The following is a 121,896-nucleotide window of genomic DNA, read 5'->3' as shown; positions in this document are numbered from 1 at the left end:
CTGCACAACCCCTCACCCAGATTGCAGGAGCTGTGTGATTTCCTTCCTAAAACTCACTTGGGTGCTAGCTGCAGCCCTTATATGATAACTAGCAAATTAGCATTATATGAGAGGCCTGAAATAGAGGTGAACAGTTTTCTTTCATTGATTTGGTGTAGGATGGCACAGTGTCAGCTGATGTTCTCTTGGGATTGGGGTCTGGGTTTAGTCCTATCAAGCTTAGGGAATGTCTCCACCTGCATCTTGAGAGGTGATGCAGTGGAGCACAAATCCCCTTTTTACCTCTCTACATTCTGTAAATATGCTGGCTATTTGCTGTATTGGAACAAGATTACACAAGGGTTTTCTCCCATGTGCCTTGAGATCCTTTGCCATCTCTTGGTGTGCTTAGTGCAGCAGCTGGCAGGTTAGGTGGGTTAAGCAGCAAAGAACAGAAAGGGAGAGAAACCAGCACAAGCTAAATACAAATATAATCTGTCTATTCAAAGAGGGATTTTCTGACTCTTACACCATCCTCCTGAATGTGTAGTACTGGCAAGTCAAACACATACACGTCCCAAACATGTCTCTCTGCTCCCCCAGCTCTTCAGCACTGCTTTTCTGCCCAGGCAGGTCTTGAAGGGCAGTGCCCATCTGGTTCTGTCCCCCTCACTGCCACCCTGTGCCCCATGTACATGGGCAAAGGCACCCATGGGCATTGCCAGAGCCCACACAGGGGAGAAAACTTTCCTTCACTCTGCTGAGTGTTGTTGACTGGGAAAGGTTGGCTGAAGTGCTGGGTTGAACCTGTTTTTCTATATAAGAAATTGAATGAATATGTGCCCTTGACAAGCTGAGTCCCGAGGTGCAGAAGTTCTCCCATTCCTTCAGTGAATCCTGCTGCTGTTACAGACCAGCAAAAAAAATGAGTTTTGCTGCTCACATTTTATTTGACTGAGGCACAAGTGTCCCAGGCAAGGTTTCTGTCATCAAAACCACCGGTTTGCCTTCAATCACTCCTCAAGTCACCTCAATAACATGACATGCCAGTATGTCAGAAGGGCAGGAATCTCACACAGATGTACAAGCTCTGAAAAATAACCAGCCAGCGAGGGAAGAGCTGCAGCATATCCATTCTCCTGACACCAGGGCACTCACAGGTGTGTGGGCAGGTAGTGGGTGCTCCCACTGCAGGAGATGTCCCCACTGTAGTTTTGCACCTTGCTGGGCACAAGGGACATTAATAACCTAGTGTGGTGGTCCTGTGCTCCATGACCCTTCCCATCTCTTGCAGCCACAATAAGAAATCAAAAGAGAATTGGTCTGAAAGCTCCCTGTGAATTCATACACAGTGAGTCAGAAGATACTGACATTAATAGGCACTAAGAAAAAAGCCAAGACTTTTTTTCTCTGTGTTTTCTCTCATATAAGTTAAAACACCTTCACCTCTGAATTTCCACTAGGTTGTAGAAGTTTCCTTAATGTAACTGGGAGAAGCTGCACTGGCCAGTGGTGGTTGTTTCCATGTGTTGTGTCTAAATTTGTCTTATGCTTGGTAATCTACCAGGAGCTTCTGTTTGCAGCTTTGAAGCTTAGTGTTGTTTGGGAGATTTAGCAACAATACAGAACTTTTGGGAAGATAGTTTGAAATAGGAGCTCATACAGCAAATGTAAATATGAATTTCATTTGGGCTTGTATAAGATTTAAGTGTAGTAATATTTTATGTAAGTCTTTGGGAAGGTGTCTGCAGTCAACTTGCCATGCCAGATCATAAATTATATATTTTGTTTTTATTCCAAATGGACTCCTAGTGGGACCTATTTGTTATGTGCAGCACACACTTATTTCCAGCATACTTCTAAGGAAACTTTTGTGTTGAGAAGAGACAAATCCTTTCCTCCTTGGAGACAGACCATTTTTTAAATTCTCTTGTTGATGACTTTTCATTGTGAGCAAATTGGCAAAACATAAAAAGGTTGTTTAGGTGTTTTTTTTTAAATTTTCCCTTTATTGTGAGAGCAATTTAAAAACATGTCTTTGCTATTAAATATTTTAGGAACTCTCATGCACTATAACGCTTTTAGCAAACTTTTGCCAAGTTTCTCACTGTGATGATGTAAATTCAGAGCAACCCAGTGTGTAACAATCCTGAAACAACTCTTGCCCTGGTTTCAGGATGATGGGGCTGCATGTGTTGGAGGCAGCAGAATCTTGATGCCTGAGGGTGCTTTGTTCTACAAAGACTGTCAGACTGCTCTTCACCCCTTGCATGGGAAAGACAGCGTGGAGGGTTTGGGGTCTGTCATCATCAGTAGGAAAATGAAGTATTGGATACACTTAGGTCACATCATGTGGTATCTATCCCAAAGAGTGGAAGTTTTGGGATTGCACCTTCTGCTCCTTGGCATTGTTTTCTGTGTTTTGGGGCATTTTAGGGAGAGGCTTTGAGAATCAGGGTGGTTCAGGCAAGACAATGAAAATGAAGTGTGAGGGTGAGCAGGGAAAACCTTCTTGGGGCTGTGGTGTTCAGGCCCAGGACTTGGGCTCCATGGACATTGTGGGCCTCTCTAACCCAGGATATTTATTCTTTAGGGTTTTAACCCCTCCAGAAAGTGGTAGGACTGGCTGTGTGTGTGGGAAACAGTAATGAAATGGGGAAAAAAATGTGTGAAAAGGGCTTGCAAGGCTGAGAAGTGCTGGGAACGGGGCTGGTGGGATGCATGGATTCTGGGAACGGGTTTGTGGATCCACGGATCCTGGGAAAGGGCGGTGGGATACATAGAGGGATGCTCGGATCCCGAGAACGGGCCGGTGATGTTCGGATCGATGCTCGGATCCCGAGAACAGGCTGGTGGGATGCTCGGAGGGATGCTCGGATCCCGAGAATGGGCCGGTGATGCTCGGAGGGATGCTCGGATCCCGGGAACAGGCCGGTGATGCTCGGAGGGATGCTCGGATCCCGGGAAGGGGCCTGTGATGCTCGGATCGATGCTCGGATCCCGGGAAGGGGCCGGTGATGCTCGGATCGATGCTCGGATCCCGGGAAGGGGCCGGTGATGCTCGGATCGATGCTCAGATCCCGGGATCAGGCCGGTGATGCTCGGATCAATGCTCGGATCCCGGGAGCAGGCCGGTGGGATGCTCGAATGGATGCTCGGATCGATGCTCGGATCCCGGGAAGCGCCGCCCGGCCCGGCCTCTGCTGCCCCCTGCCGGCCCCGCCGCACCGGGAGCGGGGCCCGAGCCGGGCACGGTTCCTCGGGATGGGGATCGGGATAAGGATCGCGATAAGGATGGGCATCGCTCCAGCGGCTCCCTCGAGCTGCCGTGGTTTGTGTCCTCCGAATCTGCAGCCTCTCACGAAAGCCACACAGACATAAACGTAACAAATATGGAAAAAACTGTTCCCAAGTTCCTTCCTCGTGGGTTCCTCGGTTAAACCAGATCCTGCCACTCGGCCAGCAATGCCTGCCCAACACAACCAGCGCTGCTCTGGCCAGGACAGGTCCAGGACAGCTCTTTCCATGAAACAAGCCCTCCATCGTTTCATCTGGCACAGAAGTGTAGGGCCCCTCATCCTTCCCTTCAGGTCTCTGCTATTCTACATCACACTGCATCACTGGCTTTAGATTTACTCATGGGTATCTGCGAAGCTCCTTGGTACAAGGATGCTGAGTTTCCTTTCCCGGGATGTCCTGGTGTTATTCCCCGAGTGCCTTCAGAACAGCCTCACACAGCCCTGCCATGGATACTGGATGCTGCTGGATACTTTCTGCTGCCAGCAGGCAGGGGAATCACACGAGGCCAGGGTGGACACAATCCAAAGCCAAACCTGCCTTTGCCTCCTGGCTGCTGTGGCACTGCCCAGCACACAGGAACAGCCTTTCTGCTCTACCCTTGCACAGTGCCCAGCAACACACAGCCCTGGGCTATGCGTGGAGGGAATTCTGCAACAGTGCTAACAACCTTTATTAAAATAGACTTGGGAAATGAAGGCTGAGGTAACCCAAGAACACGTTTGACAATCGGGGTGAGGCACAAAAGGTGGAGCACTTCTCTGTTGCTAACTTGCTTTCCCCAGGATCTGTTGCATATAGATCTATAAGGTGGTTCATACATTGGATGTGTCCCTAATGCAGCTAGTCTAGAAAGAAAAAGCCACATAAGTTCCCAGAGCACATCTAACAGTACTTGGCCTGCATTTCTAAATTTTTTTCTTTAGTTTTTAAAACTCATATGAAAAGAAACCCACCGGAGCCTTGAGCAAAGAAGGGAAAGCATGGTATAAGCCAGCTGTGACATCTGAAAAACTTATAAGTATCTCAAATAACTCATAATTTCTAGCTCATAAATCTTTGGGATATAGATTTGTTTTTTATTTTTTTTATTTTTTTGGTTTTTTTGCAATTTTCTTTACTGGCAGCAGCTTTCTTCAAATTATCATGGGTTCAGAGATATGCCATCATTTGACAGTATGTCATGGTGACTTTTTTCTCCTCCTTCTTCCATCCCTTCATGAAGCCTGCTAAATCTGTCTTAACAAATCCTGCCCAAGTTACCAGTTCTGTCCAATGTTCCGCTCTCCCTCTGCTGCTCTCATTTGGACAGAACAGAAAAACAAGTCCTGCCATTGAAAATGTCAGTTTATCACTTCAGCAACTCTCTTTCTGCTTGTATTTTTGCATCCATATGACAAGGGCACTGAGATGGACCATTTAGACATATAATAATCTTTCATCTTAGATAGGGTCAAGGCAAATCATAAATCCAGGAAACAGCTTTTTAAAATAGCGTGGTTGTTGAAGTTCTGAATTTATGACCTAGGTTTTTATACATGTATATTTAGAGACAATGCAGGTAAGCAGCATGACAGGAGAGCTTTCTAGGCAGGGATGTAACAGGGACCATCATGTGTGCCTTGCTAACATGACACACACAAAAACTTCTGGAACAGAGGATTAAAGGACATGCAGATACACATTTCCAGCATATGCAGGGCAGATTCAAAGCTGGAATCTGAGTCTTGGTAATAAAGCAGGTTAAATACTGGCTGATATTTGAATTCCATTTGGTTTTGCTTCTTTTATGGTACAATTCTGAAGTTCAAGAGATTAGAGGTATAAATACTGAAAAAAATAGAAGCAATATATATATTGGTGTCCCATATATATATGGTGACATCATATTCTTGCTGCCACATTGCACTGGGGCAACTTGATTTTCTAGGGTAGTAATTTCTTTTCAAGATTGCATCACTGTGATTTGAATATATTCCTTTGCAATGCATTTGTATTGTTTCTCTTGTGTACAACTCTAATTTCTGTGTAAATATTCCTTACCAGAGGGATGGACTTAGGTGTTGGCATGTTTCTGGTCAGGTTCTATACAGAGCAGTGCAATTCTAAGATAAGATACTTGACAGATCCAAATAATTTCCAAATAATTGTGTAAAACAATGAATGGAAAAACTCTAGATTTTCACTGTTAGAGAGACTGTTTTTAACTGGTGAATATCATCATCCTCTGCACCAAAATACAGTCCAGATAGCTCATGGAGGCCATTTTGACCATGGAAAAAAAAATAGGCTTTTAAATTGTCCTTGAGTCCTTGTCACTTAGGATCTTCATAATTCATGCATTCATGACAATGACTCCTCCCTGATTTGGCAATAATTTAGTGTTGCTGCTTTACAAAATATTTTAGCATTCCCTGTTGTTAGGAGGGGAAAAACGCCGCACACTTAATACTTTTTGATGGTGTACTTCTATTAAATGCCTGTTGTTTGCTTAGCCATCCCTCAACCTGCCAAGTGCATGAGAAGCACTGCATGTCTGTACAGGCAAAGCTGAGCTTCCCCTGTGTTCTGAGCTGACCAGCTGTGAACTAGAAGACTTTTGACAGCTTACTAATTCAGAGCTGCACTGCCCTACTGAAGTTGTGTGACTTCTTATCCAGCTGGCTTGCCTTTAGAAACTCGGAAAGTGAGCAAAACAAGCTCAGATATGTTCATTCCTATGCACATAGATCTACAGCCACTGAGAGTGGGCATTATATAGCATCTAGGTTTTAAATGTCTGAAGTCTCAATAGTGGAAATCCCCCTCAGTTCTCACCCAGTGAGACAGCAGCTCTATTCTGTGTATTATTTCACTTGAACCATGACATGTGTTTATGGCACAGTCTGAGTGAGATCCAAAATGTTTTCCTTTACCCAAACCACTGGAAGGTTCTATTTAGTGAGTGTTTTTAGAACATTTCCTACTCTTGCCCTTTGTTCCTTCCTTCCTGCCTTACAAAAGCATAGAGAATATTCTATTCTCTGCTCTTTTTGGGAAGGTTGAAACTTTTCCTACTTCCCAACAGATTTCTCAGCCATCAGGATGACCCAAGGGGATGGCTAGATTCCACTTTGCCTACTAATAACAAAAGTATCTCTGATCCTTTAATACGACAATTATTGCTTTACTGCTTCAGTTTTTCATCATAAGAATGGTTCCACCATCTGTTTCAGAAATTGTGATGTATTTTGATAATAGTCAATTGACAGACAAAATCCAGAAGCAGATTATAAATGGTATCAGGATTAGATTCCTGGTTCTTCAAGAATAAAGCTTTTAAATTGAAGTTCTAAATGTGCCATTTAAAAATGTGACTATTGTGGTACAACAAATACAGCAGAGCAAGGCTTGGATCGTTGCAGTTCTTTGCATCACTTTGAGGAAAAAATTAAACCTAGTATTAAACAGTATCACTTTTGATTTTTTTATAACCCTTAACAAGCATTAATTCTACAAGAAGTAATTTATTTTATAGGAAACTATCAAATTCTAGTCCAATCACAGTAAGTTCAAAAATGGCACCTACTTTGAAAAACTAAGAGCCTACTTCATTCAGATTTAGGTCCCATCTGGAGCAGGGTATGGAAGCTGGGACTCATGAAAAGATGCACTGCCCTCAGTCTGCTGTCATGTGAGAAAAAGAACCCTTATTATAAGGCTCAATCCCAACTAAAAATAGGAGAATCTGTGAAAACACCTTTTATTGGCAAAGTTTTGCAAACACCTTAGTTCACAAGTACAGTGTAAAAGCTTCATCCTAGGTGAAACAAAGTACATTTGTCACAAATTACAAAGTTTGTGGATTAACACCGAGTGCCTGTCTGCAAACATCTGCAACTGTTTTCCCCTGAAGCATACGCAAAACATTTATTTTTGTATAAAAATTCACAGCAGCAGTAGAAAACTATTTCCAGCTCCATCTCTCTTATTGTTGATTTCAACAGGAAGTGAAGATACTTGGACTTTCTTAAGTAGTATTGTCAGTCTTCATATGACATCTACTGCTTGGCCTCTGCTTCCATCTGAGTTTCTTGGGATTCCTCAGCTTCTGAAAGTTTTTCATCATCTGAAATTCAATATTACTGTTAAATGTGCTTTGTCATATATACAGACTATATTGCAGAACTTTGTTCCACTTAACATTTTATTTTGACTGCCCTAAATGTGTAGTTGAGTATCTCATTCTATAAAATGCTATGTTTAAACAAACAAAAAAAAACGTTTAGAGTTTTTGAGGATGTTTTTATGGATTTTTAAGAGCTATTACTGGAAATATGGGGTAAATTCTGTAGTATCAATTGAGGCAAATGGTACCAGATTGCTTCTAACCCCTTCCTTCTCTTTGCCTACTAATGGTTTATTTATTTTATACTGAAGCTGTGCTTTGCACTAAACTGCTACTTCCTTCACAAAATCCTGAAAGGTAATCTATATATCTGTATATAATCTATTTTCTAATGAAAATGCATTTTCAAGACTAATACTTAAGCAAGTGTTACTAACACATAGTAACAATAACCTTCTGCTAAAGTGGACCTAGGATTAACAGTTCATTCTGCTTAAGAAGATCTAGATGGCCTTACAGCCATCTCTGCACTTAATCAGGTCATACTCAGAGGCTGTACCAATTGTTCTGTCTTGAAAGACACAGCAAATATACAGTAAATAATATTTAAAACAATATTACTGTTATTAGAGTACAAGAAGTGCTGATTTGAAAATATTAAGTATTAGTATGAGAAGAGTAAGACTAACTCCTGAATTTAGCTCTAGTGTCTGACAGTTTTAGTCCCTGCTCTATCACAGATTCAGTCTGAGTAGGTTGTCATTTACCTTCCTTGTATTTCAATTTGTTTTTAGTAAAGCCTCAAATGATACCATGATAGCAGTGACATGTTCAAAACCACTGAAATAGGAATTATAAAATTAAATTTGGAAATACGTACAAGAATAATTTTCTGTAAGAAATACTCTCTGTTAAAAAAAACCTCCAAACCTCAAATTGCTATTCTCCATCCTCACATTTCAAAGAATTCTGCTGCATAAAAATTAACCTGAAGTTAGTCAGGAAATGGCACAGTGGGTAGCTTGTAGTAGGGGGGAAAAAAAATCAGAGCAGTCTTAGGCTCTGGACTACTACTGGGGAAAAAATTCTGCCAATGCAAGAGGTCACCAGCCTCAATTGCACAGAGCTTATCCCCCTGTTGGAAGTAGTGATTCCTTTTGATCTGCTAAAACCTATTCTATTCTATTCTATTACCAATGAATAGCACTTACTCTCCAGGGTTTGCTGAAGTTCATGGATGGTGCTCAGGAGAACATGGAACTGCTTCCTTCTCAGCTCCAACTGGAATGATAAAATACATGTTGTAGGAAAGAGAGCACATACAGCCAAAGAACCCATAGCAGATTCTAAAATAATTCTATTCCTAATAAATTATTATATAACCATCTCTATGGTTATGATTTCTCTAGAAAAACCTACCTTATCTTCAACATTTTCTTTAATGTGAGAAAGATTTTGCAGTTCTTTTCCCAAAGCTTCTAGCTGCCTGAAAAGAGATTGTCAGAGTATTCTTACAAAATTCTGTAAAATTCTTGCAATACAGATTTGGTCTAAGTAGAGGAGAAAGAACTATAAAATAAACTGTTTATGTAAACAAAACAAGTGAAACAATTTAGAGGTAAGGTCACTTCATGTAATTGTTAAACTTGTAATTGTTCCAAACTTGTAATTTCAGGACTTTTACAAAAAATTAGTCCTCCAATCTGGAGTACCCTGGGCATTGGTAACTATTTAGTCCTGACACAACACGTGATTTATTTGACCCTACAACACAAGTTAAAGAAGCAGATTCATAGAGTCTTAGAATATCCTGATCCAGAGCAGACCCACAAAGAAAAATCAATTCCTGGCCCTGCACAGGATACCCCAAGAGTCAAGCCCTGTGCCTGAGAGTATTGTCCAAATGCTCCTTGAACTCTCAGGACTGGAGCTGTGACCACTTCCTTGGGGAGTCTGTTCAGTGCCTGACTACCCTGTGGGGGAAGAACCTTCTGCTCTCACTTGAACTGTTCCTTTAAAGGTGAATTGGATTGAGACTGATCATCCCTGATGCTTGGTACCTCAAAGGGAATACCTGAGAGAGTTGTGTGTGACATTACTCCTTATTTTGATGGAAGCAGGCTAACAGCTAACAGGCTCATACACTGATTTTGGAAGCATTTGGTTTCTAGTCTCTGAAAAACTTCAATTTGGCCAAATCCTGCTGTTTACACTGTGCTGTCAGGTGTAAGCAGACTGTGAGAGGACAGATGTTGTTTCTAGTAGCATCCAGGCTATATGGAATTTTACTCACTTTACAATCCAGAGAATCTTTGCTTAGCCTTCTTTCTTTCATATCTCCTTTTCTAAGACTCAGTGTCATTTCTTGGTCCTCTGAACAGTTCTTCTGATACTGCATCTAACTACACTGTGGGCAATGCTGTTTAGTACTTCAGCTCCTATCATATCCTGAATTGGCTCCTGTGCACTACTTGTGACTAGGATGTAAACAGCTTCTTTTGTGCTGTATGACTCACTGTTCCAAGAAACACTCTTAAAAGCATAAAGAAAGTATTTTTCTAAACTTTGTCCTATTGTGCCACATAACCTGCAAAATCTATAAATGTAACTCTTGCAATAAACCCTTCTGTTTCTTCTCACAAGTTTTCAGAAGTGTTTTTAGTGATTAAGAGGTCCATGAAAAGTGTGACATTGGTAGTGAGGCTTCTTCTATTCTGAATTAAAGGTTTATTGTATCATTTTCTGTATACTTTTCTATAGACTGCAGTCTTACTAGCTGTAACTTACCACTCTTTCTAGCTTTGCTTAAGAAATTTATGCTTGGATGTGTTAAGCAAAAAAAATCCCTTCTAACCTAAACAACCCAGCATCCTCTAAGATAAAGAAGTATCATTTATCACAGAATTATAGAACAGTTTGGGTTGGAAGGGACTCTAAAGATCATCTAGTTCCAAGCCCCTGCCATGGGGAGGGACATCTTTCACTAGACCAAATTGCTCAGAGCCCCATCCAAACTGGCCTTGAACATTTCCAGGGACAGGGCAGTCACAACTTCTTTCATTTAGTTGTTTCTATTCTAAATTGACTTATCTGAAAAACTGCATTTTTGGTAGGTCTTTATTAAAGCCTCACTTGATCAATATCACATGCTGGCTAATGAAATGAGAAGTACTCAAGCCTCATGAGAATTGCCTGTAACAATCAAAATTGGAATAATGAAATCAAGGCACAGAAAAACAACTAACAAGAAAGAAATGTGTGAAATACTGTCAGTGGTTTATAGCTATTAAAAATGCTATTATTAGGGTAATAGTATAACCAAAACACTTCTATTTCCTATGAAAGGCTATGGAATATGAAAAGACAGCCTCCCTTGGCAATTTCACTGGAAGTGGGAACAGGATAAGTGCACAGCTGCACTTAAATGGGAACAGTAATCCCACACTGGATTTTCAAATCCATCTTTAATCCATTTAAGAGCAACAAACTCATAGATGCAAGTCCTGGAGTGTTTCTATGGCTCAACAATCTCCCCACAACTGGCCCAAAAGCACAGATAGTGATGCAAACCCAGAATGTGACAAGCAGCACTGAGAGTTACATGCAAGGTGAGTTGGACAACAGGTAGGTCTGACCTGCATGCCAGGGCAGGTTATGAGTGGTGCACAACACAGTCATTTATAACCAGGCATGCAGGAACAGCAACCAGAAGGAAAACATAAAAAAGAACCCTGGGAGCTTTCTCCTGCTTTCTCTCATTTCACCTTACCTGTTAGTGTGTTATGCATTTTGAGTGAATACTGAATCTGGCTGGTGCAAGTTAAAGGACTTCCCACCATCCCCCTTTTCTGAGCAACTCATAGATAAACTGACATCAGATGTGCATTTACAGTTCACTTATTCACCTTAACAGTGGAAAAATTTCAACTACAGAACAATTAGCAATGCTTCTGCTCCATACAAATGGGAGATTAAGGCAAGCTCAAAAGGGCACAGAAACTCTAGCTTTTATTGTGTCAAAGAAATTGTATATATGTGAAGAAAAGTCAGACTGAAATCAAGAAAATGTCAGGTCTGGTGACTTCTAGTTTACTGCTCTATTATAATTTACTGTAGTTTTATACTTACTTCAGTGTTTCATGTCTGTCTGGGTGATGCTGTATGACTTTGGCCAGTGCATCATACTCTGAAAGACATTTAAATAGTTAATCTAAATACTTCTGAAAATATGGATTCAAGAATCCAAACTCAGGTACCACTGAATGGCACATTCTTTTTCCTTGCAAAACTGTTATAACAGTTTTTCAAAACATCTTAAGATAGCTCTGCACTGCTGTACACTTAATCTTTTGTGTCTGATTCATAAACATTGGATTTAGATAAAATCAAATGTATATGTACAGAAAACGGTGCTGATGTTACACATGAACACTAAAGACTTTTAGAAACAAGTATAAAATGATGCATGGAATTTTGTCAATTTTTAGGATTTAAAAAAAACAAACTATTACATGTCAAGAATAATATTATGGTTATAAAGGCAACTAACACAGCCATTTCCTGATAGTAAGACCACACATATGCCAACTACCTAATTCACTGGAAGAATTTGTGCTGCAGACTGTACAGCAAACAGATTCAGACCTATGTTTGTGAAGATGTAAGAACTCCACATTCCTACTGGTTAAGGTTATTTTAATTTCCAGTAGAGTTCAAAATTATCCACAGCATTGATCAAACAGTTGTATATATAACCATTCATGCTATATTTCTAAAATTTATTTTTGTCATTTCATGTATCATGAAAGAACAATTGTTTGCCTCTTCTCAACTGCTCACCTTTTAGAGTGTTTTGGGTTTCAATGAACTATGAGTATATAATTTTAAAAGTAGGGAAAAATTGTGCCTCTTAAAACAAGTGTTCAGAAAGGACACTGGTTTAGGGTTTCCTGATGCTGCATGTCATTGAGATCTGGTTCAGTCTTGCCTGTGTCATCCCAAAACTTTGAGTAGTAAGTGGAACCCACCAGGCTGAATATAGTAACCACGATGCCTTACACTTTCAAAAACTTAGAATCTATTTTCCAATACAATGTATTCTAAAAAACAACAAAACAGTGAAGCCCACCACCGTACATACAGATATGGTGCCTTACCCTGGCGATTTTTTCGAATCCTTTTTGCTTGCAGGATTTGCTTTTTGCATTCAGAGATCTTCTCATGGGCTGCAGCTATACTATTTTCTTTTTTTGTAAAAAAAGAAAAAAAAAGGAAATATATAGAGTTATATTGAACTCAAACAATACATGAAAACAAGCTATTCTGCTAAACTACAAAAGCTGTTTGTGACATGGTGGCTTGTTAGCTCCATCAGCTTAAAAACTATATACACTTCAATAGGTTAAAACAACTCTTATTTGTATGCATTCTATATAATCATAAGACTTTTACAGTACATACATGAGTGCTATCTAGTAGGGAAAAAGCCAAACTCAAAAAACCTCCAAACCACTCATCAGATGTATACATTATGTTCACCAGAACTGGCTTCAGCTTGTTCATAAGAGAAACTGTCAAACAGAAATCATTTCTCAGTAACATTTTCTCATGTTTACCTATATCCTTATAGATTTTTTCATAGTTTTCCATCTCTCTCAGGTTCATGTCATACACCAGAAGAGTTTTTCCCATTGAAAATTCACACTGTGATAAAGTACTCAGCATTCGTTGGTACTGGCTGTATCTGAAAACAGACAAGACGTTTACTCCCAAGCAGCACAAAAATAGCTCCTAACTTTACAGAGCAAGAAAACCAAATTTCATGTAGCATAAGGCAAAGCTAAATAGCTATTATTCAACAAAGAAAACAATTCAAAGCTTCTTGTATAATTTTTTGGAAGTGCAGTTAGAAACACTGTACAGCATCATGTCCTCAGCAGTGTAAAGTGGGTATTAAAGCAGTGAGCACTTGGACCCAAAGCTTTCAAATTTTCCAGCTACGGTTGGGTCTGTGGAACAGTGTTTTAATACTGCAGTGCTTCTCTGTATACACACTCGTAATATTGTGTCCTCTGGGAATTTATTTCCATTATTAATACAGACCCCACAGCAGGCTGTCACTCGTACCTTACTAATTTAGATTTTAATAAATAAATAAATAAATAAAAGAACGACAGCAGCAGAACCACCAGCAGTATTTCCCTTCCCTAACAGGACAAACGCAGAACTGCCAACTAAAATATCCGAGTCATGATCCTGTTATAAGAGCGGAGTGCCGGCCGGATCACGCAGCAGGCACAGCACTCCTGAGGCATCCGAGCACAGCCCGCAGCCTTCAGCGATTCCTGACCCGTCCGTGGCCTCCTCTCCCTGCACAGTCTCGTCCTGGAAACACCACAGAGCCAAAGAAAAGCAGCTGTGCACATTTTAACACGGATCTTTTCCAAATGGATCGAGCCCTGCTTTCCACTGAAACGCGAGCTAAGCGGTTCCAAGACTTTAAAAAAACAAAGCAAAACAACAGATACCCTTCCTCCTGAGATCCGGAATTACACCACTTAATGAAACTCTTCACCAACAAATTGATCCGCCTGTCGTCACCAGCTCCATCGCCATCGATCAGCAGCCGCTTGCGGATAACTTCATCTGAGGAAAAACTCCGGCTGAGCCCTCACGCCATGGCAGCCGCCCGCCAGCGCCGCGCGCGGGTCCCGGCCGGGCCCTCAGGGCAGGATCGCCGGGGCCGCAGCGGGCGGATCTGCTGAGCCGGGGGCGCACGGAGAGCGGCGGGGCCGGGCCGCGATGGAGGCCGGTGTGCGCGGTGAGCGGCCCCGGCAGGGCGCGGGGCCCGCGGGCAGCCGCTCCCCGGAGGGCGGGCGGGGGGCGCGGCGCCGCGGGGAGCCCCGGCGGGGGTCGCGGCGCGGGGCGGGAGCGAGGAGGGGAGGATGGAGAGAGGGAGGGAGGGAGGTCTCACCGTCGGTCACGGCCCCCATGGCGGCGAGTGCCGGAGCCGGCGGGGCGGCGGCAGCAGCGAGTGAGGTCAGCTTCCCACAATGCAGCCGGCGAGAGCGGCGGCCATGGAGGGGGAGGCGGCGGCTGCTGGGGCCTGAGCCGGCGGGCGGCGGACGCGCGGCCCGGGGAGGGCGGGCGGGCGAGCCCCGCGCCCCACGTGGAACCGGCCCCCTGGCGAGGGGCGGCCCCGCCAGGTGAGCGCCCGACGGGGGAGGGAAGCGGCGGTCCCGCAGCCAGGCTCCACCTCCCCGCCCCCGCCACCCGCACCGGCCCCGCCGCCCCCCGCCCGGCGGCCCCGCCATGCCCCCGGCACATGGTCCCGCGCCATCGAGGCCGCCGGGGTCGGGGGCGCCTCGAGTGCCCTCCCGCCACGGCCCTGGCTCGGGGTGTCCTCCCCGGGGTGCCCGCACCATCGCCCTCGGTGGTCCCGACCTCCCTGCACAGGGCTCCCGCACGGCCGTGGCCGTGACATCCCGCCTGCGGTGATGGTGGTGATGGCACAAGGGAACAGGTGGTCGGTGCTGCCATGGTGGTGATGGCTCAAGGGAGCAGGTTGTTGGTCCTGCCTGCAGTGATGGTGACGATGGCACAAGGGAGCAGGTGGTCAGTTCTACCATGGTGGTGGAGGCACATGGGAGCTGGTGGTCAGTCCTGCCATGGTGGTGATGGCACAAGGGAACAGGTGGTTGGTCCTGCCATGGTGGTGATGGCACAAGGGAGCAGGTGGACAGTCCCATCACGGTCCATCACGGTGCCCCATGCCATGGACATGGTGCTGTGAGAGTGGTGGGATGCCCTGTGGTGGCTGTCCAGCCTCTGTGGCTGGAGGGAGTTGGAGCACTGGCTCCTCGGTGCCTTCTCTTGGTGAGGGTGTGGAGGATGTGCCCATGGCACAGGTTTTGGGGAGCTGGGCTGGCCTCCCCCAGCCGCCTTGGCATCATCCCCTCGCGATGCTGGGAGGACCAGCAGGAGGGCCTGGGGCGTGCAAAAAAATCATTATTCTGATATTTCCTAGCAAGTTTGACTATGATCAGCACATAGGACCAGTAGCTGTTTCTTCCTGTCCTGGCAGAGTAAGCTGGTGCTGGAAAAAGTGGCTTAGAGTGGTCTGCAGAAAAGAGATGTTAAGGTATTGCCATGTGGTGAGTTTTAGGCTTTTGGTCCGTAGGTTTGGATGCTGGTAACGTTACTGTAGTGTATAATTGCAGCTCACAGTACCTGAGGAGCTGCCTGAGCCTGACACCTTCCTATTCCCTCTTCCTTTTGTTTCGGACAGTTAAGTGGCTTAAGGTCTTGTTCTGCTTAGCGCTATTCATTGACAGTTTTAGGTTGGTGGGGAAAATCAGGGTGAGAAAAGAACGAGGTAAATATGTGCTGTAGTCTGTTAGTTCCTGGGTTTAGAGCTGTGAGTGATTAGGAGGCGCTTTTTTGTTCTGGATAGAGGAATTTAACAGCTCTTTAGAGATTTGTAAATTGTTTCAAGTCAGTACTTTGTCTTCAATAGGCAACTCATCAGGCCCTTTGGAAGGTGCTATTACTGGGAGTGGTCTTTAAAACTCCGCCTGAACTTTTAGGAATAAAGCCTTTCCAAAACGGGAAACTTGGATAAGTGGCTTCTGTTCTTGAAGTGTTTATGTTATGTGATTGGTGAGTGATGTAATTTTGTATGGAAACCTAACGATCTATCCAGTTACCCAGGTTTGGGCCAAAGAATGGGCCATGCATTCAAGAGCTGTGTAAGTGCTGCTGAAAATACTCGCTTTAATGGACTCTTACTATGTTGCCATTTAGTCGGTTTCGCTAAAAACTTTGTTTTTCTTGAGACTTTGGTCACTGTGGTACAACCTAGTATTTTGCCAAATGTTAGAAGACCTAGCTGAACCTCTCTATGCAAATTTTGTACAGTTATTGCCTTTCTCTCTTTATCCACTTATTTCCTTTTGGAAGTCTTGCATCTTGAAACATCCAGTCAAATCAAGACTTCATATTTTTCTTACACCTCTCTGAGCTCTTTCCATTTTCTGCGTCCTTTTGGTTTTTATCAAGGAGAGAGGTTGGTCCAAACTGAAGACTATTGTAGGTGAAAATCCACAATTATTTATTTAATCATCTCAGAACTTCTGTGTGGTTTTCTGTCATTCAATCCAATACAATCTTATTGCACTTTTTGTTCATAATCCCACTCTTGGTCAGATAGTCTTATTAAGCTATGCACAATGACAAATAGATAGTCCTTGAGTAATTAATTTAGAATACAGCAATACATATGACTAGTTAATAATATTTAATGACTTTTGTACCATCCATCATGTGTTACTAATTATGAGCTTTTATGAAATTTTTTGTTCTGGGTCTTAGACTCAGAAGAACAATTTTGAGAACAAAGCCATTATTTTTCTTTTTAAGACAGGGCTTTCAGGCATCATCGATGTTCATTAACTTTTCTCCTTTAGAGTGGAAGTAGAACTTGGTAAATATATCATCAAGAATCTCACTAAGGCTAGGTATTGATGCACCAGCCTATTCTCTCTCCTGCTCTATTTTGACATATTAAATATCCATGAGATGTTTTTGCTTGGGAAGCCAGTTCCAGCTTGCTGGGTTTCTATACACGTTTGAGAATTCAATGTGTCTTAGGAGTTTTTGTTTTGCTTTGCTCCATTTCCAAGTAGAATTCCTCATCTCTAAGTGTGAAACAACCCTTGTTTCTCATGTGTGGAGGCTGTTGCTCTGGGCTGTATACAGCTATGTCTTTGCCATTAATTCAGTGTCATGTGTAGGTCTCTGGAACAGGATTGACTTACTCTTATTTATTTGTCCTTCACCACTTTGGGTATTCTGTGCAGATTCCATCAGCTGCAGTCTTTTATAAATTCCTTTTAGTGACCAGCAGAAGCACTGAGTAGCACTGGACCTTCCCTAAAGTAGTGGAGTTCCATGGAACAGAAAAAAACCATTTTGCACAGAGGATAGCACCTGACTCAGTGCCAGCTCTTTTGGAATAAGTACCTGTGTGTGCCTTTAACCAAGCTAAGATATCATGCAGTTTGCCCTCTTTCCTTGATTTCTTTTATGTGTGCCATATGGTAAGACCCTGGAGCAGCTTATACATAATAGTTTGTTGCACATCTGTCCTTGTCAAAAGTGTTAAATAATCCTCTGTAATGTTTCCAGGTGACTCTGGATGCAAGAAGCATAACCTAGGTCAGTTTAGTACTGCAAGATGTTACACGTGTGTGGAGCTGGCTTTGATTTTTCATAAGTGTACTTTTTTTTTTTGTTCCTGAAAATATGGCTTTAAGTGCACTGATTTTTTTTTATTGAGGAAATCTGTTAATGCAGAAATTTTCTTTCCTGAAAAACAATCTATTAGAGTAAAAGTTTAAAGTGACTTTATACCTCCTCCCTTTTTCTTTAACTGTGTGTATATATGATTTTTTTCCCCAACCACACAAAGTTAGAGGGGAAGAAGCTTTTTATAGTATTCCAGGCTATAATGAGCTATGATTTTTAAGAGCTGAGAAAACAGCTTTAAGTATTGACCAGGTGGATTTAAAATATTTTTCTTTAGCCTCCCTAATAATTTATGAAGTGGTTTTAGATTCCAGGTTTTCTTCATGTTGACTAACTTCTAAATCAGACTTCTGTGTAGCACTAAATCTTACAGAGATCTAAGTATAGTAGGTCAGAAACTGCAGGGTATTTTTATCCAGTCCAACCTATATTCTTGTCAGAAAGCCATACCAAATTTATTTAGCGAGACCTATTTTCTGTAAGCCTATGTTTAGCATTACTTTTTACCACCATCCTTTATACTTCTGTTGATTATATACCAGGATTTTGTGCAAGACTGATACCAAACTAACCTATTGGGCTGTTTTTCTCATTTTAAATTATGTTAATGTTTTATTTTCTTTGCAATCTTCTGTAGCCTCAGCATTTACTGAAAATTAGCATCAGTGTTCCAAGAGCTTGTCATCTCGTTCTGTAAAAATTCTAAGACACTGGCTCTCTAATTCTGCAGATATTAAAATAGGCACTCTTGGCAGATAAATCTGAAATTTTTCAAGCCAGTGATTGAGGTATAAAAAGTAGTGAGTGGTTCTTAGCTTTGTAAAAAGCTTTCCTGACATGGACCCTCGTGCTTCTGCAGAGCCAGCCCATTTTCATAGAATTACAGCAGAATGAGAGAAGGGAAGGTGGAAATACATGTTGTGTCTGTAGTGATAATACCAATAATTTAAAGATGCAACATTTTGTTTCCTGAACAGTAATCAATTTTGCTGTCTACTGCCTGTGTTACTGAGATTGATTAAATGTACTGTTAATCCCATACTTTAAAAACCAGGCTCCTATCAGATAATAGTGTCACCACAGGTTGTGGTCTACAGTATTGGTTTTATTTGTTATTTTTTATTTTGTAACTGAAAGAAACCTGAAATATTTTTTTTCCTGAGTAAGGGCTCTGTGTCTTAGTTAATCTCAATTACACAGGTGGCATTCTGATATTGTCCCCTTTCAACTATCTTCACAGGAATTATGTAACAGCTTTCCGAATTTCATATCCAGATCCTACTGAATATTTATGAAGCCTGAGGATCAATTATTGTACATTTTAGGATGATCTGTGACTAATTTATTAAAGCTTGTCAAACTCAGCTTGAAATTTCAAGTGTAGGTATTGAGTGTAGAAGCCAGAGCTTTCAGGTGCAGGGATGCCAAGGGAAGTGTGTGTGGGGGGCTCTGTTTGAGGAGTGGAATTAGCAGCAGTGGCACCATGGGTCATGGTACTCCCAGGGGCTTGGTAGATTCCCATTTAGTGAGAAAGTCAAGGTGTTCTAACAGGAGTCTTGAGAAACTCTGTCATGAAGCTACTGCAGGACAGATTAAGTGGTTAGAATTTTCTTTTAATCTAAAAATCATTAACACTAGACTTCAGCTGCCTGTGCCATGGCTCAGAGATCCCACTTGATGTCTGCATTCTGTGATTTAAAGTGACTCAGGTAATTTTAGGGTGGCATTTCATGCTGTTCTGTGGTTCTGTTTCATGTGTTTTGTAAGAAAGCAGACATTTATTATTTTTGAGGGGTTTTTGACAGGATTAGTCAGTTATCTAGCATTCTCTTAATTTGTTGGCAGGATGTTTTCAGGGTGACTTTTTTTTATTTTACAAAGGAAAAAGAGGATATCTTTGTTTTTTCCTTCCTCAGTCCTTCAGTTCATGGCTGTGGTAGTGATCAGTGTTGTGCCAGAGTTTTCAGAGGAAGAGGTGGATGTTTAATGAGGTTTTACCACTGACTTAGACGAATTTGTCTTTGCTGGCATTGGGCCAAATGGTAAATATTTTTATTTAACTGTGGTTTGAAACATTGGATGAACAATAAGAGAGCTGTGAATATCATATTTACTTGTATCAAGTTTAAATAAATATTGTTAGTGCTACCAAGGAAATTTTGCACAATAATTCAAGAGAAAACAGGCATTTCCTCCTTTGGAAAGCAGCTCTTGCCCGACTTCAGAGCAGTGTTTTCTGAATCACGTGGCCAGATGCTTTGACTCAGCTAAGAAAGCTGAATCAGAGCTATTGCACAGCTTCTGAGTCAGCTTTTTGAAGTTTGAAAAAATTGGTTGGTTAAGTTTGTTTTCTTTATTTTTTTAAAGCAGTGCCAAACTGTAAAAGAAGATATAGAAATTTTACAAGGCTTTGAGCTTGGCCACATCATGGAGAGACATTGAAAGAAAGGAAAGAATATCAGGTCTATTGATAAACATCTCTTTCTTGTTTTAAATTTGGTTTATATTTTGCTTTGGATTATTTTATGGTTTATTTTTTTGTAATAGAGAAACCCTGCCAGTGGGTAATGTTCAAGCACAACTACAATTTACAGTTCCCATTAAACATGATACACTGACACGTGTTCTCACCCCCAATCTCTGAGGTACAAGCCTGAGCAGAAAAATAGAAATAATTGGAGGCATGATTGCATGCTTGGGTGATGCCTGCTCAGGTTTTGGTTTGTAAAATGTTGGGCACTGGAACAGGCTCCCCAGGGAATGGTCATGGTCCCAAACCTGCCAGAGCTCAAGGAGTGTTTGGACAACACTCAGGCACAGGGGGGATTGTTGGGGTGTCCTGAACAGGGCCAGGAGTTGGGGTTCAATGATCCTTGTGGGTTTCTTCCAGCTCATAATATTCGGTGGTTCTATGATCCTGTTAAAGCACAGAACTTTATTTCTGACCTACCGATAAGGACTGGAAACAGTATAAAATCCCAGAGTGAAGTTGTGGCCTTAGGAAGGTGGCATATTGTCTTCACTTTCTGGTGTGCCAAATGTAGCTTCTAAACTATTGCTTCGGTTGTTGTCTAAACAGATGGTTTAAACAAATATTTCAGGAGGAATGTGATGAGAGGATAACTGGGCATTTCCAGCAGAGACTGTCAGATCCAGAAGGGGCAGATCCAGGTTGTGGCTCAAGCTGGCTGTACCAAAAGGGAAGGCTGGTCTGGCTGAGACAAGTTGGGTCATGTTTCCATGAAGGTGGGGGAGCCAAGCTCTTTAGTATTTGTTGATGTTTTGTTAAAACTATACCAGCCAGAAAGGCTTGAAGGAGACAATGAATCTGCACATTTTCTGTGCAGTAGCTGAAGTAGAAGTGTGCTTAAATCCTGGCTCTTTCCAGGGCTAAGCACCTTTCTCCAGGGAGCATTTTGGATTCACGCTCTCTTGAAATCAGGATCATAAGGCCTTTCTTTCAAAAAGGGAGCAAAGGTCAATCTTTGCTTTCAAAACCCAGGAGGAGGTGGTGGTTCTGGTACCTTTTCATCATTAGAAGAGCTGTTATCTGCTGGACTGCTCACCACATGTGTGGGAGACTTCAACCCAGCTATCCTCCTTCCTGAGGGGATTAATGCCCATAATTCTTTCCATCAGAGTGAATTTTGTAATCTCCAGACTGTTGACTAGTACGAGGTGGTGTTGCTGTCAGAATGATAGACTGAACACAGCAGTGAAACCCAACACAAAAGATATTCAGTGGCTGAGGACTTAGGTGTTTGAGGGAGTAATTCGTAAAAGCAAACCAGTAATTTCACAAGTGCAAGAAAAGAACAATCAAGATGATTTTTGCATTGCAGGTCAGATTCTGTTCAAAGACATACAAGTGCCTCCCTGGGGATAGCTGTACTTTATTTTAAAGCAGGGATAGAATTTGAGCTTGAAAAGTACAAGGATCAGAAAAAAAAGACCCAACATATTATGGAATAAAATAATCTGCTTCATAAAATGTTTTGGTGAGTTACAAAAGGTAAATAGACAAGCTAATGTCAAGCATCAGGAAGAAGAGTAATTGAACACAAAACACATTATCTGTGGAGTATGTGTATATCCACATATATTATACATACAGGTACATTTTCAGTTGAGATATGCAAGTGGGTATATGTGTGCCCAAAACATTAAACCCAAAGTAGTATTTCTCTTAGCAGTAGTTATAAAACTGGGTAACAATATATTTATTTTCACAATGGTTTGTTTCAAGTAGGTTACAAGGTAACTTTTTCTTATAATAATGTTTTAGTAGACACTTTATAAACAAGCAGTCAATTCTCTTGTTGGGTTTTATTTTTGGTTTTTTTTTCTTTTTTTTTTTTGCAAAACGTTAGTGCAGAATACTTGAAAGGTTCTTTTTGGTTCTCTACCTTTTGCTTTTATTTTAATAAAATTTAAATTTTGATTATACATGGAGAGAATCAAACTAATAAAAGAGGCAAGGCAGATAAATTGGATTTTATAGCTTAGATTAATAAAGATTGGCTTGTAGGAGATCAGAGTAAAACAAAGCTATGCTATTAATAAGTACGCACCTGTGATTTTGTGGTTCATGGTAAATATTTTCACTTCAGTTTCATTCCAGTGTCACTTTGGCAGTTGAGAGTTGGTAGGTTTTTTTCATTTTTAGGAACTGCTTGTGGTTTTTGGTGTGTTTGTGTGTGTGTGTATAGTTAGGCTGGTGTTGAACAATAACATAACGCGAAATAAAATTGTGCATGTCTGTATTAAAATGAAACATATGAGATTTTGGTTTTAAATTTTAGTTTGAAATTTAATTTTACAAGTACCCAAATGGCACTTGAGCTGCAGCCACTTTCTCTGTATTGGAATAGGAGGATATTTATTGTCAGATCTTCTGGTGGAGCTTTTCTATCTTGTTGTTATATGAAAGGCTTGCACAAGCAGGAGTGACTGACTCGAACTGTAGTTCATGTCATCAAACAAATGGAAGGAAATAGCTCAAGAGCTGTTGTTTTCAAATGTTTACAGAAATCTGTCCTGGTCTTATAAGCCCTTGAAGGGATTTTGAACCTTACTCCTCAAATGTTGGCGTGGAATTATGATGATAGTGCAGGTAACAAATTTCCCAATGACTGGTTCATTCTTATCAAATCTTGATTTGTCATCACCTCCCAGTCTTTCTAGGACTGGCCTACTGAATTTGGCACAGAGAGTTTCAACTCTAAGACAGCCATTTTGCAATCTACACTTTCTTCTCTTTCTGCTCGTAGCAGTTAGGGAAATTGCTGTTCTGCATCTTCTTTTGAGATGGATGCTATGAGAATGTGTTGCTTCTTTGCAAAGGCCTCTAAAAGTGAAGTTATCTTTGAATAAACAGTTGTTCTCTGCTGGCATCTGTGCAGGTGGTGTCTTTTAAGCAGCTGCAATAACTGTCATGGTTTGAGGAAAAATAAGTAACAGGCAGCCCTAGCACAGGGCACCTTCTGAGAGGTGTGGGTAGGGGGGCACAGCACCGTGTGTTGTGGTTGAGAAATGTCCCGCAATTCACAACAAAATGTAATTTTTTTTTACAAAGCTATAGGAATAGGAAAATATTACCTTAACTATGTGTCAGTGCAGTTAAAGGAATGGTTTGTACTAATCCAGTTGCCAGCAGGGCCCAGACTTGGCTATGCTCCATTATCCTTTTGGTTGAGAAAGGAGGAAAGAGAAATTGGAAATTCTATGATCTCTGGTGTCAAGTCAAAGATCTTCCCAGGCAGATGTCTCATCAGGAGCAATGTTGATATGAGATACAGTTGTCTGTTGTCAGAGAATTTAAACCTTATGAGTAGTATTTGCCTTAGAAAAAGAAATACTTCAAAAAGAGAAAACATAAGTATTGAGACTTTATGCATCTAAATGTAGTACTGGAGGATATGTAAAAGAAAAACCTCACTTTCATGAGGTCGTATTTTGTGAACATTTGCTTTGAAGCTTTCCAATCAATTGATGACTTTTAATTTTCTTGCCATTTGATGAGTATTTTTCTGTGTTTTCTGATTTTTCACAGCTCTTTGAGCACCATCTCTGATGTCAATGGGGAACTGCATTGTTTTGTTGCAGGGCAATGGGGCCAACCTCCTTTTTATATTTGTGCTCACACCATAATAGTGACATTTTATTAGCTCATGAACAGGACTTGAATTTTTAAAGTGATAGGAATATCATCTATGCTTTTATTTGTTTTACTTGTATGTAAAATCACTGAATAGAGTAGGGGGTGCATGCTGTGTTCTATCTGAGCTTCCTATACTTCCTTAAACAAAAAAACCCAAAGTAAATCTGTACAATATTAAGGATCCTGGGTTTGTGCAAATAAGTCTGCTTGATCTGCTTTAGTTCTGAAATAAAATACTCATTAACTGCACACATCGAGGACATCAGTCTGTGTTGGATGAAATTAGGAAAGAGGAGGTGTGGAGATGCCAGTGCAGTTGCTTGAAGATCTGAAAAAACCATGATGCATAAACAATGTGTGCCTGCCACAGGAATGCAATTCCTTACAGTAAAAAAGACAGGACTCAGAGGGTGAGAACACAGATCTGTTGAAGGGCATTGCAAAGCAGGGGGCTTGTGGAAGGTGGAGAAATAAATAGGTCATGTTCAGACAATGAAGATTGATCATGGACAAACACAATTCTCTGGTGGAAGTATTGAAAGGCTGGAATAATCACCCCTGGGACAATGGCTTGTCCATTGCCCCAGGTCTTTAAGAACAGGTTTGATTACTTGTGTTGTTCCCACCAGGTAGCTTAGTTATCATGTCTTGGGGCTGAGGGATGGACTGGCTGACCTTTGAGGTTCCTTCTATCTCTCCTTTGGTTAACAGATCTCTAACTACACTTGGGACACATTTTAACAGGATCATGCTGAAACCAATTCTCCAACTGTAATTTTGTCTCTTAAGCGGTTCATCAGTTTTATTTCAAGTGGAGTTTGTTGTATCTCTAAGAAGAGCTGTGGTAGTTGTCAAGGAAAGGTTGTGTTTTTCAATGTGGGTTTTTTGGCAGTGCTTCTTTCATGTCATCCTTCAGGACAATTCTACAGTGAGTCCCTGTCATCCTGTTTAAATATTCTCTGTTGTAGTGTTGCATCTAGGCCAGTTGCAGAATTGTTATTCTGCTTGGAAAAATGATGGGGATTCGTGGAGTGCCTTGTGGGGGAAAGCATGTCCTGAGTATAGATCAGAATGAGCAATTTTTCCAGCTGGCTGCATTTCAAACTGTTGATTTCAGTAACTACAGCTTGACATTTAGTTCATATGTAGGTAGCCGTGTTCGACAGTGAGGTTTGTAGTTCCATTTAATTTCATTTTATCTGTGAACATGTATCCCCTTAGGAAAAATTAATTTCTTAGTGGGACTAGCAGTAAAAGGAAGGATACTGTGGAACCTGGAGGTTGTGTAACTAATGGAATGATAAATGTGAGAAGAAATCCTCTGTTTTCCTAATGCTCGTTACCAGTCTGTCTGTCCGTGAGCAGCAGAGTGAGGAAACTGGAGAACTGATTTCTTCACAAGGCATTATTAGTCATAGCTAATAAATTATTTTAATAGCTGAAGAATATGCTAACACTCACACAGCTCTGGCTTTGCATCTGTGTATAGTTCACAGAGAAGGGAACTGCTACTGGGAATATTTTAAAATGCAAATTATTATATTCTCCAGGTAAATGATAACAAAAAATCCTTCCTTTTATTCTGTTAAAGAGTATCTAGTGGTTGTTTGACTAATGCTTGAGAATCAGGCATCTTATTAATACTTACATAAGTAGTAGTTTGAAAAAGATATTATTTTATACAGTATAATAAGCAGCTATGAATTAATACAGTTTATAAATATGTGTTAAGCTTACTGTGTGTCAGAAGTGCTGTTTGCTTGGGTGGGCTTTTGTAGACATTTTAGCCACTGGTATATTTGGTCAGTATGAGTGTATTGCTTAAATGAAAATATTCGGGTTTAAAATTTAAGTTTCATACCACTAAAAAGACATTTCTTGTCTTATTAATATCACTTATATCATGAATGTTAAAGCCTTGTCAGCATTTTAACACAGGTAATCTTTGAAATTTCACTGTTGCATGTTCAGCTAATGATGAAATTCTGTAGTCTGCTTCTTAGCGTGGCCCAGCATATTTCTTAGCAAACAAACTGAAACACAGGATTTACTTGAAAAGCAGTGTAGTGCTATTTTATATATTTTCCCACATATGCAACTTAAACATGTATAACAAAATAGCAGTTTTCAGAGAAAAACAGGGAGACCTGGGCCAAATGCTTATTATTCAGAAGGCATGTTAAAAAGAGAAACCTAACTAATTTAATCTTTTAAGTTGGTTATAACTTTCTAAAGCATGAGTTGTTGATTTGTTTTTCTCTTTGGGCTGGGGTTGACATTTCTGTTGCTGCTGTAACATTTCTGTGCTGCCCGTGTGAGGCAGTGCACTCTGGCTCTAGGTGGCAGTCACTGGTAGGCAAAGGGAAGAGTCGTTCTGGGATGGATGCTGGGCTTGGTCCCTGCACTGATTGGCTTCTCCAGCTGAGATTTTTATGGTGATGGACAGCAGTAGAAGTGTCACTTCTGCTTCTTTCCCTTCGGAACTGTGACAGAGACACTATGAAGAAAGAAAAAAAAAAGTAAGAAAGGACAAAAAATGTTGCAGTGAAATATTCACAGAAGAGAGCTTTAGTAATGCTGACAATATAGAAGAGATTTCTTCTATATCAGCACAACTCCTGTCCTAGATTAACAGGCAGAAATCTGTTTATAAGGGAAGAAATACCAGGTTTTCACTACATTCAGTTTCAAAGAGTAGAATAGATTGACCAAAGTGCAATCAGGGATTATAGGAGTGGAAAAATGTGTGATTGTAATTTCATTTAATTGAGTGAGGATTTCCCCACGGTCTTGTGGACAAGTGCTGAAGGAGAAGTAGTTCTCTTTTTCCCTTAAAATCTTGTGTCTTCCTCCCTACCCCCTGCATCCCCACCCTCCCTTTGTAGTGTCCATCCTTTCTCAATTTCCAAGCTCTTCCTGTCATTATACAGCTAATTCCCTTCCTTCATATTTGTTAGCTGCCTGTCCCTTAATTCTCCACAATGTCTCTTCTCTATAAATCAGGATGGGCTTTAAGGTTTTTCTTTCCCACTCTTGGTACAGGTGCTGTTTGCCTCCCTGTCTCCTCACTGCTGGACAGTTTGTTGGAAAGGCAGTTTTTGAAAAAGGCAGCAGCACTCAAGCAAACGAGCAGCAGTTCCTCAGCCCTTGCTGTGCAGGGCTGTTGCACTTCATGAGATGAGTGCTGCTTGATAAGAAAGCTGCTGTTATCATAAAATCACAGTTCAAACCCAGGATTAGTCTATACATTTTATTGATCTCTAGTTTCAAATATCATGCCAAATTGCAGTCTTGTTTACCCATGTGCAAATCCCAAGAAACTCTTTGGAAAGAGCTGAAGTAATTCTAGATACAGAGATATACTTAAGATCGTGTTTTGGCTTTCAGTTTTAAAGATAAATAAATTACTTGCTGTTATTTTGCATATTGTATTAACTACCAGCCCTAGTAAAGGGACTCTGATCTTCTAAGTGCTTTGCAGATATTCTGCAGGATATTTTTCCACTAAAGAAGCGTAGTCAAAAACAAAAAAAAAAAAATCTTGATTTTTGCTTAATATAAGCCTAGCAACAAGCTTTTAACTTATTAACATACTAGTTTTAACTATGGAATACTACAGATTTTTGAAAATAAGGAATCTTTAGCTGCAAAAGAATAAAAAATCCAAACCACCCAAAAAACCCACCCAAAGATTTAATTAGTTCTATATTTTCATGTTTATAATGAAAAAGACCATTAACATTTCCAGAGCTGAGTTTTACAGCTCAGTCAAGTGCATTTCCAGAGCCAGTTTGAGAAATGTGGAGCATCATTTGTGAGAGAAAGCTTTCTGAGAGTTAAGAGTAATTTAGTAAAAATTTCTGTGTGAAGTTCATGTGCAAGAAATACAAAATAGAGATAATTCTGGTATTATGTCAAGATTATATATTAGGGTGGCAGGTCTCACAGTCCCTAACAGATTGCAGAGGACAGAGATAATGAAGAGTGATGCTTTGTGTTCCCAAACCTTCCTTGGGCCTGGTACATTACTGGAGTTAAATCACTCCTCCTTCCTTAATTCCTCTGTCTGTAAAAGTGATGATAATGATGTGGATTATTTTGTGTTTTGTTTTGAGATCTTAAGGGAATACATGGAAATGAAGTGGTAGGAACATGAGAGGAAATACAAGGTAGTAAAATAAGCATCTGTATTGCAGGCAGCTTTGTTCTGGCAACTGATTATAAAAATATTGATTCTACTGTTCTTTCCTATTGAGGGTGACACTATGTAGTTGTTCACAGAATTATAGGAAAAAATAGCTATTTCTTACACTTGCCTATCCTTCAGTTTCTCATTCAGAATTTCTGATAAGGTTATTCTGCTTTTATTCTTGCCCATTACTACCCCAATGAGGGACAGTTAAAGGTGTAGTTGGTGGAAGATAAGGACAGCAAAGGTCTGCCTGTCTTTATTTTCTCTATCTCCTCCCTTCCTATCTCTCTGTCTCTCTTTGGCCGTTGAAAATGTAGGTCATATTGCATCACCATAAAATGGAACAGTCAGAAAGGTGTTTGAAAAATGCTGACATCCTTAGCCTGGGGTGCATGCCGGTGTCCTTTGTTTACATTGGGAATAGTGTTGTACCTGTGTAGGAACCAGCATCTCTGTTAAGGTTAGTGGTATGGTACCTGAATTATGAGTCAGATTTTAGGATGACTTTCATCTGCCTGCAGTGATTTGAAATTAGACAGATAAAATGCAGCTACTCAAAATAATGATATACACAAGGAGCTAATTTGAAATCCTTAATCTGCAATAACTGTGACGGTGTCGTTTGAATAATGTTACCTTTAACAGAGAAGCTCAGTAATAAATTTTGCAAATCCTATTAATCATGTACTCTCAAGTGCCTTGATTAGCTGTGCCTTTCTGTCTTGAAAAGTATGTTTATATTATGTGTTTATATATTTTCCTTAGTGTTTTTACTTTGTTACTCTGTTACATGCACCCTTTTAAATTATCTAGTCAGGATTTTTTTTTATTTTAATAATGGAAAATCCTGATGTCCAGTGTCTTACTGCTAGCTACCAGGCTTTCATTGTTTGTGTTTCTGATGTAATACAAGTTGTAATTGGCATGAAATATTCCTGTGGCTTAAAATGTCAAGCATATCTTTTTCTTCCCTACAGACATATATAAAATCCATTTTTAAAGAAATGTATAAATATAGTTTCAACTGTCTATATATATCTTAGTTTGCTGCAGTAAGATAATGTGTTTTAGGGATTGAACTTTCAAATAAATAGCAGCACAAATCATAGTGCAAGATGTGGCTGTTTTGAAATATAAGACAAAATACTCACTTATAGAAAATACTGCATTATTTCTGAAATGAGGTATGTTTTTTACCTTTCTGTTCTGCTTTGTGTGGTTTCACTTAAATTGTTGAAGTGGAATATGCAAATAAGGACTTTGTTAATCTTACTGCTGAAGAAGACTTCTGAGTTAAAAGAGAAATTGTTGGAAGATGAAATTAGTGATGACATGATTTGTTGAGGAAGATAATGAAAGCTGGTCTTTGCCTGTTGTCATTAGACAAAGGAAAATTATAGTAGTCAAAGTTAAGACCCATCAAGTGCACTTTGCTGTGCATAATTAATTTGCAATTTTTATCAGTTATCCAAAAGGTGTTATTGCTTCTCCACTGATAAAGGTATTAGTTAGGTAGTAACTAAAATATTAGTTATTAAAGTTGATCCTTCTCGTTATTAGTTAAGATATCTATGCATGTTTGAAATAGTTTCAGAATATTTTGCATCATTATTATATTTTACACCAAATATTCTGTTGCATTTGTGTTTGCACAAATAATAGTAAATACCTAGGTAATTCTGAGAAACACTTGCTATTGGTAAACATAGGAAATACACAAAATCTTGAGAAGCTGTAATTTTGTAATTGGTGTTTACAGAAGTTTGGTATTTAATCTCTGGATGGAGCTGGTAGTTATTTTTCAGTGTGTGAAGATGTGAAGAATTGTGTCTCCTGGAGAGACTAGCAGGGCCAATTATGCAATGGGTGGTTCTGGTATCATCTTTGACCCCCTGAGGTTCTGTAGTTGGTGTGTTCAGAGTCAGTCTCCAGCACAGGTGGGATTAGCCCAGAGCTGCTGGGGTTTGCCCTTGAGTTGCCAGCTGGCCCTAGCAGCAGTCCCTGGCCTGATGCTGCTCCCTCCACACCCCCTCCTGCTCCTGCCTCCCCAAGGGGCAGAATGAGACCTCCTGAGCTCATCCCCAGGCTTACAAAATGCCTAAATGAAGCCCAGAACTGGGTGTGATTATACCCTGCACGTCCATATCTTTGTTTATATCAATATAGCCTTTGTATATTATCTTAAATTTGAATAATAGTAGGTAACATAGGGGAAAGAGTGTTTCAAAATTTAGGTGCATTCTTTGGTGCATATTTCTGGCACCTGAGAAGAAACAGAATTAAAGGACCTTGGATAGCTGAGGCATTACTTTTGATGCTTTCAAAAGTTAGGGATGCTCTATCACATACATTTCCATTTTCTTTATTTTAATGAGTTGATTTGCAATTACAATTTTCATGTAAATGTGTTTCCCCTTAAATGGATAATGTGCATTTGTATTTGTAACTCTGCCTGTATTATATGTAATCTGTGTAGATACAGTTTTGACTGGGGTATAGATTTTGCTCTTCCAGGCTGTGCTTTCCTCTCTTCCATATCAGTAACTCCTCAAAGTATTAACCAACTATTTTGTCCAAGTTTCTTTGATAGTCAGGCAATGAGAGTGACATAATGCTTCACTGGTTTGGAAATACAGGCCTTTTTCCATTTTCTTGGATTGCTCCTTTGGCTTTTTTTGTCATTTTTCCACCATTCAAGTAGCTCTCCCTTTTCCAGGGTACTAAGGAGAGAGCTCCACCTGGCTTGTTCTCAATCATCCCACGACTTCCTTGCATTACTCTCTGCTGACAGTTGTGGTTGTAATTGACCTGCTGTAAATTCTCAACAAGAATCATTCCTGTTCTCTGTCACCCATTATCCAGAGAAAGAGTTCTCTTTAAAGGGTCATTAAGTTGTCAGTTTATTCTTTTGAGACTTACTCTTTTAGCTTCTTTCAAACTCAACTGCAGGTGTAATCCCTACAGCAAAATTCACAGGTGGTGACATAGCATGCTCTGATCTTTCATATACAGGAATAAAACTTTTGCTGATCCTTCCTTCACCCTTTCTTGTCCATTTCTTTGCTACCCTATTTCTGGATTTGTGAGTCTTTGGAGATGTCTTCTGCTTTATAGTTTTTGTTTTCATTTTTGCATGAAGCAACAAAACTCACCTTTTATGAAAAAGTAACATTTATATCAGGATAAAAGAAAGAGTATTTTTCATGCAAGCTGTCATATCCCCTAAAGAAATTGGGGTAGAGATGGAGGAGTGAATTCCTTCCACAGCAGGTAGGTCATATGCTCAAAGGGCTTGGGACTTGGAGGCTAAACATTGAATGATCTTCTGGGAAGGACATGATCCATGTCAACTCAGAGTCTCCTGTCCTAAACTAATGAAGGACAAAAAGGATTTTTGGTGCACACTGCATTGCATTTTCCTAGTTAGCAGCAGCAGGAGTTGACGAGAAAGTTTTATACTGTAGTATTCAGTGAGATTTGTATGTGTAACAAGGAAATCCACTGTTTTCTGAGACTTCTACTAGTGTAGAAATTTGCTAATGATCATTTCTGTTAAGCATAAAGCAAAACAGTGCCTGCAGAGGGGAGAAATAATAATACTGGATTTGCTCTCAAATCTTGTCCATTGAAAACAAGAAACATTTGTATTTTGTGCAGTAACTATAATTAAATGAGGATGTTCTTCTTAGGTTCAGCTATGTTGCTGAGCAGAGTCAATCTTAGAAATAGTAAATATATCTCTAGAGGATCTCAGTAAAGGTAATGCTAGCTGCTAAGCTGCACTTTAAAGGAAAATATGAAAAAAGGGTTTATCCTCAGTGCATAAAAAGACTTTAAAGATATAAACTTAGTTGGCAAACATCTTCCCAGAGGAGCAGCCAGAAGCCAGGAAAAGCTTCATTCAGCATCTTCCACTGGAGCAGAGCCCTACAGACGGGGAGCAGCTTGGATGCCCTCTTGGACTGCATTCCTCTTGTCTGGACTTTAGTCCTTTGAGGGGAAAAAATAGTTTTCTCTGAAGTGTCATCCAGTCCCAGTGCTAACTGGCTTATTTATATGTATCATCATGGCTTTTTAGTGATGAAAAAAAAATCACCAGTTTAATTTCAAAGCTTTTGTGAAAATCAAATAATTGATCTTAAATATAACCTGTGCACAGAAATAGTTGAATTTATTTCTTGGTTTTAACAGGGCTTTGGTTTAGCTTTAACCAGTTCAGCATTGATTTGTGCTAAACCAAAGCAAACTGGGATTAAGTTTAGTTTGTATAAACAAGTTTATAAGCATTGAATTGAAAGGATCTTAAAAACCTGAGCTTGAGATGATAAAGGTCCCGTTTGTGGGAAGGCTTCAATCTGTACATTTCTCTAAATTCTTCATCAGTGGTACAGTGATAGTCCCTGATGTTGATTACGTGAAGGATCATTTTACCTCTTCATGTTGTGTGCCATGGTGGTAAAGCTGTCAATGGCTGCATCCTGAGAGCCCCAGTTCTTGGAGCTGTGCTGGATTTTAGGGAAACCCTGTGCAGAAAATGCAGCACTGTTGTGCTTTGGTGTGTGATACGGACACAGCCATGTGCTTGGGAACCTGGTCAGTAAGAGTCGATGCAAGCGTGGTAACTGGGCTGAAGATTGAGGTTTCATCCAATGCATGCCTTTGTGGTAATGTCAGGCTGCCATTTAGAGAGCTGCTCTGTACAGAACACACCATAACAGCTCCCCGCTTACCTTTCGATTTGAAATCCATTGCACGAACTGTGCTTGTAAAATTGATAAAATGTTTCGTATGAGTTTTTAAATAGACACATGCATCGTTAGGAAACTGAGTTAAGGTTTCAAATGTCTTAGTGCTGTACTCTTTTTTTCTTTCAGAATTAATCAGGTACAAGTTAGGAAAAGCTTCCAAAATCTGAACAGATGAAGATCAATTGATAAATCAACCCAGCGATTCACCATACTCTCAAGGTACTGTGACATGCTTAACCAAATATTTTCCTTAAGTACAAAATTCTCATTCTTTAGATGTGAGAAGCGTAGAGAACAGGATATTAGCAGGGTTGCAAAGCAAGTCTCAAGTGTTACCAGATGCAGTAGGGAGAGTTTTTTTTAAATGCAGATGTTTAATGTATATTTCAGTGGGAAATAAAGTGATGTTACAATCAATCTAAAAGGAGTTCAACTTGGCATGCAACTGCCAAACTTAAAAAGATAAAACCAAACTGGATTATATCTTTCAATCAATTAGGTGAAGTGATTTGGAAAAGTAAATTGTGGCAGACAGGGAATATAGTAGAATCAATATTTTAAGGTGTTTTATATTTATTTTAGAAGAAGTAATTAATTTTCTGAATAATCTTTTTTTTCTATTTCCATGTTTCCATAATATGTTAAAGCATTTGAAGGCTGTGAGGCTCTGGCATATGCTATTGCCTACAAGCTGCATCAGTCCTATTATTTTACAAGTTCAGAAAGTGGAATTGTAATCTGATATAAGACTGTACAGTTGCCTAACACGGTGGGTTTATTCTGCATGATAGTGCTCATTGCAGAATGTTAGAAAAAAGAGAAAATTATGATAATAAATTGACATTTTGTCTGAAATTTTGGGCTGCTAGTACCGATTATTTTATCAAGTACTGCTAATTCATTGAAAGATTATCTGTTTCTTTCTCTGTTTCCCTTACATTTATCTTTACTCTTTATCATCACGTGCATTTCACCATTTTGTATATTTTTGCTTAACTCCATAGAAAAACATACTTCACTCTTATGCACAGATATGAAGAATCCAGACTATTACAGCCTGGCCAATATTTGCTGGGCAAATCATCTTTTCATATATTTTAAAATAGATTGCAGCAGCAAGGCCCATTATAGTTAGCATGGATCTGGCCTGCAGAGCTTATTTAAGTGGCAGAGTTAACCTGGGCTCAAGAATTGTGAGGAATGTTTGTTGCTGTCTGGATCTTGCAATATGTAACATTTGAAGCTGTAATACCTGAAGTTTTGATGGCAAAATGCTTCCCTGGATTTTCCTGAGAGGTGGCTGTCTTAGTGAACCCAGGGTGTCTGGGTTGCAAAAACTGGCTTTGTTCTTTCTACTTCCTTGTTCCTCATCACTGAATAGGGCCACAACATCTATCAGGCTTTCATATAATCCTAGGAGAGTCTAGATTGGAACAATCCTCTGTCCAACTTTCTGTTTAAGGCAGGTTATCTTAGGCCTGGTCAAGCTAAGGGTTAAATATTTTTGGCAAGAGAAAGTTCACAATTTCTCTGGGCAGCCTGTTCCAATATATAATTGTCCTCACAGTAAATATTTTATTGTTGCATCTGGACAGAACTTCTGAGACAACTTTTGCCTCTTGCCCTGTCATCTTGTTCCTTGTGAAGAGAGTTACCTTTGTCTTCTCTATAATCGTCTTTTATTTCTTGGAAGACTGTGATTACATCTCACCTGAATCTTCTCTTCTTTAGGCTGAACAAATCCAATTCCTTTTAATTTTTTCACTAACTTTTCTAACTTTCTAATCACTTGGTTGGGTCTCTGCTGGACCCTGTCCAGCTTTTTAATGTGTCTCTTGAAGTGGCTCAGTCTTCCAGCCTGTCACAATCTCTGTACATAGGGACACTTTGGGTGGATCTATTTGTTTTTCAGGTTGTTGTGTCACCTGCAAACTTGATGTTGTGTTTATTCTAATCATCCAGATAATTCTAAAAGATATCAGGTAGAATTGAGCCCAATATTGATCCCCAGGGAGCTCTGTGACTGATTTCCATTTGATTTTGAGCCGTTCCCACCCTTTGAGCACAGCAGTTTAGCCAGTTTGCTGGCAGTCTCATGGTCCCTCTCTGTGACCTTTCGATTGAACTCTCTTAGCATCCTCATGTGCATCCTGTCAGGTCCCACAGACCTGCCCATGTCCAGTTTATGTAATATTTTGTTGTTAACTTGCTAAGGAAGTGGTCAGAGCAGGTAGCATCAGAAAGCAACAGCAGGCAGCAGTCAAACATGAGAAGAAAATTTAAATTGAAATTTCCTTGCGTCAGGGTTCTTAGGACCCTTGGTTTGATGTTCAAAGCACAGCAGAGGTTATGGGGCCTCTGCAGCTTCTCTTCATAGATAGTGTGGCTGTGGCCTCGAGGAACTGTGAGCTCTGCTTGGACCCAGAGTCTCAAACTGGCAAGAAACCAGGCAGGGTTATGAAACCTTGCATGGTAGTCAGGTTCCAGCAGAGGATCAGTCGTACCAAATTGTCCCCATCAAGTGCTTCGGTTTCAATAAATGGAAATCCAGCACTAATTGGCCTGAACCAATGTGTACTTGAATAATTCCAAGCTGTAGTATCATATTCTCTGTGTATAAATGAGAATGTAAAAGGTCATACCTGTTTGATTCTTCTGATTAAAATGATTCATCTGCACAGTTAGGTTGCTGAAATTGTTTTAACATTTCCAAATTCAAAAGGTAATTTCAATACCTTATGTAAAATTAGTGAACGTTAGTTTTATTTCCAGATCATTAGCTGGGTGTGTTTTGTGTAGTTTTGCCTATTTACCTTTAACACCTGGGAAGTTTGTATCACTAGAGTGTTTTCTTTGTAAGTTTTCCTTCAGGAATTGACAGTATGTGGTGTCATTAAGCAGGGGAAAGATCTGTGCTCCTCTATTCATTATTCTGCTTTAGATCCCTGTGATATGAATTCTTGCAGACATATTTGAAAGTTAACTAAAGAAGGAAGTGGTTGTAGTCTTTAGCTAGGTTCTAATGCATGGTAATAGCATTGTCTTATAATTTGGGTGTAAAAGTGTTACTGTGATGTTTGTATAAACACATAAGGGCATCTGTTGCATTCTCACCCTAATGCAGAATTCTTTGGAGATTTACTTATAAACCTGCACTCCTCAGTTCTTCCTTCTCAGAAAAGGATACCTTAAGTTAGTCTTCTAATCTTAACAATATAGTTCTTCCCCTGGTACAGGTGGTTTGTAGTAGGTATGCACAATAATTTATATTCCAGCATTTAAAGTAGCTGTATTCCAGCTCTTCTGAGCATCTCGAGTTTCACCTTTGAAGTGTTACTCATAAATAAAATTATACACATCAACCTGTTCCCAGGATCCGTGGGAAAAAGGATAATAGACTAGCATGATTTCTTATATAATTTTTATTGTGTGCTGCTTATGATTAGTATTATTTTGCAGGATCACAATCCTGTGTATAGTGATAAAGGGAGAAGTTGCAGATTTCCTGGATGTCAGAGTGAACTGCAGATTACCATAATGTGTTTTTCTTAGTGTATTAATATTTTTCCATAATGAGCCTTAAATGAAATGGCCTGCTTGTTATGGCTGGGTAGTTCTGTCTTCATCTGGATGTTTTGATTTATGTGAACTTTTTATCTCTTGCTTCCATACTTGCCCAATTATAGTCTTACATTTCTCATACTGGAGATACATTTTAAAATGCATAGAATGTGCTCCAGCATTTTCAGCAGGAGTTGATGGGAGGGTCAGGACTTCAGCATATCAGCTGCTTGAGTTGTCACTTCATCCTGAATCCCACCTACCAACAAATAATGACATTTGTTCTTAGTTTTTATGCCCTTCTTGGTCATTTCATACCTCTGGCTAGATAGAATTAACTTACTTGATTTTGTTTAGTGCCATAATGCCCCTCAGAGCTTCTCCTTGACAGACTTTTTGTGAATTCACTGTTTTCCTTTCTTCTGAGTACTGATAAAGTGACACCCCCGTGGATTCTCCCTGTCTCTCCCTTTGCACTTCAACTCTCACATCCTTTCACTTCCATTGTGGAAAATCATCGGTGAATCGTATCATTGTACTTCTGCTCTTAAAAGAGTTTGGCTGCAGATTCATCCTTCCCTTTTCATTCCAGTTAAGAGTTGTCATATCTCAGGTCCTATACAGAGGCTGTCATACAGATTCTAACTGAACAGCTGAAGTAGGTGTTCCCTGTTTGAACGGCTTTCCTGGACCACCTGGCAAAAGAATGAAACCTGCTGGTACAGGTGAAAAAATGCCTGCAGTGTCATGCCATGAAATAACCATCCATGCTGCAGTTTTCAGCAGTTGCATGCTGTTTGTAGGCATACATTTCATCACAGTGTTGCCAACCATGTTTAATATATTGCTAAATCTACTTAGTGAGCTTTAAAACTGTAAGTTTTCCTTTTCTGTATGTTTTGTTTCCTATTTTTGTCTCCTTTCTTTGCTTTTGCAGGCTGTGTTATATGTTTTGTTTGTTTATGCTTTCTTCACATCATTATTTGACTGTTTTCTCTACATCATCCACTGTTTTCTGCTGTTTTCCTTTCTCATATTTTTCCTTCTCTACTTTCTCTTTGAGCTTAACTCCTCATGTTTTCTCTCTGTTCTCCAAATACTTGTTCTCATTCACAGGTATGAACAGTTCATGGTTTTTCCCACAGTGTCTCAGTCCCAATGCTACTGCTTAGGCTATTTTGCTTCCTCAGATAAGTCCTTAGAACCAGTGGCATTTCTGAGCTCCTTTTTGTTCTGTTAAAGAGAAGTATTGGCTTCTAGGCAGTTTTACACGCTTGAATGTTCTCCCCACTCCTGGTCAGGCTCACCCCACTTAATTCTGGATGTCTAATGCAGGTGCCTAATTTATGTGTGTGGCCATCCATGGCAACTTCTGTGGTCAGTGGGAAGAGAAGGGCTTCTTCAAGTAGTGGTTTATACCAGGAGGGACCAAACTGATCCCAGAAGTATCCCTTCCCCTGTTCTGACCACCAAGGGAGCTTTGGATGGCTGCTCTTTTAACCGGATGTCTCAGATTTGTAACAGTCACCTCTGTGAAAGTCTGCTGTTTGTACATGTGTTTTCAATTCTGATCTCCTTCTAACACCATGGATTTTCAGGGCTTTCCCTACTTTTTGCCTGAAATAATCAATGCCTCCTTGTACAGCATTATGGAAACAATGTAAGAAAATGGAACTACTGTGTTTTAAAGAGCCCAAACAATGTATTCAGCCTAATGACTTTGTGGGGAAAGAAAGTTCTCGCCACTTCCAGTCCTTGTGAAATTAGTTTTTCATCTGCCTCTATTCCTGCTGTCTGACTAATCAGTCTTGTGCACTGAACTGATGAACTGATCCTTCTGCTGCCACTTCCCTCCCTCTGCTGGAATACTGATGTACTCACGGCACAGTGAGAAAATATTTCAGTAGCGGAAGGTTTACTAAAGGACAGCCTGAGGCCCAGACTGCAGAATTAGATCTTGAGTGGGAATATATAGGGAAGGAAGAAAAGCTGTGAAAGAGGGAGGCTAAAAATGCAGCAGCCAGATTGAAAGAGCAGAGAAGAGCCATAAAGGGGGTAATCAAAGCTGTATGAAATAACAGTGGCGTGTGCTTTTACCTGTGTGGCTGGCACTCCTGGAGCAAGAGGCACTGCTGAGTAACTTGATGAGTGTCAACTTCAGAAACTAAGAAGTTCACAATCTATTGGCTTGTTAATGTAGTTCATTAACTGATGTGATTTTGCCAATTTTTGCATAATTTGACATAAATGCACTGGTAATGTTTAAAGAAAAGAATCGTGATGTGTGAACATGACATCGATCTGCCATGGTCAGCTCTGTCACTGTTAAAGGGTAGGTGATGGTGTTCTATGACTGTTTGGCCATTTGTCACTATATTTGCTTTATGATTTATGTAAAGTAAATTATAGAAAAACCCTTTATGAATTTGATGGACATTTGAACATATCAAGGGGGTTTTTTTCAAACTCTGATGCAGCTTTCTGACAAGTTACTTCAGGACAAAGGAAAGCTGCATGAATGAAGTTTGTAATAGAAATGAGAATATTTGACACAGAGAACACAGATCTGTCTGTAACTTGCTTTATCCTATGGCTGGGGTCTGCATTCAGCTATGGATACTATCTTAGACTCCATTTGTGAAGCACTGTTGAAGAACTAAGCTTGAAAGAAATCAGGCATAGGTTTTTTCTCCTGTCTGGCTTCTACACTACAAAAAAAGCTGAAGTTCTGTTCAGAAACTGCTCAGTACCTGACAGACATTTTTCTTCCAGTCATGTTCTTAGCTTTAATTATAAGTAGTTTTCTATATTATAAAGTATGCTATTTGATAATTATTCAAACAATAATGCACTCCATTTCTCTTTAGACTCTGGTTCCATGAACACCTTTATTCATGCTCAGACTCAGGTGAAGAGTTTTGGGAAGCCACAGACAGGGCAGCAAAGAGCCAGTGTAACTGTCTGAAACATCAGGGCCCAATTCAAGAGGCTGATGGCCTTTGATAATTAATCCTGCTGCAAATGTCTGCAGTAGAAGTCAGTGTTGCTCTCTTTACCTAAATTTTATGGTGTTGGCCTTTTGTGAAGGAGCTAAGTTAGATTTCAAGTTGATCAGGGAGAGAGAAAAAATCATGCTGCTCTGTATTAGATCTGCAGTTTTATGAGATGTTCTGAGTGTGACATAAATTATCAGTTGGGTGGAACACTGAAACTATTATTATAATTACAGCCTGTGCTATCCCATATGACTATGGTTTGATGAGCTTGAATTTATAGATCTTTTATATGCATAAATTTGGAAAGAAACATCTCTAGCTTGTATAGAACTTCAAGTGAAAAGAGAAAATGAAAATTAGCTAAGCCTGCATGTATATGCACCTCTGAAGGTTAAACAAATTTATTTACAGTTCCAATTTCTGCTGTGTGGTTTTGCAAATACACGTAGGGGACCTGTGAGCAGTTCCACTGCCAGTGCCAGTCCTGTGCTCTCGAGTACCTGTAGAGGAGGCAGCACATCAGATTTGCAAATTTTTAGCCGTTCTTCAAGGATCTTGTTACTGACAGTTGCATCAAGGATGGCCAGAAGTTCCAGATCATGGCCTGATAGATTGACATTGGTACTTGAACACTCTAGTGGAGAAAACTCTGTAATAATGATGAATTCTAAATGAATTCTAAACTCAAGGGTTTTTTTCCAAAGAACTCGATTTTGCAAAGCTTAGACTTTGTCACTTGGAGTTAGCAGGCACGACAGCATCCTTTAAGCCTCGCTTTTGACACGGCACGACGTCATCGCAAAGTTTAGGCAAGGGAAAAAAAAAAAAGCTGTTTAAAAAAAGAACTGTGCAATAACAATGAGAAGGCCCTCTCGCTGAGAGACAAGTTACGGGTATAACAAGGGCAGCAGCGCACAGGAAACTCTCGGTGCCCGGGGCCGGGCGAGCAGCGGAGGGAGGGATGGGAGGGAAGGAGGGGACGGGAGGAGGGAGCCGGGGGGGACGGGGACGCGCCCGCCCGGAGCGAGTTTCCTGCTCGCCGCTGCCTTTAAGGAGGCGCCGGGTTTAAGGTGGAGCGGCAGGAGGGCGGGGCGTGCCCGCCCGGCTCCGCCCGCCGCGTCGCTCTCCGGTCCGCCCCCCTGGCCGGGGCAGCGGGTGCCAGGCGGGGTTGTGATGCGGCCGTTGTTTTTGTAGGGTCGCGGGGCCGCGCTGCGGAGGGAGCGAGGCGGCCCATGGAGCTGGGGTACGCCTGGCAGGCGGCGTAGCCCTGCCCGCCCCCGCTCCCTTCCGCCGCTTTGTTAGCGCGAACACAAGCGCGCCTCACCTACACGGTGAAGAGGAAGGCAGCGCTCCCCCGCACAATAATGGGCACCCGGGCGCTGCCCCCCGGGCCGCCGCAGAGGTGAGTCGGCGCCGCCGCAGGGCCGCAGGTTCCCCGCGGGGAGGAAGCCGAGCGAGCGGGCGGGCTGACAGCGCCGCGGCGCTGCCTTAAGAGCGGGGCGCCACCTTAAGCGGCCGCTGACTTTTCTCGTTACATTGTAGCAGCGGAAAGAATGTCGGCGCGGGCCGCGGGTGACGTCAGGAGGGAGCAGCGCGGCGCGGCCGCCAGGCAGCGGCAGCGGCGGCCCCGCCACGGCGAGGGAGGAGGCGGAGGAGGCGGGAGCGGCGCCGGCCCCGCCGCCACCGCAGCGGCAATGGCGGCCGTCGGGGAGCGCAGGTCCCTGCCCAGCCCCGAGGCGATGTTGGGGCAGCCCTGGAGCCACTGGGTCGATGCTGCTAAACTTCACGGGAACGACGGTGAGTGGCCGCCGAGCACCGCCGCCACCCCCCCACCCCCTCCCCCCGCTCCTCCCCGGCGCTCCCCGCGGGTGCCCCGGGACGCGCGGCGGGGGCGCCGGGCCCGGCGGGGCGCTCGGGTCCGTTCCCAGCCCCGGCATTGGCGGCCGCGTTCGTTGTGCGGTGCGCGCCCCCCGGGCCGGCTCGGGAGCGGCGCGGAGCGGGCAGCGCCTGCCCCAGTTCCTGTAATCCGGGACACGGTGCGAGGAGGTCGGAGCCGGTCCCCGGAGCCCGGCACCTCCTGCCCTGGATTCAGGCTGGGCGTGGGGCGGGCAGCTGCCGCCGCAGGTGAGGCATCCCCGGCGCTGACAGCGGGGCCCGGGAGCCCTCGGTCCCTCTGCTCCCGTGTTTGCTGCCGTGTGCCCACGGGCGAGCGGGGGTCAGTCCTGCCCTCTGGCTTTCCCGAGCATTGAGATCTTGTGGCTTTTTCTTGTGGTTTTAGGAACAGCATTAGAAGAAAGTTTCAAGGAATACGGAAGAAACCGAGAAGCAATGCGACTTTGCCGAGAAGGTGAGTGCGATTCATTCTTGAAGAAAAGTGCACGGAGAAGTTTTCCTCCTCGTAACTACTTAACAGAGGGTCAGGCATGGGAAGGAGAAAGGATCAGAGTCTCCCATTGGTTTGGGTTTAGGAGTGGTGGCCTGTCAGTGACTGATGTTATTAGCATTATTATTAAATTGCTATGTATTTTGAAAACTACGAGTTCGAGCATAGGCTGTCTTTACTGTGTTTCTATATGGTTTGTTTTTTTTTTTCTTTAGACTATAAATAGTCCTAAGGAAGCTCTGTGACCAACACTGATAAAATCTTCTCTTGACTTACAATTTTTTTTGTTCTTGGTTTAGTCCATGTCAGTATTTCAATACCAACCCCTTCCTCTGTCATGTCAGTGCGTTATGTTTATTGCTTGGTACTCTGCTACATGAGTGACCTTTCACCTGTGATTAGCAAAAGCCCATTACGGCCTAGTTTCTTGCAGGAGTAACAATGCTACTTGGAGCTGTAAGCAGATGATGAATGAAAGTTATAGATTATTATTTACTTTCAAACAAACAGTGGAAAAAAGGAAGCGATGCGTCTGATTTATTAAGTTAATTTTTATTTGCTTGTTTTCTAGTTTAATGATCGTTTTAGAACAGAGAAAGTTTTAGAACCTTTCTTAATATTGTTGGTTCTCGTTTCCCTCTGACTGCCTGAGATGTGTGCCAGAGAATGGGCCCAGCTGTTTTAAATACTACAGCAGTTAGACCCAAGTCATTTATTTGATGTTGTTAGAAATGGAAGGCTGAGTTTGTAGACATGGTTTACAATCATGGGAAACAGAACTTGCCAGTGACCTTAGGAGATGATCTGATTCAGCACTTACTGACTTGTGAGCTGCAACAGCAAATGAAACCTAAAGCAAGGTGGCTCAGGCTAGCGGGATTGAGGGGCGGTGATCCATAGTGAGTCTGAATTAAAATGGCTATTTTTTGTAGAATTCCTAATGTTGCTAAAATTTGGAAAATACATTTTCTAGAATCAGAGTTGGTGGTCAGTGGCATGGTAGAAAGATGCAATAGGCAGCTGTGCTGCAGTGTTCAGATTCACTTCTGTTGTTTTGCCATCCTAAGTGTATCTGTGAGTTCTTAAGCACTTGAAAAATCACTTTATTACTTCATTGCTAAGTTCCAATCTAATCATTGTGCTGGATATGTAATTCATTCTTCTGAATAGGCAAATCATCCGAATGCTAAAAAGCATTTACAATAAACATATACATCATCCTAGTAAAGATTTTACCAATAAGGATTTTCAAACATTTGCTCTTATTTTTAAATCTTAAAATGCAAGCATCTAAAGTTTCCAGATTCTGAAGATTAGCTGATGGGGTAAGGAATAATCTATCCTACTTTTTTCCCACTGGAGAGAGATCATGGAACTGTTTTTGCACAGGCTGATTACTGAGACACAGCTTTTCTGCACTGACTCCAACCATGTGAGTGATTTGTAGGGTTATGAGTGGAAGGAAGTTCATTAAATACTTTGAGAATTAAAAGTGAAACTTAGTAGCCCTGTCAGGCTTCCAGAAGTCTATTTATTTTGGTTGCTTTATGACATATGAATGAGACACTGACTTGGCATATACCTGTAGCTGGTTTGTAGGGAGCTTGGCCTGCTGCAAAATAGAGCTAAAGTAGTATTAATTACGTTTAGATTAACTTGACTTAGGGAACTAGGGGAGCAGCAAACATACCAGCATATGTATGTATTACCAAATAAAATTTTGAAAATACTGTAAATTATTCCTTTTCCCAGGAAGGATTTTGCGTTCAAGATTGAGGAACAAACACTTATTAAGTAATTGAACTTTCTAAACCTTGGTTCTTAGTAGAGAAAGGTGAACCAAAAATAAAAATTTTGTTAAATCGACATCAAGATTTTTGTCGTGGTACCCCACGGTATTTTAAATACAAGTAACAGCAGAACTCCTTGTGTAAGAAAGTTATTTCTCTACAGATTGGGAGTTGACTCTGAGGCCCAACTTCACAAAAGGATTTCAAGGTTATTTAGGCTAATTTAACCTTGCATTGCAACTCTTCCAGTTTGCATAAAAGAATTAAATATTCATGGCCTGGAGAGGGAGCAAAAGAAGGAACATGACTTTACAGCCTATGTATTAGAATTAGGTTCAAAACCAAGAACCATTTTCTTTATTTAACGATTGTCAGGCTCCCACTGGCCTGTGTCCCCACTGGGGTATGTGTGGTAGTTGTTTCTTTTCTGGTGGGAATGGCCTCATCCTCAGCATGCCTGATGGCAAGAAGAGGATTTCAGCCTCGCAGGCAGTTGAGTCTGAGTCTCCTGAATGAAAAGTGAGTGTTCCTCTTTTTGTAACACTGTGTTAGAAAAGGGGCTTAACATTGCCAGCTTCTCCTTTTGTTAAGCTTTAAAGGCAAAGAATGATGCATGCTATTTCTTTTAAAGGAATAGAGGAGGATGTAACTGTGTAATTCTGGGGCAATATTTGCAAGCAGAGGAGAGATGAAGGATTTCACACTCACCTTTGTCAGTGGTGCTTTTTATTTGCTCATCAGGCAGCTCCTGTCTCAGCATTTTAGTGGTTGTGAAGCCTGATGAGTCCTTAATACCTGTCAATGATGCTAGTTCCATGCAGGGATCAGGAAACATGTCTCAAACGTGTTTTTTTCTTTATCTAACCCTCCTTGTTATAACCAAGCTCACATTGAAGTAAGAATTTGAATTTGAGCTTCCCAAACTCCCAGGTGTTTGTGTCCCATACTTCCTTGTTTCTTTTTCACTGCTCTTGTATGCTTTCTGTTCTGCTAATACATAATATTAAATCATTCCTGCTGGGATCCTCACTGACCTTCATCAAAGTGAGAAACTCACTGGATGCTTTCCTACATGTTGCTTTTTGAGACAGTAACAGTCCACACTGAGCTTTGATGTAGAAATCGGAGCTGCAGGAATAAGGTATTGGCCCAATGGACTGGACTTGTTCTTGGTATGGAAAATCCCCAGGAGATGGAAGTGAGAGAGGGATATCCAATGGGATGGGGAGATTTTACTTTAAAATAAGCCTTAAACTTTACTTTGACTTTGTACACTGAAACCTCCTTTTGCTGAGCAATCCTATCAAGGTAAGAACATGTTAGAAGCAATTGTGCTTATTAGTTATTTTCATGTGTAATTGATGTGACAGAATCTTTTGGCTCATGCAGTCACTTAATTACTTACTGCTTTGTGAACCAGCTAAAGGTGTGAATCCCCTGCCACTCACTTGTGCTGTGATGAAGCAAGGATGGCATGTTGCATTACAATATGTAGATGAATTCCTAAACAGTGAGGCAGAAAATCTCATCCTCTTCATGCATTTTTCCTATATTTTAAAATGAAACTTTACTGAAGTGCATCTTCCAGACTTGTGTGATAGCGGGAACAAGTGCCATTGGATACAGCCAAAATGTTTTCAGTTCATCTTTGGAGATGCAGTAATTCTTAAAAGGAGGTTGATGTGTCTGTAGTACCTGACACTGTTTGATTTGAAAAAAGATTATTCTTCTTATCAAACCTCATAATCAGTGCTTGAAACAGTTTTTCAGGAGATCCTTGCTAACTTGTGCTGGATTTAGTTTTCTTTTAAGAAATTTTCTAGCCCATTGTTGCAAGGAGGATCTCTAAATAGAACTGTGTGTGTGAGTGTAGAGTTCATGTGTGGTGACTTTGATAGGCTTCAACAGAGGCAACTGTTGCTTCTTGCAAAATTTAACAACAGGTTGGCTCATTTTGCTCTGTGAAAGAGTAGAGAAGCTGTGGATGACAGCTGGAAACAGTGAGGACCAAAGTTGTTTATTGGGGCTTTGTGCCCAACCCTCTCCCACCACTCAAGGAACTCTTGACTCTCCCCACAGTAAAATTTCAATTGCTGAAGGTTATGTTCCTTCCAATAAAACAAAAACGTGGGGAAAAAATCCAAAATAAGAAACCCAAAACCAAGCCATCACCACCCCCAAATCTATGTTGGAGAGTCAGAGAGAGACAACCCATGTACATCATCATTACGTATACCATTAGTTATTAGTTTGTGGTTGAGATAAAAGTCTGTTACATTCTTATACTGACTCATACTTCTGAAATACTTAAAATGATAAAAATTACAAGAAAGGAAACTCTAGCATCTCAGGAAAATAAAAGCATGGGGAGCAGAAAAGAGATTTGGTTAGACAATTTAAAATAGTTTCTTTTTAATAGTGTATTCAGTGCATGCTGAAACTATGGTGTTTTTACTGGAGCTTAAGCACCCATTCTTTCAGTTACACATCCAACCCCTGTTTTAGTTTGTTTGGGTATTTTTTGTGTGTTTCACCCTTTGAGAGGTGAATCCCTTGGTACTATTTCAAGCACTTCATTCCTACTGTTACCACAGTTTAGAGTTAATGGGCAACAAAGTAGAGGAGGACAACAGAACATCTGTAACTTGGGTCACAGGTCAGAATTGCTGTTGGCTGTGGGGTAGCACAGCACCAGTCTTACAGCTTTTAGACTATGCTGTCTTAATAAAGCAAGCCTTGAATTTTCTGTGGGATTACAGATTGTCAGTTTTTTGGTAGGCACCTTCAGAAGACACTCTGGAAGGCTTAGTGACAGTAGGAGTCAGCCAGGAGAGCAGGTGGGAGCAAACTCTGTTCAGCATCGTGTCACCTGGTAACGGCTGAACTTCTGGTCTTTGACAGCTAATATGTCTTGGGGATAAAAAAAAGGCTCTGTGAACCTCTAGGGCATTCAGCAGAAGCTTTGAGGTTTGATTATATTAATTGCTGTTAATGGAAGTTACCAGAGCTGTGACAGTTCTAAGAGCCATGTGATGAACCCTGGTTCTTCTTGAGCTCTTTCTAGGCAGGGTTGAGCAGTGAAATCCAGGCCTGGGAGGCTCAGTAGAAGCATCTTTATCACATAGACCCAAGGTCTAGAATTTTCCCAGCAGCAGGTTCCATAAATAATTAAAGCACTGGTGAAACTTCTGTTCCAATATTAAGTTGTAAATACAAGTAAGAGACAGCATCTTATTTCAAATATAAATTTGTTTTTATTCAGCCTTGGGAGATGCTTAGTTGAGTTGATTTTTTGTTATGTCAGATCATATCAGAGAGATGCTTAGAGGGCTCTATAGTCCTTGACTACCTGCAAATACACTTGTGAGAATTTTTTATACATTGAAATAAATATTTTAAGGTAGCAGTACAAAGTCCCATGCTTCTTTTTTGACATTCTGCATAAATCTTCACAGTTTGTAATTAGATAAATCTCTTCTTCATTTCATTGCATTTTAATTGACTATTTACACAAATTGTTTTAAGGTTTTGTGGACTGGTTATTGTAAAACAATTACAGGGAGACTTTAAAATTGCATTGAACTGTTTGAGAAAATTGTGGAGGTTTTATGAGATTGCTTGAAAAACGTGCAATTTGAAAGGATGTTCTGAAATTCTATGCAGTGATTAGCCCTATTTTTTTTCTAGTTATTTTTTCCTTTAAATCTAAGTTCTGTTTACAATATTTAATTATTTCTGGCAAGATGAGTCAGGTGTTATAAATAGAATATTGTGATGTTAGACTGCAAGTTAGAACTGTGTCATCTCATATGCTTTAAAGATACTTTGCAGGTTTTAGATATTACCATAGTATTAGTGTGGTATTGCAGGACCATGGGGACTTTGGCTGGAACCACAGCCACAAGATTTGAGCTGTCCATAATATGTGAGGAGGCAGGATATTTTCATTTTTATAAGAACCTTTGGAAATAGTTGTCTGTACACATACGTAACAGTCAGGAATTCACTGTTATCTAATGCTTCTTAAGTGGTATGTATGATTAGCTAGGTTATCCCTGTGCAGAAGAGGTGATGTCTTGATAATACTTGGTTAAAGATTGGGTTTTGTATCCTTTCTGTGCTATATTTAACAACAAAAACTCAGTGAGAGAAGAACAATAAATATGTAGAAATGTGACTTTCATACAAGGTGGTAACTTTGTCATCTAAGTAGAGCAGGAAAGACAAAAAGGCTTAGTGAAGGATACTTTTAAATAAATTGGGTTAAGAGGATGCAGATTACTCTCTCCAAGGTAACTATTTTAAAAGGTATTTCTTCCATTGTAGCAGATCTATAAAAATGAATGTGTCCAGTTCTTACAGCTCTCCTGGCTTTGCCCAGCCTGTGGCTGCAACTGCTGAAGGTTGCCTGGGGATAGGTGTGATCTCTTGTCTCCTACAAAACAGAAAAGATTTCATCTTTTTCACAAACCATTGTCATATTTGACTTGTAGTTAACTATTCTAAATAATCTCTAGGATATGCTTGAAAATTGTTTCTCTTCCTGTGTAATGAATGAAATAATCCACTGCTGTGGAAGTTCACCATATTTATGATATTCAACTTTATTTCCTAGGCATTCTTAGAGTGTAGGTGACAGCACAGAGATGAATAGAGCTTTGTACTTACACTTCAAGCTTTTTAGCAGCAAGTGCTAAAATCTGACAAAGGGAATTCAAAGTCTAATGTAGCAGAGTAGCATGATTATAAAAGCAGTTGTCGCAGAAGGCAATAAATTTATTGTAATCTGTTCCCACTGCTAGAAGGCTTTGCACAGTCAGAAGCTGTCCCTGCCTGTGCAGCCTGTGTGCAGCTGTGAGCCAGGACTGGTGCTGGTGGCTCTCACAGTGATTCTTGTGGCAAGTCAGACACTCGTGGTAACCCCAGATACTACAGGGTATGACAGGATGTGACTTCATCAAAGTAAACTGCGCACGCAGCTGCTCCCACATTGCTTGGAGTCATGATTGCTAGGTTTGGAAATGGCAAATATCCAGGGTTATTGGCTCAGGTAGATTGGAAATACTCAAATGCTCAGTTGCTTGTGTGTGCATATACCCATCAGCCCTGTGGAATAAGCTGGTTTGTGGTAACATGTCCCAAATGAGAAAGATTGTTTATTTACAAGCTCACCCCCACCCTGATCTTCACTTCTGATAGCTTTGGCATTGCCCATGGATAAACTTCATTATTAATGTAAGGGAAAAGGGATAATTGGTGATGCCTTGTTTTTCTGCTGAGGGGATTATATTAGGCAGAAAACATGTAGTGTTCTTGATCTGCTCTTCCTTCTGTTGCTAAGCAGGACTTGAATCTTCATCGACTGTAGTGCAACAGAAAATGCAGCTTTCTCAGCTGGCACTGAGAAAATGCGTACAGAACAGCTGAAGAACTAAAATCCTGTAGGGAGCAATTTTGAGGTTGAGTCCATATTGCTTTGGCTCTGAAATCTAGAGCTCTCATTGTTTTCTTTGCAAGCAAGTTGGTTGGATGCTTTCTCACTGATACAGTTGCCTGGAAGTCCTACAACAGCTTGCCTTAAAATGAAGTGTGTAAGCTTTAATGAGTTAAATTTGACAATCAAGTCCTACAGTGAATACACAGTAAATTGGATGTTTGCTTTCCATGGACATTAAATTCTGTTGTATTTTACCCTTCATAAAAATTTAACTTTCACTCTATGGTTTTGTTTACTGCCTAAGTGGCATAGTAGATGCTGTGAGTAGGAAAATGGGAGTTCTGTTGGTTTATTTAGTGTTACCTGGGGATGTGGGGTCTTGTTGTGAGCCACTGAAGTCAGCAGGGCTTTCCTTGTGACAGGGAGGAGAATATAGGACCAGGCTGTGGGGCTCAGTGGGTGGGAGAGGAGACAGCAATGTTCACCCGACCTCCCCATCAGACAGGCACCAAAGGTACTTCACTATGCAAACATTTAATTGTCAGTCCCTAGATATTATAGCCATGGCTTTGTCAAGGTGTACATACCCTAAATTACACCCTCTGGCTATTGTTTCAGGTGAAACTACACTACGGAGGAAAATCTGTATCAGTTTACACCTAGGGTGTGGTTCTACAATCTTTTTTTTTTTTCCTCCTAGTAATTCTGGATTAAGCAGCTCCTCTGTCTCTGCTGAGTGAAACACTTGTGAAATGATAGTTGTATTCTAACTGTGAAGTTGTTTCCAAAACAAGGTGATGGCTGCTTAAAGGAGAACCTTAAATTTCCATCATGTGTTTGGTCTGGAAATCTAGCATGACTGTGCTTGATTGTGTATCTTTTCAGAGTGAATCTGATCTGATTTTTGCATGTTTACCTACAAGACTGTACAGCATAATAGATCTTGTATCTTGGTTATCTTTGAGTGTTTAAGATGTCATGTCAGTGAATAACCACAGTGTAAATCAGGACCAACTGTAAATCAGTTGTAAGTGGTGTATTGTGAAGTAGTAAGAACTAGTTGATGTTGTTATTATTATTATTATTAGTTAATAATTTTTTCCAATTCCTTTTTCATAATTAGTTATGTCAGGAAGCCAGGTAATAGAAAATGGAAGTTTTCTGACATTCCTGAGGTGGTTTCCAGTAACTTTGTGAACTGGAGAAAATACCTTTGAATTTGTGTTACTTTGCTGAACAAGAGGTAGAGCATCATTTATCTTTATCTCTTGCTGGAGGGCAATTGCAAACGATGGCAAAAGGAGAAAGAAGCATCATTTATACAGTATACATAAATGTGTTCCATACCAAATACTTTTTTATCCCTTCAGAACAAATCTATGGTTGTGTGGAATATCCAGAAGCCTCAAATGCTGCAAAGATTTGGGTTAACTGGCAGTATTTTTGATGGATATGTCAAAGGAATAAGAAGTGTTCCCAATAGTCAGACAGTGTGGGTGTTGGATTATTGAGACAGCCATATAAAATAATTTGGAAAGCACTCTTCAAAATAATACATTTTCCAAAGAATTTCTCCACTTTCCCCAGGATGTGTTAAAATTATCTATTTAATTTCTGTTCAATTAGAATTACTCCAGAAATATATTAAAGGAGTTTAACTTGCCTCTGACAACTAGAAGGCTTTGCTAGGCCTTGGTTTATAAGGAACATAATTTTGGTATTTAGGATATTGTAGTTTGACACTGGCCCAAGACCAGGCACCCATGACTGTCACTCACCCTCCCCTGCCACAGCTGGACAGAGGAGAGAAAAATTTAGTGAAGGCTTCATGAGTGGAGATAAGGACCAGGAGAAAACACTACAAGGGCAAAACAGGCTCATCTTAGAGGTACAAAGTGAATTTATAGCTAGCAAATTCAGAGGATAATGAGAAGCAAAATAAGCCCTTAAAACACCTTTTCTTCCCCCAGCCCCTCCCTCCCCCTGGCAGCACAGGCAGACAGGGCCTGGGGCTTTTGGTCAGTTCATCACCGAGGGCTTCTCCCACTGCTCAGGAGAGGAGTCCTTCCCTGGGGTTCCTCTCAAGGGGACAATTCTGCATGAACTTCTCCAGTGTGGGGCCAATCCCACGAGCAGCAGCCCTCCCAAAACTGCTGCAATGTGAGCCCCTCCTACGGGCACACAGCCCTCCCAAAACTGCTGTGCTGGGGGTCCCTCTTCCAGTGCTGCAGCCCTCCAAGGACAGGCTGCTCCAGCTTGGGACCAGGGCCCCTCTCTCTGCTGGGTCCTCACTGGGTCTCCACTGGATCACAGCCCCCTGCAGGCATCCACCCATCCACCCATAGGGGATGCAGAGATCCACAGGGGATGCAGAGATCCACCCACTGCAGCAGGGGCACCTCCCCAGGGGCTGTGGGTGGATCTCTGCATCCCCATGATGGAATTCCCAAAAGCAATTTTATTTTTCATTTCTGTGGAGTTGTGTTACTCAAATCAACTGTCTAGAAACCCTGCTTGTTAAGGTGCTTCTGTTCCATGTTGTAGTTTATAGAGAAGTTTTGAGCCAAATTCAGTGTATCTGTTTTACCTAGCAAAGGTAGTGTAATATGTGCTTATTGTTTTTGTCCTAAATACAGGGTTGGGGCTTTTTGTGGTCAGGTGATTTAGGGAAGGCTTTTACTACCAGTTGTGTTGTGAGATTTTAAGGGAAATACCAATATCTGAGCTGTACCTGATATGGTTTGATTATAGTTTGTATCTAGGCTGGACAGAACCCTTTCCTTGTCTGATATTTATTCTGTAGAACCTGCTTTAACAACTAGCTGACTGTGCCTGACTGTTTCAGCACCACTATTTCCATGGGGTGTTTGCAGAAGTCCTAAGCACATCATTGTTTGAGAAGTTTCCTATTAGTTTTGCCTGACTCCCACTTTGTGCTCTGAAATGTAGGGGCACAGATCACTGTGTCATTTGCTGGAAGAAATGTTTTAAGTATTGTTTCTTGTTTTTGTGGCCTGAATTTAATGATCTGAAGTGTTAGCTTGATAGCCTTGGAGATAAGAATACTATTTTTATCCTCAGAATAGAGCACAGGAGTAAAATCTTCAGTGCACTGTCAAAATGTCTCATCTGAGGCTTATTTACAACTGCTTGGGATGCAAAAGGGGTTCTCTGTGCAACAGTGCAATTCTCTGTCCTGCTGCTGACACCATCCAAAACTCTCATGGATAACCACAACAATGTGAAGAAAGGCCCCTGTCCCAGGAAAGGGCAAAAATCACAGCCTGAGTAGATGGTGCCCTTCATTGTGAAATAGGAAGACATGGTGGTAAGGTGCAGCATCAGCAGTTTTATTTATAACTTAATCCCTCCAAGACTTCTCGTGGCCTCGTGTGAGCGAGGTCTCGCAGGAAGCGCGGCGTTGTTCGTCACCGCGCTGCCTGGGGTGATGTCACTGACTCACAGGAGCGTTTGGGGTGTCCCTACTGTTATGGTGGCCTGGCAATACTCTTTCCTGGACTCCTTTGGCATTTTTCCCCAAGTGTTCCACGCTGTTGCTGGAAGCAAAAGCTTTTGAGCAATTTCCAAACACAAAGCAGTGCATTGTGGGCCAGCGCTGGGAGGACTGGATCAACAAGTTTGGCAGCAGCAGCTTTGGCTCCCTGCCTACCCTGGATAGGCACCAGTAGAGATTGCCTCAGTCTCCCAGTGAGTTTGAGCTGAGGATCCCAGCCTAGGTCCTGAAAGTCATGTGTGTGTGCAACTGCTGTGCCTGGCAGAGGATCTGCTGCTGTTGTAAACCGAGGTTTTGTTATCCTGGATATGTTTGCAATAGTTATCTTTTATCTACTTTAGGAAGGTGGATGTTCTGTTTGTTTTCAGTGTACTGGAGGGTGGTAAATGCTACAAATTTGTTAAAATATCAGAGGATCCTGTTTACCTTTCAGTTTTCTGTTGTCTATTTAATCTTAGTGTTTTCATCCTGAGTCATCCAGGGGCATTTCACTGGTGCTCTGAAGTGTCCTGGTCTCTGTGTTTTTGAAATACCAACTCCTTATTCTTTGTTGTACCTGTTCCTTAATACTGACCCCAGAGGTCTTGTGTGACTTCCCCTTTGCAGATAGTCTTCATCTTGTAACACAGTGCATCAGGAGCACCACTTGGGGCCTGGGGGTTTCCTGGGGGAGCAGACACCACTTGCCTGTGTCTCACTGCACAGCTGTGCCGTGAATATGTCTAATCTGCATAAGGATGACTTTGTCGTGCTGCTTATATCATCAGGTTTATTGGTTTTATGTCCTTTTTGACATGAGATGTCTAAAAATTAAAGCTGGTGCCTATTTCAATACTTTTTTCAAAGACTAGAGCATTTTACTCCCTAGCTGGCCTAAGAAAGGGAGAAAAGTTCTTTTTTTCACCTCCCACTGTGTGTTTAGGTCCATTCATATGTATCCAATACCTTCTTCCCAAGTGTGATGAGTGCTGTTATCTGCAGAGAGACCAGAGGAGGAAGTAGTCTTAGAAGTCAAAAATGTGAGTTGGATCAAAACATTAAGTAGTCTGAGCAAATTCTTTTCTCCTTTCCTTTTTGTTCTGCTGAAGGTGTTACCTTCTGTGTATATCACAAGTGGGCTGGTGTTCTGGTTATGTTAAAGAGGCTCAGACCATGAAAGAGCAGAAAAACTACTTTAAAGCAGTTCAGTCCTTTCAGATCTTCTGCATGTATAATGTGTTCTAAATGATCTTAATTTTTTAATACATCTTAATTTAAAAATATTAAAAGTTGCAGTCCTTCCCAACCTGTTTCTGTTGAAGAGTGAAATGGGTGATTTCAGTAGTGGAGAGCTGGTGACAGATATGGAAGAATAATACCTGATGCAGATTTGTTCACTTGGTGTTTTCAAAGCTTTTTTTTTTCTCCCCTCTGTAACACACATATCATTTATATATTTTTGTATTTTATGTCTGATGTTTGAAGATGGAATTTTGGAAGATTTTGTGAAGGCAGGCTCTGAAAATAAGGCAAATCTCTCCTAACAGTGAAGAAATAAATCTTGGAATAAGGATAGCAATGGATTTATTCTAAAGAGGAGGTGACATGCAAAGGCAAAACCTAAATTTCTTCTTTAGAAGAATTGAAAATTCCACAACAGTAAAATAAAATTCACTTCCACAAATATTTTTTTAGGCTGAACTGTGTTTGTGTTGTATCACAAATAACCAGCAGTGAAATTACTGACCTTATTCTATGAATGAGCTTGATTTTTCTTCCCTGCTTACCTACTTAATTCATGTAACTGTGTGTCAGAGGACAGCTAAAGCCTAACCCTTCTGAACAGGTGGGTCCCCTCTTGGAAGGAAAGCTCTGATGACAGTAGCTCTGGATGTGCTGGAATATATCAACTGTAAGAAGTAAAGACTCAGAGTTTGCCAGTTCCTGAGCTAGATAATTGAAATAGTCATATTTCTTTGTCTTAAAGATATGCAATAGCCAAGTTCAAAATACTTTGTGTAGCTACATGTGTGTTCAAATACATAACAAGTAGGTTACCCTTTTACTGCACTATAACAACAAAAGCACTTTTATTTTATCTTTTGATCCTATTAACTATCACAGTGCTGTTGGGGTTTTTTTGCTATAGTACATTTATATGCCTGTTGCTGTGCAACTAACTTTTTTTTTTATTGTATCAAATCAAGTCCCAGTAAATCTGCAAAGCAAAGGAAGTGAAATTTAATGGGAAAACTAATAGTGCCTGCCAAATTGAGAGGAGTGAAAAGTGTAAGCTGGTATATGAAAATCAACAGGCATCAGTTTCCTTATGACTATATGAGGAATGATTGAAACAGTCTTATTTTTGAGGTGGATGTTCCAGTGCATGGAGAATGGGAGTGGCAGGGGTGGAGTGGTTTAAGGTAGTTGGCTTGCCTAATAAAAGAAAATATTGATATACAATTCAGTTTGACAGGTCCTGTGTATTGTTTTCCTTATTTTTTTTTTTATTTATTTTTTGAATATGCTGATTTGCTCCCTCAGGTATCAGGTGCATGATGTGAAAAGTGGCCAGAGTGTTCTTTGCACAAAGATGTGTTGTCTTTGCACAATTAAGGAATTAATACCATGCTGCTGTCACATGGGACTTGGGGCTGTGGCCAGCAGGGAAGAGGTGGAAAGATGAGCACTGTGCATGTCCCAGGAAGCAGGGAAAAAGGAGCACTTTATTATTGCTAAATTTTGGGATGTTCTCCTGTCACAGAAGATGTAGTCATGGGCACAGTGTGTTCCTCCAGTTCCTATTGGTAAGAAAATGTGTAAATGGAAGTGGTGTTACTGCTCTGCTCCACCAGTTCTGAGTTAGAGCCAGCACCCAGGCACATGGCTGGGTATGTACAGTCACACAGCAAAGTGGCAAAAATGCCACACATATGGCAGGTTTATTTCCCTTAAAAGCATGTCTAGGTAGGAGCTGGGAGAGGCTGAGAAGCCTGGAACATGTTCACCGTTTGCAGTCACATCGTATCAAAATACTTCTGCTGCCACGAGCAGTTTTATGTAAACTGTGGGTTTAGGTTTAAATAAAACAAACTTCCTTTTTCCTACTCCAGAAGTACAGCTGCTGCAGAGTACATGGAGTGCTGTGTGTGTGAAACAGGAGAAAAATACTCAACCTCTTGATGTTAGAACAATTCATAATGGTAGTGTGCTTCGGGCTGGGTGACTTTAGATACATTTTAGAATATTCTGTGTGATTTATTTCAGTTTAATTGAGGCTGTGTTTGACTAGAAGCTTTTCCAGAAATTTTCTCCCTCCTCGTGGTAGGTTTTCTGCATAATAATTTGAGTGTTTCTGTGTGCACTTTGATATTAGCATAGTCCAGATTTTAATTTTACTGTGCAAATTATAGGGATTTTTTTTCCCTGAATTCAGTCTCATTTTTCTGTCATAATTGCAAAACTCAGTTCATCTTTGAGGGTTCCTTTAAGCTATTTTAGAATTGGTTTGGGTTTTTTGTACAGAAAAACACAAATAATAGTTTGTTGGCTTTCCCAAAATACAGCAGTGGCACGATGAGATCATGCCAACTAAGAATAATGCATGACATTGAATGAAGTTATCTTACATGTCAAATTATGTGTTCAACATTTGTGTAATATACAAATTGGTTGGAGAAATTAAAAGTATCTTTAGGTCTGAAAACTCATTAAAAAGAATTTGGGAATGGTTTTTGAATATTACTGCCTTCATTCAAATTGATGATAAAAAATTAATGTAACAGGATACGATGTGAGTAGGGAGACTCACCAAGATTTTCAGCAGATTAAAATATGCTACTTGTGTTTCATTGAGAAATTTACTCATCAGTGTTCCTACAGAGTCTTCTGTAAACTTTGCCACTGAAATTATTTATTATTCTGCACAATAAACTTAGAAAACCTGTTTAATAGTTTGAATGAAGAATTTGACATGTGTTTTGTGTTAGATTTTTTTAAAAAATTGTAGGTAGATGAACTCATATGCAAAGAATTTAACTAAATACTTAGATGTCTACTTTAATATGCTTTATATATAATTACAGGAACATTGAAATCTTGGGAGTCTAAAATTAGAACTCCCAGCTGTGCACTAGGCTGCAGGTGCACGTGTGCATGACACACTTCTCTTTGGTATTGCTGCTCAGTTTTTATCCTTGGGTACGATACAGACACTTCCCAGAACTGTTAAATTTTAGAGAACTAAAATTTAGTGTTTCATTCTGCATCCTGGCAGAGAGAGGGAGGAAGGGCTCTGGGGGAATCTCTGTGCCTGTAGCCTTGCACAAGGATGGCTGTTTGGATTTGCCACCTGTGTGTGCACAGAGGAGTGCTGCTGCCTGCAGCAAACCTTTGTGCTGGAGGTGAAGCTGCAGGGGATGGGGTTTTGGGAATGCAACACGGCTGAACCTGTGGAAAAGAGGTAGGTTATCTTTTGCCCCTGCACCAGGGCAATCTCACTTGAATTTGGGAAAAGCAAAGTAAAATCTACAGAGCTGTAGCTTTGGAAAGACAGATTGTCATGAGTTTTGAAGGGAGACTGAGACAGAAAGAGAGGAAATGTCCTTTTGAAAGGAGGTAGAGAGGACTCCTCTTTTAGCAATGAACCAAGCATTCTAACACTAGTAGAGATTTATGACAGTGATCAAATCTTGTAATGCAGCTCCTGTGCCTAGTTAAACCAGATTGTGGAGTTTTTTGGTCTTGAGCTGAAAGTCATTTCTCTGAGCCAAAACTCTGAGGTTTGAGTATTCAGTAAAATGCTGGGTAATTGCTATATTTGCTGAAGTGGAAAACACAGTCAAAACAGTTAATCAAGTCTTCAGCTGTTCCTTCCTTCAGCTGATCAATCAGCAGCTACTCAGCAAAACAAAGTTCATGCACTTATGCTCAGAACCCAGGGACAGTTTTGCCTTTCAAATGTCCCCTCAAGTAGCTGCACTTCCAAAACTGTATGTGCAGGAAATGTAAGTTATTCAGTGTACAGAGCAGAGTTGGCAAGGAATTTTTAAAATGGGTAGCCTTGAAGAAAATACTTCAGAAATGCTTCCCTCTGAACCTAAATGAAACAGCTCAGATATGGGAATGTGCATTTGGTCTGTTTTATTTTGTATTAAAAGGCTGTTTTGTATCTGAGGCAACATAAGCATAAACCTTATGGGAGAGATTTTTTCAAAACAGTGTTTCTGTGTGTAGATCATTTTATGTTTTGTATATTTGATTATATATTTGTTCTTTGCAGGCACAAATTTGTTAGGCCTGCACATATGGTTCATAAAATACTTGTGTTCTATTAATACCTAAGTGTTCATTACTTGAAATTTTGCAGAAAATCCTCAAGTATGTATGTTTTACTAGAATCTTACTTAGGTTCAAAAGTTGTGTGAACCAGAGTACTCTAATTTCTATATGGGTTTAGTTATTTTGTTCACAATATCTGTTTAGAAATATTCTTCTTTTGTTATCATCTTGCATGGTACACTGCAAAAAAAGTGCAGTAGCTGAATTTTACGTCAGCATTGATAAGTATACAAAAACACATCTGTTCACAAATGATAAGCACTTGAGTGGTTCTCCAAAATAGTTTGGAAGATATTGTTTAGAAAATAATGGTTTCATTGCAGAAAGTAAAGTATGTGTATAAAAGGGAAGTTTTGAGGACCTGACTTGGATCACCTAATTTTTTTCAATAGATTCATATGAGTTAAAATAAGGGCCTATATTACTTTAAATAGATGGGAGCTTTATTTAAGATAACCTGGTTAGTTAAGAGACATTGCAGTGCTGTTTGTAGCTGCCTCAATTTGCAGCCAAGATTCTCCTTCTGCCTGAAGATTACTTGGTATTGACAATTAATGTCAGCAGTAGATTCAGCAGGACTTACCTGCTGTGCAGACTTCTTGGCAGAAGTTTAGGTTTTTTGGGCTGACTGCATGTTGGGTGGTGACAGCTGAGCTTTCTGTCTGAAATTTGCCTGGTTTTGGTACAGTCTCTTCCATGTGGTCCTCAGTGCTGGTTGGTCCCCTTCCTTCTCCCTCGTGCCTCTCCCTCACATCACAAGCTCTTAGAAATAGCAGTTTGGAGGTTCTGTCTACTTTCAGGTGCTAAGTGTCATGTTCACCACAGCCAGAAAGGGTAAAACAATAGAAATATTTTTATTACTTTATCAGGATCTGACAAGACCTAAGACACATGTTACAAGCAAATTATGGGAATTATCACAAAATTTCTTTTCCTCCCAGATGTCAGCTACTTTGTTACTACAACTGTGATATTTTCTCCCCTTTTCTAAAACTTTCCAGATGTTAGTGGAGAGTTGTTATCTTAAATTAAAGTTTTACTAGAAGTGTGCCTGTAGAGAAAGAGATCTACCAGTTAAAACAAGGTGTACTTGCATATTTTTTTACCTTGGTATGATCAAGACTAATTACCTTCTAATGAGAAGACAAAACCCAGCTAGTACAGAGCAAATGTGTTCAAGACAGCTGTTGGTGGAGATAACTTAAACTTACTTGGTTCACGAAGTAAATAGTTCAAACAAACCAGATTTTGGCAACATTTCAAAATAATGGGATCTATTTACAGTTTCCTTATGTAGTATTTCTGAAACAGTTTCCTGATGTCTTAATGAAAAACCTAGTAAATTGATTAAAGTTGGTACATTTACTGAAGGTGGATTTGGATCAGACTCCACTAAAAAAAAAAAAAAATCAATTGTGTTTGTATTATCTTTACAGCCTCCCAGTCAGTATTGTCAGTATAAATTTAATAGTGTAGAGCATTGTGATTTTCATGCATCTGATATTAACTATAGTGATTAAAATTATTCTGGAAGTATAACCAGATGAAGTGATGAAGGCATGTTAGGCTGTTCTGTGGAATCTTTGTAGCCAAAACCTTTTACTGTTCACATCAGGCATCTGCCTACAATGTCCATTATCAAATTACACTTAGTGGTGAGTAGTATGTACATCTTTGTTATAAATCAGGCTTGGACTTTAAAAACTAATTTTAATAAGTAGATGTTTATGCTGAGAAAGGATGGGGAGAATGAATATTAGCAATGTTCTGGCTTAAAAATATTTCTGCTTTTATGTATTCCTTTTATGTTTTTTTTTAATCAAGTTTTCTATTCTTTTGTCATAACCTTGATAGTTTGTTCTTTGCCCTTTCACCTCTTGGTAGTTTTGCTTTCTCTTCCTCTGGTTCAGTTTTCACTCTTCTCCTTTGAATTGCAATAAGCAGACTTCTGGCAAATAGGAAACTGGTGTTCTGGTCTCTGCACACAGGCTACCTGTATTCTTTTCCTCCAGCAGTTGCTGTCCTGGAGAAGATCTTAACCTCACATTTTTGTTGATATTTAATTTCATTTCTAAAAGGGATATTGTCTTACTAGATACTAGGATAGAGGGGCTGTGCAATGGTCCCAGCCTGAAAGGAGACAACAAGATTTGTAGGAAATTTTATAAATTTGGGGAGTTAAAAAAGAAAAATCCAGTTAAAATACGTAGCTGTCGTGGTCACTGAAATCTAGTGGCTAAATAAATGCAAGCTGCTGGCCTGTTCTCTAACTGAGGTAGTTTTAGCCTGTTTTATTTGTTCTGTTCTGTGTGATATTAAGTAATAAAATGGAGAAATTGAGAGTATGCAGGCACAGTTAGTTTTAATGGGCATGAGATTCTTTTAGTGTCCTGAAAGAGAATGCTGGAAATACTAAGAAATTATTCAATCATTTGTGTGTTTCCACAATGTGTTTCAGAGAAAAAGAGATGGCAGATCAGTGTAAGAAAACTTTCCAGATGAGGCATGCTGAGCTCCATTTTACTTGATGTACAATATGCCAAATTATCCATTATTGCATTTTCTTTTTTTTGTTAGAAAATGATGCTACATTGACCTTTTCCAAGTAAGAAGCATTTTCCTTATTACATGCTCAACAATTGATGCAGTTATCTCAGAATTGTGTTTGGCATGGGCTTGTTCTGGTCTTGGTAAAGAGTGCAGTAATGCATTATTTAAAGTTATTTTTAAAAAAACTCAATTACATTTGAAAGTAGAAGTGAATTTTGGAGATCAGAGTCCAGAGGCTTCCTCTTATGGAGGTAAATGAAGTTGTTTTTCCTTCTGATGTTAATAGAATTAGTGTAACTATTGTGTCTGTTTGTTGATACAATAAATAAAAATACATGCAAAGTTTGAGGTCTTGATTTAAATTTTTATTGTGACCTTGAAAAATATTCCCAGATGGAGGGAGTTAAATGAGCCCAGCTTTGAAAGAGGAACATATGAACCATGCTTGCCAGGCTCTTCCTTGAGAGGCACAGGCTTTGCATAGTGAAATATTTCAAAAAGTAGTCTTCAAACCCAGAGTAACAGTGCATTGAGATGACAATGGTGGAATGCTAGAAATGACATTAGCCTTCTAAATAGAGAATGTGCATGTCATGAAGTGGATCAGGTATAAAGCATTACATGTTAGAAAACCAACTGCAAGATATATGTGAGCTTTGATAAATGGCTGTGGGGGACATCACCTACTCCTGGTACATACTTACTATGTAAGTTTTGTTAAACTGTTCTGTGTGTCCTCTTAAATTTTCATGGTCTAATTTGTCACTCCCTAATTGTACCACATATGTGTTTGTCCTGTTGGAACACAGAACAAGAAGTAAGATTTCCCTGAAGCCTGCTCTTGCCCTGCTCAACTAATGACAGAGAGGGACAATAAAGATGTGAGAGCTTACCTGCCTGAGAGTGAGGCTCCTGGATTGGGAAGTGTGGATTCAGATCACTTCCAGTTGCCTTAAGTGATCTTGGTTGGGTCACACTCCTTACAGTTTCAAAGCCATTGTTAAATTGCATTTAGGCCTCTAACCTTTGCTACTGCCTCACTGGTTATGTTGAGATGTTGTTCTGATATCAGTGCTGTAGATCACTGTGGGGTACAAGATCTTTTACTTTGATTTGTGTGATCTGGCTGAAGTCTTGTGCATGACTTCCTTTGAAATCAGGTTGTGATTTTGTGTGTGCAGCAAATCCTTTTCTCTGTGTCAAGTGGTTTTACTCTTAGAATGGTCGTTTGTGAGGTTGTGTATTTCCTGGCATTCTGGCCTTGCTTTCTGTCACTTGGAGCTAAGATTTTAAAGCTGTAGGTGTTTCACAGTGTAAAGGACCTTTGTAAATTATTCAGATTTCTTGGGATCCTCAAACTGAACTAGGAAAACACTTTTTTTTACATCCATTTGTCAGTTTGTCTCAACTGCCATTTAAAATTGCAATTCTGTATTGCCAGCAAATATTCTCAGAAGGTTTCTTAGTGATGGTAATGGATATGGTGTCTCTGACTGGTGTGGAGTGCTTTGTCTTTGCAATCCTTCTCTCCTGTTAAAAATTCCCCCCTGCACTCAGTGCAAGCTGGTGTAAAGTCTGAGAATCCAGCACAGTCTGAAAGGTACAGCTATGGGAACAGGTTCAGGGGTGGATTTACAGCTGCCTCAGCATCACACAGGAGTAGCCTCTGTGTGGGCTATTAACAATGTAAATTAAATATCAGGCAGTGCATGCAGTTACTGTCCCATTCATCCCAGTATTGATATCTGGTGAAAGTGACTCTGGAGTATTTGCTTCCAATTCCCAAAGAGAATACTCCTGCATTAAATATTAGCAGTGACATTTAAGCTTATAATTGTTTTCTTACATAGGTTAATATTGCATCACAGAAAGTAAATATTGAAAAATAGAAGTTTATTATTCCTATCTGATTTTTTCCCCCCTCAGCATATATTTACTAATTTCACCTGGCTTGCAGTAGCTGGGTGTGCCACAGGTTTTCATGCTTTTTTCAATAAATATCATATAAATAAATAAACAAGAGTTGCTCATTAAAGAGGTGCAAACTAGATTATTTGTTTATTGATGTAACCTCAGTTGTGAAAAGGTGAAGGTAGCTGTGGTCTCTCTCAGCCAAACTAGATGTCTTTGGTCATTGCATTTGCATCCAACTGCAAAATCCAGTTGGGGCTGTTATTGCAGGTGTCATGCTTAGTTTTGGTGTAGCACTAGTAAGATGTGTGGAACACGTGGGATAGACCTTATGTCTTTTACATAAAAGTATTTCATTTTTTTTATTATGAAGATACATACTAGTTCTGGAAGTAGTTTTGGTGTGGATATGTTCTCTGTGAGAAAAAAGTGGACAGGGCTGATGGTGTCTTTCTGTAAGCAGTTGCCTTGAATTATGGCACACTCAATGTGTAACACACTCAATTTATTTCATAATTGCTGTTCTGTTAATGAACAAAGCAGTGGATGTTGCTAAATGTATACGTAGGCAAATTAGCTGTAAAACAAAACTCTGGGGTCAGTTTTAGCACAAAAGTAAATAAGTTTAACTTTTAAGTTTCTGTTAAGATAAAGCTATTATTTGAGGGCTTTTATTAGAAAATAAGTTTGCTTATGTCAGTTTTTAACCTTTAAATAGTGTTACAGATCCTTAGCCACATATTATGCTTGCAGTTTCTATTTTGTCTTTTAAAGATTGAATAACATTTTTAATTATATAAATGTAATATACCTTTAAGTTGTGTAGTCAATGCTGAATTGTTTGGTCCAATAGTCTCTGAATGCAGTTATAACTGTTATATATATTCTTAACAAACTGTATTCATAAAAACAAAATTGTAGAAACTAATTTTATTTGTAAAAGTCTCCAAGTATGTGTGTTATCTCCACAATCCACACATGCTCTGACATGCTGTTATCTCTGGTTCTCTCTCCTGTGTAGCTGTTCCATGGATCTCTGGCAGCAGATGGCTGGACTATAATGCACTGTTAAACAAATAAAACCATTAGGCATGTAATTCTGCCCGGTGAATGACTGTGTGTTTAAAATGGTTTAAAAAAATTAAATAGCACATGAAGTTCACTTTTGAATTCATTTAATGACATTGGAATAAAATCCAAAGCCCTTTTCAGAATACATAAAACATCCTCTCTTATGTTATGTTTGTCTCAATTGAAGTCAGTCTTTTTTTATTGCATTCTTGCATCTGGTATAAAATAATCAGTCCTAAATCAGTTTTCTAATAGATGTTTTCTACAAGTAATCGCTCATTTTACATTTATCTTTGTAGTAAGATTTTGCTTTTGTAATGCTGTAGCACAAAATTATCTATTGCATTATATGCTCTTTTTTTTTCCTCATTTTCAAATTTGATACAAATGTCTCTAAAATTTTGATTCAACACTAGTGTCATGGCTCTGTAATTAAACTGTTTTTCTGTAATTGTCAGCAGCTGAGAGATGCCATTTTGTCTTTTTGTTTTTAGATATGCCAATATTTGGTCTTTGCCCGGCTCATGATGATTTCTATTTGGTGATGTGTAACCACTGTAATCAGGTCGTAAAACCACAGGCATTTCAATCACATTATGGTAAGTGCTTAACTATTTTTAATAATTAAGGGTGAGGTTAAATCAGGATTAAGCCTGGCAATTTTTTTTTTAATTTGATGGTAAATAGATCATTAAATTATAAAAAATATCAAAGAACATAACCTGTATTTAATCATTTTATATACATTGTAATGCAGTTACATAAAGATCTTGTTCTTTTTAGTTTTTTAATGCTTTCTTGAAATACTGTATAGCTACAGTTCAGTTTCAAAATGACATATCTAGTGTATTTCACAGACAATATGTGTAGTGTGTTTGTGTCTCTGTGTCATTTCTCTTTGTGTATTTATGCAGATTATTTTTACATGGGTTTTGTACAGTGTGAACTGAACTTGAACTGAGAGCTAAACTTACAGTGAAATTTGTAAAATGTAGTAAGCTTCCAATAGCCGGTAAGCTTATTTATTTATTTTCAGAATTATCAATTTGTATTTGTTTTACTGGTCCAGTGGTTTTATATATAAACTATGTAAGGAAGCTCTTGTTTTGTTGCTTGGCCAATGTTTAGAGAGGACTGAGAAAATATGAAGTGCTACACCAATTCAAGTGCTTGGTTACTTCCTCCAAGCCTGACTGGGGGTGGTTGGCAGTTCTGCTTTTCCATGCTCCTCTCAAGACTAGAAATCAGCCTCAAACAATTTAATGCCAGTATTTGGATAGGAGGTTATTTGGAATTCAGCTTTTTGTTTCTTAAGAAATTCATGAGATGTTTTCTGACCAGTTCCTCATAAATGTGATGGACAAAGCATCTTCTGAAATGGTCCTTCCTCCCTGTATTTGTACTCACTCTCTTTTCTCTAGGCCAATGCATCTGCTGGTTGGCTTGATGTTTATAAGGATATGAGCTGGGTATGGGCAGGGAACCTCTTCTAGTCTTGAGAAAAAGGGGTAACCTTTCGTGCATCTTAAATAATCCAGTGCTTTGGCAAGAAAAGATACGTCTACTTCCTCAAGACTGGAGAAGGACCTTTCTGGGCTATGCAGAGGGTGATCTCCTTTCTCCCTCTCACTTGGCTTTGTGTTATATTACCTTGTGGATTATAGCCCTACCCTTGCTGCTGGATCCTGCAGTTGTGTCACAGTGTGACTCACAAAACCTATTCAGGTTCTTCTCTGTCATAATTCTTAATAGTTTGCTTGTTATTCTGTGGATGGCTGTACTAATAATTTTTTTAAACACACAGTTTTGTGGGTATGAGTCTCCAGACCTGTTGGGTACCAGAAGAAGAAAATGCCATTTTGCTTTTCTTGCTCTGGTTGCAGTAAGCCTTTTTACTAGCCAAGAGCAAGTCTGCCCCTTGCCAGGGAGATTCCTCACGTGTCACTGAATATCAACATAAGACGTCCAATAACTCCTTCTAAAATATCATATTAAACTGATTCTGACAGCTAAAAATAAATTTGTGGGGGAGGACTGGATGATACAGAGTTCTGAGTGATGGCATATTGAATATTCCATCTTGAGGTCAGTAATATAGTAGTGATGGAGAGCTGTGGATAGCTGCAGACACTTAAGGCTGTGTTTATGAAATGAGCAGGTGATCTCCAAACACTGTGTGACAAACTGGTGTGTGGTAGGAAGCAGCATCGTGTTTGTCCTTATGGACAGGTGGCAGAAGCAGCTCAGGAGCTGAATAGGTACAGCACTGTATCTTGAACATGGACATGGAAGCATGACATGTTGTAATGCTGCTTGTACTGCTGTTAGACTTGGTTAGTGAGGTTAATTCCAAACCTTCTGTAAGCACTGTTTGCAATTTAAAAGGCGAAGAGTGAACAGGGAGCTGCAAAATGAAGGAATGGAAAGTATTTTTTAAAGCTGTAATAAATACTAACATAATGTTTCCATTGTGTATCACTTTGTGGAAGTGTGATCTGTAAGTGTGAAAATTTCTCTGATACAAGCCTTACATCAGTGGCAGATTCAAGCTTTGAGAAGTGCAGAAGGAGCAGATAGAAATTATGAGGTTATTCTTAGTGTTTCTTAAGCTTGTTCTGAACAATGAAGAGTCTCAGCGCGGGCTGTGGCGTGCAGAGGAAACAGGCGGGGTCATTCTGATGAGAAAAACAGGCTTGGGTGGGGTGAACATCATTAAAGGACCTTAGTTTGCCAATCTAATAACCTCAGAAAGGTAAGAAGGCTGACTTGGTGATTTTGTGTAGCACTAGTTCTCAAAGCTTTTTATCAGCCTTCCCTTTTTTAAATGCTTGCAGGGTTGTCCCTTCATTTAGAGAGTTATATGTGAAAGCTGATAAATATGGCAGGTGATTAATAATGAGACAGTGATCTATCTTTTTTTTAATACTGTATACCTCAGGAGAAGAAAATTGCTGAAGTCCTCAAAACACATGGTTATTTTAAAATAAAAAGTGTGTTATCATAATAGCAAGAAAGTAAAGCACCATTTGGATTCACCACAGTCAGTTTACCCTGAATTAAGTTTTTTATCAATGGTATGTGTTCAGGGATTTAAAAATTCTGAAAATTTGCAGTCCATCAATGTATCTTTTTGTTATGTTCTTAGGGTCTTTTATTTTTAATTATTGCCAGAGAAATATTAATCTCTTAAAGTATTCTACAGCTCCTGGTGGTGTGTATTGCTGTCTTTTGAAATTTACCATGTGGAATTTTGTTTTCTGAAGTAGCAGAATATGCTCTGTTAAAATGTCACTTTTATTGTAGGAAAGCTAAAGAAACTATTAGTTAAACCTAATGAGCTAATTAATTTCTTCCAAAGCATATTTGTGATAAACTACTTAACTAGGTAGGCTGAAAGTGCTTTTCAGGATATATGCTGGCTTTTTCCTCTGGACCATAAATAGTCAGAAATAATTTAAATGTAACCTTATTAATTAGAATATGTCACCTTTTTAGTAAAATACTTTATTGATACAAATGACAGATTTGTCTATGTAACTGATTTTCTATTTCATGCATTTGACTAGAAAATGTATTGATTTAAAATTCTACTTTTTTAGGCAATTCAAGCATGTGTTTGGGCTTTGAATTTTAAGAATTTATTCAGTGGTGTTGGTATATGTCCTGTACTTGATTTGTAAGGTTGGTTTGCATAACACCACATACAGGTTTGTTTTTAAGAGCAATCTAATCTAGTGAGATCTCTGAAGTCAGCCTGTGGTGTAGTAGCTGGCTGGCAGTGCTGTCCAATGGCTTTGTCCCTTGGCTTAGGCTGCCAGCACTGCTGGGGACGTGGTGGGGCAGCAGCACGTCAGCAAGCCAAGGAAAAGTTGTTTCAAGACAAATCCTCTGTTCTGTCAGATCACAGCTGTTTTCATCTGGGGGGCCAGGCAAGTGATTGCAGCCCTTTACTGCTCCTGTTGCTGCTGTTGCTTTGTGAATGGCTGCACTCTCATGGTATCAGCATCCTCTTGGGTGTGAGTCAAGATCACTTCAGAGGTGAAAGATGGAAAAAGATACAACGTTCAAGCGTTGAGTCTTGTGGGTGAAGCACCTGAGATCACTTATCAGGATGACCTATTCCCAGAAAGTGTTTTTCTCCAGGAGTATTTCTCGACACTCTGGGTGATCATGTGGCAGCTGTCACGCTCCTCAGGACAGCAGGATGTGCCTGTCTCCCTTTGATTTCCATTCTCTCCTCCCCAGAGACGTGTTAGGTACAGTTCCTGTGCTGCACCCAAAGGTTGCTCTTTGAGGAAGCCATGGTGACAGTTATTTCAGGTTGTTCGTGGAAGCCCTGAAGTGCCGTGGTTTTCAGGCTGTGTGACCTTTTGTTGGCATTTGAGCTGTTCCACGGGTTTATCTCATCTCCCTGTGGTTATCAGCCTCCTGGCTAATGAGAGCTGCTTCTCTGCCCTGGCTGAGCTGCTCTGTGGCTCAGAGAATCAGCAGTGTGAAAGTAGCATCAGCATAGAGATGTGGGGTTTCTTCCTTCTAACTTTCCATATTTTTTTTCCAGAGGTTTTTTTTTCCCTCTGTGCCTTAGTTTCCATGAATACAAAATAGAGTTAAACTCTCAGCAGTAATAATGAAGGCTACCTGTAAAACTTACACTGAGAGTGCCTGTGACTCATGTAGTGATTGTGAAAACTATGAGTACAGTACGTGTTGGAAGGAGATGATGATAGTGTGTTGGGTTGTTGAGTCATTAAAAAGCTATGTCAAGTGTTTTAATTTACTTCCATGGGTTTGGCACGGTGGCAAAGGTGAGCAACCACCGTGAGCTTTGCCTGCTGCTGCTGTCCTGAGAGCTGATGGGGAATTGCTTAAACATTTTGCTTTCCAATCAGTGCAGGTTTAAACCTGAAGTATAGGAATCCGAAGTGGGGTTACTGTATAGATATACCCATCATCTATTGTGGTTTCTAGGAGGTTGTGGAATTGGAATAGAGCACCACACAACCTGGTACTCAGAAGGCAGTTCCTGGCAGTAGAGAAAATGATGTTTGCTGGTTACTTGGGTCCATCCTCTGATTTTATTTGAGATCTTTTGTGATTCTCTGTCTAATTGTATTACCAAGGTCCTTCCTCCCTCTGCCAGGGCCCACACCCACCTTTCATTTGCAAGTCTTCACTTCGAGAGTTCTAAAGGTGTTTTTTTGTGTTGGTGTTAAGTGCCTGGATTCAGAGAGAACACAACACGTGATACTTGTGACTTTAATTGAGAAAAATTATCTGTTAACTATCTCTGCAGGTGTGCTGATGTATTTTGGATGTGTATCATACATAACAAGTATTACAGTCCCTGCAGTGTTGCATGTTTGGGTTCTTCTCAGACTATGAATGGAATATAAATTTGTTCTGCTGTATTTTTGTCAAATTTGGCAGCAGCTAATTGTTCTGAAAAATCTGTCAGTATTTAATGTTTTTAAGTTGTTGTGTATGTATTGCTTGTTTAGAGTAGAATAAGAGAGTGTGTTTAGCATGGATTCATGGATTACAAAGTCAAAGATAAAGTGTCTGTACAAGGCAGCATTTGAAGCTGATAAGAAAAGAAAGGAATGTACTGAATCTTGTTCCAAAGCCATTGGACCTGAGGACTGGGTTGTTTGTTGCTTGGTTTTTGGGTTGTTTTGGGGTTTTTTTTTTTGTGTGTGTTTTTTTCTCGTGGGAGATTGCTTGCGCTCACCCTCATTTTGGAGGGATAAGCCTTCATTATGGTCTGCATACTTTTGGCAGCAAGCAATTTGTTTCAGTAATTAATGTCCACCGTTCACCAAAGTGTTTTTAAAGCAGTGTGAAAAGGTTTTTTGTAAATCATAAGAATTTTCTTGGGTCTCAGTGACCTTCTGTAGAAGTCTAATAACCAAAATAAAACCTGAATATTCTGTGGTGTGGCACAGATGTGCTGGAGCAATCTGCCAAGTATATTGCCAAACATGCACAGGTGGCATTTGGCATATTATGGCTCCAGTTAATGTATATGTTTTAACAAATTATCATTGGCAGCTTCTGTTCAGGAGCTTCTGTTTAAATGCACAGACCTCTCGCAGTAGTTCACACAGTCAAACTTCCAGCAGCTGGATTTTCATCTGTGGGTCCAGCAACAACTAGTTTAACTTCTTGGTAGAGATTTGTGAAATTCTGTAGCTTTTGCAAGAATCAGCTTGGCGTATAGCAGGGAATGTGCTCAGAGGTCAGCACAGGATTTGTTTCAGAAGGAAAAGTTTCAGCTAACTATTTAGTCATTTTTAAATAAGAAGTTATTTTAATGTGGAAATAAACTCTGTAAACATGTTTTGAGCTTTGAAATGTGCACCCCCAAGCCATTAGCTGAATACCAAATGTGCCATGCAGATTTTACAGAGCGGTGGAGTTCAGTGCTGCGGTTACTTGTATCATCACAAACTGTTCACATGCAGGAGATTATTTTTGTACACAGAGTGGCTGTGGTCTTTGTTTATTACATGAAAACCTGAGAGTCTGTTTGAGAAGCTGATGGCAGTTTTCTAGTAAAACTTCCTCCTTTTTTGTGGGTACATGAGTTTGTCAAGCTCTGGTTGAAGACAAAGCAATTTTTATGTATCAGCTAAGAAAAAAGATAATGTTCAGCTTCAGATTTAGGAGATACTGATTATTCAGTTTACTGCTTATCATGTAACCCATGTTATTCTCTCTACAGCACTGTGTGTGCTAAAACACCACAGACTTCAAGTGCTTGATGTGCTTTAGGCTCTTGTAAGGTTTGGTTAATGTGAGATGAATTTTATGCTGATCTGCCATAGCAGAAGACTTAGATGCAAAAATCCTTCTGGTTTAATATTGACCAAAGAGAGAGTATATTTTTTTTCTTCTATTCTTACTGAAATGTTGAAACATTTAAAACAAGTCTAACATACAAAGTTATGCAAGGGTTCCATGAGAACCCTGCTTCTTTATAGCGATCTCCTTGCTGGGTATTTGCTTGGACACTGGGACTGACTGCTTGCTTTTCAAAATAAATGTTGATGGGGAAGAACTAGTGGAAAGAAAGAAAAACAAATATTTATCTTTGTGGGAAAAGAAGCAGTGCCTTGTTCACTATCACAGAAATAGTTGTTCAGCAAGAGGGAAAAAGCGTGTTGATCAACAGATTGGAATAAGATCTAGAGAAAATGGGTAATTCCAATAAGAATTTGCTATTTGAGAGCATTTGACTACAGCTTCACTTTGAAAGAAGCCAGGTGGGATAGTTGCACTAAGTTTACAATTGAAAATGACTGACAATGAGAGAACTTAACCAATCCAGAAGTCAAGGTTGAGTTTTATCACTCAGAACTCATTTTGTGAGAGGAAACAGCGTGTGGAGCAGGACACGGCTCTCCCAGCCATCACTCCCGATTTCTGCAGGGTCAGGGAAGGCTGTTCTGCGTCAGCTTACATGATCCACATCCTTGGAAGGTTTCCTTCACAGCTAAAAGGGTTCTTTCTGCTGCCTAAGCCACTCCTCCGGGCTGGAGTGCAGCCAGGGGAGGTGGCACACACTGAGGGCAGGCCATGGGCACACAGGGTCTGGCACAGTGCCCTGAGCTGAGTGCAGGACAGCCAAGCTGCAACCTGCTCAAGAGCTGGGCAGCTGGGGGAAGCTTGGGTTGAAATAGAGACAAAATTCTGCTGTTGTGGAGAGCCATGTGTCAGAGCCATGGAGATATGAAATTAGTGTTGGAGGGTGGGGCTAGTAGTAGTTTAATTTCAAAAGCTAATCACATGTAGCTGAATTATTTATAAGGACTTTCTCATTTGTTTTTTGGGGAGAAGTGTGTGTTCTCATGAACTGTGTAGGTTATTCCAAGAACTGCAAACCTCAGATGAATACCACAGTGCTTTGTGATTCCAGGGAGGAGAATTCTGGGAAGCTTGTAAAATTGTTTTGAGTATTGAACTGTCATGAAGAAAATAATTTTGGTTGGTTTTTTGCCTTTTTTTTTTTTTTTTTTTACCCTCCCATGGAAGTACATAGTTTCCAGTTGCACAGACTGTACCCTCTCATCCCAGCATCTGCCTCTTGAGCAACTTCTGTGTTTGGGATGGTCTCTTTTTCTCTGCAAGGACAACTTCATAAGTCAGATAGGAAATCCCATCAGTAACTGTCATTTAAATTACTTTTTGCAAAGATACCAGTGCACCCACAGCTGGCTGTGCAGTACCTGGCTCGGGGTAGTGGTGCCCAGCTTTGGCAGGTAGGGGAATGGCAGCTTTGGCAGAGCTGGAATTCCAGCACAGCTGGAATTTAGTGGTTTGCAGTCTGTGTGCGTGTGTCCGAGGAGGGGAAAGAGAGGACACCAGGGAATAGCTAAAAAGGGAAATGTGAAACAAAGAACTTGAGTAAAATACATGTAAAAAGAAATAGATGAAGACAATAAGGAGGAAGCTAAATAAGGAAGGTAGGACAAAATTACCTTGGAGGAGGAAAAATGAAGTAGGTACAGTGCTGGTTTTATTACTCTGTAACAAGGGGTAAAAGTGGTAGAAAGGAGGAGAGGCTAAACAGGGCAAAACAAACAAAAGCTTTTTCACAAGTTTTTCCTCTTTCAATGTTTTGGCAGCAATGCTATTAATGTGGTTTGTGTACTGCTGTGGTATTCTTGGATTTTGCACATTTTGGTGGGGGGTGGTGAGGGCAACAAGGGTGTGTCCTGCTTGAGACACATCTGACTTTATCAGGCACTGAGCGTCAAGGGTAGAGATGAATATATGCATGTGTGTGCACTTACTAATAGCTCATCTTTTGGTTTCTTATGCATTGCTTTTACTGTTTCTGCTTGGACTTCTTAATGTTACTTCACAATTCTCATTTTCTATACTGTGAATAATATTTTTAGACAGTAGGATGTATGTGTAGCCTTCAGCAGCTTTTGCTATTACAAGAATGCCCCCAGAGAAGACAAGGTGTAGTGTACTAGGTGGAACATAAACATAAAAACAATATTTGGTAGGAACTTCATCTGTCACCCCAGGAAAAGTTGGCAGCAATTTAAAAATCTATATTCTCACCTACGGCAATAGTGCACAAAATGGTAACCAGGCATTAGACACAAGTCAAACTTTCAGAAGAATTTGGACAATATTTTTCTTATCACATAAAAAGAAATCTATAACATTTTGGTTTTAGGCACAGCCAGAAAGTAGCTGCTACTTACTTTAGTTGGGCATTATGTCAAGTAGTTCTCACCTGTTATTTATTTGGTTTTGATCACCAGTTTGCTGGCTTTTTAAAAAGAAACATGATGCTGCCTTGAGGGTTTTTTTTTCTTCCAAGCAATATGATACACTTAAAGTGTATCATATGTTAGATTTTAAGTCTAAAAGCTGTGTTTTTAAGACATAACCAGAAGAGGGAGTGTATAACACTTTCTATACAATGAAACCTGTAAGTTTATTGATGAATAGCAATCAATAACCACATGACTTGTTTTCAAGTTAAAAAATAACTGTAGAGTCAAATTAACTTTCAAAATAATACAATTAATGCCACCTTTTTAAACTTCTTACTAGGCTTAATTCATTCTACCACTAAATAATTATATCCAAGAAATGTAAATGGCCTGGAAGGCAATTTAGATTTCTAAGTGGTGTGTTTTGTCTACATGTAACAAAAATTCAGCTTTTCAGTAGCAGTCTTTGATTAGCTCTTGCATTATCCAACTCTGTGAGAGCTCCGTAACAGTACGGAACAATTGCAAATATCTTTTAAAAATGTAGTAAACAAACAGAAATAGATAAATATTATATGCAATTTTATGTAAGTTTATGATAATATTATTGTCTAATAGGCCATCATTAGCTATCTCAGGCAGTAACAACCAAATTACTTCCAAACCCTATTATCTGCTATTGATGAAGCAAATACATAATGTAGTGTTTGCATAGAAAATAATTCTTTTTACTCTATAATTTGTGTAGATGTTCCTGCAGTTGTTGTGCAGCTGAGAAGCAGGTTAATCTTTTCAACAAGACAAAAAAAAGGAAGAAAAAAGCCATCAGTGTGTCTAATATGTAAACTCCTGATAAACTTTGCCTATTCTGTTGCCTTATGCAAGTTCTGCCATGTCAGAGAGTGCTGCTGGCCACAAAGACAGCAATGATGTTTTGTATAACCAAGCTGTATTAGAGAAAAAAGACCACTGTCAAGAGATTCTTGTCCTATTTTCTGTTCCCTCTTTCCCAGGTAACGAGTTGCCCAGGTTGGTATGACACTCTCCCTCTGCACTGCTTTGTAAAGGATGCAATTAGACCAGGCTCCTGCAGGGTTGGAGCAGTTCCTACATAACTGAGTTCTTCCTTGTTGTTTGGCAAGATTGTCAGAAAACCTTTAATTCCCAAGTCTATACAAAGTAGCTTTCTGAAAGGAAGCTTCTCTTTTAGCCACATCACCTTGTTATGTTTTTACCCCACAGCATTTTCTCCCTCTGCCAGGCCAGGAGTTGTTTTGTGCTGTGTCCTCTCTGTGTGACCCTGCTGGTTGCAAAGAACCTGTTTGTCATGTCTGGCTTTTGGAAAAGCCCTGGTTTCTGTGGAGCATTGTGGTGAATTCTGTGCATTAGGTAGAAGGTGTGCCCCTTTCAGGGCACCCTTCCACCTCTGAGTCTAAAACTTCCCGATGTTTGTGGATTATTGTAGAGCTGGGTTGGAGCTGTCAGTTTTATGTGATGTACACAGAGTTTTAAGAGCTGTTCATCACTGTGTGATGGTACATATGGTATTCACATGGAATTCATGGCTCTTCTTGCTGAGAGGAAAAACAACCTTGTTTCTTTTGTTACTATGTGGCTGAAGTTTTCACCTGAGTTTTTAAGCGTTTTGATTTTCTGCTGTATTAGGGTGGGCTTCATGAAGTAATTGGAGTAATTGTTTTTACTTCTTTCACTTTTCTGGATTATAATGAGAAGCCTTGTAGTACTCTGTAAATGCTCTGACCCTGCTTATTGGCATGGGACTAGCTAGCACTCGTTTTCTTCAGTTTCATTTTGGCTTGCAGCCTCTGTCAAGCCACATGTAACCATGTATATACCTGGAAAGATGCCACACTGGCTCTCTCCTGGCCTCTCAGGTCAGAGGAAAGCTTTTTAAACTGCCACAGTTCAGTCCCCTCCCCATCACTGTGACATGTACTATTTGACCAAAGGTCACCATGTGGGTCAAGAAAAAAATCTACCAGCTAGCTTCTAAAAATACCTGGGACTGCTTTAATAGCCACAGAAATGATATAAACTTATGTATGTGTATGGTATTGCAAGGCTTGATGCTCACATCTTGCTTGCCACAGACTGAGAATGACACCTAGGAAGTGGTCAGTGCTAAGTTTTTCTGTTTGTAGGACTGGTCTCTATTCAGATTAAAGATGGGCACTGACCTTTAGGGCTGTACTCATCCCCTTTTTCTCTAATTGCAAGAACGTGTCCAGGGAGGCTGGAGCTGACAGTTATGTGCTGAAATCCCTGCAGAGCTCCTGTGCTGTTTGCTATTTCCTCTGCCTGTCCCAGTTGTCCAGGTGGCAGAGATTCACAATAGCTGTGGCTGTACACTTGTAATGGACTCAATGTCCTTTCCTGATTTTAGTCCCTGGAAATGACATAATTCTGTACAGAAACCTTCATTCTGTGTGTACACACGTGCTACATGAGTAGCAGTTATATTTTGTATTTCTGGTGTAAACAAGCATGTTGTATAAGTGGAGTTGATACTAAGGCATAAAATGCTGTCACTTGATTGTGCACCAACAAGCCTGTCAAGTTGTTCCTCTGTACTCAGTCATCTATTTTATTTTGGACTCGCTCCAGTTTTCTGAAACCTGAGGAACTTCTGAGCTTGCTCACTTGGAAAAGAAAACATCAAAACCAGTAATCTTGCCCAATATATTTGTTTTGTTCTGCAGCATGTAAAACACTCTGCAAAGTGGCAGCTGCTAGAGAAAAAAAAAATCCACGTATTTCAAAATCCATTGCCTTGTGGTTCTGGATGTTCTGGGAATCTAATTCATGCTGGTACTTCACAGCACTCATTTCCAAATACAAGGCAGGGCATGACTTTTTTTATGATTTTCCTGCTCCTTTACTAGGGCTGGCTTTGTGGTGTTATGTAGCAAAAAGGGGGTTCTTTCCTTGCACCTCCCATAGCTGCAAAGTTGATTTTCTAAGTAACCACACTGGAGTCCTCAATTGATCAACTTGAAGATATTTGTTGTTGGCTCAAGGCCCATTATTCTCTTCCTTCCAGGAAGAATAATAATAGTAGCCAATAACTAAACAATCTCTTTAAAGCAAAATATTTACAACAAAATCATCTTAGACAGTACTAAATGTAAACATAAGCAGGCTGCAGTGTAAGCAAGCCCAGCTTATGCACTGTTGATATCAATCAGATGGAATTCCTTGGAAGTCTGATTTTTTTTTTCTATGCGCCCCTCAAAGATTCCAAGAACTGGCAAACTGATCATTCGGTTTTGTGCCCAGTTCTTACACCCTGCAGCCCTCTCCCTGGGATCAAGTCACAGTTTAATTCTTGCTAGTCCTCTCCCAGTTCACTGCCAGCTTTGGCACAAGCAGGTGTTTGGTTTGTGACACCATCCGGCCTTAGTGAGGATGGTTCTGCTCTTTATTGTGGACAGAGCAGATGGTGCAGAGGCTCAGACTGAGTGGCCAGGATTGGGGGAGAGGGCAGGAATGCTTTTTGCCTGTGGCAGTATTAGCTTGCACCAGCCAGTTTAAAGTGGTTGTGAAATTGGTGCCTGAGTTTGCTGGATTTTGAGAAAGGATAAGTGAGTCTTAATATGTATGCAGTGAAGACAGTCAAGCCTGGTTGTCTGTGGCTTTGTCCTGTGTGTTTTGCCATCCCTCTCCCACTGCAGCACCTCCTGCTCTGTACACAGATATAGCTGCAAGTTTCATGTCATGTTTTGCTTTTTTTTTTTTTTTTTTGTGGCCAATTTAGTAAGACATGTGCACAGCTGAGCTGGAATGTGCTCATGGTGTCCAGCCAGAAAAGATCGTCCTGCCTTCCTTCTGTAAGAGCACCAAGAATTCCTACCTTTGCTGTCTGAATGCTGCTTTTCTTGTTAATGATAAACACCAGTATCTTCAGGACATCTTCCAGCAGGGGGTGGGAGGGCACCATTTCAAATCCAACTCTTCAATTTTACTAAAATAAGCCTAATTTTGAAATACAGAACACTGTCATGTAGACAAGTGGAAGGAGATGTGATAGAGCTGCATTTATTGCACTTTATAAAACCAGACAAGGAATGTAATGCAAGTAAAAGATTGGCTGGAGAATTTTTATTCTTAAAATCAATTTTCCTTGCAATGCAAAGTGTGCAGGATAAGGATACTTCAACTTCTGGATTCTTTCCACCCTCCCAACTTTATTCTTGTTTGTTTGTTTTCAGTTTCTTGACATTCTGCAATACTCATTCATATCAGGGAGCTACTGTGTGTGTGTGTGTGTGTAGTGATAGCATCATGAATTATATAAATACCTTTTTGTGTTATGTGTGTTCAATAAGGAAATTTTAAAATGAGGAGGTTGATGCTGCTCCTTATCTGGAGTAGTAGGAAGCAAACTTTCTTCCATTGCAATGCTTTTGGCACAGTTCAAGTTGTCCTTGGGTGATTGTGTAACACCAAAGACCTGGAAATTAGGTTCTCTGCAGAGATTCATATCAGACTGCTTCTCTCCCTCCTGCACTGCCCTGATGTCAGAGCAGGAGTCTCCTCTGCAGCCTCATTCCCGGGAGCGAGCGGCGTGCGCAGGTGGGTGGGTGTTCTTTGTGTATGGATCTGCACAGTGCATTATCACAGCTTGCAGGGCTAATTTTAGGCTTCTGAACTCAGGTATTAACTGATGGTATGAGTGTTTATATTGAATCTAATGTTGTTGATGTTTTGGGGATTTTTTTCAATGGCTTCAAGTACTGTTGATAGAAAATAAAACCTCTTGTAATATTTAGTACCAGGAAAAGAACTTACTAATTTCATTGCCTTACATAATGGGTTGCTTTTACTACGTTGAGTAAAATTACTTCTGCATTTGTCACAGTAGACTGGCAGCACATGATTTCACTGTGCGACACACACAATCCATTTCAAGGTGAAACCTTGTGCATATTTACTGTGTTACCCAGAAGCCTTTAGACACTGGAAAACAGTAGGTAAAAATGCATGGATTGAGCCAGTTGGCATATATGCTCCTGCTATAACATAGGCAGGCAAAAAAATCCCATTGTATTCAGTGTGCCATTGTGTGCTTTCCCATGGGCCAAGGCTGCTCTCTCCCTGTGCGAGTGTCCCGTCATGCCTCTCCCTTCCATTCCAGCTCCTGCCTTGATGCCCAGCTGCTGGGGTTTCTTAGCAGTTGTGTTCTTTGTCCTCACTGTTACCCAGAAGGAAGACAGCTTTCTGCATTGTTCCATGTGGGAATTACATTGCCTCATCTTGGTCAGTTTATTTGTGGAATAAGCAACAAAATAAAACTTACTTGCCCTCTTGTCTCTAAAATAAGAATGGGCCAAATCAAAGACTAAGAATTCTAGTTTCTAACAAGTACATCAATGCTGGTTCCTCACATAGTATTTTGAAGTTAAGAATTTTGTGAACCACTGAAATCTGTTGGAGGCTTACCCAGTTTTAATTATGGGTGTGAAGTAGAGGAGTGTGCAGTAGAAACAAATCCTCCAAAAACATGCATGCCTCTGCTACTAATTTTAGTGGTGGAAGGAGTAGTGTTTTAAAAACAGCATAATCCAAGGAAATGTCTTTGTATTCCTCAGTTGTCCTTAACAACTAATGGATAGGTGTCATGAGCTGTCAACTTCTTGAAATTTGGAGCCACAGAGGAGCTGGTTGTTGTCTTCTACTCTGAGTGCATAGACATGGGAACATTAATATTTAGTATCTGTGGTTTAGGATTTAGTATTAATTTGTAAGCTTGGTAATGGGAGCAGTAACCTCCAGATTTCTGCAAGTTTCTTTAAATAAAGAAAAAAAGCTCCAACCCTAACAAAGCCCACTCTGCTGAAATGGTTCTCCCTTCTTCTGTTTAAACTTTCTTAATGAAGAAAAGTACTATGCTGACACACTGGTGCTAATATAAAGGTGTTTGTACAAGCCAGCTGCCTCTCTTCTTGGCAAACTTCTTATTCTAGTGAAAAAGTCATTTGCTTGGTTTTAAAAATGAATTTGTGTGTAATTTGATAAGTGAGGGAAGACCAAAAATTTCAGCTTTGATTATGGTAACTTAAAATAAGAGCAAAAGCCACAAACTGGTTTTTCCTATTCCTTTTGTCAGCAGATATGTAATTTTTATAAGTGATTACTTAGGAAATGGTCCAGAAATTAATCATTTGCTAAAGATTTTACCGTCTGTGCGCTGGTTTTGGGTGGAAATCCAAAACCTTGACATTCAGACCTCAGAGTGTGGAGACTTAGGATGTAGAGACTCATCTGGAAGTTCAGGGCAGTCAGCAGTAAATTTCTGCAGCTGGAAAAGCACAGCAGGAGTATGCAGTGGGGTGGCAGGGATTGTCACTCACGGATAACCATGGAACTGCGGCTCTGGGCATGGTGGGTGCCCCAGGCTGGTGACAGCCACGTTTGCTGAGATGGCCCTGGCGGCGCTGGCAAGGCTGGCCGCTCTTGTGGCAGTCACGGGAGCGTTCCCAGAGCCTGGCAGCGCGGCTGTGAGTGCCCGTGCCCGTGGCTGGCAGCAGGCCTGTGGGGCAGCCCGGCCGGGCACGGCTCCGAGCCCTGCCCCGTGCCCCAGGCCCTGCCCCGTGCCCCGGGCCCGGCCCGCAGCTCCCCGGCCGGACGGGGCCGAGCGCTGCCCGCGCTGTGTGGAAAATCCCACAGCCGGGGATTAGGCGCTGCAAGCGGCCCCGTGAGCCCTTCTGAAATGTCACCGGAGCCGTGTGGCACTGCTCCAGGAGCAGCGAGCTGGCCACGGCAGGGACAAACCCCGCAGCTCCCAGCTCCGGAGCCGCAGCCGGGCCTGGAGTGATTCCCCTGACAATCCCCAAAAACCACAGCTCAGACCGGCAAGAGGAAAAAAAATAACAACCAAACATTAGACAGCTGATTGCAACCCCTTTAGCTAAATGGGCAGCTGTTAATCAAAATGTTAATTAAAGAAACTAGTACGAGTGTGTCCGTTTTGGCGTGTTTTTGTGAGTGTGCTCACCCGTGTAATGTATAAATGAGAGGGCAAACGCTGCGGTCGCAGCTCTGGCTGTGGGCAGGAGGGTCTGTGCTGCTCTCAGCCCCGCAGGAAATGGGAAATGCAGCCACAGCCTGCCCGTGTCAAGTGCAGTCATGTTTTTCATTTAAAAGGTTAAACTGCACAAACATTTTAGTTAGCACATCCTAATTACAGCGTTGCTCCATTCTTTCAAAAGGAAGTGTGAAAAGGCTGGTAATATTTAATTTGAAAGACACTATTGTGCAGGCACAGTAGGTCTGTGCCCTCATTTGACTGCATTAGTGATTTCCCTAGGATTTTGCTGCAGTAAATTTTTAATTAGTGTAAAGTTAACATGGTCAGTGTTTTTAAACATGAAAACAGTTGTTTTATGCCATTTATGATTGACCAATGATAATGAAATAAGCAGCAATGATCCTTTTTTATTCTTCAAAACTTACTGATGCCTAAAAATGTTTAATTAGGGTAAAGTAATGTAAGGATTTGACTTAAAAGAAGAAATCAAGTTGTTTTCCATTGATGTTGCAAATTGAATGTTTGCATTTCTAGAGATTTCAAATCTTAGAAATTTGAAAAATATTGCAATACCACTAATTTGCTTTCCACCATCCTTTTCCATTGTGAAAGAGTTAAAAATTTTGTGCTTAAAATCTCAGAAGAGGAAGAGGGGTGCTAGCTGTGCAGGCAGAACCCCATGCTGTTCTCATTTCTTGAGTTTTTCCTGCAGGTGGGCACTCTGTAGAGCGAGCTGTTTGCCAAAGGGAAGCACGTGGGTTGTCACATCTGTAGGTGTGCAGGGACAGGTGAGACACGGGTGTGACATCAGAGAGAACCCTGGCAGCTCCCTCCTCAGTTCCATCAGCAGAGAGGGGCTTTGTAGATGGCCAGCTCAAATACGTGTTTATATTTTAGCTTTTAATCTTACAAAGCTCTTGAATGGTGGCAGTGGATGTCACTAGTTAGTCATGTAGTACATAAGAAAAATATTTGTGCTCAGTGTCTTTTTATCCTCTAATTTCTTAATCAAAGAACGTGATTTCCTTAGCCAACATCACTATTTTTGTGTACACCCTGTGATATTTCCTCCTATTTCCATGCTCAAAACAAAGTCAATTCCCTCTTGTTGATCTCTTGTGTGGAGAGCTTTCCATTTCAAGGCCTTTCTTTACACCCATCTTCAGAACTTTTTTGAGTTAACATAACCCCCTTGGTATTTTGGTTCACTAACAGCTTTTAAGCAAGTTTTCATTGTCAGCATTTTTCTTTTGTAGCAGAACTGAGTCTGACAGTCAACATACAGCATTTAAGTTTTCTAGGTGTAAAGAAATAGTTACAGGGGAAACCATTTAATTCCCAATCTGATGTGAATAGAAATATTAGGAAGATGAAAGCCAGGCAGGCATTTGGATAGGTGAGCTAATCTGAAATCATGGCACAGTATTATAGTATGTGATTAAGTGTTCTGAGGAACACTATTGATGCTGAAGAGGAAGAACATGTTTTAAAGTTGTAAATCTAATTTCTGGGTAGAGTGGGCAGAGAGAGAGAACAGCAGAAATTAGGTGGTGGTTCTTCCCTTTTTATTTGCATCTTTCAACACACCATTCCTTAGGAATCTTTTGTTTACCAAAGTTTGATAAAAACTTTTCAATTTTGGGCTGTGGTATTTATTTTGAATTAGCTTTATACTTTTTTTGAAAAACTGAAGCTTTTCTTTATTGTTATTCAAGGTAAACATAAGCTGGAAAACTGTTATCTTATATTTTTGAGACAGCTGACCCACAGTGCATCTTGAGACACTGCTGATCTGTACTGCTTACCTCTGTTTGATGCTCTTGTTTGTCATCACTCTGGCTTTTCTGAAGTTTATTTCAAATAAGAATTTTTTTTTAATAGTGAAAGAATAACTTATTGAATACCTTTAATCAGACAGTGCAGGTATTGTCATGTCATCAACAGGCTACACAGAGATTAGTGTTCATAGCATGGATGTTATAATCTCTCCATGGCCCAATTACCATCTAAGACACTCTGCTATCCTTCCATAATAACTTTGCCGTATTTTATTTCAGTGCCTAACACATTTACAGAACAGTTACTGACCACACCTCTTGGCAAGTTCACTGGGGAATGGTACCAGAAGTTTGAGCTTGGATGTTACACCACAGTGTTTTTAAGATGCTGAAACTCTTGCATTTGGGTTTACCTGAACAAGGAGGAGGATGGGGTGAGCATCCTGCTCTGGGTGAAGAGGGGAGACATTCCAGCAGTTGGTCTCCCTGGCTCCATTTTTGCTTGTAGTTCTGCTTTATGAATAATTTAGTGTCCTGCTTCTATAAGATTTCCCACACTGTTCTCAAGAGTTTTACTGGTGTGAGGGAGCTCTGAATAGCTCAAACAAACCTGATGGGAGTGTTGTTGATTCCAGTTTGCCACTACACAACACAGAAAACCCCAGTCTGTCTGCAGGCTTTGGGATGGCACTGTGCTTGATGCTTCAAAGGCTGTTTTACATCTCTTGGGGGAAAATCCGTGTATTTTAGGGAGGAATTTTAAATCCTGTGGAAATTGATTACAGAAATACTTGTGTGCTGACTACAAGGGGGTTTTGAAAGGATTAGTAACAAATAAGGAAAAATGAAAAAACTGGTTGTGGAGGGGTAGCAGCTGGGAAAGGGAGATATTTGAAGGTTATTTATTTAAATACATTAATTTATTGTTACATTCTTAATATGTGTTTGCAATCTGCTGCTCACTCTCTTTCCTGTGGTGGCAATCTTGAATGTCAGGGAGGTGTGCTGGGTTTGGGGCTGTTTTGCAGCAGGTAACACAGAGGAGATGGTATTCCTGCCCAGGTAGTGTATGTTACTAGAGAATTAAAACCATCCTCGCTATGCTGTAGTTATACCTTAAAAAACATAATTTATCCTAAATAATAGTTAAATAATTACCTCCTCTTTGAAATATTTAAAAATACTGAAGTTGGCATTCAGAATCTTACTAGTGAAGATGATCACTTTGCATTTCTCCCTCTCTTTTCTTCAATGGCAGTGACAAAACTGACCCTGCTTATACATAATTTAACACAACTTTAATATATTTTGCACAGTGATAACTTGTGAGTAGATTTTAATTCTCCAAAATAAATGTCTAGGCAAACTATAAACGTGTGCTGAATATTTCCCAAGTGAGGAAGTGCAAGACATAATGTTGCATCAGTATTGCTTGACCATTATCTGTTTAAAAGATACTATGTGTGGTTGTTTCTTAGTGCCACAAGCATACGTGACTATCAGTTGGCTGCTTCTTGTGGTTTTGCTAACACCAAGTGACAAACAATAATATCAGCTGCCACATGCAAACCAATGTTTTTTTATGAAACAGTAAGACAAAGTATTTCAGGACATGACAGACAGTGCTGGTGCCCATCAGGCCTTGTTGGTCTGTCAAAGTGGTTGCTTGGGCTCCATAAATATTCTATTTTGTGACATTCCTGCTGGAGTGAAGATGACTTTGTTCAGCTGCTCTCTGTTCAGCTGAATGTGTAAGGTCATACACCACACGGTTGAAGATGGAGTGACCTCATCCTGACTTACAGTGTGCACAGAATTGATGGCATGATTAAAGGGACATCAGTGGAAGATTAAGGCAGAATCCTTGGTATCTAGGTCCCGTGATTAGAGCAGGATAATGAAGCAGCAATAAGTGACTGGGCAGCAGATCAAGCTCCTGCACAGACCAAGCAGCTGCACCCTGCCAGGGTGGCAGCAAAGGAATAGTAATTTGCCTGCTGTGACTGTTTTAGCTCCCAGTTTCTCCTGCAAAATCCTCATGGACCTAATTCTTATTTTTTTTTTTTTATGTTTGTCATGGTGAGATCAGAGTGCTGGTGGACTAGATGCAAAAAGGATTTTAGTTGCTTGCTGGGTAAAACTTGGATCTATGTTGAGGTGCCCTTCCATAGCAGTATCTGTGCTCTACTGTCATGTCATGGATCTGAGCTTCCTGGAGAAATGAGAAGATCAATTAACTGTCCAAGTCAATTAGCTCTCCATTATTCTAGGAATTAAATACTCTTACTGACAGGAAATAAATTTTTTATCCTCAGGTAAAATGTTTGTTTTAGTATGCCCGTCAAAATTTCTCAAATGACAAGTCACACAGTAGCTCAGTATGATGGAGAAAAGGAAAGTTTAAGTGTCATGATTATCATGTTTAAACTTTGTGATGCAGACATGAAATAACAATTGCTAAAGCAAAAAGGTTTTTTATTCTTTGTATCAATATACACATCTAGTCCTATAGTTTGAGGAGTACTCTTACACTTATTTTGCACAATACTCTTAACTTGTATTTACTCTTTTTCTGAATGTTCACTGAAGTTCCAGCATGTCTAACTGAACCAAACTCGTGTGTGTTCTCCTGGGTGTGCTTCATTTTTACTGCAGCTGCACCAGCACTGACACAGGGCACTTTGACTTTTTGCCCAGTACTTATGTAAGGAGTTGGTATAAAAAAAATGGGTTTATGAAACTTGATCTGTACATCTTGTATTTGCTGCCCAAAGCTATTAATTGATGCCCAGAGAGAATGAACACCACAAAATGCTTGCTAGCTTTTGGGAAATAAGCATAGACCTGGGAGGGATGTCTTAAAAATTTTAGAGTGCTGTTGCTCTTACGTTAATTTTTTCTTAAATTTTTTTTTGTAAGCATGAATCAAAGAAAGTGGCTTTTTATGAAAAATCAAATGCTTTTTGCTATAAAAGGGTATAATCTTTTAATATAGCAATGAGTTAGGAATCACAGTACGTCCAACTGTTTACTTATTGATAGAAGAATAAGCAGTAGTAGCCAAAGACGATGAGAAGCTTTCTCTTTTTTTTTTTTTTTCTTTTTTTTTTTTTTTTTACCCCTTCCAGGTTATTTTTTTGCATTTTGTCAGAGATTGCTGCATGTTTAGCAGGAAATAGACAATGCAAAATTGAATTTTTAAACTCAAGAAAATTGGCAGCTGGACTAAGGGGGCAGGTGTAAGTTTTTTTTTTTTTTTTTTAAACTCTGGAAGAGATTTATATTATCAATATCAATTTTACCGGGAAGTCCTGCATCCTTTGGCCTGATGCATATATAATACTTGCTCAGCTAAAGCACTGAGATTCTGTGTTTTTCCAGCTTCTAGTTTGGAGCAGAGACGTCATTTGCTGGGATGCCATCTCTCTTCACAGCTTTCTAACTCAGTCCAATCCTTCTTCAGAAAGTTAAATTGGCAGAAGATTAGTAGAATTTATTATTGTAATATGCTTACCGAAAAATCATGGTGGTCTTGATTATTCAGTGACAGTTTATGTAGTAATTTTTCCAGCAAAAACTGTGTCAGTCTGTCAGTAACTATATTCAATAGATCAAATGTGCAATTCTTAACATGTCTGGTTTCAAAAATAATATCAACTTTCTCTATTAGGATAAGACTTCAGTGCTTTTCACATGGTTTGCAAAACAGTTCTTAAGTGAAATCTACTTAAGATCATGAATATTATAAAAAGATTGAAGCTTAAAAGCAAATTGTAGTAGCAGACCTGCTTCAGTTTGTATGTATGTCAACAAAAAAAATAGGTCTAGGCAGGTTATGAAAAATAAGCTGAAAATTCTCTGTGTTTTGTTGATAGACAGCAGAAGTGGCAAGTGAAGATTTCACAGCCCTGCATTGTTACAATATCTCTTTCAGAAATCGTCCCAGAATTCTAGAAGTTTGTTTGATGGGTTTTTTTCTGGGTGTGTGTGTGTGTGTATGGAAATCCTCTCTGACAGGTAGACTGTAAACTTGTGTGTGATCAGCCATTAGCCTGAGTTCTCTTAGGTAGTTTTTTTCATTATTGCCAATTTAAAACACTTTCTATTAAACTCACTTGGTTGTGAGTTCAGCCTGGTGCTGCTGAACATTCATGCAAATCTCAATTTGGTACCAGAACAGAGCCAGTTACAGTTGCCAGAAGAGAAATATTTCTATCATCCAGATAAACAGATGAGATTATTGTTTTGTGTAGTTTCTTCCTAATGATGGAATACAAGGAGGTTGTCAGTTTTATTCTAGTCCCTTCTTTTCATCTGCTAGGTTTTTTTCAAGAAAGTAATACTCTCACTTCCTTCAAAAAGCAAAAGTCACCATAAACTCCCAAGGATTGCATAGTCATTCACTGGCTTATTGGAGATCATTTGTAACTATGATAGCCACTTGGATTTTGAATTTTCTAAATACACAGAATGTGGAAGAGTATTGAGTAATGTTTCTCGTTATCTCACAGGGTGTAGCATCACTGGACTCTAATGGCCCTCAAACAGTAACTTAACAGAGCTGCTCAGGGATTCTTGCCATTGCTATAAAAAGCCATTTGGCAATAAGCACTGCGTCATATTAGAAGCACAGGCATTTACTAGAACATAAATACTCTAAAATATTTCATTTACAGACTCTTCAGTGGCAGCTGGTTCTAGAAAACTAAGTGGATAACTAGTGGTTTTAAATACTGCAGTTGTTCTTGAAATAGGTGATAAGTTACTGAATTTGCTTGGTATTTTTGTTGGGCATTTCACACTTGATTTCTCGACTATAATTACCCATTCTGAAGTGATAAGTATTTTGCAAAATTTTGCAGAAGGTGGTTTGCACCCATTTTTGCAGTTAAACAGAGAAACACACAGGAGTTGGTTCAGTTTCTTAGTCCCAGCTCTATATTCATTCATTATTTTTATTTTTCTGAGCTGATGAACACATTTCAAGTGCTCCTTCCAAATAGGTCATATAAGCAGAACACAGATGTACTAATTTACATTTCCCAGAGCCTTACAGGCTTCTTCACTGGACTTGGCTGTCACTCTTGGCTGTAGTTGTAGCTTCATGAGTAACCTGCTGCTTCCACGGTTCACTTAAGTCAAAATCTGTAAGGTGATCCTGAGATTGATGGTGGTGGATTTGGGCACCTCTAACAATACTTGGCTGCAAAAGATGTGTTACCACTGCCTTTGCCTCCCCTGACACACCTCTTTCTTGTGTCCCTTAGATCTGTGGTTTTCATTTATTTGGTTTCCAGAAGTCTCTTAAGTAGGTGTTGATTACATAGATCCTCGAGGAGTCACAGGTATCAGTGAGCACACGTCCATGTCTGTGTAGGCAGAGCTGGAAGCTACCAGGTGTTTTGAGAATTCATGGTTCTGAAGAACTATCTTTACAATAGACACTGTTTTACCTGACATGGTGCTAGCAACATGGAAGTTTTCATGGTTTGGTGTTAAAAAACGCATCCAGTGACAGAATCTGACCTCTCTGAATTCAGATGCTCAGGTTTTGTAGAAGAGTGTTTGTTGCTACTTTTGATGCTGCTACTAAATAGAAACAAGAAGGAAAAAGCCCAGCCAGTCTTCAAAAAAACCCATGTAGGTCAATATTTGAGCTCATGTTCTCAGAGGTGTTGCATACTGGAGGTCTGATCGATCATACCAAAAGTTTGTCATGAAGTAAAAGTGAAAAATGTTGGATTCAATATAATTTTGATTAGGAGACATACTTACAGGTAATTCTTATTTGTTAATTCTTCAGTGGCTGAGATACATAGCTCCCAAAGCCCAAAGAGATTCCAGTAGCCCTCTGGAGACCACACTGAACATGAGCACTGAACCTCATGGATTACAGAGAGGCTTGAATCCTCTGTGCCCTGTGTGTGGCAGGGAACCTCCCAAGCCAATGAAGGAAAAATGTTAATGGAGTAAATGACATAAATATTTACAAATTCTTTCTATATGGGAGCTTAAAACCCCTTTTCACTCTTTCAGAAAGAAGACACAGCTCCTCCAGCAAGCCGCCTTTGACTCCTCCCTCCTCTTCAGTATTTTCCCTCATTTCATCTTTCCCGTCAAAAAACAAAGGTAGCAGTGGAAGTGGGAGCAATCGTTCATCCAGTGGAGGTACTAGTGCATCATCATCAAATTCCAAGTTGTTGAAATCACCCAAAGACAAGCTGCAGATCAGTGGAAACAACAGGTTAATGCATTCGGTACAGCACAGCAAAGTTCCCCATGACAAAATGTGAGTATGTCTTTTGAAAGAGAGTTAAATGGCATTCTTGACATAGCAGTGTCTGTGCAAGTAAAGTTTCCTTTTGTTTCAAAGTGTTTTTGGTTTAGGAGATAATAATTTTAAACTCCTCCAGATCTTTTCCCACATCCTAGTCAAAGATTATAGTTAATTCTCATATCTGCGTTGAAGAAGAACTCTTGCAAAGCTGCATCTTAAATCACCATGGATAAAGGTCATTTCGCTAGAGACTCCTAATTCTTTGATGTAATCTGCATACTTTGATCATGAGGGAGTTTTAGCTCTGATTCAGGTGATTTTTGACCTGCACATGAGAGATAACAGCACTACTGATATAATTTACTGCTACAGAATGGTGCATTTTTCACTGGATGTAATGGGCCCATTGCAGTTGTTTTGGACAGTTTGCAGTGGTACTCTCTGTCCATGAATACAAATAATGGTTCCTGAGTCCCTGGACACTCTGAAGTGTCAGAGAAAAGAGGACAGAAGAGATTATGGGCATCATAAAAAATGTGAAAATTGACAAGATAATAGGAGGAAGGTCTGCGTTTATATTGGGACTAGATCAGAATATTGTTGAATAACAACATATTTTAGCTTTTATTTTTCAATTTTTCTCTCTTTGTTTTTCATAAATAACAGTATGACTCCATCTGTCAAAGTGGAAAAGATTCATCCAAAGATAGATGGTGCCCAACTGAAAGCTGCTGTTGGTCCAACTTGTTCTACTACTGTGAGTTCCTCAATAAAGACTGGCCTTAATTGTCCCTCAATACCAAAGCCACCCTTGCCTTCCCCTGGACAGATACTGAATGGTAAAGGTCTTCTCTCTGTGCCTCCATTTTTGGAAAAGAAACCTGAAGAAAATACGAATAATAGGAAATTTTTACATAAAAGATTGTCAGGTAATTTTTTTAAAATTATTATTAGCTATATTCCTCTTAGTAGATATATATATGGAAATAAGTTCCAGAAGTAAATTAAAACTGTAATACTGTGACTTGTAGTAAGAGTTTTTAAATATTATAATTTAAGTCTATAATTTGAATTTGACATACACTTTAAGGATGCAAATACCTTGAAATTGGCTTTTCATTTCAGAAACCTGTACAGATCTCAAATACCTGTCATTTCTGACAGTTTTAAAATTACACTCTTCTATCTCTTCATATTCTAGTTTCATTCCTTCTATATGGACAGTCCAAATGTACACAAAAAACAGAACAACTAGCACCTCATAAACTCAAAAATGGAAACCCAGTCTGCTCTTCACACTTAACAGAATTAATTTGAGTGTTAATAGAATGATAGAAAAGTTCTTGACACCAAATCCAACAAGCAAAAACCCACCATTTGTTTGTCACAATCCATAATGGTGATCTCTACTCCTAACAGGCAGCATCAAATCCTCCTTTGAGGTCACTCACAGGTGTTTGTAGACTTGATCTGTATTTCAGCACTATGAGCTTGCTGAGAGTGTAGAAAAATTCATTTGTGCAATTTTCTTGTGCATTTTTATTGGTACATTTGCTTATGTCATATTTGAAAAGTTTCCAATATGATTAATTTTTATGAATGAAACTAAATGTTAATATTTCAAAATGTCTTTTGATAACTTTTCAATACTGTGTCTTTGACAGAGAGAGAATTTGATCCTGATATATACTGTGGTGTCATTGATGTGGAAACCAGGAAACCTTGTACTAGGTCTTTAACATGCAAGGTAGGATATCTGAATCAGGATAAGATTATCTGAAGTTTTTATTCAAATTCTTGATGAACATGACAGAAAACAGAGAACTGCAAATTTTTGCTGTTGGTAATGACCACTGTATGTCTCAAAACATGTTGCCCAGAACCAAGAAGAAATTGTTTCTGAAGTTCAGTTAATTATTTATTCAGAAAGTATTTCTCAAAATAACCTGGAGATTTGTATTTTTGTATAAACCCTTTAAACACAGATGTTGACATGAGACAAACTGTGTTACTCCACATGTAGGTAGCACAGGACCAGCGTGTTCCTCTTTGGGGGGTAACCTTCAGGATGTAGATCATGAACTTTAAAATTCCTCATAAGTGTTGAAAATATTGCTTATGAAGAATTTAAATAATTCAAGCTCTTCCCCTCTTACACCCTTTCCCCCAGCAGAGTCTGCAGCAGGTTCTTGGTAGGAATTTGTGTAAATGCTAATGCTGCTGGATGAACTGCTGCAGCCAGCTCCTGAAAGAGCCATGGAGCATGCCTAGAGGTCAAACTCTAAATTCAACAATCATAAAAACTTTCAGTCAGACAAATTGTATCCTCTGTCTCCAAACCCTGGGGGACAGAGGGCTGTCACTTGCTCCCAAGGAACCAAGATTCCAGATCCCCTGCACTCGTGTAATATTCTGCTGCTTTCCTGCAAAGCAGCTCTAGCCTCAGTTTGGGAAATGTCTGGTAAATAAACCACCTACAGAACAAAGGTAAATGAAACTGGCAGGAATGACCCAGAGGAACTGAACTTGAACACATTGCCCTTTTGGAATTACGGAGGGGAGGAAATTGTTTTGCTAATAGAGGAGGGAAAAGCTGCAAGATTTTACAAGAGGAATGGGCAAATCACAAGTGAGAGACTGAAAACATTTCTCAGCAATTCTTTAGAATATACCACTCATAAAATATTTTTTGGAATTGCTATTTGTGTCTGAATTATGTGATAAAAATTCATGCCTACTAAAAAGAACTAAATCAAACCCTTTGTGCCATATTAAAAAGGTATTGTGTATGACTTTAACAATTCAGAAAAATTGCTTCCATTTACTTCACCTTACTCAGGATTGGTGCCATTTATACACATACACATCTTACTGTCTGCAGTGTTCAGAGCATTCAAAGAACTTTGAGTCCTGACTCTGGATTCAGCTGGATGTTTTGAATTCCTCAATATCTATTTGATTGCATTGGTTTTCAAGGAATATATTAGTTTATAGAAGGCAGCACAGTACTTTTATAAATATTTTTCAGGTCTCCCATTAGAAGTCTGATTTTAAACGTTATATTGTTGAATATTTTTTTAAGTGAAAGTAAATATTTTCTCTTTTTGGTTTTGCAGGAGTTGGCAATTGAAATATCAATGTAAAAACAGGTTCTAGTCTTAACCTTATTAAAAATTCGGCAGTTTGGTTTTTAAAAAGAAGTTTGAAAGAAGCTTTTTACCAAATTGGTGGTTCTGTTACTCTGTATCAGACAAGGATATAATTATCCACCAAGCAATTTTAAAGTTTGTTTTTAAGTCGTAGTTCCATTTGTTTACTAAACCAGGACTGTGATGATTTTCTGTTTTGAGCTCTAGATACACATTTTGAGTGTTTGACTTCCACAAATGTCATAGCCTGCGATTAATGATTTATTCCTGGTTCTGCAGACACATTCCTTAACCCAGCGGAGGGCTGTACAGGGTCGAAGAAAACGATTTGATGTGTTATTAGCTGAGCACAAAAGCAAAACCAGGGAAAAGGAACTTCTTCGACATTCGGATCATCATCAGCAGATGCCCCCTCTCAGGGAACCACATCCCTCACCTACTAAAACTTCCCAGGAGCTGCACCAAAATTCTCATGGAGTTACTCTTACAGAATCAAAGCCTTTATTACCTAATAAACCCAAACCTCACCCCCCCAGTCTTCCAAGGTAAGGAAAATCTGCAGATGCAATGGTGTGAAATGGGCACTGGGAGCTTGGTGAGGTGGATTTTGAGGGAGTGATGTGGATGTGTTGCATGGGGAGTGTTTGCTCCAGGCCTGGTGCCTGTCTGCAATTAGCAATTACCTGCTGAGGGTAGCTCCTGCCAAGGAGGGTTGGTGTTTGCAGGAGGAAAAGCAGAAGTGGTTGAGCAACAACTGGACAACGCTGCTTTTCCAGGGATACCACCATCCTCTGTCCTTCCCCTTGGCAAGTTACAAGACTGTGGACAACAGTTAATGTAGATTTCTTTCTCTCAGTAGTAGTAAGCACTTAAAGGGTGGGATTTTTACCTGGACTTGGTTCAATAACCCCTGGTTACTGCTTGCCTTGCCCAGGCCTCCAGGCTGTCCAGCCCAGCACAGTGGAAATGCCCCCAGTGAGTCTCCTTCTGTCCACGAGTCCCCACACCCTCCCTTGCCTGCAGCTGAGCCAGCATCTCGGTTATCCAGTGATGAGGGAGAATGTGATGAAAAAGAAGAGCCTGTTGAAAAACTGGATTGTCATTATTCAGGTCATCATCCTCAACCAGCCGCTGTACGTTTTCAAAGTTAACCTCAGTCTCTCTCTGGCTCTAATTGTGTAAACAAGTTACTTTGGGGTTTTACAGGTGGCTTTCTGTGGGGTTTGTGATTTCTTTTTTTTTTTCCTTTTTTTTTTTTTTTTTTTTTCCTCCCTCTATTTTGAGAAAATTATTTTGTGGCCTAGTAGGCGGTGAAGGTTTAACTAGTTGCAAAATAAATATGCTAAAAAAATGTGTTCATAGCTCTCTTCCTCAATCCAAATGAAACCAAAATGCCAGAATACTAAGGATGAAATTGGTAACTGCTCTAAAGGGCTGTGGTTTTGGAATAAGGACATGTAAACAGTGTCTTTTTGGTGCAATTTTCTTATTGGACTCCCCCCTCCACACCCACACACATTTTTTTATTCCAGTTACCAACGTCACATTAAAGGTAGCAGTAAGGTATGTTAATATTTAAATTTTGGCAAAAGTTAATATAACTTAAAGCAAATTTATTGCCCAGCCTGGATGTCAAATTATATCCTTTTTTTTTAAACAGACTTCTAGCTGATAGCTGGTAGGTCCTCAGAAATAGATGTTACATAAATACATGTGTGTGTGTATAATGTTTATACATAAACAGACATACTGCTAACCTTCTGTTTAATCAGAGGAGCTCAAATTTGGCTTCTTCTGTTAAGTATGGGAGTATCAGGAAACAAGAAAATTATCTTAATATACCAAGGGCAAAAATTTTAAATAGTTGTTGGATCACAGGTGTAAAAACTCTTAATTTATATTTTCTTATCCTCTACTTAAACATCTAAAAGCATATTTATTTTCATTAAAAAACTGACATTCAGAGCATTGTCACTGAAAGCAGAAAACACCAATAAAAATCATGTCTTTTCAGTTTTGCACATTTGGTAGTCAGCAAATTGGAAGAGGTTATTACGTGTTCGACAAGCGGTGGAACCACATTCGATGTGCACTTGACTACATGTTGGAGAAGCATCTTAATTCACAGATGTGGAAGTGAGTAGAAGTGAAGGAGTTTTTATTCTTCTTGGTGTTTGTAGAAGTACATGGAACCTTGTTTTTGTAGCTTGAGAACAGCAATCTTGTGTTCAGCTTGAAGGATGATGATCTGTGCTTTACATTTTTTGCAACCATTAACTATCAGTTTAATAAAATCTTTCAAAGGCATTAATCAACCCCAAGATACAATCATTTTAAGGCAGCATTATTAAACTGAGTATTAGTCTGAAGGATGGTGGCTATGAGAGGTTTTATCTTTGTTTTCCTGTTCACCTGCAGGAAAATTCCTCCAGCATCCAGTAACACAGCATCAGTGCGTGCCCCCCATCGGACAAACCTGATGCCTGCTTCTCAGCACAGTGTCAGTGCAGCAGGGTTCCTCTTGCCCACCACGGTTATGTCATCGCCAGCGTTGGTCTCTCCTTCCTGTGTGTCTCTGAACAACAAATCGGTACCATCCCATGGGACGACACTAAATGCCAACCCCGCTGCTCTGGGTGCAGTGGATCCTGTCTGCAGTATGCAATCAAGACAAGTGTCTTCTTCCCCTTCAACACCTACAGTGCTTTCCTCTGTACCTTCACCTATGCCCAGCAAACCTCAGAAAATGAAATCCAGCAAATCTTTTAAACCTAAGGAATCTTCTGCTGGCAGTGGCACCTGTAACAGCACCGGCAGCGTCAGTAGCAGCGGCGGCTCAGGAAAGAAGCGTAAAAACAGTTCCGCACTGCTCGCACCTTCTCATTCCACAGAGTCCTTTAGAAAAAACTGTGTGGTTAACTCTGGAAACTCTGGGACCTCCTATCATCCCTCAGTGACAGCTTCGTCCCACAGCGTTGGCCTCAACTGTATGACTAGCAAAGCTAACTCTGTTAGCCTCAAACATGACCAATCAGGGAGGGGGCCTCCAACCGGGAGCCCTGCAGAATCCATAAAGAGAATGAGTGTGATGATGAACAGCAGCGACTCCACGCTCTCCTTAGGGCCATTTGTTCATCAGTCTAGTGAGCTGACTGTAAATTCACACAGCAGTTTTTCACATTCACATACTTCCCTTGACAAATTAATAGGAAAGAAAAGAAAGTGCTCACCTGGTTCAAGCAGCATCAACAGCAGCAGCAGCAAATCAAACAAAGTTGCCAAATTGACATCGGTGAACAATGTTCATGCAAAACACACTGGTGCAATCCCAGGGACGCAAGGACTGATGAACAATTCTCTGTTTCATCAGGTAGGAAATCCTGTCTCAAACTAAGCCAGCATGAAATGCCTCCTCACATGCTTATAGTACATGTGTTAAGTATTGAACAGCCAGTTCCAGATTCTGCTCAAGTGAAAGGTGGTTCTTCTCTTTGTCCTGTACTCATTTTGAATGTTCTTATGGTACATTCATGCAAGACTTTTTTTAATGTTCTAAATTAAAAAGCTACACTTTAGGAAATAAACCTTACATGGGATATTTCACGTTCTTTAGATGCTGTTGCCTGTGAATTGCTTTCAGATAAAATTCATTCCTCTGATTTTTAAACCATAATTTTAAAAGTGAATCTTGCCAGCCTGCCGTGGAACTGAGCTGTGTGCCTCAGCCTGACTCCTTGTTTCTGTGTCATTCTACATAGTGGAACATAATGATGCTGATAACAGAACTGTGATGCTGTGATAAAATAAGCCTATTATCCCAAGGTGTCATTGACTAACTTCTTAGCAATAATAAGATTAAATATAATAAATCAGATAATAAACCTTTTTAGTTGGTAAGGCAAACAGATACGCTATGAAAGAAGCAGATCTCAGGAGTATGTAAAATCCCATTTTAAAAATTAGTTTGGGATTTTGATTTTTTTTAAAACAAATCTCACTGGAAAAGTAGTATTCAGGATTAAAAATCCAAGAAACTTTGGTTTCTAAAAACTGAAATCTCTGTAGCTGAAGAGCCAGGAGGTCAGTGAGAACTTTTTGAGAGTAGTTTCTTAATTTTCAGTTTCAGCCACAGAGTAAGATTTTCACCTTTGTGTGTGTTTACTTAATAATAACAAAAAAGCCTTCAGATGGCTGAATTTATTTTTGAACTTACATAATAATTACTATTTCAACTGTGCATTATAAGTAAAAGATAAATACAACTTGAGTGAACTGAGAAGGAAAACATGCTTGAGACCATTATAATTTTGAAGAGTTTAGTTGAGGATTTTCAAGGCTCAGAGAGGCCAGCCTCCTGTTATCAGGGTTACCTTTGTGCCTGAGATTTTCCCCCAAATATGCCCTTGATAGCCACAAAATGTTTGTTTTCAGTGCCTCTGAGGGCCTGGCTCACTGATCATTGTCTCTTTTCTCGCCCCCAAGCCGAAGGCCCGTCCCTGATAGCTGAAGGCACCACGGTGAGAAACAAACTGGACAGTTTTCACTACAAGCAAAACCTCCATCTGGATTTCTGGACTCCAAGATGCCTTGAGTTTTCCCAACTTCCCATGGTCCTCAGGTGTGGAAATCTACTGGACTGTCACTTAAACAAGGAATTTCCCTGAAGCCATGTCTGTAGCAGTGAATATTCTAGAAATGGACACTGGATGAAGTTCAGCCACATAATTGCTCTTATCAGTGTTAACAGTGGTCTGGACTGTTTGCTACAAATCTGTGAGATTTTCCTTACAGGAGTACATCATCTTGCCACTATTTGACATAGTTTGGCTGGGCAAACGAATGTTTTCTGGGGGGAAATAAACATTACTGTGGACTTATTTTTATACTGATGGTGTCTTTTGTAGGTGATAGCTAACCAGACAGACACCCTCAATGGAGAGGACCCCGTGACAAGGGGAAAAATGTGTGAGGCACAATGGAAAGAAGCCCTCAAGAAGGGAATATGGCTTTAGTGTTTTTATAGCAACGTTCCTTTAATGGAATATAAAAAATAGCACAATTCAAAAAATAGTCTGTTTTGCCCAGCCTTTTGCAGGTAATTTGGGATAAGAAGCTATCAGGAGTTTAAAACAAAACAAACCCAACAAAACCAGAAAAACTTGTTTGAGGCCACTGCTCAGAAAACAAGTATAAAAATGACATATTTGTGTGATACAAAACCTATTTTCTATTCTTTTGAATGAGATTTTATTGTGGAAGAAAAGTTAATTTTGTTCCTTAAAAATTCCAAAAATATCATACAGACAAAGGCAAATAACCTCTAAAACTATGCCCAAAGAACATATTTATTGACCTATACTGTATACCACAGGCCTTTGTTTTTTTAAAAAAAATACCTGTATTGGTGAAATTAGGCTGGATTTGTCTTCCTGTTCCAGCTGATAAGATTAGCCCTTTTAAAACTAAGTTTTTAAAATATTTAAATATTTTCTAGTAACCATACAAGTCAGTTTCTTTCTGCTTTGTTTGTGTAACAAAATTGTTGATGTGCGACATCTTCTACACTCGGATTTTATTTTTTTTAGTCAAAATTCTGAAATAAATGCCAATTTGACAGCAGAGTTCACTGTGAAGCACTAGTTTGTGCATCACAGTCATCCCAGCCCCACCCAGGCTTTATGAGCATGGAGGGCTTTAGAGTTTTGTATAATCCAGCCAATTTTTATGAAGTATTTTGTCTTGCTTCAAAACACCTCAAAAATTAATTCCGCCAAAGGGCTCATTGTATTATGGTTTGACTCATCTGGATGTTTTAAGTTTTCAAACAAGTAAAGGCTCAAAACTGACTAAACTTTTATCAAGGGGGCAAAGCAAAGGAAGATGAAATCCTAACAAAAAAGATTTTTATTTTCTGCCTTAAAGGGGCATCAGCTGTTGCTGAGAAGAGACAATCTGAGCCTGTCCAACTGTTCATGTAGCCCAGCCTTCTCCCCTTCTGGTGGCAAGTAGTAAGTACATCAGGGAATCCAAAGCCACTCTGAGTAGCAGTTGCTTAGTTGTTTACCTAACGATGCTTTCAGTTTCTCCTGAACTTCCTATGAAATCATTGTTATACAGCAAAACAACAAGAAGCCTCTATGCAGACACTTTAGCTTTGAATTGATACAAAAGATCACACTGAGAAAGCAATGTACTAGAGACTCTTATTATGCAAACTTTAAAAAAACAAAAAAACAGTAGACAACTTTTCAGGAACAAAAGGATTTGTATTTAATAGGATGCCCTGTTGAAAGGATTGTTAGAACTGCGATTGGTTTAACGTAAAAGGAACCAAAGCGAAATGCCACAAAAAGAAATCCAAGTGTAATAAATCCTGCACGTTTGGAGAGAAATCCATGCTCTGATGGAGTCCCTGGGGCAGAGCTTCCACTTCAGGATAGCATCAGTCACAAGTGCAATTTGACTCTTGGTAGAAACGAAGGTAAAGGAAACAAAAATTCAGCAAGATTGGATGCTGATGAGTTTGTGATCGAACTGTCCTCTGGTTTTTAAGGTTCCGTTGATCTGAAAGCAGAATGGCAAATCTGTGCTCCTTCAGTAGCAAGCAGGTGTGTACCAAGTGAATTCCTGATGGCTGCTCCTCCAGAGCCTGTGTGTGCAGCCAGCTGCACCATGTGGGCTTGAGCCACTGGAGCAAAGAGTCCGAGCATAAATTCTGCCTGCCCTAGACCTGCTCTAAATATTGTTTTAGACCTTGGTTATAAGCAGAACATTGTTCCTGAAGCTTTTATTGTCACATAGTTCTTACTGTAAATAATTAAGGAAGCTTAAAATTAATTTTCCTTGCAAAATTGAATTTGCAGTGGCTGGGTTGTTTCTAGACAGATTTTGGTATTAATTTAAGAGATACAGTTTTTATAGTCTTTCCAACTTCTCGTTATGACTCCTGCAGTTTTCTTAACCTAAAAAATTGCTGCAATGATGAACAAAGAATTATACAAGAAAAAAAACATACTTTTGTATCTTTATTTTGGAATTTCTTGTTCTATTATAAATATTGAAGTATCCCTATTTCAGAAGACATATTTTGTTAATTGATTGTACATATTTAAATATGTATTTTTGCACAGGTCTTTTTTTCTTATATCCAGTTTTGGTACAATTGAGATCATCTAGTATTTATTTATTAATTAAAAAAAAAAAAAAGCAAATACCTTTTTATAATTTGAAGTGGTTCACTGCCAAGCCAATAGTTAACATGCCTACTTTGCAATGTAAGGGATGCCTCCGTTTTGTGAAAGCTGTGTCCCTTTTCCCTGTCTTGGGAGCGGGTGGATCCACGCCAAGGATGGCAGCTCCCTCGCTGGGAGCCTGGAGCCCACGTGGTGATGTGGCATTGCTTACCAGTTGCCTGACTCCCAGATCCATTTAGTTAAGTGACACACTGCTTCTCCTTTTTAGTGTTCGTGTGCGTGTGTGTGCGTGCGCATCCGTGTGGGTCTCATGTGGTTTAAAACTAACGGAAAAACTGAAAGTGCCTGAATAACTAGTTTTAAGCTTGGACTGTTTAGACAGCTTCTCCTTAAAAGACTTGAATGTTCAGTTGAAATTTTGGAGCTTGCTTTTTCCACCTATATATAATATATATGTGTGTGTGTATATGTACACACATGCATATATCTATATTTCTGAAATTAATGAGATGGGCTGACAAAAGAAAGCAGATTTTGTAAAATCTTTTAATTTAAATACCTTATGTTGGAGCAATCCCATTGATAACTGATATTTAATATAATGCCAAGGGTTTGAAATATGGTTTTAACCAGCAGTTTATTTAACTGTCTCATTTTGGAAAGGGGGGGAGAGCAATATTCATTAATCAAATAATTAAGAAAATGTTCAAAATTGTTGGTATTCCAGAATGAAGAAAAACCCCAAGTAAGCACCTCTTAAAACCATGAAAAAAAATTAAGATGTGATTTCCAAATGACATTTCTAAGGCAGTTGTCTTCCTGTAAGAGTTCTCTTGCCAAGGAATCTCTCGTCTTTTACTCATTCTGTCCTGGAGGAGGGAATTGGGCTTAGAAAGATTCTTAAATGTTTCACTGTTCAGCAGAAAATAATCATTTTTACCTTTTGTGCGAGATATTTTATGTTTTAAAGATAATTTTGAAATGAGCACTACATAATGTCAATGTGAATGTAGGCCTTGGAAGCATCTTGCTCGGTGTTGAGCCTGGTTCTAAAAGCAATCTCCTGTGTAAAATGTGTGAATAGTTTGATAATTTGTATACATAATCAAGAGCATCTGATCAGCTGAACTCTGTGTTGGCTGCTGTATAGTACATGAACAAATGTCATGGGATAGAAAAATTACTTTGGATATTTAAAAGAAAAATAAATATATAGTCTATTTGTTTTGTAACAAGTTTCTGTAAATAAAATAATTTATACTATTTATAAGAAAAAGTTGTGCTTTGCTTCATGAAAAAGATTAGTTTGTTGAACAAACATGTTACTAAACAAGGCAATAAAATTAGGACTTTTCAATAAATGAGGTTGGTTGCATGGAATATATTATATGTTTCTGCTTCATTATAAAATCCTTCGCTATTAAAGGAAAACATTATCTGTATCAGTGCCTACGTGAACTAATTTCAGAGAATTGGATGTGGTCAAATTCTGTCACTGTCCCTTGGCAGCACGAGTCAGCCTGGTAGGTTCAGAGCTTTCCATCCCACAGGGGGTTGGTGCCTGGTTTGGGCAGTGCCTGTGTCACCTCTGCAGCATTTTCCTGTGCAAGGACCTTCTGTTACTTAAGGTTCACCTTTTATATTATTTTCTAATCAGAATAATGAGCAGCAGCCTTTACAGCCCCAGATGTGCTTATGTTGAATCGTTGTGTTTCCTGGATTTTTTTTTTACTCCCAAAAAATGTGTCTTCTGTGTTTTCAGAGTTTGAAGATGCAGTGTGTGAATTCAGCAGGTTAAACACTTCTGCAGAGCTTTTCTCTGCCCAGCACCCAGGACTTGTGTGTCGTGGGCGATTCGGAGCCGTTTATAAAACCAGTGAAACTGCTCTTAAGGGACAGGACTTCAGAGTGACATCTGTGGCAAAACTTCCTTTTTTTTTCTGTCTGTATTTTGTTTTGGGTTTTTTTCTCTTATAACAAGCTTTTCTTAATATTTGGAATAAATGCTACAAGTTACAAATGGGGTTCAGACAACAGGCAAGTTCTGCTTTTCTTTTTATAACAAGCACCTCTAATAGTTCTACTTTTACTTTTCACGTTACTCAGTATTTTCTTTTTTTATCTTGCCTTCTTGCAAACCCTTTTCATTCCCAGTAGCAATTTCTAGCAGCTGTGCCTTCCTGCACGAGCTGCAGCTGGTTCTGCAGAGCTGTACGAGTGACCACAGCCGGGCGCGCGTGGGAGTCGGGTGTTTGCAGCCCAGCAGGGCTCTGTGCTTGGCATCGTGTTCAGGCAGCTTCCTGACCCTGCTTCAGCACTGAAGTAGTAACTCTGCATTTAATACAGGGTTAAAAAACTGGCAAGGTTAAGAAAGGAAAAAAAGGTGTATTCACCATGTGTAATCCTGAGCTCTGTGGAACTGGAGCATCCTCTCCCCTTCCTTTGCTGCACTTGATGCAGTGCAGAGCCAGGGAGCCCTGACCCTGGGGCAGAGCAGAGCTGCTCCTTCCTTGGGGTCCCTCTTCTGGCTCACTAAAGGAGTTAGTGATAAAAAATGGTTCTGACCAGGTGCTGAAGTGGAACACAGATGTCCCTGAACTGGGTGGAAAACTGTTTCCCTCCCATCAGCGATTGTCTCATAGGAAAATACTCCAGTTTTATATTTGGGACAGTATTTGGTGATGTAGCAGACTGCCAATGCGTGCAATGAAACCCCAGGGTCAGAGGTTCCCTGTGTGTAGGGTTTGTGTATTTGTGCATCTCGTCAGTGCCCTTTGCATTCAGTACCAGAGCTGTGGAGATGTGTGGTGGGAGCCCGAAGCTGTTTGGCTTTCTCCCGGTGGAGCTGTTGGCTCAAAGGCTCCAACCCTTGGCAGGAGCTGTGCCCTGGGTGAGGGGTGGGCATTGGCCGCGTGCCCCGGGGCTCTCCGGAGCGCCGCTCCCTGGGCTCCTTGTTTACAGCGAGCACCAAAACAGCGCAAAGGAGGGCTCGCCCTGCCTTTATTTAAATGCAAATTCATCTTGGTTCATTATTATCACGTTCTGCTGCAACAAATAATCAAACACATGTGGCTTGAAGGATCCACCGTGGGACTTTTTATTTTGACTGGATGCTTTTTTTCAGTGCTTTGGCTCAGAGCTGTGTTAGCTGCTGGATTTGTTCCTAACAAGCAGCATGGGAGCTTTGTCATGGAAAAGTGGCATATGCTTGGTCTTTTTCTGACCCAACAAACTTCGAAAACCTCTAGGGAACTTGTTCAAACTAATGTGTATTGCAACTTTATTGCCAAGGAGGAAAAACAGCGTGAGAAATGCAGTTAAAAAGCTTTGTCCAAGCCTATAAGAAATAGCTGGTGTGGATATTTGTGCCCAAATTGACACAAAAATTTTCTTCAGCATCAGCAGGGACTGTGTTTCTGCTTGGGCTTGGTGGTCTCTGACAGTGCTGGATATTTTTTGTTTTCCATTTTGCAGTTTAGGTCCCTTTACCTTTCTTGTCCATGACAGGTGGCTTTTTCCTAAAGCCAGTGCCTTGTCCCTTGCAAGGCTGGACCTTGTGTTCAGCGGGAGAAGCACCGGAGGTGTTTGCAGGGGAGCCAGAAACTGCACAGAGACTTGCACAGAAACATTTCAACTGCTTTGTAGCAGAGGTTTACTAACAAATGCTAAACCACCCCATCTCCTGCCCTTCCCACCCCCTTTTCCACCATTAATGCAGGGAAAAATTGCAGAGAGAAGTTCAAGCTGTGGCTTGAAATCTCTGTCTGGTTCTTGTAGCGAGGGTGAAGTCAGCCTTGCAAAGCGAAATTGGAGAATGGCATTAGCTCAAGGAACTGCCCAAGCTTAAATTACAAGAGAGAATGTACAACTTTGGCATGTGGACTATAAATCCATGGAAAGGTGTCAAAAGCAAGGCATGAAGGCCTGAGTCTGGAGTGCTGCTCACAATCAGAGTTAAATAACGGGAAAGCATGAGATCGGATAAACAGAATATAAAAGTAACATGATCATGGGACAGTAAAAGTTGAATTGGAATTACTTCAGGAAGTAGAAATTGCTTTTTTTTTTTTTGCTTTTTTTTTCCTTCCCCCCAGAAGAATGTGAACAGCCACACTGGCTGAACTGTGCGCCTCCAGCTGTGGGCTTCAGGAGGTGCTGCCTTTCACCTTTCACAGAATTTCATCCCATCACTATTTGGCATGACTGAGAGGCTGAACTGCTGCACAAAGCCTTAAAAGGTTCAGCTAAAATTGCTGTGACACTTTCCTGCCAGCCCTTGGCACAAAAATCTTTGTCCAGATCATCTCCAGGATCTCCCTGGGTCCTCTTTTGCAGGATGTATGCTGAGATCAGAAAATGTGAAGGCAAGTTGGGATCTGTAAAGGGGGGGTCTTTGCTGTAGTGGGTTTGTACACTTCTGTTTGGAATATTATTTTTCACCCACCTGAGCAGAGAACACTGGATTCTGAAATGCTTGGCTCCACAGGATGATAGCCACAGTTAGGAGCTCTGCAAGTATCTTAGAGCACTAAAACTTTTAGCAATGCTTTTATTTTCCACACAGAGTAGGGATTTCCTTTTTTTTTCTGCTGCTCTTACACTAAGAGAGCAGCAAGATTTCTCTGGAATTCATGAAGCCCACGTTAGCCTAATTTTTCTTGAGTAGGTTTCTATTCTCTTTACAATTAAAAAAACATGGTAATACATATGCTGAATGGAAGCTTTCATGTAGTTAATTAAATGTATAATATGCTGTAAAAATGTATAAATATGCTGGAAAATTTATTTGTGCACCAAACAGAAATTCTTCAAGTCAGTGGAGACATGAAGACAGTATTGTTTTCTGATAGGCTTCACACCTGCACCTATGGAAGGTGGAGAAGATGTTCCCAAAAGTCAGATTGATTAAAGCCTTCCACTATTTACCTGGCATGGAACAGATGTAGAAAAACAAGAGAGGTTGTTGCAGGTCTGAAAAGTCTGAATACTGGGTTTTATCAATTAAAACTTTATAGGAAATGGCATGTGTGTGAACACACAAAACAGAGACTCATAGCTGACCACATGGTAAACTAGAGTTCTTGCTTATTACTCTACCCATTCTGAAGAAAGATCAGAATTTTCTTCTAACTAGTACTGTCTGAAATGTACATCTTTAAACTCTGGCCAAATACCTGCTTCTTGGAGAGGAAAACAAGCAAAAGAGCTTCCAGTAAGTAGTAAAAAAACCCAAACTCGTGAGGTTGTATTTTCAGTTTCAGAAAAGCTCATCAGAGAATAATAATGGCTCCTGAGCACCAAGGGGTCCAACCTCAGGCAGGCAGCAGGGATTCCAGGACAGGAGACCCTCTGTGATCTTGCACTGGGAGGGGTGGGCAGGGGAAATTCCAAGCTGTCCTGTCTGTGGCACAGTAGCTTCCCAGTGCTAGGATTGCTCTTTGGGTACACTCACCTGCTGGGGTTCCTTCCAGCACTGAGGCTGAAATGCATACAGGCTGTAAATGTTCCAAATGCAGAGGCATCAAAAGCTCACAGAACTCACAGGCCTTCTTTGGGAGGAGGGAAGAAACCCCTCAAGGCAGGCCAGCAGGGTAAACAGCTGCTGCTGGAGGCTCTGCCAGGCCAGAAACCATGTGTCATCAGCATGGCAGCAGCCTAGTGAGACATTCATTCCTCAGCAGCTGTGCAGAAAGGAACTGTAACCCCTGCAGCACCTGATCAGCTCTGTCAGCCTGCAGTAATCCCTTCCACAGCTCCCACCATCACTGACATCTGCAGATCTAACTCAGACAATAATTACAAACGTAATGCTTTGCTCACATGCAGACTTCCTTTTCAACAGTTTGCAAAAAATAGTTTAAAGAGAGAGGCTACTTCTGTTACAGTTATTCCCAAAGTTTTAGTCCCAGTTTCTGTGGTCGTATTATTGCTTCACCCCAATCACCTGCATCCTTATTCCTTCTCCCTTAAGCTGTAACCCCTTCATTGCAAGACTCTGCCTTGTCTGAACAGTGTGCACTCCTCACTAAAACTTTTGGCCACTTTCCTATGATGCAAGTGATTGTTTTCACCTCTGATTCCAGTATAAAAGTCTTAAAAGAGCAAGCATAAGATGGCTGTGAGTTCTCTGTGTGCACAGGTCATGAGCCTGCTTTGCTGTTTAATATGGCACACTGGATATAGAGGCAAGGAAAGGAACAAAGTCTTTTACAAGAGATCACCAACGGTATCATACATTTAATAAATGAACTGGGTTCCATACACCAGAACAGAACAGTGTGTACATAATGAAGTGGAAAGTAAAAACACTACCTTTCTTGCTAGTTATTTTTTTCCCTACAGTATACCAAGTTATGCAATATATTTATAGGTTACTTCCAAAATGTTTTAAACATCTAAATTTTGCATTCCCTTGCATTAAAAAAATTACATATTAATTACTCGGGAAAGTTTCTGAATTCTGTTTAGCAGCAAATCTCCTTTCTTGATGGTTTCTTGGTACTGCCAATTCTTGCTATCAGGCCTAGGAATCATGGGGAGGGAAAAAAAGGGGGTTAGAATTAAGAATATAATTTATACCAAATCATTAAACACTTCTGGAGTAAATGTCATCATACAGAATTCAAAACCAAGCTCTAGGAGTTGTTACATACCTGTTAGTTTCTACAATCTCGTTTACTTTGTCTATTTTGCAGTGCAATCGTCCAGCTGCAATAAATCTTGAAAGCTCCCTAAATAAAGAAAAAAGTTGGTTAAATCCTGTTTCACCAGGGATTTCAAACCTAAGAACACTGAAACTGCTGTTACCACACTGTATTTCTGAAGCAACAGTCTGTGGATCTTCTTAAGGTATCTTATAAATCCTCATCTTATTAAGGCTTGGACATTGCACTCAAAAATAATTTTAATGACCTGAACACAAAACCTCTTAGCTCTTTCTTCTAAGGCCAAAGTGTTGTACTTGAGTTAGGGAAACTTATCACTGAGCTTTGCATCAAATATTCTTCAAATCCAAAGGCAGCAGTAATACAGCAGGCTATTTGGAATTTTCCTGAGGTAAATATCTTCATGCCAGTCAATTAATTAGGAAAGTATATCAATAATATTTAATTTTTTTAAATGCTTCTAAAAATTTCATTGCTATTATTTTGTTTAATCAACGATGATCTACAGCACTGATGGTAGAAGAAAATATTCCTGTGCTCAACAATCAGTAAGATAAGTTACAACTCATAATAAATTACTGGAAAGCATAAAAACTAGTGTGACTTAAAAAAAATACTTTTGAATGAAATGTTATTTGGTTTCTCTTGAAGCACTTATTAATTTCTGAATAGTTCAAGCAGTTTCATATTTCTGTAAGTTTTCTGTGTTAGAAAATCTGAAACAAGAATAACTCTTGTGAAGGCATTTGAAATATGCTTCATGTACACAGAGTAAAAGTTAGTTTCTTACTTCACTCACCACTTAGCTCTTATCATGATCTAAATCTGCTGGTTTTATTCTAGAAAATAATTTCAAATTGGGACTGCAGGGTATGTTTAAGTGACAAATATCAGATCCTGTCCACATAACAGAAACTCAGCAAAGTGAGAGAGGGAGACTGGCAGAGTACAAAAAATGTGCAGATCCCCAAAGTTGGAACAGCTCAGTTTTTGCATAGCTGTGAATTAAGCTATCTAAATTCTAAAGTTTCATAGCACATGGAGGTCAATAAATACTGCAATACAAAGAACAGAGTCATTAATAAACTACCAGCTTCTCACACTCTTCCACAGAAATGTAACTTGGCATATTTAGAATACAAGTGAACAAAGATATTTACCCATAATGAGATCACCATAAATATTTACAAGGTGTAAAGGGAGATCTCTCTGAACTGAAAAAGCCAAAGAACTTACTGATCTATGAATTCTACACTGACTCCAAAGGCTTCTGCCATGTACCCTAACGTCAAGGAGCGGTAGGACTCGAGGAGCTGGCTGTAGGCATGGATTCGCATTTCCCGCACGTAGTATCGGTAGTGAGGTGCAAACAGCCAGTCTTTCTTCATCTCTTGCTCTACAATAGCTGGAAAGGAAAAAAAAAGGAGCAAAATAAAAAAAAAGAAGTCAGTAACTTCTAAGAAATATCAGAAATGTCAATAAGACACAGGCACCAGTTAATAAGTAATAGGCGTGACCATAATTACATTGTATTCTCGCACTCCTCAAGATATGAAAGGAATTCTGCTCTAAAGAGAAGTAAATTCATGTAATCCGTATCAGTTCTGGAACCAGGAGCAGTAAGAACATGCAAACAATATTGTGGCACAGCTCTGTGTGTGTGTAATCAACACAGCATCTTTCTTTCAGGAGAGGAACCTCCTCACTGAAGGTGAGCTGGATCTGCGGCCTGCAGGCACCACCTGGAGCTGGGTAACAAGCACAACCGGGTTTGTAACTTCTTGAAGAAACATTGTTACCCACACCTGTATAAGGATATAATGTTAATTTTCTGCTACTAGCTCTTAAATTAGTTGCAAGGATTTCCAGACACTGAAGTGATTTTTTCCCCTGACACCATTGTCTCTTGGCTTGGGATGAGGCAGGCAATAGGAAGATGCTCCCCTTTAACTCAGTCTCATCAGGCCTAGTCTTCCACAAATTCAAGGGTTTTCCTTGCTTTTTCTAAATATCTTTTTTTCTTGTATTCTAAATCTCACAGAGGAAAAACAAGCACTCTGCAAACTGGTAAGAATGAGGATTTTCCGAAAAGCTTTTCTTTGGTGTCACCCTTTTACACAGAAAGCTTTCAAATCTTTCCTGATCTGGCTCCTCAGGTAAGATGGTGTTTCCAGAGTGCTTTTTCACCTAATCAGATGTGACCTTTTACAAGGCTCATTGGACGAGAAATTTGTCTTTGTTTGAAAAATCAAAGCAGAAAATTTTAGGTTGCTGTTAAAAAAATCTCTATAGTTTGTTTTTTCTGCACATAGCTCTAGTTGTAGACTGTAGGTACTCCACCAAAGTTGTGTATGATCTGAAATAAGTAACTGGAACACCTGGAACAATGTTGTGGGACACAACCCAGCCTTACCTAGTGACTGGAAAAAGGCTGCATAGCGACATTCGTAAAGAGAGAAGAGATACTGCCGTACAGCTGGCAGGCTGTGCAAGGCTTCCAGGATCTCTGCTCCTTTAATCACCTGAAAGCAAACACACATCTTTAACCACCACCCCTTTCAGCCTCCAGATGAACAGGTTAAGGAAAGGCTCTGTCAGTTTGCAGCAGTGTTTCCCTGTGCTCTCCTTACCTTCTCCCTCAGGTCAGGCCTGTCCAGGGCAATCATGCTGACATAGACAGTGTATGTTACAAAGGTTTTATAATCCATCAGTTCATAGGATGTAAATGTGGAAACTGTATCAAGGAAGAGCTCTGCTGCTTGTTTAAAGTCTCGAATGGCTACACAGTAAAGGCCCTGGTACACCTTGAGACGGTTTCTTCTGTCCCAGTCTCCTCCTTCTTCTATTAGACTTAAAATAGAACAAAGAACATTTACTTATGTAAATGTGTCATGTAAGAAGTTATATGAAACAAGTACCAAATCAACTGATACCATGAGATTAGAGAAAGAATAACTTATGTTACAGCTTGATGAAACAGCCCAGGCTTTGTACACCTGTTGGTGGAGGAAAGTGGCTTCCTTGGGACAAGAGAGGCCAGAGACTTTTACACAGCGCAAGTTTCAGTTAAAAGGAAAAGTTTACAGCCTCTTCAGCTGTGACAACAGTCTCTGTGGATGTGCAGGTAAATATTACTGTCAGCCTGGACTGTGGCAACAGATTTCCACTGCCTTTGCTGCTAAAATCAAAGCTGTCCAACCAGCAACATAGAAAAAAATATACAAGTTGCCACTTTTTAAGGACCAGCACAAAACTGGTGTGGCTGTAAGAAGGGCAGGGATGAGACCAAACTGCTGAGAAGGCAACACAAAATATCCCTGCCCCAAAGAACAAGGGAAGAGGGAACCTCCTCTGCCTTGGTGTCTCTTGGCAGCAGCAGAGAGACTGAACCACAGCTTTCTACGGGAACTGCTGAGTTCAAAACATTGGGAGCACAGAGACACTGAAGCAATGGGAACAGGGGAAGGACAGTGGCACCAAAACACCATGCTGCTCTTGCTTCTGGAGGAAAAGCTCCCTCTTTGCAGAGTCAGCTGGGTGCCACTGGGAGCAGCTGGACTTAGCTGGCAGAGGCACAGTCCAGTCACACCAAAAGTAGGAGTGGGACCTGGGCTACAAATACAATTTGAGCCAGCTGCTAGAAAACAGCTACCACAAAACCTTTCTCTTCCCCCACCATAAAAAAATCCAGAAGCAGGAAGTGCTCTAAAACAAAGTAACATCCACCCATCACTCTGATTCTCATTCATAACCAGTCCCACACATTTCTGTACAAAAAGGCATTTATCTTCTATTTCTTTTGTTCCAGCTTGTTTCAAAAGTGCTTTAGTGCACTCAGACACCCCAAGCAGTACCTTTTTGCCTTTTCAATGTTCCGTGTGATGAGGTCATTGTCCATATAAAACAAGCCAATCCTCAGCAGATAGAACACAATATCCAGGCGATGTCCCAGGGCCACGGTTTTGTCATAAGTCTTGCGGAATGCAGTCAGAGCTCCCTCCTGGCAAAACAGTATTTGCTACTGTAAGAATGTTAAAAGCACCCAGAGCATTCACAAAATACCTGCTGTAAGAACATATGCTGTCTCCCACTGGTAGTTGTGACTTTCTCATTATGCATTCTGAATAATCTTAACGTATCCAAGTTTAAATCCAGTTTTAAAAGCTGCTCCTCATGTATTCTTTAAAGCTAAAGACTATGAAAATTTACTTTGTAACTTGAAATTCAGCTTCATGTTCTAAATAGCTTGGATAAGTCTAAAGGCACAACAAAAGCGAATAATGGTATCTGCAAACGTTTCCCCTTGTCAAGAAAAAAGCTGTTTTCTTTCAAGAACTGTTTTTTTCCAGATAATTTATATTTCAGTAAGACCCTCCCCTCTCTGCCAGCCTTGTGTGAGCTGTGCCACAGAGAAAATGCTCTGCAAGTCCCCCAGCATTCACTGGGACCTGCCCCACAGGGTTCCCATGCAGTGTTTTTTACAAGTCCATAAAGCCTGTGTGTCACCAACCTTGTCCCCAATCCTGCACAGGTACTCAGCCTTGGCCATCATTGCATCCCGGATTTCGCTCTCCCCCAAGATCTTTTCTGCATCCTCTAACTCGTTGTCGAGACGTTTCAGTTCCTCCTCGTTGGCTTTCTTCATTTTGTTCAGCAGATCCGTGTCCATCTGCCACTCAAGAGACTTGCACAGCGCTTCGTAGTATGGAGCCATGTCTGGAAGAGAAGCAGGAAGGTTCTGCTGCTCACTGCTGCAACGAGTGTGTTTGTTCCTAAAAGGAAAACCTAACTGTCAACGCCAGAGATGTCCCTTCTGTAACCAGGTACCTGCTGAATCCAGACACAGCACAGCCACTGTTTCTGCAGGCCTTGCCCCTCATGCTTCTTCCACTGATCCTTCTTCATCACTGCTCCTTACACTGCTCCCATTTGCACTTTCCCTACCTTGCACTGGGGTGGCCTCACCTCGAGTTCTGGGAGCAGTTTTGGGCACCACAATACCAGAAGGACATTAAGGTGTTAGAGGGCATCCAAAGGAGGGACATGAAGGGTCTGGAGGGGATATATAAGGAGCAGTTGAGATGTTCAGTCTAGAGAAGAGGAGACTGAAAGGAGACCTCAAAGCTGTCTAAAACTTCCTCAAGAGACAAAGTGGAGGGTCAGGCACTGATTTCTGCTCTCTGGAAACCAGGACCTGAGTCAGCATCATGGAGCTGTGTCAGGAAAGGTTTTGGTTGGATATCAGGAGAAGGTTCTTCCCCCAGAAGGTGATCAGGCACTGAACAAGCTCCCCAGGGAAGAGCCCATGGAGCACTTGGACAATGCTCTCAGGCACAGAGGGGAGTTCCCTGTGCAGGATGATCCTTGCGGGTCCCTTCCAGCTCAGCATGTTCTGTGATTCTCTTTATCCCAGTGCGAGCACAGCAGCCCGTGGTTCCAAGCTCACAACTCTCACAGCGCCAGCACGATGTGAGAGTGGCCGGAGCTGGGAACAGGGCACGGGTCCGTCCGGCCCTGGCCCTGCCCCGCTGCTCTCGGGCTGTCCGTGCCCCGGGCAGTCAGTCCCGGGGGCAGAGCGGTGCCGAGCTGCGGGGGGACGTGTACAAACCCTGCCCGGGGATGGATGAGCACAGACAGACACACGGTCGGAGCGGGGCCGGCGAACAGACAGACAGACAGACAGACCCCACACACACAAACACACACAGAGCCTCCCCCAGGCCCCACTCACTGTGCAGCCGCACCGCCGCCATCAGCTCGTCGCGCGCGGCGGGGTCGGGCGCGCGGGGCCGCAGGCTGAGCAGGAAGCGGAGCTGGGCGATGCGGAGGTCGGGGTTCTTGGGCAGCCCCTCCTCCTCCAGGTTCTCCAGCGGCATGGCGGCGGCGGGACGGGGGCCGCGGGCCGGGGCTCGGCGGGACGGGCGGCTCGGGGCAGCGGAGGGCGGCGCGGCGCAGTGACTCAGCCGCGACGGGCGGAAGTGGCCGCTCGCTTCCGCTGCGCGGCGCCCCCTGGCGGCGCGGAGGTCCCGGCGGGCGGCGCGGGCGCGGGGCCGCCCCTGGCGGCGGCGGGGCCTGGGAGCGGGGAGCGCAAACACGAAAAGAGCAAAAAATCACAGCCACAGGCACAGCCTGGCCAGGGAAAGTGTCAGCCCCATCGCTGGAAGTGTCCAAAGCCGGGGGAAGGGGCTCCTTGCCTAGTGGATGGTGTTCCTTCCCACAGCAGGGGGTTGGAACTGGGTGATGTTCAAAATCCCCTTCCAACCAAAGCCATTCTGTGACCCCCAAGCACACGGTGCAGGGCTGTGTTAGTTCTGGAATATTTCTAGCGAGTGATTTCTAGTTTCTCCACAGCCTCTGTGCACAATCTGTTCCTGTGCACAGGAAAGTTTTTCCTCATCTCCAGGTGGAACTCCTGTGCATCACTTTGTGCCCATTGTCACTCGCCCTGCTGGCACCACTGAGCAGAGCCCGGTTCGTCTGCTTGGCACAGACAGACAGACACACAGACACACACAGACACACACACACAGACAGACAGACAGACAGACAGACAGACACACAGACAGACACACACAGACAGACACACAGATAGACACACAGACACACAGGCACATACACACACAGACACACACAGACACACACACACACACACACAGACACACACACACACACACACACACAGAGACACAGACACACACAGACAGACACACACAGACACAGACACACAGACACACACAGACAGACACACACACACACAGAGCCACATAGACACACAGACACATAGACACACAGACACACAGACACACAGACAGACACACACACACAGACAGACACACACACACACACAGACAGACACACACACACACACAGACACACACAGACACACAGCCACATAGACACACAGACACACAACACACAGACACTGATGAGCTCCCCTCTCAGTTGTCTCTTCTCAAGGCTGAACAAGAGCCTGTCTGCTGTTTGAGCACAGGGGATGGACTCAGACCTACAAGTGGGTTTGTAGCTTTTGTAGTTTCAGAAAGGAGCTTGAATGTGTTACACCAGAGCTCATGGCTCAAAACATCTAGAAGGCAAATAAAGGGAGCTCTAAACGACCCTGGTTTCAGTTGTATTTCATCCAGGATGGTGGGGAAGTCATACCTGACTCTGGCCTGTGTTCATCTACCTCTCATTTTGCTTTACTTGACATTTCTCCATCTGTTTATTAAATATCTTTGATTTTGTCTTTCCTGACCTCCCACAACAAACATTGCCTATGCTGGAGCGTGTTTCCTCTCTTGGGAACATCAAGTGGAGATGGTGGCAGAAGGGCTGGGCGGTCCCCACGTGTCACCCCCACCCCACTGACCCTGGTCCTGCCCTGCTCTTCCTCCTTACCCCAAATTGTCTGTGCTGCATGTTACAGATGGGACATCACCTGTGCCTCCATAACCCTATGTGAGGAATTCTTGAGGTTCATCCCCCTGAAGTCAAACCCCTTTTTTGAATCTATATTCTCTTGGAAACTGGCAATAAGATAAAAACACAGTTGGTGCTTTCGGAGTGGAACACAGCTGGGTGATTCAGCAGGCATAGGGTGCTTGGCTGATGCAAAGGGCATTTTTAGGTGCCCAGGACTGTCCTGTGGGATGCAGGATCCCACCCAGGCTCCTGGACCACACTTGCTGTGTAGCAGAGCTCCTCCAGACACAGTTTGGTGCTATTTGTTGCAGTTGGGGTTTAAGTACAATGCTTTTGGTCAGTCCCTCTATTTTGGAGTTGTGCTTTGCCTCTGGGTGATGGCAGAAACAGTTCCCTTGACTGTTTTGGCACTGTGTATTCCCAAGATTGGCTTCTGTATATTGGGCATGAATTATTTAGGAGATAGCTGGAAGAAACAGTTGCCTGCTGTGTTTTTGATAAGTGCTGGTATTTTTTACGCTGATTCTGACTTTTTCTCCCCCTTCATTTATTGGCTTGTAGTTACAGTATTTTAGGATAAAATAAAGGAGAAACAGTGTTTTAAGTTGGGCAGTTCCTTTGTTTCTTTAAGAGCAGTCATTTTTTCCTTTGTCTTCTGTTTCTCTTTTTGAACCGCAATCACTTTTGTATCGATTGCGCAAGGAGCAATGGCTTTGATGCTTTGTGGGGAACAGCACGCAGATCTTTTGCAGCACTGTTTATGTTATTTGCCTGTTGGCCTTTGCATTTGCTCAGAAACCTATTAATTAGTTTTATTTATGACAGACACTTTCAGGCATCTTGCATGTTCTGTTTGGGGTTTTTTTTCCACATCTTGTCCCCAGCTCTATTCCTTAGGCAGTGTGCTCTGGAGCTAAGGAATGCTGTTTATTCTTTGCATGCCTTGTTTGGGAAGAAAAGGATGGTTGGGGCTTTTTCTGCTAAGTAAGGCTGATGTTCCAGGCATTGCACACACGGCTGAATGTTGCTTATGTGAGTGGCTGAGCTGGGATTAGCTCACAAAAATTGAAGACGAAAAAAATTGAACCAGCTCCAACATACAGTTATTGCAGACAGTCCCTCCAGCGATGGGTGGAAGGTGGAAAGTATGTGCAGCTCCCTTGTAAGCAGATAACCTGGCTGTCACCATAGCTCTTTTCCTAATCCCTAATAAAGATTGGTTTGCAGCCACAGCTGGAGGTCTGCCCTGTTCCAAAATTCACATCATTCATAACCATTATAGTTCTGGCCATTCTCACTGTCCACAGAAACACCCACACCCTGTCAGCCTCGCTGGGTTTGGTATCCTCAGCTCATTGTGGCAGTAAAAGCCGCAGATTCATTATGTACTGTGGGAGAAAAATGTCTTCGTTCTTCCATTTCTGGATTTGCCACTTTTTAATTGGCTAAAAAATAAGCTGCTAGGTGTGAGAAGAGTAAGGGAACTGAGTTTTAATTTTCCTGGGATTAGTTATTATTGAAATGTCATGTTTTAGTTTGTAACCATATGAAACACTAGTTAATTACCCCACACAGCATTTATTGCCTGTAAATGTTTGCCCATATTTTCGTATTTATGTGTATTTCAGCAGTAACAGGGAGAAAAGGAGCTGGGTTTACACATGTGACATTCACTTCTAAATGTGAAAAAGAAATTCAGGAAGAATACTTATATCTCAGTTATTTACATTATTAAATAAGACCTTGTGGTGACCATAATTTAATGTGGTTTTACAGCATTCAAAAAGATCCAAATTTTTTTTTTTTTCAAAAAGGGATCTCAAATGATTGTTTCCTTCCTTACAAGATGCATCAGGGCAGTGAGGAGCCCTGTGATGACCCCTAGTATCTCTTTCTTGAGTGACAGTATGGATGTGCTGCAGGTGGGGTCCAGACCCTGTGCTGCCCTGTGCTGCCAAGGTTTGTTTACTCCTTGCAATTTCCTGGTTGGACACATCTTGTATGGTCAGTGCCCCAGACAGTGATCATGGGCATCCCAGCTAATGCCAACCTCCTTGTTAAAATTTTTGTAGTTGTAGGAGGCCACAAACAGGGCTGGAAGTGCAAGTACAGATTTCCAGATCTTCTCCTTCCCCAGCTGCAGCTGTTAGTTACTAAATGCTACCCAGATTTCTATGTGGCTTTCTATGCATCTGTGTGATGTTGCTCCTGCTTGTGTCGTGGCTCTTGGAGCCGTGCCCAGGCCACCCCGCTGTCCAGCAGGACAGTCAGACACTGTGTCTGGCTGGGGCTGAGCTGCCACAAGGTGCCAGTGTTTCAGAGCAGTAACTGCACCCTGTCTCTGCCTTCCTAGTGCTTTGCTGGGCTGTTTTCCCCACTCGGGGTCACAAGTGTCACCATGCTATCGCTGAATGTTGACTGAAATCTTTGGGAACTGGCAGCCTTCTGCAGGGGCAAGACCACCCAAAAGCTGCTGTGTACCCCTGCCTGGTTTGCAGACCCCTGTGTGCAGCCAGACAGCACTTTGCTGCTGGCAGGGATGTATAACGTACCTGTTAAGGTAGCGTCAGGAGCCGAGTATTTTGCTTGTCAGTGCCATCAAGGGAGCCAAGGACTGTGTCTGTCACCAATCCCTCTGCTTGTCCAGCCCTGCTGAGTGCAGGAGTTCCTCTCTCCCAGCCCACGAAGGGAAAAGCTCCCATCACTCAGGGTATGTGGCACTTTCCAGCAGCAGGTCACAGAATGCTCCCCTTTCCTCTCCAAGGAGGTCCTGCAGCCCTATCAGGCTCTCCCAGGCTTCAGAGACAGGGACCACCCTGGCACTGACAGCATCCTCTGCCAGCAGATCAGGATGTGCAGCAGGACCCAGGAGTGGACCCAAGTGCTGATGAGTGACTTTAATTCCCATTGCAGAAGGCAGGAGGGGCCCTGGGAGCTGTTGGACCTGTCCATGCTGTAACAAAAAGCTCTTTGTGCGCAGCCACCACGCTGTGAGCTGCAGGCTCACCTCAGCAATACCAATTACGCTTTCATACCTTGCTGTCATCCTCAGGCATCTTCAAGGCCAGTGCATTTGTTTCATTTGCAGGGCTGGTTTAACTGAACTTGGGAAAAGATGGCACTTGAATCACATCTGGCTTCATTCTTCGCCCTTCAGTAGTGGAAGTGTTGACAGCAATACTCACAGTGGCACTGTATAAGCATACAAGTGTTAGGCATTGATTTCTTCTGAATAAACTCCTAGAAGTTGCCTGTTTTCCTAGGTAATTATTGTTGGCATAGGTATGGCTGTTGTCTCAGGAAACTACAGTCTGTGTCAGCAAGGAGTGAAAAGCTCAGGGTTGAGCCCTCTGCTAGTGCAGCTCCACAGGCTGGCTGGTGTTAAACAAGCCCTGGCACCAGTGTAAGAGCAGCTAGAAAATGCCCTTGGAGTGGGATTTCCGCATCTCTTGACCTCCCTGATATTCTTTTGTCATCCTTTCCGTGTTGCTAATTGCATCTGATCAGCCAAGTATTTGTTTCACTGCAATTAGTGTCTTTTTTTCCCCTTGCATATTTTCAAATCAGTAAATCCGTGTTTAGAAGGACAACATTTTACACAGTGGCCAAATTAAGTCTTTTGCAGCATTAGAGTCAGAGTGTTCCAACAAACAGACAGGGGGAATTTATTACCCTGGGAAGAGAGGTGCATCATTACTTAGAGATCTGAAAAGCTATTAATGTGTAATGGCCATGAGAAATCAAACTGACAGGTAGGGGCAGTGGAGGAGTCTCTTCCTTTGCTCCATACCTCTGGCAGCCCTGAGTGCAGGGAAGGGTGATGGCACACTACTGCTGGATATATTTAACACTGTTGTCTCAGGAAATCTCGGGGGAGAAGCTGTTTCTGAGCAGGTGAGAACCCAGTGGATTGGGTGCCATGAAGACATGCAGCAAGTGACAGCTCCTGGGTGAAATGGCTGTAATGGCAAGTGGGAGAGAGCACTGCTGGCACAGGAATTGAAATCCTGCTCAGCATCTGTCCCATCATCAAAGCAAGAGACACTGAAATGTCATTTATGGAGATGTGTCAATATAAACACACACACAATTGTTTTTTGCTTGAACCTTTGTTTCAGATCCTGTGTTCCAGCTTGCCTGTTACAATGCAGAAAGGAAGGTCCATGGGAGATGGTAGCCTGTGAGTCTGAAATCAAAGTGAGGTGTGTTTGTTGCATCTTCTCTCCTAAGTATCAATTTGGTTTCAGAAAACAGATACTCTAGGCCAACTCACTGATGTATTTGTTTCATACACAGCAACAACACCCAGTGTTTCCCATGATAAATGGTGTCAATATTATCCCAGGCTGGTGCTGGATCTGGCCCCCATGGAGCACAGATATTGATACCTCCTCCAGACTGATGTGACAGTTTTAGGGGATACCACGCACAGGGTAAGGTGTGCTGCTGTTTAAGGTATCCTATTGCATGTAGAAATCCACAAATCTGCATTAATTTGGCAGCTCCAGCTATGTGTCAATGTCTGCCTTTGTTTTTTAGGTAATTTGTGCTGTACACTTTCACCCCATGATTGTATTTATTGTATATGGATCCTTCTGTTGGGCACTTCTCTGTTGACTATGATTACTACCACATCAACTGAAAACGCTCCTGTGCTGTATAATTAACTTTATCTGCTTTGCTCCAATGCCTCTCACTGGTAATTACACAACTTCAGCTCTTTCTCTACATTCTAAGACTTTAAGAAGTGCCGATTACTCTTGCCTAGCCTCTGTCCAAAGGGGTTTTACATGCCTACATTTCCTTGCAGCAGCCCTGGCATAATCTGGATATTGATTGTAGTACATATAATGGGATCTTTAAATAAACCATCTGTTTGGAATACATTGGGGCTTGTATGTGCTGAAGGCAAAAAAAGCTTATTTGAATCCTCAGGTTGTTGGCAGGTTGATGTGATAGTTATCAGTTTACTGAGATAATTTGAAATGAAGAAAAAGGAATTTGAAATCTTTCAGTCCCTTGGGAAGCTACTCCATTTTCTTCTTCCTCAGCTCAGCCCTGTCAGCCTTCCCTGTGGTTCCAGACTGACTTTTGTCCTTTGATGATTTTTTTAAGCTCCTTTTTTTCAAGCAATAGTCTCATGCAATTACACCCTCTGCCATCAGCCTGTGATTCTGTGCTCTAATGCCTTTGAACCTCTTGGTCAGCTTGAACCAAATCTGATGGATGTCATTTGCTCCTAGTAACATCCAATTCCTCGAAGTTACGTGAGATCAGGGAGGGCAGATCCAAACTGGGAGCATTAGCCATTCTGCTAACCCACACCACCCTGCCCTGCAGTGAGTGGATTCCTGTGCCTTTTGCTCAGCTGTATTTTAGGGAATGTGGCCAGCAGTGAAGATTTCTGTGTGGTCATTGCAGGGTGCATGGAGGGATGGGAAATACATAGGAGTGAGGAGTAGAGGAAGGAAGAGCTGGGAGTTTCACCATAATGAGAATGGGGAAGAATGGGGAAAAGGGGTATGTGGGATCCATGGAAAAGCAGCCTTCATCCCTGACTGCTCACATAGCAGCAGCTGCCACTGTAATTGCAAATATTGATGTCTTTTCCACAGCTTCTTTTCAAACACACAGCCTGGGGTTTTTTGTTTGGAGTTTTTTTTCACTCTTTATAGCACAAGTGATTTTCACATCATGCAAGGAAAGGCACTTGGCTGAAAAGTGTTGTGTAACTTCTACTGAGATCTCACAGTAAACCAGCACACATTTATTAATTAAGGGAAAGGGCATTTGACACAAACAATAGTGTGATGATTTAATATTGTGTTGTCTTCTAAAATAAACCCAGTGTTGAAGTGACCACAGTCTGAACATCATGGTAAGTTCACAGAACAGGGCATTTCCCTAAAATATGTGGGAATTTAGCTCTGGCTATTTCTGCAGACTGTTGGGGTACCTGGAGAGAGCCTGCAAAATTCCCCTTGGCTTGAACACCAATTTAGCTAAGGAAGGTGCTCTTATTTCCTTCTCCTGAGTGCACTTTGAGTCCCAGAGAGAGTGGGATTTCAGGGTACACACAATGCTGTGCCCTTGTGCCCAGGCACTGATCTCCCCAAATGTTTTGCTTTTACTAATGGGCAAGTTGCTGGCCTGAGAAACTTCAGTTTTGGTGAAAATAGCTCAATTGTTACTTTAGGTGGTTTTATGTTGCTTTTAATAAGTGAGCAGAAAATTCAAACCATCTGGAATTGAGAGACTATCTCAGTGCAGTGTTAGAGGATCCTCCTCAGCTGATGGAGAGAAGCTCTGCCATTGCACAGTGACTTTGGGAAGCAGAGAACTTGGGTGCCCTGAAAGGTGAACACCTCCAGTATATTTCTTTCTTTTATTTGCAAGACAAACTCTGCTTTCACAGAGCAGGAATATCCTTCACCTGTTAGAGGTGAAGGAAACTCTCCAGATGATTTACATCATGTCTCAAGATCAAACCTTCAAAGGTCAGAGAGAAAGGCCTTAAGCAAGGAAAGTGTGATTTAGCCCTCTATAAATGCTACTGTTATTAGTGGCATTACATCAATGTAGGTGACTTCTGGTTGCATATTTAATCTTCTTGAGCTGCGACTTGACATTACTGAGTAAAAAATCCCATGTAATTAATTCCTTTTGGTATCTTTCTATGTTGTAAACTCTCAGAAGTAAAGAAACCTGTGCCTCATGGTATTTCATAAATACCTAGCTCATGCCCTGTAAAACCCTGCCTGGTTGCAGCATCCAGCCTCTGCTGCTGTGGCAGTTTTCCTTCTGTCTCTACAGCACACTGCTCTGCAGCTGGGGCTGTGTTGAACTCTGTCCTCCTGTAGCTGATTAGAATTGCCTTATAGCTAGGATTACTTTTCTCTCCATTTCCATTTTCCTTTCACCTCTCCCTTGACCTTCCCCTCCTCATCTTTTGCTCTCTGCACCTTTGTTTTTTCCCAGTTCCTTGCACTTGAGGGTAGCAATCATTTCTGAAGAATGAAATGGTTCTTCTGCTGTTGCCTCCTTTTGGGGTGTCATTTGAGTTACTAATCATTGTATTTTACATGGTATGACCAGCTGGCTTAGTTTGAAAGACAGGTGACTAATAAGGAAAGCAGAAGCCTCCCTTCGAATGGAAAATATGACCCCCTTGCCTCTGAATTATTATAATTTTGAAATTAAGAGGCTTTTAGGCAAAGATATGGGAAAAGGAATAACAGTTCTTTACTAGTATGTAGACAAAGCAAACAAACAGCAGCAGCTCCAAACAGAACACAAACCCAGCCCCAGCCTCTGTCGGCTCAGGCGCTTTCCCCTGGGTGCAGTTCCGGGCACGGCCACCAGGGGCGCTGCTGGCTCCCGGCCGGGCAGGGTGCGCTGATTCCCCCACGCCTGCAGAGGGAGCTGTGGCACGGCCGCCTTTCCCCTCGCGGTGATGGCGGGCACAGCCAGCGGAGGAGATGGAAAAACGGACCACAGCAGGACCCTTGGAGCGGCAGCTGGGATGGCAGAGGGAGGCACACCCTGCAGCATGGCAAACAAGAGGTAACGGAGAACTCCACAGCCTTAGGCTGCAGCAGAAAGCACCAGGGCCAGACAGCGGCAGTTGGGCTTCTCCATACAGTCGGGGAAATGTGCCCTTCAGGAAGGAGAGATGGTCAAGGTCCCACGTTTTTCTTCTGAGGCCCCTGAATAGATGGTGAGAGTCCTCTCCAGTCAGATCGTGTGTTAATAAGGTCCCAGTGCCACGGCTGCTCAATCCTACAGGCAAAGGCTCACCCAGAGTAAGGAAGAAGCAGTACAGGCTGGGCTCCAGCAGTGACAGTGAATTCTCCCTGCAGTAAGTAACAGCTCAACCACCCTTCAACGCTGAGAGTGAGAGAGAACTTGGAGCTGCACCCAGCCCCTTCCCCCAGACCAAAATCTCTGCCCTTCCCAAAAGAATGCCCCTCAGCTGCACTCCTCTCCCTCCCTCTTGGCTACATCTTTTCTCTCTCTTACCTACCGGTCGCTATTATCTCTTAGCAACGCAGGGGACAAAATTCCATGAGAGACAGAAACAAAAGGAAAAGTCCTAACCCCCAACACCAACCTCTACAAATCCCCCCACAACTCACCTGCTGCAATGCCAGAACACCTCTGGTACTCACCTTGAACTCCTTTTGTCTTGCCTGCTGAGACACCTGAGACACACTACTTGGGACTTACTAGGGCATATATACAGTTTGCTGACACAGGATTATTCCTGGTTAATCTACTGTTTATTCCAGCATGGCACAAGAACTGGGATGGGATTATCCTGGCCTCAGCCAGCAGAAAGTGCTGCTGAGGGATGTAACATATATTCTGCTGCTTCTCACATCTTCCAGCTAGTATTTTCTCTGTTACAACACAATTCATTCCTCTCCAAGTGCATAAATGACACTTTAATGTTTTCCTTGTGTGTCCTGCATGACAGTAGCTCCACATCTCACCTGCTTTCCTCTATGTTCACGCTGAATCCTGCCCTGTCATACCCAGCACCATTACATGGAGGTTGTACCAGCTGCTCCATTTTCTGGACTGGCACCCCTGCTCCTTCCCCTGTGCTTGCAGCTCCTTGTACTGGCAATTTTGGCTGGAATAATATCCCTGGATGTGCCACCATCCGTCTGGCACGGGGAGGTGTTCCTTGGAGCAAGGAAAAGGCACTTCATGAAATGCAGTTTGCTGCTTTTTTGAGCAGAGACGAAGGTGTCTGGTTTGTGGCCATCTCTGCTTGCTGGGAATTGCTGATTGCCTCCCTGTCGGCTGCAGGCTCTCTGGCACAAATCCATTCTGCTGTCAGGTGCTGGATCTCACCCTCTCTGTGTGTTTTCTGGTCACAGCCATCCTTGGGCAGATGCCATTTAGACACTGGTCCAACTCATCAGACAACTTGCTTTCCTGCTCAAGGCCTTGGACTTCAGTCAAGTTAACCTCTGAGAAATCCTCTCATCTTCAGCTGAATGCAGGAAGGATTTCATTTGTGCTGCCTTCGCTTTTCAGTATTTTTTTTCAGTAGTGTACATATAATGTGTATACACCTATATATGTATACACACTGTATGTAGTTAAAAATATGCACTCTGTACTTTATGTAATCACACACATGCATAAGTTTATCTGTCTGTCTATACATCTGTATGTTTGTCTATTGTAAATCTTGTAGGAGTCATACTTGCACTCATTTTTCTCTCAGAGATTTTTTTTCTCCTGGAGTGTTCCCCAAACCACAGTTTTGTGGTTTGCCCCATTTTTCCTTTTAAAATCCATTTTCCAAGAACATCTAAAATTACTAAGCTGTTTATTCAGTTGCCTTTTAATGTCTAGAACCTTTGCAAAGAAATATTCCAGAGCAGCTATTTTCAGCTACCTTTTTCATACCTACTTGTGTTTTGTGCTACTTGTAGTTTCCATGACAATTATCCCCAGAGTTAGAGGCAGCCTTGCCCTCAGTTGCTGTTTTGCAGAGCAGCCATAGCTCTTGCCTATCTGAGAATCTGACTGCAGAAGTTCATGTTTAATACAAGTTTTTATTTTCATAGCTTCTCTTTATCCCACTAGCACTACTTGGTTTCTTCAAGTTGCTGTGATATATATTGCATCATGTCTATTGCCATGGGAATGATGTGGAGGGCAGACACATCCCATCCTCAAAAGGAGAAGCGTATTCTGGCTGGTGGAAGAGGACACATTGTCCACAGAAGGACTGATACAAAGGATTAGCTTCACCTGGTGCAAGGTAACCCACTGCCCCATAGGAATTCCCCA

General features: G+C 40.9%; 3 protein-coding genes across 8 annotated transcripts; 1 reads left to right on the top strand and 2 right to left on the bottom strand.

The window, feature by feature from the left end:
• Positions 1-7,002: 7,002 nt before the first annotated feature.
• THOC7 (THO complex 7) lies at positions 7,003-14,618 on the bottom strand. The gene is made up of 8 exons (XM_033071308.2): positions 14,358-14,618; positions 13,912-14,029; positions 13,000-13,127; positions 12,541-12,627; positions 11,513-11,570; positions 8,804-8,870; positions 8,596-8,665; positions 7,003-7,384 (listed from the first exon to the last, which is right to left on the bottom strand). Exons 1-8 carry the CDS (start codon positions 14,374-14,376, stop codon positions 7,317-7,319), a joined length of 615 nt encoding a protein of 204 aa, XP_032927199.1. The 5' UTR covers positions 14,377-14,618; the 3' UTR covers positions 7,003-7,316.
• Positions 14,130-96,627, top strand: ATXN7 (ataxin 7). Of its 6 annotated transcripts, XM_033071304.2 has the most exons (15): positions 14,525-14,589; positions 32,916-33,008; positions 33,821-37,075; positions 40,541-40,748; positions 40,889-41,143; positions 41,625-41,693; positions 63,816-63,920; positions 87,417-87,669; positions 88,324-88,586; positions 89,322-89,404; positions 91,086-91,351; positions 91,741-91,939; positions 92,821-92,942; positions 93,225-94,176; positions 95,289-96,627. In XM_033071304.2, exons 5-15 carry the CDS (start codon positions 40,900-40,902, stop codon positions 95,304-95,306), a joined length of 2,574 nt encoding a protein of 857 aa, XP_032927195.1. In that variant the 5' UTR covers positions 14,525-14,589; positions 32,916-33,008; positions 33,821-37,075; positions 40,541-40,748; positions 40,889-40,899; the 3' UTR covers positions 95,307-96,627. The 6 variants fall into 6 exon arrangements, with proteins under 6 accessions (XP_032927193.1, XP_032927195.1, XP_032927192.1 ...); XM_033071302.2 differs by lacking the exons at positions 14,525-14,589; positions 40,541-40,748 and adding an exon at positions 14,130-14,204; XM_033071301.2 differs by lacking the exon at positions 40,541-40,748.
• Positions 96,628-104,216: 7,589 nt separating this feature from the next.
• Positions 104,217-110,624, bottom strand: PSMD6 (proteasome 26S subunit, non-ATPase 6). Its single transcript, XM_033071965.2, has 8 exons — positions 110,396-110,624; positions 109,175-109,380; positions 108,519-108,664; positions 107,295-107,514; positions 107,078-107,186; positions 105,901-106,069; positions 104,653-104,730; positions 104,217-104,522 (listed from the first exon to the last, which is right to left on the bottom strand). Exons 1-8 carry the CDS (start codon positions 110,538-110,540, stop codon positions 104,426-104,428), a joined length of 1,170 nt encoding a protein of 389 aa, XP_032927856.1. The 5' UTR covers positions 110,541-110,624; the 3' UTR covers positions 104,217-104,425.
• Between the last annotated feature and the right edge of the window lie 11,272 nt (positions 110,625-121,896).

This window comes from Catharus ustulatus, chromosome 13 (assembly GCF_009819885.2).
Source record: "Catharus ustulatus isolate bCatUst1 chromosome 13, bCatUst1.pri.v2, whole genome shotgun sequence".
Lineage (NCBI taxonomy): Eukaryota > Metazoa > Chordata > Aves > Passeriformes > Turdidae > Catharus > Catharus ustulatus.
Note: the sequence above shows the minus strand (reverse complement) of the source record. Positions and strands in the feature narration are given on the sequence as shown.

What these genes read in the sequence shown, in the direction of transcription:
- PSMD6 (XM_033071965.2), bottom strand. Translation starts at nt 110,540, where the DNA reads ATGCCGCTGGAGAACCTGGAGGAGGAGGGGCTGCCCAAGAACCCCGAC. An exon ending in AACATTGAAAAGGCAAAAAG is followed by an intron (nt 107,515 to 108,518) that starts GTACTGCTTGGG and finishes TTCTATTTTAAG; the next exon opens with TCTAATAGAAGAAGGAGGAG. An exon ending in GAGATTGTAGAAACTAACAG is followed by an intron (nt 104,523 to 104,652) that starts GTATGTAACAAC and finishes CATGATTCCTAG; the next exon opens with GCCTGATAGCAAGAATTGGC.
- THOC7 (XM_033071308.2), bottom strand. An exon ending in AAAAATCTATAAGGATATAG is followed by an intron (nt 12,628 to 12,999) that starts GTAAACATGAGA and finishes TTACAAAAAAAG; the next exon opens with AAAATAGTATAGCTGCAGCC. An exon ending in ACTTCAGCAAACCCTGGAGA is followed by an intron (nt 7,385 to 8,595) that starts GTAAGTGCTATT and finishes ATTGAATTTCAG; the next exon opens with ATGATGAAAAACTTTCAGAA.
- ATXN7 (XM_033071302.2), top strand. An exon ending in GGCATTTCAATCACATTATG is followed by an intron (nt 63,921 to 87,416) that starts GTAAGTGCTTAA and finishes TCACTCTTTCAG; the next exon opens with AAAGAAGACACAGCTCCTCC. An exon ending in CTTAATTCACAGATGTGGAA is followed by an intron (nt 92,943 to 93,224) that starts GTGAGTAGAAGT and finishes GTTCACCTGCAG; the next exon opens with GAAAATTCCTCCAGCATCCA.